The sequence below is a fragment of the Phasianus colchicus genome, chromosome 12, assembly GCF_987193195.1.
Source record: "Phasianus colchicus chromosome 12, bPhaCol1.hap1.1, whole genome shotgun sequence".
NCBI classification, from domain to species: domain Eukaryota; kingdom Metazoa; phylum Chordata; class Aves; order Galliformes; family Phasianidae; genus Phasianus; species Phasianus colchicus.
Genome location: NC_143447.1, coordinates 11,562,282 through 11,669,921, shown reverse-complemented (window position 1 = coordinate 11,669,921; position 107,640 = coordinate 11,562,282). Strand labels below are relative to the sequence as shown.

The window sequence follows — 107,640 nt, the reverse complement described above, 5'->3', positions numbered from 1 at the left end:
TCTGCTTTCACATGTGTTCCATAAACTGGTATAAGAAAAGGAAGTGTCACAAAGTGGCAATCCCCCTCTGGTAAGCCAGGTCTCATTCTGCTCCAGTTAAGAGCTTTGCAGAAGCACTTGTGGACATTTGTTTTGTGTTTCTGTAGCTGCTGTCTTAAACTGGTAAAGCTGACTGTGAATCCTAGCTGCCAATTCAGACATGTCTTCTCAAGCATGAGCTGATTCTTTGCTTCAGTCTTTTAAGTCTTGGATCACTATAATATTCTTGTTCTATATTTCTGTTCATTTAATGTAGGGATTTCTGTAATGTACTCTCTTATTACCATTATTGTTAGTTCCTATCCTTACCAGCCTTTTGAATTTTACGAATTTAAGTGAAACACACTTCCTATTCATTCACTGTCTGCACATGTCTTACCACACAGTAGCATTTCCCTCAAGTCCAGAAGCCCAGTATGCCCTTCTTGTTCAGACCTAAGGCCATAAACTCAGCTACCAGAAAGGCGATTGTCAGGGATCAACTGAACCATTCTAGATGGTTTTTACCTCCTCTTTCTATCCATTAAAGATTCAGGAGCAGCTGGTCCTAACATCCATTCAGTCACAGTGATAAAATGCAGTGGGTCAGTATTGGCTTCCTAACTTAAAAATAAACTATTAATAAAAATATTAATATATATAATTTTAATATTAAACTATGAGTTGCAAGTAATATCATTTTTGAGGCCTGTAATGAGAAACCTATGCTGTAATAAAGCTGAGCAGACAACAAGATTTAAGAGCTCTCAATTCCAAAATTATTATTTTTAATTATAGCAATTATGCAAGCCCTTTCATGGAAAAGTATTTGTCTTATCTGAATCTGGTAATTTATAAGAATGACAGTATTTGTCAGTACTCTATGCACAGGTAAAGTATTCACATATATCAATAAATTGTATAATTGTATATGTATTAAGACTGCATATTCATGTTAAACCCAATTCCAGTCTCATTGATGGTAATAGAAGCTGGGAATAATTTCAAAGAAGTCAGTAGACCGGGGCATATAATACCAGAGTCACATCGCAATGAGGGCTGTAAGTTATATTTGTATGTAGGCTCCTCTTGGCTGCTTTTACTGGTTTGTGATTATTAGCTTATTGAAGTAGCTCAAAATATAACACTTCAATAGACCAAGGAAGTTTTACTAATTTCTACACCCCCATCTCCACTATAATGTACTGGAGCTGCATTTCTAGGTGACCAATGTAACAGCAATCCTATGAAAAGTATTACCTTTGTTGGTAGGATAGCATGAAACGGATCTTGTGTAGATGCAAAACACTTCGAGTGAGCTCTGCCAGTTTTGACAAGTTCAAAATCTGGACAGATATATCTTATCACATTCAAATATGTCCAGCCAAAAATTCTGAAAGAGAACAAGCTGTGTGAGTGTAGAGCGTGTAGAGATGTGGAAGCACTGGGAGCCGCTAGAGTGACTTCAGAGGAATCACTGGCAAAACAACATAACTTACCAGAGAGGAGACATGTTATTGCTGCCCTGGGAAGCCAACATCTGCACCTCTGTGTGGGATGATATAAACCTTACGTTGGATTCCTGAGCACAGAGGCCATGTGCAAGTGAGAGGTATATGCAGGCTTCTCAGGCTGTGAACAGCTTGAATAAAGCATTCTCCAAAGTAACAACTTACTTACTACTGCCATATGCAGAGTAATAACATTCTTGTTAGTAAAATCTACAGAACGAGGAATTCTTTCTTCAGAAAGTAACTGTGCAGAGATTCTGTCCTTCACCAGAGTCCTGTTGACTGAGACTCTCTGCCTTGATGGGAATATAATGGAAAAACTCATTTGAGTGAAATTTAGTTAGCTTGCTTTCCCAGCGTACAGTGTTCACTGCTTTAGCAAAGGAGCATATCCTTACCCTTTGTCTACAGAGAATACAGTAGTTCAAGCTGTGCCCATCCTTACCCCTCAGCTATTTCTCCATCTCCATTCTTTCCAGGCATAGGAGAGGCACCCAGGTTTCTCTCCTTCCTGCAGTTTGACGAAAATCTCAGGCTCCTTTTGCTTTTTCTCAGCCTTATCTTGCACAAAAAAGAACAAAGAGCAGCAGCTGGGAATGAGAGTAAGGCCTATAATTTGGAAAATAGTCGCAGTGGTTGTTCCACAGGCTAAAGGAGTGCAAGAGAAAGTAATGATGATGTTCCCATTTGTGTACCTCTGTGTGTTATCACCACTCACAAAGAATACTTCATGAGGCTTTCCATCTTGAGTACTATTTGTGTTCTGTCGTGGTTGAAGAAAATTCTTGTCAGAGCACAGCTGGAAAATGGTGTCTGTTTCTCATCTATATCTTTGCTCTTTGCACTATTTAAGGAGATGTGGGTTTTCTCCTTGCTCTGACCATGCAATTCTGACTATGCAACGTATGGTGGAAAGGAAGAAAGCCCACTCTTCTCCCATGGCAGTGCCTTTGAGCAAATGTCATATGAGCATGGTGTGTGCTCTGGAGATGCTGTGAAGAACACAAGGCAGGGTGAAGGGCTATCTGCAGGTAAATGAGCTGATCTGGAGCTCAGGAGATCTGAAAACTCCAGCCACTACTCAAAATAAGTTTGACCTTCGACATTTTGATACAGATCTGCAAAGGCTTTTTGTGTCTGGGTCAGGAAAATTGTGAAGATAACCGACCTATTAAAGTCTTGGGTGCATGTTGTGATGTTGCAGAACTCCATAAAATCTCTATTAAAAAAAATCTCTATACTCTATAAAATCTGTTTTGCATCCCTATGGAAAGTTATTGCAAATGTAGATTTTTTTATTTTTTTTTTTTGGATGACATCATACTCCCCCCTGCTTTAATTTCTTATTTAAAAAAAAAAAAATTCAGTCTCATAAGCAATCATTTCCTACATCACTAGTATTTTTTTTTTCTTTTTTAAGCAAAATGGCAATAGAAAGTAAATTATTCTCTTAGAGCTAAAATGCAACAGCCAACATTTGATATCAGCTCCCATCCCCTTTCTATTACCTTCTATGTGACTGAAAGAAATCAATTTGTCATTAAACGAGCATTTATTCTGTTTTACATGTCAGCCTATTGCTGAAGAGAGTAGGTGATTGGTTTTGGTCATTTTCTAAGACTGTTCTGTGAGGAGATGCTCAGCGTGGGTATATAGTGCTGCTCTCTTCTGGATGGAATCAGAATAGGCTGGTTCAGCCTTGCCCTAACAACTGGGGGTGATTCAGATCCCCCACATGATGGATGCCTGTGTAAAATCTACATATACATGCTTTAGAAAACTAAAATCTGAATTTTTCTCTCCTTACTGCAAGAGGTCCATAGCAATGCCCAAGATAACGTAGATTCCTTACAATACTTTGTATTTTGTCTCAGGAAGTCTGTTGGTCATTGTAACAGATCTCAATCATGAAACAAGCAGCTAAAACCAATTGTTACTACTTCAAACTGTACAACTTTGAGATAATAAATATACATGATAATTTTAAGTAATGGAAATGTATCAAGTGTGCACATCTGGTTTCAGAGATGCATATAACCCAGACAAAAATGGCAGTCAAACAGGGAAAAGAGAATAATTTCCAGGTCAGTAATAATAACAGATCACACAATGCTCAGGGGAAATCAAGCATGCGTATTTGCATTCAGATATGCACTGCAAACTGGAGAAGTCTGTGTACCCCTCTATAAAAGCATGCCAAAGCTTCCTTGAAAAGCAGTCTTTTTCATCACATTAATTACATGTTGTGTCACGGTTGAAGACCACCGTCATGAAATTACATCAACAACTTTTGCACTGCCTCATATAAATACTGTAAAGAATCCCACAAACGAAAGTGAGTGCAGTCTGTCCCAGAAATCTCTGCAGAATGTGGCTTAGCAGAGCAGACCAGAAGTATCACCCTACTGAACGTACTGCTCTTGAAATTTACCTCATGAACAGTGATGCTTTTGAAGATATTCAGATTTCCCATTTCTCCTTTTGTGCTTGCAGATTCTAGCTTTATATTAAATCATAGTTCTCTCTCAAATGTATTACTGCTTTCCAAAAAGAAACTTAAACATGGATGCAAGTAAGAAACTAGTAGTCTTTTAAAACATCCAAAATCGCACAAAGTCTGTGAACAGCAAGGAGTGTACCTCTTCCCTGACTTAACATCAAAGGAAAGTCTCGGGGCATTTCAAATGAAGATAAAAATGTTTAATTCTGTGTACAGAAAATACTTTAAAGTAAAGCATACAGTGGAAAGAGAAAGCTCTCTCCCCAGTGCAGCCTCTTTAAAGTCATGGGGCTGAGGCTGGGGCACTGAAGTAGAACTTCAGTGCTTTATTAATTCTTTTTCTACATGTCTAAAATAATTATTCACTGCCACATTAGCAGAAGAGGGGTTACTGTATGGAAGGGATAACAAGGGTAAGTCGGATATTTGAGACAGGTATAAGCCTTATAGAAGCAGCAGGATATTCCAAGATCCTGCATTTAGGTGCATGACCCTTGTATCCATTCTGGTGTGAGGCTTGATGTGTAGCCTTCTTGTGTCTTAAAGACCAGTGCCCTGAGGCATCCAACAGCATGCAACCAGCATTATTTTCATTGCAAACTGCATGGCTTGAAATGATTCAAAATGTTGGTTGGTTGATTTAAGTGTGTTTTTTGGTGTTTATTTTTTTTTTTTCATCCTGCTTTTCCAACCCATGGCTTCTGTGGCTTCTTTCTGCCATAGCAAAATTGCAGAAATGTGGTTTGGTTTAAATGTAAGAAAAAAATGTGGGTTTTTTTTTTCCTCAGTCCTGTCAGCTTTTACAGAACCTATTGCTAAGATGGAATTAGAAATGTGAGGAAAAAGGACCCAAGCATAGAGAAATTAGAGCCACTAGTGAACGATAGTAAATATAGTCTGGAAGTGCTTAGCTATTCAACATCGTATTCTTCTGTGCATTCACCCCATAACATAATGCTTATACTTCCAAATGTTGTGAATGTTTGCTGTTCTCAATGTGAGAATCAAGCATAATGTTGTAAAAGCTTCTTTATAACAGAGGTCCTTGATATGCGAACTGTAATATAAGGAAAGATGATTAAATCATAGCTTTCTTGTGTAACTTATTAGGCCTTTTGCCCTGCAAAGGTGACTCTCATTTCAAAGTGCTATCTTTGAACAGCAGAAGTATATTTTGACGAATTAACACTTGGTGTAGAATTTTCTAATGCATGGAAGTGACAGTAGCTGTTGGAATGATACTGTCTAATCTGTTGAAAGCCTTGAATTCACACCTGCAGGTGACTGAATTAATAGCACTTGCTTTTGTAAAACAGCTGAGTTATGGCATGATTATGATGAACTCTTCATGTGATTATGATGAACGTATGAGTTCTCTTGCAAGTTTTGAAACACTGCTAAGATCTTTATGTTCATGGCTCTGTGACTGAAGAATTGTAATTTCATGATTTGGTCCTTTCTCTAGGTTGTTCAGCAGTGTTTTTCTGTCATTGGACACTTTTTTTCTGTTGTTTCTCTATTCTGTGTTAAAATCTGGATCACATGCCAAGTTTGAAAGTGAAAATCCTATGCAATCCATACGCTTTTGCTTCTGTCTGCTCTTATTCCTAGATTCTCTCCCAATAGCACACCTTTGAATGTTTTTATATAGTATATATTAAATAGAAGGAAAGATGTTGGGGGATATGTGTGGTAAGATGGTTCTGAGTAGTTCTACTAGAATTTTTCTACAAGGAACACATGCCAAGAGAGAAGATCCACAAACCTTCTCTATTGGTTGTATTATTCATCAACTTCTACTGAACTGATGGTCCATTCCTGGAACCCTAAGTTCATTTACCTTGCCATACACTTGATTTCTTCCTGGTATAAAATTTCTAAACAGTTGTCATATCATGGAAACATTTTGGAACAATGTAGAATACATAAGGAAAACTAAGGGGAAAATAAAGCAGTAGGAAGAAGGGATGTGATTGACCATTATAGTTACTTTTCCACATCACAGTGGTACTTGTATGGTAGCTGCAAAGAGTCAGAGGTGTTAGTGAAACAGTCTTTGTCACTGTTAGCATAAAGGAGAACGCTGTTGTAGTTGCCTTTAGAGAAGGGGAAAAATAGTCTCTTCAGAAGTAATCTTTGTCACTGTTATGATTCCAAATTGTATTTTTGTCCTGTTCCCAGGCAGTCCTGCCTCCATTGCATCCTTTTCCAGAGTCTTTCAGCTATAAGATCTCTTAAGCTATTCAGTGTTTCAGCAATTACCTGGAAGGGTATAAAGAGGAGGGAATTTTGTATACAATGCCATCCAGTTTTGCAGCTTTGTAGGATGAAAGTATCTAACCGCATAGCACTAACTGAACCCTGATATCTAGAGAGAGGATCAGGTCTACCTCTCATCAGAATCACAATACATTTTTTCAGCTAAATGCAGGATAGTGGGAAAGATTCTCCAGTGTTGCTTTTTAGGGCTGAATTTGTTTTAGTGTTGTTCTCAGTGCTATATGTAAAGCTTCCAGTACTGTCTGGAATGTCCCAGTTTGTGCTGGGCACATATGTTTTGTGGGAACAAAGTGAATCTTTGAGAGTATGTACATACATATCTAGAGCTGTCATGCAACAATGGTAGATTTTGCAATATGAGTGATAGTTACTAAGAAATTGGCTTGTAGTTCTTCATGCATTCCCTACAAAACCTAATGAGATTGGTAGGATCAGACCTTGGGAGTGCTCCAGTACCATTTGCCCAGCGGTCTTGTCTTTACAAAAGCTGCTGGTGATACCATAGATGTGCTGGACTGGCCACTGGCCTTATTTCAGTCTGAAATATGGAACCATGATTTTTGGAAAGCTGGAAATGAAGGAAAGAAGCATCTTTAACATAGTTCAAAGACAACACCGGAATAGAAGATTTCAAGGTGAACAACCATTAGCAGTGTCTTGTTGCTGTAACACAATTATTGTCATGTTAACATGCAGGAAAGGATTGCAATTGCACTGCTAGCTTAGGGAGGAGTGATGATTCTGCCTCGAGAAACTCACATCACACTCTTCTCTGCCATAGCAAAATGTACATACCAGCAAATGGTTTGGCACAGATCAGGGTAAAGTTCTTTCCTGAGGTGAGGGATGGGAACTTGCCCCACCCCAGTGTTACTGTTTGAGCTTCAAAAGAGCCTCTGTTTGGGACTTCTTAAAGTTTCTTGGTAAATTAGGATCCTGCACAGAGCAATTAGAGAACAGACCTAGAGGTGGAAAAGTTTAATCCTTATTTTTTGTCCCTTGTGTTATATGAGTGCATCCCACTCAGTGAAGTAGATTAGTAAATAAAATTAAAGATAGGGAAATGTAGGCATAAAAATAAATCACTTTCTCATAACCAGAAAGTAAGCTTGTGTTAGAGACAGATGAGATGCAAAGAGATTATAGCCTAAAAGCTAAATGTCTCTTGGAGCAATTGCTCTTGATTGTAGTCAGATCTCAAGGTAGGGATCATGGTACACTCTGAGAAAAAAGTTGTTTCTTTTCTTCCCTTGAAATGAATTCGTCTGTTTTGCATCCAGAAGAAGTGTGATATTTATAGTTTAATAATTCTCTGATGTACTCTGACTCTTAATTCTTAAATTCTTTGAAACATGTTGGTTATGATAGATAGGCTACATCTGCTGCACAAGCCTCAGCAGACTTACTTCAAATATCTTACATAAGAAAACCTTTCTTGAGAATCTCCATGTATGTAACAGATAGGCATTACCACTCTGTGAAACAGATGATGATTTAAAGATAAGCTCTCACATTCATTAGGCCTCAGTTTTGTTTCTTAATCCTGTAAAGGGACAAAGCCTAACAGTGAATTAGAGCAGTTTTTGACCTTTGCTGTGTGTAAGCAGTCCAGCCAAACTTTAATTATTAGTAGGCAGAGACCTCTGCTGGAAACTGTTCAGTACTTCAGGGAAATACAGATTTCTATTAATAATAAGAGCAAAACGTGGAAAACCCTCCTAGTGAGGAAGGTCAGAGGTCTGGGAAGGGCTCCATTAATGGTAGCATAAATGTTCTCCATCTGGCTTTTCCCTCATGTCTTTTCTGTGTTAGCTGAATGGCTTGTTTAAAATAAAATAGATCTAACTTGTATCTGTGCATGAATACAACAATGGCAGCACTTTCAGACTGCCTCCAGGCAAAAGCAATCCGTCTGACCCAGCAGTGTCTTGGCAAGCAGCAGCATGTCCATGGCATGGGTCAGTGTGCAGGGAATGTGTGTTTGGCTAAGGCAGGGCACCCAGGGAGAAGTGCCTAGCTGAACAAGCTGTTCTGGCCAGTATGCCATGCTTAGCATCACCCACCATGTGCTAAGTAGCTTCAGAGTCAACTACATCAACAAATGACCAGTGAAATGTTGTAGCCACCATCCTTATGCCAGTATGTCTTGCAGAAGCTTCCTCACTAATATTCTACTTTATTAATAGTGGCTGTGCTTTTGAGTCCCAAGTTTGTTTCTTGAAAATTAAATGAAGAAGAAAAAAAAAAAAAACCAGAAGTTAGTCCTCCTCCTGCTTAAAGTACTCTTCAAGTACTGGAATTCTGCAATGAGGTCTCCCCAGAGCCTTCTGTCCTCCAGGCTGAACAAGCCCAACTCCCTCAGCCTTTCGTCGTAGTAGAGGTGCTCCAGTCCTCTGAGCATCTCCGTGGCTCTCCTCTGGACCTGCTCCAACAGCTCTGCCTCCCTCCTGTGCTGGGGATGCCAGGCTTGGACACAGTACTCCAGATGGGACAGTTCTCTCCCTTGCTTCTCTGCCATCCCTCTGTTGATGCAGCCTGGGACAATGTTGGCCTGTTGAGCTGCAAGCACACACTTCTGGCTCACATCCAGCTTTCCATCCACCAGGACCCCCCAGTCCTTCTCTGCAGGGCTGCTCTCTGGAGTTCTTCTCCCAGTCTGCACACATACCCAGCATTGCCCCAACAATACCTTAAACTAGGCTTTGATGAACCTCATTCAGTTTGTGTGGGTTCACTTTTCAAGTGTGCCCAGGTCCCTCTGGATGGCATCCATTTAATGCAATTTCCCTAACCATTCATAACCACAGACTTCTTTGCTTACAATTAAGCAGAACGTAGCTGGTGGCCATGTGTACAAGGAATGGTAGTAAAGGTTTCTGTGAGTGACAGGCTGACAGACTTCTTGAAGGAAACAAGATATTAACTTTTAATATAAGCTTCCCAGTGGAATTCCCATTTTCCTTAGAAGAATTTGCCAAAACTTTCTTGGTTTACCCTCAGATTAAAGAGCAATTCAGAACTCCTAGTTTTGCAGCATTTTATGGCTCTGTCTGCTGGTATTTCTTTCAGTTAATTTTCATACAAACACATGGTTGCTTCTGTTGACCCCATTAGCCAGTGCTGCATGCTTGGATGTGAAGACATGTTTAGTTCACACATCTCTTTATTTGACAGAATATACAGTCACAGACTTCCTGATTAAAGAAGAAATCAGATGATCTTGGCCTGAAGTTTTTTCATCCCACACCCAGCCCCAAAGCCCAGCTTTTATATGCAACTGCTTGTTCAAAATTCTTTCTCAGTGAGTTTTTGTGTTGTACATAATCTTATTTGAGTCTGTCTCTCTTCCTCTAACTAAACACTTTTCACATTGTATCCTAGATATGTCTTAAGAATTTCTGGGCTGCTCGACTCTAGAATTTTTTGAAGAAGCCATCAGCCTTGCAGTCATTGTCTTATAGAAAGCACTCACTGACCTCCCCATTTTAGTGATGTTTAAGAGGCAGAAAATCCTCTGGTAACTTCTCCCTGACAAATTGTTTGACTCTTTTTTGATCTACAACAAAAGCATTGTTCTCGTGGTAAGTAGAACCTATGGTTGGAATAGTTAAAATATACAGAATGTCTGACTTTAAATATATAGCCACATCTATTCAGATTAGCCTTCCTGATATGCCATAACAAATGTATTACTCAAGTAAATGTTATGTCATTTACTGCTAATCATAAATGAAACTAATGTTGTGATAGCCTTTGCTGTGATATTGGGCATTCACTGTTCACTTCTCCAGGTGTGGACTGTAATGTATGTACATAACCTGTATGTGCCTAGCTTTTGACAGGCACTGGTCACAAATATAGGCTTTGCTGGTTTGGGTGATAGGCCTGCAGACTAAATAGAAATACATTCCCCCAAAGTACACCCAAACACTGTGCGTGAACTTAACTTTGTATTGTTTTTCCCCGTGAGCAATCTGCATTGACTTTCATGTCATCTAAGCACTCTGATGGCCATTTTAGTGTAGAAGGAGAAACGTGAATTCAAGTAAGGTATTTTGAGTGCTTGGCTTCCGGGTCATCGTACATTCTAAAACATCAAACATTCTAAAATGTCTAGTGATGCAAACTTAAAATAATTTTAACAATTTTAGATAAAAACAAGCAGCACAAGCAATGCTCATAAAGAAATACATGGCCAGCCCAGGGCAGCATGTGCAAAGCTGCATTTTGACTCAATTATTTTCTAGAGGATCAAGCACTGGGCAAAAGGTTACTGCACTCAAATTTGATTAAATAATTGAGATTACAGCTAAAAGGGAAATGTAACCTGTAGAATGCTTTAAAATGTGGGTTGTTTTGATTAGTGTTTGTACCTGTCGTGCACAGTATCTGCATTGTAAGGAAAGTAGGAAAGGTACTGTATTTCTGAAAACAAGCTTATTTTAGAGAAATACTGCTTTAGAGGCCAATTTAAAAGCATTTTTATGTTATAAATAATGACAAAAAAATAAATATGAAAACGTGCGTAGATGAATTTTGAAATTGTAGCAGCTTTGGCAAGCAAGTGGCTCTTTTTCTGTGGTGTCATCTGGTTTTACTTTTACACTAAAGCAGCCTTACGGAATCCTTTCATATGGTGCAGGAGCCCCCAACTGGGCCTCCCTAAGTCTAGTGCAAAACCAAAATGTAGATAAAAAAGCATTCTATCTAAACAGCAAGAGCCACGTGTCAGGAGCACCTATATATGTATATGGAATTATACAGAACTAGTTTCTGTAGGTTTAACAGATTAGAAGTGAAACTAGCTTTGTCACCGTATTGACACTTCCTCCTAGTTGAAGAATTCCAACTAACCAAAAAACAAAATCCCAGCCTTGGGATGAATCAGCCTTAAAGATGGAATAAATTAGCATTTTGAAAGCAAATCCATCCCCAGCAGAGTTGTTAGCCCAGAAAGGGAAAACGCCACTGAATTCAGTAGAGATTCAGCTCTGAGGTTGCATAGGCATATTCAGATGTATGGCGACAACATCAACAGGCATCATCTTTAGTACTTTTAGGTAAGAGTTTGTCTCTGTAGAATTTTGTCATTACAGAGGTGTCTCTACCACATTAACTTTGTTCAGCCATTTATGGTTTGGAGTTTTTTGTAGGACATCAGAGTGATTCAGTCAGTATACAGACAGACAGCTGCAGTGAAGCTCCAGGCCCCAGGAGCGTCATAGCATAACCCACATTCCCATCGATTACAGTAATAACAACTGTACATGTCCTGACCTGGCTTCTGCTCCTTACTGGAGCAGCAGCTCCCTACTCCTGCCCATTCAGTGGCAGACTGGAGCTGAGCATGCTGTGTAGTGGGGCAGCTGCCTTTGATGTGACTGGCAATGGACTACATCCTATGAATCTGGAGACAAGCATTTAGGTTTTCTAAGCCTTATTTTTAGGTGCTGGAAGTACAACCTTCAAATAAAGGAGCTTGTGGGACACTTCACTAAGAAAAAAATAAAAGGAAGAAAGAATCTAGAGTGGCTGCTGTCAGAAGAAAGGCTCTGTGCATCAGAGTGTCATAGCTTTGGACAAAAAAGCAAGGGAGTTAAAAAAGAGGGTGCAGCACTACCTATATTCCCTCTAATTCTTCCTTCTCTGCAAAACACTGACAGAGACTGCACATAAACATTTTTATTACCATGTTGCATGATGGTGCTGCATTGACAATGATGGATTTCCTGGCAAATGTTAGTGTCAAAAAGACAAATATGTGGCAGAATGACCTGCTATCATACAGCTCTTTGGACCTCTGCCCAGCCCCTCAGGGATTCTCAGGATCAGTAGGAACCAGTAGCTTCATTATCATGTGTGTGTGTCAGAGAGAGAATGAGTTCATATGCAGTGGCATCAAGGAATGTGTATGTAACACTCTTGATGTCTGAAGGTTTATACCAGCATTATCTGTTTACATTTCACTGAATGCCATTGTACATATATCTATCTCTCTGTATTGATTGAGCAACGTTTAGTAGAAACGTAATTGTCTAGTTTTTCATTAATAGCCTGTAAATGAGCAGAGCAGTTTTACACTCGGCAAGCTTGTGTGAGTGTGCCTCTTTTTGTTGCCTTTTGCCACAGAGGACTGGGTACATCCTGGCTGAATTGTACCTTGTATCACTGCCAGCAAAGTCACACCAAGAGCATTTGGCCCAGTGGCCTTTGTTACAAAGCCAATTATTATTAAATGATTATTACTGTAAAAAACATATTTACTGAGGAGTGAAGTCCTCACATTAATTCATGTACCGTCAGTTTATTAACTTTGTGAACTGAACACAAAATGGAAATATCTTTTGCCTGTTCATTGAGAATCCCATTGTTGAAGCAAGCAAACAGTTTGCACCAAGTCTATAGCCAATACTAGACATAAAACAGCTCATGGTTTTCAATTATAGAGTAATTTGCTGTTACTGGTTTGTATTATTGCCCTAAATCTTGATTCTTCCCATTTCTTGTTATTGTTATATGGACATTACTGTTATCCAGGTAATCCCTTTATATTTGAATTCTTCTATGTTGGATGCTGTAGTTGATGTACTGTGAGCTCCTTAATCTACCAGTGTGAAGTAAAAGCTATTCTGTAAGTCTGGCAGTGGGCAGAGGAGAACACTGCATGGGGAAACACATTGCAGCCCACTGCCATTTCATACTATTGCTGCCTGAGACCCAGCAATGTATAGCAGAGTGGATTTTCTCCCGTTATCAGGATCCAAAATGTCACTTAAGTCCAGAGCTAGACCTCCAGAGAGCTAAGCTCTCTGTTTAGACTGGGGCTATCAGGACATCACAGTTTAAACTAAAGGTCTGTGATGCCTAACCACACGTACCAGTTCTTGCCTTTCCACTGCTAGCCATGCTCCAGAAATTCACTATTGATCACTGGATAACAAAAAGTCAACTTTTTATTTGAACTTTTTCTTCTCTGTGGGCACAGACATGGCAACAGAGACTGACTTTAACATTTGTAGAGCCAGCTCTGCCCGTATGGCAAGCACACAGAGCCCAGAAGTTGGAGAACTGTAGTTGCACCACCGTGCAATACAATCATTTAATATAGGCATGACATGAATGGACAAGTTTTTTGTATCGTTTTCAGTCCCCACGTCCCTGCTCATCTCTAGGCAGGCAATATGCCCTTTGAAATTTTCAGTGGGGGATTTGCCTGAGTAAGACAGCAGCATCCTGTCCAATGGGAGCAACACTCTATAAATACCTTTCCATTATAAGACTATCATTGCCAATTCTGTTTGGCTGCTTCATCTCATAATATTCTCTTTGACTTTCTTAATACTAACCAGTCTAAATATTTTATGCTTGTCTTCCAGCAATATACTAAGCCCCTTGCTGCTACTCAGTGAAGATGGGTATCATTTTTCTGTTTATTCTGAAACACTGTAGTTCTCTGAACTACAGTGGTGAGGTTTGAACTGGTATTTCTGTTCAATAAGATAGCATCCACATAAACAAAAGTGAAAGCTAAAGAAGAAAACAAACAAGTTTACAGCAGCAGGCCGTTTCCTTACCAAGTCATTATGTTGCAATTAGAGATAAATAGTGTCACTTCTCAAGAAACAGATGAATTTCTTATCTGATAATATTTCCTCTATAATTCTGTTAGGATTTGTATTTATCTTTTAGTAGTATTTCTACTGTGTTTGTAGCTTACTGAGATTCTACATTTTATCAGGTCATTTCTCAGTATATGAAACAGGAGCAACTTCACTGTATCCAAAGTAGAGAAAGTGGCATAAAGAGCAGCAGATACAGCCCCTTTGACTTCAAAGAGACCTAGTGCATATTGGCTGTTTGCTAGCAAGTGCAGTAGCCCTGATTTATTATTATTCTATTTATTATTTATAAACACATAACTTTCCAAACTCAGAAGAAGAAAACTGTGCCTTCTTTGAAGAGGGCAGCGTTGAGGAAAACAAAGTCAGACCATGGGGAAAGGGATACATTATACAACAAAGGGATTGCTGATATGCTGGGCAAAGTCATCTCAATTACAAGCTAGAATCTTAATTGTCATTAAGCATTCTTACCCATGACCTTTTCTTCTCATCCTATATGCCATTCCAGTTCCAGGCTCTTTACATTCCTACACCAACCATCCCTCATTAGAAATGCAGTAAACTTAATCAGTTGTCCTGAGTGTCTGAGAGAGATGGAGTTTGGGGAAAGGAATTCAAAAGACTGAGATTGTGGTTCTTGAGAAGCAGCATAAGAAGGACATGTCGCAAGCAGGGAGCACAGGCTGGAGATCTCTGAGAAACAAATAGGTGAGCAGGATATTAGATTTGGCATGGCTAGCGGGGAAACAATCAACATGTGGCTGCCACATGACAAGATGTAAGTAGGAAGGGGCAGCCTTGCAGGCCACTGCAAGAAACATGATCTGGAGGCAGTGGAGATGTGGAATGTGTGAAGAAATGTGCTTTTCAGGAGTTCTCATGAGAGCCAGCTGGAAGCAGTTCTTGTGTTGCTCAAGGTGGTGTGCTGATCTTTTGGAGTACACCAGAAGGCTTAAGTGATAATGTTTCAGACCAAGTGTGCTGGTAGGATCAGCAGCTTCAATCTCTCCCTTCCAGCTTCCTTTCATTCCCCATACAGGAAAGGAGTGGCTGCCCAAGGAGCCAAGTCCTTCTTCACTGGGAATCGGGAAGTGAGAAAAAATAACTAGCCACATTTTCTGCCTGGCCAGTGATGGCTTCCTTCCCCTGCAATCCACCAGGTGCAGTGTCATCCACACAAACTGGCCCAAAACTTTCCCTATGTCCATTCCCACCCTGGCATCCATCACTGAAGATGGCTCTCATGGTCTTTGCTTTCAGCATCACCAGTCACACAGCCTCTGAGGACTACCTTCAGCCCCAGTAATTTTGTAGTCCTTAATCCTAAGCCCCCTGGAGCACTAATACCATCCTGGAGGGATGAGACAGCAGGTCTTGGGGGAACAAGGGTGGGAAGGTGAGAAAGAAACAGTAGGATACTTGATCCAGTAAAGCCGGGGTGTAGAACACAGAGCAGAACACTGCTTTGTGTGGGTTGGAGAGAGAGGGAACGAGGGCAGGAGAAGGCAAAAAGGAACACAGAATCACCAAGGCTGGAAAAGGCCTTCAAGATCATCCAGCCCAACCATCCACCCATCACCAATAGTACTCACCAAACCATGTCCCTCAGCACAAAATCTGAACATTCCTTGAACTCCTCCAGGGTTGGTGACTCCACCACCTCTCTGGGCAGCCCATTCCAGTGCTTGACCACTCTTTCAGAAAAGTAGTATAGCAGAGCAGTGATACTTGGAGAAAAGTGCACTCATGGAGAAGAAAAAATATCATAGATAAATAGAAGGTAAGATTTGGAAGCAACTGAGACAAAAGAGGTGGAGAGATCTGAGGAGAAGTCCCATTTTATACATCTGAGTCAACAAGAGGCTGGTGATGTTGGCCATAAGAATAGAGAACAATTATGTAAAACAAGTTTGAGATCTAACATCATGGGAAAGTCACTAAGAGTTTTTATCCTAATTTCAACAGAGCTAGGAGGACATTCCAGTAGCTCAGTATGGATTCTGTTAAACTCCTGTCAATGCCAAGCTATCCAGGAAGAAACATCTGACAGAATTATTAATTCACTTTTTTTCTCGTGATGATATCTATGCATCATACTGCATTACAACATAAGATTCAGAGCTTAGGTTCTTTAACCCAAGTGAATTCCAGAGTAAATCCCAACATCAAACCTGCTCCTGAGAGGGAGTGTTTGATACAGAACAGTGACAGTCTCAGGAGGTGGCATGCAAGTCATATTATTTCCTTCTGTTTCCCCCTTTCTAGAACTGTCATTTAGGTGACATAAAAGTAAAGGTACAAAGCTCCTTAAGTAAATATGCTCTGCTGTCCATATTGGAATGTAATTATTCATTAAGGCACATTCCTAAAGGCACTTTGATGAATATACCGAGGGGCATGTGAGAGAAATCCTTTACTCCAGTATTTATGAGAGAAAACTATGGTGGGATAAGTGTCATGAATCTGGCGCTAAATTTATTGTTCCTGCCAATTCTCAACATATTTCTCAGCCAATAAATTTCTAGGGCTTTAGATGACACATTTAAAATATGTCTCCAGAGGAGAAATGTTGGTTGCAGGTTTTCTTTCCTAGGTATTATGGCTTCATGGCTTTAGAGATGGTGCTTATCACCCAGCCTTTCGAGAAGGCATTTTGTAGATTAGTATATCAAATGAAGATGAAAATATATTAATTTCATTGTAATGAATGACATATGTCTACCAAATTCTTTAAAGAATGGGAACAGCAAAGTGAAAGGAGACTGGGCAACTTCTGTCCAATGCAATAAACTTGATACTATGTTTTTTGAGTGTTAGTTCATTGAATAAACTACATTTGTAGAATATTAGTGGAAGTACTGAATTTTGGTGAGTGTTTCTCAACAAACAGCTGCCAAATTATGTAACAGGACCCAAAAGAAAATTCAAAGAAAAATGAAGTTGCATAGTCAGGTAGTCAAATGTTGGGAAATACACAGGCCCAGGTTGCTGGTGCAACTTTAATTCTTCTCTCTTCTTGGGTGGCTTGTGACACAGTCTTTAATAATTTATTTCTGGGCTTGTCTGTTTTTATCCCCATAAAAAACCTTGGGCTGATTCTCACTTAGAGACTTTAGAAGGTCATAGAGTCTGACACCTTTTAACGCAGTGTCAAGACTTCCTTTAGAGCAGATGGGTTACTGGCAGCACAGTCATAGATCATTATCTCTGATAGATAAGTTAGAGGCAGAGAATGAAACACACTGGGCCATAGCATTTTGTTAGAATATATGTGGAATTTTTAATATATTCTGTGACATTCTGAAATCTTTGCATTCTTCCACTTGTGGCTGCTTTTGCCTATCACCTGATCCCTCTCTGCTTTTCCCATGACCTTCTCAGGCTTTAACCGTTCCCTGCTCCCCTTTCAGCTTTTCCCAGTTCTCTCTCTGCATAGATGTCTGGTCACTCCACCCTGATGTACTGTTTGGGTACTAGTAGGGAAACAGCCATCTTTTCCTTCCACGAGCATTGTATCCACAGTCATCTCCACTCCTGAGCTGAATCAATTCACTTTAGCTTAGAGCATGTTTAGTCCCAGCAAAACATCCGAGACTTGTTTATCAGCCCATATTGGGTGCATATGAATGTTTTCACAGTCTTGCAACTTGGCTACATTTCTATGGACACTCTTGGGACAGCAAAAGATACTTGGCAATTTGGTAATTTTACAGTTATTTCTTCTCCCATCATTGTCAAGAACTTGTGGGAATTTTATTATTAGCCACACAATCATTGTGGAAAATTTCAATGATGGTTACATTATGAAAAACATACAAGCAACTGGAAGCAAAGGTTTGAACTAGAAATCACTAACCTGTGCTGACTGTAGGCATCTATTATCTGCTCTAGCTTTAGCCACAGTATAGTAAAGAGGACAAGGAATGGAGGCAATGCGTACTTGCTAATAACATTTTCGTCCCATACAAATCTTTCCAGTTAACAACAGAAGGCTCCCAACCACACAGGGGGTAATTTTTACTGAAGCACTCCAATCTTTTCACTCTCTGGGATATATGTTCACACCTCTGCAACATGTAAAGCAATCGCCTTGAAGATGGTCTAATTTAATATGATTAGGAGATTGCTCCAGAGTATAACCTAAGCAGATTCATGAAACTGGGCATATATAACCGGCTCCAGCTATGATACATATCCTTCTCCCTTCTAAGCTTATTACGAAGAAGGTTTGAGATCCCCTGGTGAGCTTCTTATCTCCAGTAATTAAGAATATCCTAATGGGCATGGTAAGTGCCTTTCTGTGCATGTTGGGATGGACATACAACATTAGGGTATCTTTCTGCTGACCTGAAGGAGTGCAGTGGTTGCAGACAGTGCTCTCAGACATGTGTTGCACAGGGGAATGGCTCAGTTGTGACTTAGAACAATTTCCTATTAAAATATTTAACAGATAAGCACTAGCTTACTGTGGACATAAGCAAATTACTGATCACCGTGATCATCACTAAGACATTTTTACATACAGGAGAAAGAAATGCAGAAGGAAAGGGAACTGTATCAGCTACCGATACACAAGTAAAAAGGAGGTTTTTTTCAATATCTTGTAATAAGGTCATTATACACACGGCCATGTTGCAGAACATCTATAGTCTGATCTTAGAAGAGATTTGAGTGGGGAAAGCAAAAGCTGTAAGATGATCAGAGACAGAATTTCAGAGGCAATATAATATAATAATCTTTGTGCATTTATATAAGGCAGCATGTCACAAAGCAGCAAGTGTAAGACTGCAATATGAATAAGGTCTGTAGAGAAGGCGGCATACAAATGTCCAATAACGGTGTGTAAAACCATTCGTGGAGTACTTCATGCAAAACTTAGGTGTGTTTAAAAATTTAATCATGACTTTGGAGGATGCTTTTGAAATTAGGCCTTTTATGTCCATGTGCACTTTTCTTAAGGATTGATCCACACTCCGCTCAATCAATGGAATTTGTTCCCTATGTAAATGTTCAACCAGTTACGTAGCTATTTTTCTCCTCATGTGAACAGCAGGGAATAATCAGGACTGGCTTAAAGCTTCTCCATAGCTTACGAATACTGTTCCCTAGGAATCATTGGGAAAGCAAATCTACCAGTGTGGCCACTTCAGGACAGGTCCCTCTGCCACCACTCGTCTCAGTGACTGACAGCTGCACAGCTGGCCATGCCACTTCTCTGCATGGCCCTGTGAGGTCTTTGCCTTTATTCCCTGTCCCCTACTTGTACATATCGCCCTGCCCAGGAGATATAACACCTGGCAGCAGGATGGGAAGCAGATTTCTCTTTCCCACTTCCGTGTAGAAGGGGTAGATAATGTTCCATTCAGAGGGAGACAGAATGCAAGAGACATAGCGGAAATGGCTCTGTGCAGGTCTCATGTTTTCTCTGCTGTAATCAGTGGCTGATGGAGTTATGCACACTAAGAAACTCATTTCTTGTTTCTGCTGAGGTCATTTTCCATGCTGTTAACGTGTGGAGCGTTTGATTTCTCATTTACCAGCAGTGAAATGTGCAGCTTCTTCCATCCTTTCTCAGCATATTAACTACAGCTTGACGGTGGGACTGTTTGCAAAGCACATGTAAGACTTTTCAGCTGGTCAAAGCTGAGCAGAGTTCTTACTTTGAAATCTTACCTTGGCAACTCATACCCATTGCAGCTGATATGCAAGAGATAAAGAGAGCTCTGTCCCTGTATGTCTATGGGATGAGTTTCCTTCAGAGTTCTAATACTGCAGAATAGAAATATTGTTATTCACAGCATCCTCTACAGACACCGGAGTTGGGATGAACGAAAATTTTAAATAAAAAGTGAATATTTTGATGAGAAATTTCAGATCAGTATTGAGTCATTTTGAATTAGCTGTTCTAACTAGCAGTACATTTATCATATGTATATGCATACACATATGTGTATGTATATAGCCCATACAGTCTCCTTTTTGAAGGGATAGGCACATATCCTACTCATCTGTGATTTAAGATCATTAAATAAGTTACTAAAAAGAGCTGTTAGTACCTGTAAATGAAAAGCAAATCATATAAATAGGAAAAAATAAATAAATCAGCTCCACCTTTCTCCTAAGTATTATGGAAACAAGGCTGCCTTGGATGACAGCAGAAGTATGGAGGTAAGGCACAGCAGTCCGAATTATTTCCAACAGACTCAGATCAGAGCCCTCAACTGCTGTGGTCAGAGATTTTGTATGACGTCTGTTCAGAAGGGAATTTAAACTGAAATAAGATATAAATGTAAAAGGATGCAAAGTCCTATCTGATGTGAAAGTGAAAGTGAGCTCTTAGGCCACATGTCTACACTGGAGGTGGCTGTGTTGGCAGCTGTCACCGATCTGGTTTGCTCAGGCAAATAATGGCATTGACAGAGGGCAGGCCAATCACCTAAGTGCTTATTAAGCTTCTTGTGTGTTTTTCCCCATTGTTAGTCTGGTACTGATACTGAGTTAATTATTTTACAGTAATGCTTCCCCCCGCAGAGAAGTCCATACCCTATTTTACAACCCCAAAGCACTAAATGTTATTTACTCATGCACTGTTGACAGCAGTGTTTGGGTACCACAACCATCCCTGGAGACACCATAAGCAGTGAGAGCCTTCTTGGTCCTGTACCAACCCCAAACCAGGTGCTACAAGAGGTGTTTACTTCCCTTCTTTCTCTGCCCTTACAGACTGGCAATTCTGTGGCCCACTTGCTTCATTCCCTAGATGGGACCATACAGCTTCCTACCCCATCTTTCCTCCTCCATCTGCCTGCCACCAGGTGCTGTTCTTGGGACACGGAACGCAACAGGGATAGCTGCCATCCTGCATGCTTTAGTTCCATCCAAACCTAGGGAAAAACCTTCCTGCTTATGAGCCAGGTTGCAAGTGCTTCTCTTGACAACATTTCAGTACAATGAACATCAATAACAATTGATTTCTGAACGCTACAACTGAACTGGTAACATCATGGTAAAAATGGTGATGTCTGGGTTTGAAATTTGTAAGATTTCAGTGCTTCCCTTCCACTGAGGTGTATGCTTCTGAAAATTGGCATCATCTAGCAAGAGCCAAGTCCCAAATGTTCTCTGAGGCCAAGCCCTTGTTGTGGATGTAAGTGAATTCAAGTGGATTCTAGCATCAGTCTTTCTGCTGCTGTGGCTGTGCTGTTTTTGTTTGTTTGTTTGTTTGTTTTTTGAGCTGTAGGGTGCTGGGGAACGTGGAAGGGTTGTTGGTGGAGAGATGATGGGTGCAGAGATGGGAAAGCCCAGCAGCGTGCCACGGGTGCGCTGGGACGTGCTGCGTTCTGCAGCGTGGAAGGGGCCGGGGCAGCCCCAGGGGTCTGCGGGCAACGGGGTGCGGCGAGACCATATGCAGGGTGTGCTGGGGGGCACCCCACGGAGCCGCCCCACGAGGCCGGGCCTTGGTGCCAGGGGACGGGGCTGCACGGCCGGGCGAGCCGGGGACCCGGCTGCAGCGATCTGCAGGGCGCAGCGGCGGCTGCTCCTCGCCCAGCCTCCATGTCAGGCGCGCATAAAGAACCATGTCATGCTTCAGCAGGGGAAGGAAGGGCCGGGAGGGACCGGAGCCGCTCTCTGCTCTCCTATTTTCATAGAAACCGATCTGTGTACCTAGAAAATAACAGGAAGGCGAAGCGCGGGGGGGAAGGCGGAGAGGAGGGGTGTGGGGGGGAAAGAAGATCCTGTTTTCGGTCGCTGCCCGAGGAGTAATTCGGAGGAGACGGCTCCATATTCCCGGGGCCGCGGCGGCTGCGGCGGGGATGGAGCGGGCGGCGTAGCAGCTCGCACGGGGGGGCCGCGGGCAGCGCCGCGCCCGCCCGCCGCCGCGGGGTGAGGGCTCCCCGGCCGCCCCCGCCCGGCCAGGCGCCCCGCCGCCAGCCGGCTCCCTGTACCGGGGGCTGCTGGGGTTGTGTCCAAGGCCTCCCCCTCCCCCGCGTACACACTCACACACACACTCACACACACACACACACTCACACTCACACACACCCCATCTCCTCCCGCCGCCGCCGCCGCCGGAGAGCTCGGGGATTGCCCGCGGCCCGGCCCCGCTCCCGGCTGCGCCCCGCCGCATCGCACCCCGCGGGGGCTCGGCCGGCTGCCCCCGGGCGGCGTGTGCGGGGCGCGGGGGGTGTGGGAGGGAGGGAGGGAGGGAGGGGGGGACGGCGGCTCCCGCGGCGGCTCCCGATGGCTCGTCCGCGGCCCCGAGAATACAAGGCTGGAGACCTGGTGTTCGCCAAAATGAAGGGGTACCCGCACTGGCCGGCCCGGGTGAGTACCGCGGCGGGGGCTCCCGGCCCCCCGGGCCGCCGCCGCTCCCCTCGCCCTCCCGCGGGGCGGCCACGGCCGGGCCGCCGCGAACCTCCGCCGGAGGCCCCGGCCCCGGCCCCGCCGGACGGGGGGCGGCGGTGCGCGCCCACCCCGCTATTGTTGTGCATCTTTTCTTTGATCTGCGGATTTCTCCCCGGCCCCCCGGGAGGAGGAGGAGGAGGTGGAGGAAGAGGAAGAGGGAGGGAGGGAGGGGGGCGAGCGCGGGCTGTACCTGGATTGTTATCGCGGGGAGGCGGCTTTGGGAGCCGGCAGCCCTGCCTGCGTGACAGCGATGCTGTTTATTATACGCCCTCCCTCGCCCCGGCCCCCCCGGCTCCCCCCGGGGCACGGGGCCCCAGGCCCGGCGCGGCCCAGGGCGGGCGGGGGAGGGCCGGGGACGCCCGCGGGGACGGGGCCTGCGCTCAGGTGCTCGGGGCGGTGGGCGCAGCCCTGGGGCGCCGCGGCCCTGCGAGGGGCGGTGCGGTGCGGTGCGGTGCGGCAGGGCCTGGCCGCCCCGCGGGGTGTCACACGCGCGGCCCCTCGGGCCCCCTGCACGCGGGTCTGCGGGTGCCGGGCCTCCAGCCCATCGGCCGGCTTCACCTTGTCTTGCGCTGCCTTGACTTTCTTCTGTAGCCCTTTGTCACCTTTTACTTGGTGCTGCCGTGATGGAACGGAGGTGGGAGAGCATGGCGGGCGTTTGGCAGCCAGATAAGCGCCCCATTGTATTGAGACATCCGTATGTGGTGCAGCCTCAGTAATGCGGAGCAGAGCTTTCTCCAGGGGGGTCTGGTAGCATGGCTACCGGCACACAAGGCTGTCCCTTCCCTCAGTTTTGGTCACTATTGTGTTTACCCATTGCGTAATGTGTTGTTTGAACTTGTTAGCAGGCACTGAGCAGTGGGAGTCTATTTATTCGTTGTCCTCTCCAACCTTTCTGGGGCAATCCCGTGGTAGTTGGCACCTTCATTTTCTAGTCAAGGAAAGTCGCTGGTGGTTCTAGCCTCTGAGAGCATGAAAGCGATGAAGTGTTGTGTACAACATGTAGGAAAACAGAGAAGGGCAGGATAAAGATGGGTGACATCTAGCATTACCTTTGAGAAGAAAGCTCTGGGATAGGATGAGTGTAAGTGGTGGAGAGTGAATGGAAAGGCTGTGAGCACAGCTGAGGGAGCGGCCAAGTGGTGTTGGACATCCAACACTACAGGGAGTGAAGGCCAGCACCACGGTCTTAAGCAAAGGTCAGGAATAGAGAGAGGGTGCTGATTATCTAGAGGTGTTTAAATAAGGTGGTACGTTCAATTATTTTGGCAGAGCAGACCAAAATTAGCATGCAAAAGGCCAAACTTAATCAACACTGGTTTGTGGTCTTGTTACTCTATCGTTATACAGATTGCTGAATATACTACCTAATAATGGCAATTTATGTCAGTGGAATAGCACGATCCACAGAAAATTGACTTCATTCTTACCTCTGTCATGGTTTAATTTACTGTGAAAGTTTTAATTGGAACAGTTGAGACCATAGCCACATGGAAGCATGTTAATCCCTTTCCTTTTTGAGCCTCTGATGAACTCCCATTTGTTTACCTAGTAGCAGAATGGGCCCTTTTGTTTCAATGAGAGTTTTTTCCTTTAAGTAGAACAACTATACGCTACACAACTGGTCATAGCCTATGACTAGGTGTCTAAATAGGTGTCTGAATGACAATAATATCCAAGAAAGTGTATCTTCATTAGGAAAAAATAGGTGTGCTGTTAACATAACTCACTTCCTTTGTGCAAACTAACAGGATGTGAAGTTCAAGTGAAAATAAAGCAGTCTCTCATTTGAACATGACTTAGCAAGCTGAGGTGGAAACTGCAGAGAGCCCAGAGTCAATCATCAGGCAGGCTGGGGGCATTGGTGCCGGGATGTAGTTGGCCTGGATGTCAAGCATCTCTGAATGTGCTGCTCCTGTTGCATGCAGTGCGGTGACATACAACTTCATGTGAGACCAGGCTGATATCTGCCTGATGCTAATGTGTTACCCATTAAAAATCCTCTTTCTGCTGTCCTTACTAGAACTTTACCTCATTTTTGTAGTCAGGTTTTGCTTGATATGCCCTTCCTTAAGTGAAGGGAAATCCTGGTGATGACATTGGTCTTTGTTTTGTTTCCCAGAAAACATTATGATATGTGCATAAGAAGAGAAGAATTGTCTAAGTTGAGACAGGTATTCTGATTAATTGAATGCCCTTTATCTAGGGGATTACTTGCTCCCAAATCTTTGAGTTTTTGCTACCTGCTTCTTTATTCATTACACAACTGGCATGTATGGTCTTTGTATTTTAATGTGAAAATCAACCAATTTTACTGTTAATATACTAGCTTAAGTCACAATACATTAAAATGGCAATGTTATTGTCCCTACCAACATGGTACTTTGCATCTCTGGACCCTTTGGCAGGAATTTCCTGTGCAGGAACATACTTCTCAAACTGTGTTTAATAGAGCTGAGAAGTGCTAAAGCAGGACACAAAGGCCTTCCCTATAATGAAGTGCACAGGCACAACTGTTCTGGATCTGAATGGACCATGTGTTTCCATGTGCATGAGTACTGTCATGCAGAAAAGCTAGCTCAGCTTCCAGGAGCTGCACTGGACCTGGGCCGAGCTCAGTTCTCATCTCCTAAGGTATAATGCTGGTGGGCACAGCCAGCCCCACGTGGCACAATGCCACAGACACATCCAGCATAGGCAGCAGACTGGTCCTAGGCCATTAGCTCTCCACCCTCTCTTTGGGGGTGTGTTGGAACAGAACAAGGCTGTCTTTCACTGCTGTAGAAAAAGAGAGAGAAATCTTAAAGAAAGTGGCCAGATAGTGATGATACACAGAGGGACCATTGAAAAATTTTGTCTGATGATTGATGGTGCGTTATTATAGCAGTCAAACTGCATTTAATGTTTCTTTGTGAATCAATCTAGGATTAATTTGAAAAGGACCAAATTTGCTACACTTAGCAGAAATGGTAATGGCCAGTAAATCTATCTTTGCATATCTTGTTAAAGTAGGATTGGTGAATAAGTGCACTGTCTTCAAAGATGCTTTTAGATAGCTGGTATGTGGAAGATGTCACTTGGGTCCTACCACCTGGAAGGGCTGCTTTGCATTTTGGTATCATGTTCTTTGGGGCAAAGCCAGAATGTCCTTTAGCTTAACTGTGGGACAGTGAGTAGGTTCAGGGCTTATGCTCCAAGAATTATATTGAATTTTAATAGTCAGAGCAGATAAAGTACTGCAGCAGTTTGGTCTAACGGGTTTTTTCATGTTCACCTGTGATGTCATTTCTCTTCAGATACTGATTAAAAATGTGTGATAAATACCAGCTGGCCAGGTCTTCAGTCCTGTAATCCAACAAATAAGCAACCATGTGTCTAGGGTGCATCTAGGGGAGATGCTGATGTGGTTAAGATATAGGAAAAAAAGGATTCATTTCATTCTACATTTTGTGAACCGTCTTTGCCTCTGAGGGATGACAGCCCTCTGTGTCTTGGTTTCCTGATTTTAAAGGACAAGTTATAGCACTTTTCCCTCTGAAAAGGTGTTGTGGAGACAAAAACCAATAACACTTATGAGTTGCTTGGCTACTGCTGCAGTAGGAGTTGTATTAGCCCACATGGACAGAAAGATCTCTTTCTTTGGATACCCTGATTTATCTAGGATGGATGTCCTGTATTACTGAGAAATTGCCCATTGAATAGAGACTCAGATGAGATAAAAGGGAAAAATTGGTGGTGGCTTCAGAAAGATCAATAATGGTGTTTGTTTTATGAGTGACCCTGAAAAAAAACAATAAGCACTTAGTTGCTGAAATTAGCTACTGATTTAAAAATAGGAAGGAAGCTGTTAATGCAGCTGTAGAGAGAGGAAGAAAAAATCTGGAATGACCTCAATAAAATAAAAGCGTGCCCTGGTAAATGGCTGGTGCCATTACTGAATGGAAATCTGGCCTCATACAGCTGGGGAGGCAAGAAGTAGATTTGGGTAGATGGTTTGTGTGGGGTTGTGTGGATTTTGTTACATTGATCTGGACAATAAGAGGAGATCCAAGCAGGTAAACCAGGATATGGAGAGCAGTGTGTGTAGCAGTGCGTCTGTGTACAGCAGGTAGGGAGAGCGTTCCATGCTGGGAGGAGGACACAAGCTTTAAAGTGACAGTGCCACAGCAGCTGTTTCAAAGGTGTATTTACTGTCTTCTGAATACAAATGTGCTGTTTTCTGGCCTCTTGTTCCTGTCTTCCTCCTGCCCAGTGCCTTTATTTTCCTTTGAATTAGCACCTACTTGAGCTGCAGCTTTGCGAGTTATCTGATAATCCTCATATGTGAATAACACTATTAAAAAGCATCTGCCTGCAGTGATTGCAAAATGGCATTTGGGGCATTTTAACATGTTAGAGCTGCAAATAGGTATAAAATTTTCAGTGTACTCCTTACAGTAATGCATAGTAAATAGAAATTGATATCTGTGGCAGGCCCCGAATCATAAACGTGGGGATGGTTGCATGATAATTTTGAGCTGAATGAGCCTTCAGTCTTGCTGAGCAGTCCCACACACAGCAAGACATGGCACCTTAAAGTAAGAACTAAGTAATACAAGGGAGAGGCTGAAAGGTAAGATTACGCTTGCAGATTTTGGCAGACTAGATCCTAAAAAGAAGGCTAATGATACTACAGTGTTATTGTTTAATACAGTATTAGAGAATATTAAAAGCAATTGCTATTACTGAGTGACAGAATTCCAGAAGATTTTCATTATCAGTACAAAATTTAGGGGGGGAGAAGGGGGAAAGGAGTGAAGCATTTTGGACACTGATACACAGATGTTTCAGAAAATAAACCTTTATCTCCCGTGTCAGTGGAGTACAGATGGAGCTGGTGGGGTGATAGCTGTGGACCAAGGCCCGTGTTCTGATTGAATTTGGTCAAACACAAGAGACTTAGCCAGGAACAAGCTGGGTCAGTTGCAGTTGCAAGTATGGCAGCTTGGAAATATCAAAGTCTCAAACACATTGCAGAAGAAAAACTCCACGTTTTAAGTGTTTGATATTTAAAACAGACCATTTGTATTCTTATAAGCGTGAGGATAAGGGAAGGTGGGTTTTCCCTGGCAAGGTTTATCTTTTTTGGCAAAGAATGACAGGCAAAAATCAGATTAGATCCAGAAAACTTCAAAGGGTCCATAAGAAATAGACAACAGATCTTTCTCTGTGTTTTTCTGCCAAAACACAGTCTGCAATCTTTTCTCCTTGGCCATTTGGGACCTGTCCAGTCCTTCACCATGTGCTTTTCTCCTTTTTTCTCTTTTGGTTGCTCTGTTCTATGACATCACTTTTGCCGTGTTACTAAATATGAGTCTCCTGTGATTTCTCCTGTACCAATTCTGGGCTCCTTCCTGCTCTGTCCCTCTTTAATTATGTACCTCTCTCATACATCACTCCTCGGAGAACTGCAAGCAGTTTTTCCCAGCGGGTCTTTGTTTGCTCCTCTCTGGGATGAGACAGGATTTGCTGATCACTGCTAAGGTCTGACCAAGGAACTGACTCTGAAGGTGTTGGCTTCTTCACACAGCACTCCCGTGAATCCAGTTGTGGTGCATCTGAAAAGAGATATTTAGTGCAGCGGGATCTTTGTGGAACTGTTCTTTACCATTTAAACATGCACTTGGTGGACACTTGTTGCTTAGATAACTTGCACTTAAACTCTTATTTGCAAATATCAGGTCATATTTAGAGTGGGTGCGAGTGCCTTTTCAGTGACTTCATCAGCTCAGAGTACTGTTTCCTTCATTTCCTAAAACAAAAATAACAAGGAGTGAAGTGTGAACTCTCCTGGTGTTTGTAAGGTGGGGAACCTCAGCAGCTGCTGTTGTTTATCCATACTCTTGCATTCTGCTTTAAGTGTGACTTAAAAACAGATTTCATCCAAGGATTGTAGCTTAAAAAGGAGTCATTTTTATGCATATAATTGGATCATAAGCTGTAGTAAAACCCTTCCAATAGCTCTTGTTTGGCAAACAAATCATTTTGGGGCTGAGATGTTCTATGTTAGATGTTACCACAGGCAGGAATATTGGGGAAACTTCTTTAAAATTCACTTTCTTACATCTCTCTCTTTCTCTCTTTAATTAGTTTAAATAACAATCCTCAAATGTTCAAGTCTGATCTTTTTGTGTAAATGACAATAGATGAATAATTTTCTCTTGCAGTGCCATGTTTTGTAAATCCAAATGAAGCTAGCCCAGAATGAAGACAGTTGACTCACAAGTTTAGAGGCAGTAAGCACTTAAAGATTTTCATACTCGTTCCATGCAAGCTTTTTGGTAGATGTTTTTCCTTCCCATGCTGAAGCTGCTGAATAATGGAATTAACTGGATAGATACATTCTTTGTCCTTTCAGGGAAGTCTGTAGACTGTCAAGTCAACGCATGTGTTCTTTCTGTTAGTTCCCATTACATGCATTAATTGACAGATCTCCTCTTTTTATTGTTGTGTTAGAGAACCTGTTAGGAGGAATGGAGCACAGGCAGCAGAACAAAGCTGTTTGCAGTCTTAACTCTTCATTTCCTGCTTTCCCCATCATAATACTAATTGACAATAGTCTTCCTGCATTTAGGGTGATAAAAATATTACAAGCCAGTGACTGCTGTCAGTAAGTATATACAGTTGTCATCTGAGGGCAGATGGAAGGATTTCCCGATAGTGCTGGAAAAGTGATGACAGTGTAGAGATGTTGGCCAGGCTAACTGTTCGAAATGGTGCTGTCTGAGCAGTACAGACCTTCCCACTGTTCGGAAGGCGTCAGGGAGAACGAGTCTGCCTGAGTCCTCTCAGTAATACTGTAATTCAAGCGATAAATATAGCAACAAACACTGGAAAATAGCTTGTGTGGAGCAGGCAGGAAGAGGACGTGGAGCCAGCTTTTTGAAGGTGCTGGGAATTAGCTGGTGTCATGCTGTTTGTGTAGGTACCTTAGCACTTCTGAAGTCTGCCCTCTGTGTCACCTGTATCTCTGACCTCTAGATGGGTATGTATGTGTGTCTGTATGCATACCTACTCTGTACGTATGTGTATTCAAACTCATATAAGTGATAGGTGCTTAATGGGTGTCACACCTCTCTGTGTTGGCACTGCTCTTGACTCTGGACTCCGAAAGAGGCAGCATCAACAGAGGAGAGCCTGGTAGTTTGGTTGAAGCATGGTAGGAACAACTAGAATAAACAGTTATTTTAAGGATTCCAAAATATATTTGGCAGACAAGTGAGTATCATGAATTAAAGCTTCTAAAACTTAAAGAAGGAAACGAATCCTTACTTCCTCCTCTGGGAAGGTCCCTGCATTATTGCCTTTGCACTTCTGAGATTGTTTCATTCCTTTGTTTAACAGCCAGTTCTAAACCTGATACCCAAATTGGAAATAAACTGCAGTTTCATATCCAGATCTTCTTTCTTCTACTCAGACTGTTTGACAGGACAGTCTTGATAGTATGTATTTTTGTCTGAACAGTATATGAGACCTGGTGATTTTTATTTTATATTAATTTGTTGAGTCAGAAAACAAAAGGAAGATGGGACTTTTATTAAATTCTGCAGCATTTTAATGGATGAATGAATGTCCCATGTTACGGTATAGTTCCTGTTGCCCCATTCTGAAGTGCCCTATCCTTCAGATGCTCTCAGGTCAGCCCATGCTGTATCTTTGCTGCACTAAAAAAAAACACATGAAGTTCTTGGATTTCAGCAAGATTTAATCCCCATCTCATGGCCTTTTGTAAAGCCCTGCTGAAATCTTAAAATGCCTTCAAAGTCAACATGAAAGGAGGAGACCTCGTACCTCGCTCTGGGTAGCGTGAAGCCCACAGCTGGAGGGGACCAGGTGTCCACAGACTTTGGGGTCCGCCTGAGAAAAACACATTTAAATCCCTTTCAGCTTTTCATTAGTAGGCTGAGAGGATAATTAACATACATCTGTAGCCCTGAAAATGTGAACTGGAAACAACTGTTTATTTTGCCTCGCAGCAACATGTAAAAAACCTAGAGAGACCGTTTGCCAGCTTTGGTTTGGCTGTTTGAATAGAAGGCATCATGTAACAAAAGAGGGAAAGCAGGGCAAGGAATATCATACGCCAAAGAATTTCTGTAAGACTGTCAATTAATGAAGCATCCTGCATGCAGCAGGGTTAGGGTTGGGGAGGAGGGGAAGGGTTCCAGGTTGTGTAGGGACCCTCCAGGATCACTGCCATGTCACCCAGGTCAGCTAGCAAACAGAGTATCCTTAGAAGTCAGTAACTTTGTACTCTTTGGGCTTGGGAAGCTCTGCCTGTGGAGCTGCTTTTGAGAGAACTAAAACTGTCAGTCCAGGTTGGAGAAGCAGGAATATGCAAATGGAGGAACAAATGTGATCACAGCAACGAACAGTTCTGATCTTCCAGTCCTTCTCCTGATTGATTTATGCCTTCTGCTTAGAAAGTCATTAGATTCAAGCAGCTCTTTTTTCTTTTTTTATTTTTGCCAATTTCTCTTCGTCTCCACAAATCTTACACTGTGCAGTGCTCGAGCCTCTGTGAATGGCTTCTGTGAATCAGCCCTTCTATGAATGCAGGAGGACAGGCTGGTACCTCTGAAAGAACAAACCAACCAAGTGTGGCGGTTCCCCATGTCTGTAACCTGTTGTTCGGTTGCTCGTCTTCCATGGGAGAGCGTTAGGTGTCGGGCACATAACGGTTTACCTTTCCCACAGCACGTATCAGTATCTTCCGTGGGACGGGGGGGAAGGAAGCCCTGATCAAGTGGCATGTAAATTAGGCTGTGTGACAGGCCTGCCGTCAGGTGACAGCAGGAAGCAGAGCCCTGTGCCTCAGGTTGGGCTTTGCATCCTTCCTCTTGTCAAGCAGCTGTAGTGGAGGCTGCCCTATGCAGTGTCTGAGTGCAGAGGGGTAGAGGCAAGGTGCCCGTGCACGGCCTTATTCCTGGGGTGTCAGTTATTGCTAAGCACTGCGTCAGTCCCCTCAGCCTGGCTGATTGCTGTTGTGGCGTGTGCTGGCACCTAGATGTGTGTGCATCATGCACTCCCTTCAGCTTTCAGCAGCCTTCGAGGCCGTCCTGCCGAAACCGCTCTCCTGGGTGCGGTCGCACAGCGGGTGTCTGCCCGCTCTGGCAGGATGCGTGTTTGCATATGGGGATTTCTGCACCCTGCCCTGACCTCTGCAGCACATTGGCTGTTTGAGTGTAACTTGTGGTCCACTCTTGACTTCCTGTAGTATCTCTGCTTCCAGCTTTCTCTCTCTTAGGCTGCCAGTCCTTTTTCCCAGATGTGTTTGCTTTTTCCTTTTGCAAACTAAGCTTTGGTTTGCTTGCAGCTCACGTTTCTCACAGACCCAGCGCTCCGAGCCACTTGTCACATCTGTTTTACTGTCACTGTTTTTGGGGCAGTAGCAGCATGTTTGTACCCGCACACACAGGCACACACATGAGCATGAGATTACCTTTGAGGTACTGCGAAGCTCCCACCCTGCTGCCCTGCAGTGCCTCCTCCAGAGCATGGGGACGGATCTGGGCAACCCTAGCAAGGCAGCTCATGTCAGGCACTGTGCCCTGCTATCGTGGCATCTTGTTGTTTGCTTAAGCTGATCAGTTGCTCTCTGGTTTTCAGCCCAGGTGTCCCTCTTTCCACCTGACTCCATGTACATTTGTATTTCTGCAAGGATTTCATGAGACAGTATTGTCTGGGATCCAATGAGGCAGCATTCACTCGGGATTAGCTGCATGTGGAAGTGTTTGTACCGCAGAGGTTACTGTAGCTTAGCACCATGCCAGAACCTCCTGTTCTCAGCCCAGCTCACACTAGTGATGACTGTTTCAGGAGCAGCCTCATGCAGAACCAGCTGCATGGCTGGAGGGTTGCTGCTCTGGTTGCTACAGAATAGCAGAAGGGAAATGCTTTTCCCAATAGTTGTGCCCTCGAAAGACGGTGTCCCAAAGCAAGCTGAAAAGTTCAACTGCATAAAGATCCCTTGATTTCAATAAAACCACTTACATGTGTGGTGCCCTGCCTGCAGAAACACCATCGCCCGGGGGGGGGAAGGCAGGCATTCATCTCAATGAGGGAAAAAAAAATAAAAGATGACATTCCTTACTGCAGTGCCTCTCCAAATACCAGGGCTTTTGTAAGATATTAGCAGTGCACCAAACTCCACAGATAATGCCTTTCATATGGAGCTTGGATCAGGTGACTCACATATGTTCATGTTCTCAGGTATTCCCTTTTGCTGCTTTTTATCAGGAGTTATTTTTCAAAATCTTCTTCTTGTGCGAGCTTTATTTTTCTTTGTCACACTCAGTATTTCTGTCGCAGCCTTTAGAGGAAGGTAGCATAAAGTTATTAAGCCTCGTGGCTAGAATTTTAATGTGTGCAGCAATATGTCACCTGTAATAAGCCTGTCCTGTCTGTTAATATTTTGTTTTCTCCGTGTTTGTTTGAGAGGCTCTGCTTTGCAGCTTTCTGAAGTCATTAAGGGAGCAGGTCAGTTTTCTGCACAGCTTTTTCAGTTGTGCTTCTGGTGAAATGATGAGAGTTCCAGGTTAAGAGATGAACACCGATAAGAGAAGACACAGTTGTCAGACAGGGCTCTGAGCATTAAAATGCTGTGAATGTTTTTCCTTATCTAATGCAAGATGTTTTATGCCATCTCCTGCCTTACAAATGAATGGATTCACCTGTGTGTATAATTGCCATGTTATTGTGCTGGATGGGACCTGATCACACAAAGGCAAAGGCTTTGTTTGTGCTGCCAAACTGCGTGCCCAGCTGTGCTGCAAGATCAAGCTCCTCACTGTTACATTTCTAGAAGCTCATAATAATAAAGATTTTAGTGGCAATATGTTAAGAATACCAGCTTCCTCAGCAGATGTGGGAGCAAGGGGAGCGATTTTTTAATGAGGAGCTTTTCCTTCTCCTGAAACACTTGCTGCTAGATGGAGTGTTGGTTTACTTGTTTGTCAGAGGTGGCAATGCACTTGACCTGGTGTCATAACAGGAATGTCAGAGCTGGCTCCACACCCAGAGTCCTCTGCATGCAGGACAGGTCGGCTGGAAGGGACTGCCATCATGTGAGGTGGAGCTGGGGTCTGTAGGATGAAAAGTACGAGCAGTAAGAGCTACAGCTGTGGTTGAGAAAGATGGCTTGGACGTGTCACGTGCCATCACCAATGCATTAAGAAGTTGAAGTCGAAATGCTAAGTCATGGCCTGAAGTAGTGATTGAGCACCTGGTGGGAAGGCAGGGCCAACCCAGGGGAGCTCAGGTGCATGCAATGCAATGCAATGCAGCTGAGTGACTGGAAGGAGTGCAGCCACCCTTCCCAGACCTCATTTAAGGCTTGGCGGGGGAGGTGAAGGTATCTCTTGCTAGAGATCCCTGCCTACATCAGGCCTTCTAAGGGTAAGCAGCTCTTTTCCTTCATTCCTGCAGCTGCTGCACTGGGGCTTGTTCTTATTTGCTGCAGCCACCCTGCTATCACTGCAGTACTTTCTATCCCATTATAGCATTACAGGAGTAAAAGCAAGCAACAGTTCAAATCGAAATTTTGAATATTGACTGAAAGTTGTACAGTTGGAGAGCGTTAATTTGTAGGGCTGTATGTAAACACTATCTGAATCCTAGGATAAATCTGTACGTTTGGTGCTCCTGGATGTCCTTCCTGGGTCCAGATATACATCTCATTCATTAAGTTCTCTCTGCTGTGTAATTGCCTTTTCCTAGTTGCTCACCCAAGGTGAGTCCAAAATACGTTGTTTCTTTATAGCTGCTTGGTAAAACAAAATGGTAACCTGATTTAAAATATGGTGGTTTGGGAAGAAAGCTGTGTCTGGAGTGCACTCTGTAACACAACTGAGCTGAGCTGCTGGGTTTTGTAGATAGCTTGAGTTCATGGGTGCACCACATTCCAGTAGTTACTGAAAGGTAACACAAAATAGTTACATAAACAAGTACAGCTTAACTCATTGGATAGAAAGAAAGCATGGTACTAATCAGTCTTCATCCTACATGCACCTAGACATGTAGGCAACTCCAAGCCTGTGTTGAAAACTGATAAATTAAAGCCTAAATCTGAGTACTCACTTAATTAAAACCTTTACGTTGTGTTTCTGATCTGAACTTATTTAATAAGTGTATTTTTAGAATAGTGGGTGAGCCACCCTAGCTCTGGCTGCTGTCGTGCTGATCTATTCCACTTGTCTCTGATGCTAATGTCATTTACAACTCTAAAACATACATCATCTTCATTTTATTATTACATTTGAGTGATTTTTTTTTTTTTCTAACATGGTTTAGTAATTAGGATTTAAATGCCTAAGTTCATGTGTACAGTTTGGAGTGCTTTAAATATTTTATATAAGGGGTTTCATTCCTGTAAGTCATTGCTTGAGGTTGTTTTGTTTTGAGGTAAGTATTTGTTTTGATAAATACAGTTGTTACTTTTTTCAGCTATATCTAAGTAAATTTAAGCAATGTAACGTTTTGATCAAGGCTGAATGAGGGCTATCATCTGGAGGTTGTGGGCACGGAAAACAGGCAGGTGAAAGGAGTATGACTTGGCCTGGAAAAACTCATTCCTAACTCTCTTCAGGCAGACAGATTAACATTCCTGAGAGTTTAAGTGAGTCGGAGGGTCTTTGCAGAGAACGTATCTGATGCTGCAGTGACAGCAGGGGGATCAAGGGAAGCCCAGGTAATACACCCAGGTGGGGTCTGACTGCTCCATGGAGACCACTCTGAATGTGTGGATCTTGTCAAACAAAGCAGGGCTTTCAGTGACCGTGTGGCAGGAGTTGCACCTTAGCAAAACAATGTGCCAGCTGCATCGGTCAGGTTGTGCCACAGTGGAAGCTGGGGCAGCAATGAAAACAGCTATTTGTGGACAGTTGCTCAGTTTACAGTGATCTAAGGCTGTGTACTCTTGCTTTTCTGTAGGTACAGATCTGCAGTTTGTCAACAGTTAACAAGAAAGCCTGACTTTGAATGAAAAGTGATTGCAGATTTCTGTTTCATTGGCTTGCAGTTAGTTTTCATGGTTTCTCATTCCCCATAGACTGACTGCATGTTGTTGTATATGTGATTTGCACAACAAAATAATTGGACCTGGATGCCAATGGTATTTGGTGATTGCTGTTCATCCCATAGCCCCAAAATCCAGACTCAGACCTTCATACTGCTGGAGGATCACAGCAACAAAGATTGCTGCAGTCCCCTGATGTTATCTACACTCATTAGCTGTGCCTACAGCTAACAAAACCTCCTCCTCCTAGAGGAGAAAGGTTTGCTGTTCCCAGAGGCCCAGGTGGCTGCAACCTTGTAGGTACCCAAACCGGCACCTCACTGCAGCAGGTGAGTCAGGCTGTTCTCTTCTTTGTCTCTCAGATCTTTGTGTCCACCCCCTGTAAACTATGGGTTTGTACCTTCAGTTTCCATCAGTCACATTTCCTTACTCAAAAGAATTTTAAACACGAGCTGTAGTGTCAACAAGGCTTTGTGTACTTTGTGGGAAGCTGGGTCAGGTCTTGCACCTGAGCTAGCAGTATTCTTCAGCCTGAAATTTGTGCCATTCCATCCTTTTTAACTGAGTCTTTGGGGAAGTGCTTTGCACTGGAAAAAAAATAGTAAGCACAGCCAGCTGAGTTGGGGAGATTGCAGCCCTTCAGAAAGGTGCTTACCTTTTGTCTTTAAGCTGCCAAAGTGATTGTAAGGACCAGCAACACTTCTTTCAGTAGCAACTTGGACAGGGAAGTACAGAGCATTGGGCAGGTTTAGCCAATGGGCTTTGAGTACAAAACTTGGTTGAGTTATCTAAGCAGAAGTCAGTGCTCTGGGTGTGCTGTCTGGTTGGAAAGGTTCTGATCAAACTGACTGGGCAAAATGTCCTATCTCACTAACAGCATGTTTTTCCTTAAAACAACGAACATGAATGAAATAGTAAAACTCCAGCGTACATTTTGAAGGCCTAAAAATATTCCTCAGCCTCAAGTGTTCTGAAAGCATTGTTCATTTGCTCCTTCCTGCAGATCTGATGTGATGAGGCAGGGTGTATTGGACACTTAGGGGATGGAAATGATGTGATGTTCATGGCCCTTTGGCTTACTAGGAGAGAGAGGCAAGAGAAAAATTTGGTGTTTGTTTGCATTCAGCCCTGACAGTTCTCATTTGTTGTGTCTTGACTGCTAAATTAGTTTTTATTTGCTGTTTGTCTTCCAAACACGTTATTGTATGTTCATTTCTTGCAATCTTTTAATATTTCAAGACAAAAATATTTGTAGTAAGATGATAAAGTAGAATAACTAAGTGTTGTCATCAGAAAGCACTACAGTGAGGAGTTGGTGGACTCCAGAGATTTGCTCAGGTGGATGCATGTTGCAGACTAGTTTGATAACAGGGATAATTCAAAGGAGAATCAGACTTCACTGTGTTTATACTTAAAGGTAATCAGAAGTAAATGCAACGTGCCCCAGGACTGGCAGTGTTAGAAACGAACAGCCTCTCACCACCTCTTCACAAGTAAAAAGTAATTTTGTGAGCCATGAAACTTAAGAAGATCACTTTTCTCTGGCACACCTTTGTGTGGGTTCCCTGCTGGCTTGTGCTGCGGCTCAGTTTGCTCTGCAAGCTGCCTCTCAGCACATCCACTGCTTGTCTGTCTGTTCTCTGATGGACAGCCTGTTTGTCACAAAACATGGGGACTCCTAGTAACCCTTTGGCCACATTAGACAGAAGAGAAAAGGCCAACTTGGCTGGAGTTATTAAGGGTAAGAACCTGGCTGATAATTGTGTGATCACATCCTTTCACTTCCTTAGGAAACAGACTGGAGGAAAAAAAAAAAACTCCCAGTGTTAGCACTGTTGCTTCACTACAAGTGGCAGGGAAACATTTCCTTTGGAGAAAATGGAGCAGTTTTGCAATAGCCTAACTTTGGTGTGTGGGCACTGAGAGGATTACAGCTTGGTGACCTGAAATCCTCATCTGACCCTGCTGAAAGTGTCTTCTCCTGGCAACACCTGGCTTCTCATTGGTGGGCCTCGGGTGCTTGTTAGTAAATGCCATTGTCCCCATGTGTAATGAGTAAAGGAGAGCAGCAGCGTGGCCAAGGTCATCCCAGAGGCTGTTGGTGGAGGCTTTGTATCTGCTGAGCCTCCAGCATCCCTGTGCTCCAGCTCTGGAAGCTCGTGGAGGCCTTGAATCACACCAACGCAGCTGTTACCTACAAAGCTGTGAGTCCAGGTACTAGTCATGCAGAACTAAGCTTTGGCCCCATTTTCATACTGAAGATGAAAGCTGCTCTGCTGAAAGTGTTTCAACTTTCTGTCTTAAAAATATGCTGATAATTAGGAATGTAAAGGGGCAGAACTCAGCTGCAGGATTGCTCATTTTTTGCTAGCGAGACACTGCCTGCCAGCATTGTTTGGGCTCCAACTAACCCTTCATTGTCTTCTATCTCGTTGAGGTCCTGAGCATGCACAGAAAAAAAGGATTGATGTCTTTATATCGTCATTTCTGGCTGTCTCAGGATCCCCTTCAGCCATTTTCAGCAGTGCTCAAAAGTATGCTCTGCTGTTTTTAATCTTGTTTTGCTTTTTGTTTTTGCTGGTGGCACTCTTCCATGCCCAGAGACTTTCTTAATTCTTTGCTTTTGTAGCTGTGCAATTCCACCTTATTAAGCTAGATTCTGCTTCTAGTCTCACCCTTCACAGGGTTATCTCTTTTAATGGGTGAAAAAGTGCATATGCCAGCACTCTGCACTGGGAGTTCTAGTATGTGATGTGCGTCAGGGAGAGAGCTGTGCTCTGCTTCAAATACCATGTAGTCCTGAGAAAGGAGAGCAAAATTCTGCAGTCTCCAACCAGATCTAGTTGGATCTTTGTTCGGTTCAATACTACAAAATTTGAGTCCCAATTTTAAGGTTGGAGAAGGTTGGGTTATATATATTTTTAATTATCATTGTGATTATTTAAATTTTAGGATCCTTTGGGGGGAAAAAAGTATTTTTTACATTTTTACTGAGCAGTATTTTAAACAATGGTTTAGAAAAGATATTGCTGTGCTGCTGACTCCCAGTAGCATCAGCTGCTAAGAAGTGTATTAAATCCACGTGAATAAAAACGACACATTGTTGAAACACAAAATATTCTATTATAATAATGTATTCTGAAGAGTATTGCTCTTATCCATTTAGAGCTATGCTAATAAGCTAACTGCAGAAGATCAAGCTGCTTGCATGTGTTGGGCAATAGTGAGCAGCTCGAACCACTTTCCAGCAAAAATACTATAGGCCCTTGCTTGACTGCTGTGCGGGGACTCCAGAGATTTCAGTGGGAGATACAGATCTCTGCAATGCTTCTGTGTACTTTTGCCAATCAAAGGCATTTACAGCCTTGTCAAAACAATCAGTGATTACTGCTCTGCAGTTTTAAGTTCTCTCCTTTTGCAAAAGAAAAGGACTTGTTCTTGTGCTTGCAGTACCCACATAAGCATCTCTGCATGCCACAGTAAAGCTTTCTTGTTTGTGCATGTGGACCTGGTAGATATTTTTGCATACTGTATGGCTTTTGTGTTGGAACATAATGGATCACGATCTGGGAACTGTTCTGGTCCAGGAGTCACCCTGACAGACTGGAGTTCATATCTGCAGCACAGGGGTTTTGGGCAGCCCTGCTGTCCCTTGGAGCGATGGGACGGACCTGGGATGCCCTTTGCTGTGCTGGGCAGGACTGCCTCTGCCTTGACTGCCGCAGTAACGTAAGCCTCTGCAGGAAGCTGCTTTATGTAGGCACACAGACAGGGCTTGCAGCTCTGACAGAGAGACATGTTTCCCATTTTGCAGGGAATGCAAATGCAGAGCAGAACACCCAGGAGGGGCTGCAGCCACCTCTGCTCCCACACCAGCCCTCCCAGGGAGCAGATCTGCCTGCCTCGTCCTGCAGGGGATGGTTTGTGGACAGGGAGCCATGCTGTTCCCGGGGGGCAGCTCAGAGCTGGGGCTGTGGGGCTGCAGCTGTGGTCTGTGCCCCCGGGCTGAGCCCTTCTGCTCCTGAACCGGTGTGAGCAATGGGAGGACTGCTGAATCCAGGCTGGGAGCACTACCTGAGAGGTCAGCAATTAGTCAGCACCGCCGAGAGCAGCGTATTCAATCTGCTTATACATCCTAACCTGCACACCACAATGTAGGCAGGCAGATTTCTTGCTTCCATGCTGGTAGCCCCTAGCAACACCATTTCATAAAGCCCTGCCCTGGGCTGAGAGGTTCAGGCTGCATTTTCTGTTCAGCATTCCTGACCCTAGAAGCCTGGCATTTGTTTACCGAATGAAAAAGCACAGTTACATCTTTAAAGCTCTGCTGCTTGGTTGGCAAGCAAACGTTGGGAAGTGCAGCTCTGCTGAGGCTGTGCAAAAAGAAAGCGATTGTGATTCATTAAGCAGATGACAGCAATGGGAGGAAAGAGGATAAAACTTGAAATCTGAAACCACCTGCATTAATTTTAGCCATAATGAAAGTGGCTGCCCCTGATGCTGCTGCACGTATCAGATTTGCACGCCATGCGCTGCTCTCCCCACACCCGTGGCAGTGAGCTGCAGCCCACTGCTCTGCTCTTTGGATGCGGGTTATAGAATGTTTGCTTCCTTCCAGCAGCAAAATGCAGCAGCAGCCTGGTAGACCGATGGTGGAGTCGTTAGGGAGGTTTCTGTGACTACAGCACTGTGCCCCAGCACGGGTGCACTCATCTCTTTTGTTCCCGGTTCCAAGCAGCGATGCCTCCCTCACCCGTGCGCTCACACACCCGCGCTCTTTCTCTCCCTCCCTCCCTCCCTCCCTGCCTTTGATCTTGCTGATATGGGGAAAAATATCAGCTCCAAATCTTCAGCATATTTAACCAAAGCATCTGGTAGGATGGGAATAATTTGTGACCGAGTGCAGCAGCAGGGGGCTGCAGTATGGTTGCTTGTACTGCTTGCTTTCCATTACGACAAAACGGCAGCAATCACCAAGGAGTGCTGGGGCTGTTCTGCAGCTAAATAAGCACTTAGAGCCTTGTCATTCACAGGGGGCTGAGGAGGGGTGCTGGGAACAGAGAAAGTGCACAAAGCTTGCACCTCCTGCTCCCTCATTTACAGTTGGTGGAAGAGGTCTTCCTGAATGGCAGAGAGGGTCTCGTCCTTCTCTAGATTCCCTGGTGTTTTTGTCACAGATGTAAATGGCTGTAAGACATTGCCACTGCTTCGTATTTGGCCCCATTATAGTGCAAGAGAGAGAAGCCTGAGAGGTGGAGGTCTCAAGGCAAAACCAGCAAAAGCATGAGAAGTCCTGACCTCAGCTGCACAGTCAAACATTTAAGTGAGAGCATTAGCAGCCTGTCCTTGAGCTGTTTCCTGCAGATTGATACCGTGTATGTATGTGTATGCCAACTTCCACGAGCTATGAAAAGTTTCTTACGGCTCCCTGCAGTGATACACAGTCAGAAGGGCACTCAGATGAACACAGGACTATGCTGTGACATGGGGAGCAGGTGAGAGGTGTGTGACAGATGTGTGTGCCTCCCTTACCCTGTCAGGTGCTGCTCCTTAGCCAGCAGTGTGAGTTGCTGGGGATGTGACAAGGGGCTTAACTGCCCTGGGATGCTGCTTAGGAGAAGATCCTTACTGCCTTGTAGTGCAGCACGATGTGTGATGTAAGATCTCTGTTCCCTTCTGGTCAGCATTCGCTGCTAAGCATGTCTTCATTCCTCCGCATTACTGATCATTTACAGCTGCTAGCTTTATTTCCTGAGAAAGCCTTAAAGGGCTGAGGCAGTAACTGGACTGTGCTCTTCTGCAATGCAGCCCGGAGCTGGCTCCACATTTCAGGCAACCAAAGAGATCCCCTGTCTTGTCCCAGCAGACGTTGTATGTCTCAGTCACAGGAGCCCACATTTTTCTGGGCTCTTGTCTGTCTCTGGATATCATCCTTGTCACCACACAGAGGAGGATGGCTGTGGTGCTCGGGCATTCAAGGTATATTACCCCAGAGCTTGGTAGACTGCCAGCACAGCCTTTGTTGCTCCAAAGCGTAGCACTGAGCAGCATATGATGTGTTGTGGAGTGAGATGTATTATCTCCCTGCCTTGCTATCAGTTTGTAAAGTGAGTTGCAGTGTTTTCCCCTTCATACTTTCTCTCGCTGTTACAGTCTAATAACTGTATTTAAGTCATGAATTATTGAACTAATAATCACATTATGGGCACTTACTTAAAAACAAATAGTGAATGTCAGAAAATAATGAGTTCTGGAAAAATATCTTCGGCAATCTTTTTCCTGTATATTGCTGGTGATGAAGAGGCCCTCCAACAGCCTGTTGTGTTGTTTGTGTGCCTTCTTGCATGCAGCTTAATAAGAACTGAATGCGAGCCTCCACCTTCCAACAGTGTGTATCTTCCCTCTGTGTGCATATGAGTGCCATGTTCTCCTTTTATTTATCAATTCATTAGCTGTGTTAAATAAGAGAAGGGTGCCAGCACAGTGCTGCAGCCTGCACTGCTATGCCCCTGGCTGCAGGGCATGGTGTGTGGAGGTCTCATCCATCCTCCAGTTTATGCATAATTTCAGAGAATGCTCCACTTAGGCCTAGAAGATGAGCACCCATTCCTGTTGCAGAGAGGAGCTCTGTGATGTTCCAAACGAGGCTCTGGTTTCTCTGTCCCCCGCTGGTGTTCTTTTAGCAAGACCAAAAGGACCTGAATTAGTGTCAGTGCTCAGAGAGTTGCATAGCCACCACATGCTTTACAGTGAAGGAGAACATCCTTTGAAAACAATCTGGTGTTTATTAATCAACAAGAATTCAGTGTTTGGGGTCCTTCAGCTGGAATAGAGAAGAAAAGCACATGTGGGCCTGGCCTCCTGAGTGAAAACAGGCAGGTTGCTTCTCTTGGCTGCACTGAAGAGCAGATTTCTTATGGCAGTGGTATGTCAGCACCTTGCTTTCAGTCCCAGTGACATTTGGCAGGATTCTGTATGCTTAAGTTCAGATTGAATTGTTTAAGATGCAGGCAGCAAGCCACTCACCTGCTCTATAGTGTTGCCCTATAGATTTTTAGATTCATTGGGCTCTCACTTCTTAACCAGAGTTCTCTGGGTACTTCATTTTAGATGCTCACAAATGCCCAGAAGCATCATTTCTGGTAAGACAGGGTTCTGGTAAGACTGTCTTAGAGTCATCAAGGTTGGAAAAAATCTCCCAGATTATCGAATCACAGAATCATTAAGGTTGGAAAGTCTACTAAGATCATCCATACCAACAATCAACCCATCACCACTATGCCCACTGTTGGGCCCTGTGTTATTTGAAGCTGCACTGTGTTTCTGGTTTGTGTGGATAGGCACCTGGGCTCTGCTGCTCTGTTGCAGGATACTGTAAACTTTGAGCTGGATAAGATGGAGGGGCAGGGGAATGGCCAAAAGCAGGCATTAGGGCTCCAGGCAAAGGAGAGTGCCGGGGCCTCTTCCCTGATGTGCACTGTGTTCCACACCAGGTGCCGCCATCACCACCAGCGTGAGGTGGGCTGGTGTTGTTGCTCCAGAGTCTCAGAGATGCCATTTGTTCCCCACTTGCTGTAGGAGTTGTTTAGGTAACCCTGTGAGACAGACAAATTATCCTCCAGGCTTCTGTGCCTTTTAGAAGGCAGTATCCAAGTTTAACAGTTAAATTAAGCAGACTTGGTTTTATCACCTTCATGTATTGCGATGCTTACGAAATCATCAAAACTTTGTCTGCCCGTTGGTCTTCTGGTGTCTCTCCAAAGTGCTTCTGTCACAGCTGGCCAGGGGCTCTGCCACGAGATCCTACAGTTGGTAGTAACGCTGTGTCCATTTCTGTCTCACAGATTGATGAACTCCCTGAAGGAGCTGTGAAGCCTCCAGCAAATAAATACCCCATCTTTTTTTTTGGGACTCATGAAACGTAAGTGAACAAACAAGGTATTTTCCATTGAGAATGTCACCTACTTCAGCTGAAGTTGATTGGAACAAATCCTAACTGAAGCCATTGGAAGACTAGAGATAGGTGGTACGAGCCTAGCTGGTTTGTGTTAACTTACCAGAGTGAAACCTGAAGGTAGGTGTACATGATAGCAGAGATCAGGCTGTTGTATTCAGACACGTTCGGGTTCCTGCCCTGGATGAGAACTCAGTAAAATGAAAGGAAGCAGACCCCAGAGTCTCACGCAATCCTCACATAGCTTTGAAATATATGCATTCCTTTGAGTTTTGTGCTGGGGATATTGTGGGATGGAGCTCTCACAAGTGCTGGAAGAACAGAGCTGGCTGACCTCGTAGGGAGAGAAAGGGATCAGAACAGAGAGGGGAAGTTAGGTCTCATAGTAATTGCTACAAAGTACAGAGTTTCGCCTTGTCAGCCTCTAGTCTATTTTACACAGTGTCTGAGCTAGTTTTTAAAAAATTGCCATTTCCATTTGGCATGTAATATTTACATTTTAAAGCTTTTCTACTTGCTTTTTGGAAATTTTTAGGAAAAGATACATGAAAAAATGAAATTCTGATCACATTTTAAATTCAGTTATAGAGGTTTGAAGTTATATTCAATGCTTTTGTTTTCTTCTGAGTTTTACAGATATTCCATAACATAACAAGGTCCCCAGCTCATGCATCATGTTTCATTTTTAAGACCCTTAAGGATAGTTTCTGCATAATCAAAATCAAAATAGCTTCTAGTTAAAATATTTCCTGCTGCTGCTGTAATGAAACAATCTGATGTTTTTATATGTTGTAATGTACTACTGCTATCATGAGGTTATCTAAGAAGATAAACAATAAATAAACTGTTGATGCCTTGAAATCAGAAACCAAAATGAAATCTTAAACTTTTTTCCTCAAAATGGTTCTCAAGAAAAAAAATCAGACTGCTGTTATTCTGAATGAATGAGCCCCAAACTGCTAATCTCTTTTGTTTTGTAGTTCAGTAGTCTGTGATCTTACTGCAGCATCTGAAACTGGAAAGCATTTTGTAGTTATTACTGTAGTAATCGAGGAAGCCTTACTGTTAATAATGAACTGTAGGCCGCAGCTCATGAGTTTTATAACTGAGCAGTAGGAACTTGTTACACACTCCCATGGCAATGAATGCATTTCAAAGACGTGGACAAATTTTCAGTGTTCACTATACATGGAATCACACATAAGACTGCATAAATATTTCCAAACGTTACTGTTGAGAGAAATTAAGGTAAGTTATGGAAAGTTTCCTAAGGTTTCTCTTTGTTATTTGTGTTAGAAGTGTTTGTTCTTGTTGATGTTGGGCAGATAGCTGCAACTCAGAAGCCCACCTGTACAAAAGGGCAGCTTCTGCACTCAGGTTGTTAGGAGGATAACTGAGTTGTGAGGGGTGGGCTCCCAGACCCTGCTCTAACAGAGAGCACAGAGTTAGCTGCAATTATTGAGATCATCAGGAAAGTAGGACAGTGATTATAGTGTAGGACAGTGTCACTTCTTCAGCTCTGATCATTGGTGACATGAAATCTTCCATGTGGGAATGAAGTATTGTGTTATGTTTTTAACTTCACTGTTTTTAATGTAACTTATGGTTAGGGGCCTGCTTTGCAGGGGGGCTGGACTCAATGATCTCTAGAGGTCCCTTCCAGCCCCTACAGATCTGTGATTAGCTCTCCTTGTACTGCAATACAGAGTGCAGGAAGGACCAGATACAGAGAGTCAATGGAAAGAAAATGGTACTTTCTTCAGATTTATACAAGAACTTAGAATTGTGCTGTAAATTAAGCAAAGTAGGATAAATGACCATTCTCTTTGTTTTTTACCTGCATTGTGGCATCTGTACCAAAGATTAGTTGGTACAGCATGTAGCTGACATGGAGCAGCAGGGCACAAACTCTTCCTTTGCTGTGCTGTCTGAAAAACAATTTGGCCACAAGCACCCTGTGTGTCTCATTGTTTCCTTGTATTACTCATCTGCCTATACTCACCCATTGTTTCTTCTTATACAAAATTATAAGATTTTTGGGAAAGAGAACATTTTTATTGTGTTTGTGCAGAACCTAGCACGTGGGGGGCTTATTCCATGGAAGAAGCTGCCAGGCTTACTGGCAGTGCTGCTGATGATAAACTCCTCTGCTTTTTCTGTCCAGTAGTACGAGGGGTATGGTTTTGCCCCTGAGTTCTAGGCATTCCTTAAATGCTTTCTCTTTTCATACGATATTATTTTTAGGCCTTTCTGGAATTGTAACACATAGGATTGGAGGTTTGGTCCCTTGCTATTGCAGGCAATTACGTCATATAATCCCCTTCATAAACTGTTCGAGTGCCAGTTCCCAGCAGCAGTTAATATAATAAATGAGACTCAGTTTAGTTGTTTCTAGAGAGACACAGCATGATTTTGCAACATCAGACGTGGGGATGGTGAGCCAGTCCATGAAATCAGACTCACAGCAGTAACCTAAAGCCAGTGGGTAGACAAATGGATGAATAAATAAAATGAAAAACAAAAAACGAGAATGAGTAGAAGAGTAAGAAAAACGTTTATCTGTTAATGTTTTTAATTTGAACAGAAGTAGTCTAAGTCCTTTTTTGTGTGTTACCTTTGTTAAAATGCAGTGCGTTCCTGGGGCCCAAAGACCTTTTCCCATATAAAGAATACAAAGATAAGTTTGGGAAGTCGAACAAACGAAAAGGATTTAATGAAGGCCTGTGGGAAATAGAAAACAACCCTGGAGTAAAGTTTACTGGATATCAGGTAAATGAGTTTCACTTCTATTTCTCCTTATCTTTCTTGTTTTCTTCTTTGAAGACTTCTTATCTGTGTAAACGTTGTATGAGTGATGATGGAATGGCCTGGTTTTGCTGCAGCTAAAAAGTTTCACAGCTGGTGATTGGAGTAATAGAAAGACAACTGCAGTCCTGCACTCTGTGACAAACTGAGTTTTAATCGTGCTGCAGAGCCCTTTGCTTTCTCTGCTATTCTGGGGTAGGGAAGGGGAGGATTCTGCAGCATGTTTAGCTGCATTAAAAATGGAAGGTTTTATTTACTCCCCAAAACCACAACTTCTTTCTGTTGTTTATTTTTATATCAAGTTTAGTGCATTTTACCCAGACCTCGAGGTCATGGCACTTTTGAATTTTACATTGGTCACATATAGCACATAGGATACCACTGTCTGTGTTGTGAGGGGTGAGAAGGCAGTTTGGGGCTGCTGTTCCCAGACTGTAGCTGCTGTGCAACAGCTCTCCCTGTTGGATGTCAGGAGGAAAAAGTCAGCACAGCAGGGGGGGAGAGGGAGGAGAGCAGTCAGTGGGCTGTATAAAGCCAGAGAACTTTTCTTATTAAAAAATGGGGTCCTTTGAAGGTAGAAATCACCTCCAGAAGATAGCAAACGCCTATTACATTATTAGCAGAAACCCTTACAAACCAGAGATATGGACCACCTGCAGACAAGCTGCTGCCCCTCTGTGTTCCTGTTTTATGTTTTCAGCTCTGCAGATGTTTTGCATACACTTGGGGATTTAAAAAAAATATAGTGAATAGGCTGTGGGAGATGGACTGTCAAAGAGCTCTCAGCCTTCTGGTCAGTGTTTGCTTTTTCCTAATACTTTTTCTTGCCCTTTGGGGAGCCTGTAACAGCCATCTTTTCTCCAGAATAAGTCTCCCCTATTCAGCCAAAAGCTAGAGGTTTCCATAGCTTTGTCCAAAGTAGAACTCACCAGGTCTGTCCACAGCCCTGAATTCTCCAGGCCATGCACTTCTGTTATCAGATCAGTTTCTGTGTAAATCCTTCAGAATGTGCTATCCCAGGATCTGTATCTAATAACCATTTTCAAGTGGTGGTTGAGAAAACTGCCTTTACAGTCCTTTCTCTTGGTAATTGCAAGAATATCCTGAGCTCTTCCTGTCTAGAACGATTAAAGTGTGAGTTCTCTATTACTAAGGCTTTCTGTTAATTCAGAACAGTTACAGTACAGAATGTGGTGATATTTTTGTTATTTATATTAGTATTGTTATTCTGTCACTATTGTTACTTTAAAGGCAATTCAGCAACAGAGCTCATCAGAAACTGAGGGAGAAGGAGGAAATACAGCAGATGCCAGCAGTGAGGAAGAAGGTGATCGGGTAGAAGAGGATGGAAAAGGCAAAAGAAAGAATGAAAAAGCAGGCTCAAAACGAAAAAAATCCTACACTTCAAAGGTAATCTGAGTTTTTCCATAGTTAACCACTTGCATTTATAATCAAGACATCATGCACCTTGTGGCAATCCGTCCTTTCTTCTTTAGCATTTTAATTCCATTACCATGGTGTTCAACCAAGACAAGGGAAAGTGCTCTTCCTGTTTGAGACAGCCTTGGAGGGATAGCAGTTGAAATACTCTTGTGCTTATGCTCTGAGAAGGTATATGGAAAGAGTTCAGAAAGGCTGGAAAGAAAATTCATTCAAAGTTAGCCAGAAATTCTCAGATGTTTCAAGGAGTTGAGGAGTTAGATACATTTAGAGAGGTATTTCCCCATAAGAAACAATTTAAATGCTTTAAGAGTTGTGCATCTTGCAAAATGTGAGCTGAGGTTTGATCCTTGTCTAGGAGAATTCAAGCTTACTTCTCCCATCTTGGAGATGTGTGACTGCCCCAAATAATTGTGGTAAAAGGTAACGTAGGGTCAGGTGTGCTCAGCTTCTCCCATTGTAGCTGTCTGTAAAATACTTCAGTACAGTAAACAACAGAATGGGAGTGAGGAATTGCTGTTCAGGTTGCCCAGAGAGGTGGTGGGTGCTCTGTCCCTGATGACACTCCAGGTCAGGCAGGATGGGGCTCTGAGCACCTGATCAGTGCAGAGGATTTGGACCAGATGGCCTTTAAGGGTCCCTTCCAACTCAAACCATTCTTTGACTCTGCGATTCTAAGAACTAATTCTGTAAGCAAGAAGTAGGGTAATTAATTACTTTCATTTTAGTGCTTGCCCTACCCTGTGAATATCTAAGTAACAGCAGAGATGAGAAAGCTGAGGGTAGTGTGTCACAGAGGGCTTGTAATGGCTGGCCAATGTAATCACCTGTGTAATGTGAACTTTAGGTTGAAATGCATTCTTCTCTTGACATCTGTGTGAAAGGGAGCAATGTTGTAGTCTCTTTTCCAGTTCTGTGCCCACCTCCACATCTGTCCTTTGCTTAAAAAACTGTTGAAAGCCTGGCAGTCACATTCATTCACATTCATGTTATTCTTCTGGAAGTGAAAAATAATTGAAATGAAAAGAAGCAAGCAAACAATATGATACAGGTTTAATTTGGGGAGGAGCAGGGGCTTTTGTGGTTCATCTGCTGAACAAAGTCTTTTAAGTAATTTCACCCCTTTTGTGTGTTTTACATTAGGAATTCAGGTCTGGTCCAACATCTTCTCTGCAGAAGACTCTGGGCAAACAGAGGATTAGGAAAATGGTGGCTTAATGCCACAGTTTATCCTTTTGTACTGTAGAATTGCATAACATAAAGGGAGCAGGAAAGATATATTGGTTCCACATGGCCTTAATGTTAATTTATTAAAGCTGACAGCACTAAAAAATATGGAAAGCAGTTCTGCTAATGTTATTCTCATTTTACATCTCTGTGTTTAATCAAAACTTTTGTCAAGCTGGCACCATCTGTTTCATTAACTAACAAAACCTACAGGTGACCCAACACTAATACCCATCTCCTATTACTGTGTCTGTCTTACAGTCAGCTGTGCTGCCAACCTGTGTTGAACACAGTATCTTTTTGCTTCACTGATGTCAGTAACTCCAACTGCTTTTCACCCCACATATCCTTCCCAATATACACCTTGAACAGTGAACCACATGATCAGGCAGATCTGCATTGCAGATACATTATAAAAGTGTCTTTCTAAGGCTGAAGCTCAGTTTTTGCTTTATAACTTTGTTGTTGATCATTTTAGAAATCCTCCAAGCAGTCACGGAAATCTCCTGGAGATGAAGATGATAAGGACTGCAAAGAGGAAGAAAATAAGAGCAGCTCTGATGCTGGGGACGCAGGCAATGACACAAGAAACACTTCTTCAGATTTGCAGAAAACCAGTGAAGGGGTAATCTTTCATTAGTATCATTCTCTTTACATGCGATTTGCTCCCAGAAGGCTCTGAAGTTAGGGGTGAAAGGCATTGTGTCACAATGACCTGTGCATACCACGTGCAGATCCTTTGCATTGTGTTTCAGCAGCCAGAATGTGTCTAGAACAGAAACATGGGGCTGGTCCCCCCAGCCAATCCAAATTTTGCCCTAGTGAAATGATTGAATGAGAAAAGATGCTATAAGCACTATTTTTGTTCCAGCACTTGCATGGATGTCAGCTGAGAGTAATTCCTGAAAACCATGAGCTGCAATGATGCAAAACTGATGTGAGAGCAGAATCAGACTGTTAGCACAATGCATTTTGCCTCACTGAACACTGGGAGTCTGCTTATCCTTTCATACTTGTTTAAAAGCTGTTCCATCCCACAGACTTTAGAGTTCATGAGAATTCCTGTGCACCTTACAGTCTCTGCATATTGCGGATTTTAGGGCAGACCCTGCCCTATGCCCTGGGCTATGGCCTTCCATGGAGGTGTACAATCTATTGTATGCAATAGCATGTATATTTAATTTTTAATGTGTGTATATATAAAACGTGTGTATATACATATATTTAATTATATCTAGTGTACACATCATTGTATGCAGCTTCAGACACTCTCTTTGTGTGTTTATGTCAGTTGTGTGTTTGTGTCAGTATTTTGTCACGACCACAGCAAAAGAGAGAAAAGCTGCAGTGTGGGGTATTGGCACGGGGATTGGTTAATCATCCCTTTAACAACTATTTCTGTGCCTTTGGAGCAACACAAGCCTCTGTGCTCCAGCACTTACTGCTCCTCTCAGAACCAGTTCTTGCATGGCTGGTTCCCCTGCCAAGGCTCTGCCACGTGGCCAGCAGCCGAGCTGTGCTGTCACCAGAGCTGCTGAGTGATGTGGATTCCCAGGTGTGAGAGGGAGCCTGACAGCACAGGCTCCCTTCTGACATTGCTGAGGTGCTTAGCACCCAGCTGCATGCTCAGCTTCAGCCCTTTCTCAGGAAATACAGCCTCTGGGGAGCCGCTGTCATCTTGTGCTTAAGACTCCTCCCGGAGCTTCTTGTCTCTGTGTCTCTCCGAGGTACAAAGCATCAGGCTTGTGGCTCTTTGCCTCATGAAGACTTTGGTGTGTGGCTCCTGTGGTCAGGACTCTGCCATTCTCCCTGTACAAGGAGACCCAGCTGTGCCAGCCCAGCACCTCCCTCGAACCATCTGGGGGTGCAGTGCATGGCTGTGTTCTGGCCAGCGAACACCGTGCGCCTTCCTGTCCTCAAAGAGGTGTTTGTGTGGAAAAAAATGACTGTAGTGGCTGTGTGAGCTGGCAAGAGGTTTAAGAAGGTTTGCTTTGTTTCCCAGGTTTGTAGCAGTGTCAGGGATGGCTGTGAACTTCAGGCATGCTGTCCGTGTAAGAACCAAATGCTTGCTGAGTTAGGTCAGTCACGGACTCAGTGGCTGAAAAGTCCCAAATCCAAGCCCTGCTGTTCTGTGTCAGTAGCAGCACGAGCCGCCCGGCTCATCCACCGTCAGATGGCGCCAAGAGCAAGCGAAAATGGACGGAGGTGCAGGCAGAAGTCTGGGAGAAAGAATCCGTAAGGCAGAGAAGAAAGAAAAGGTTGCCCAAGGAGGTTGTGGATCCCTGGAGGCATTCAAGGCCAGGCTGGACGTGGCTCTGGGCAGCCCGGTCTGGTGGTTGGCGACCCTGCACGTAGCAGGGGGGTTGAAACTGGATGATCATTGTGGTCCTTTTCAACCCAGGCCATTCTGTGATTCTAGGAAAAGGATGAGTTTGGGGCGTCTTGAGCCGAGATCTGCGTCCCTCTGCTGGTCACCCCACCGGGGCTGGTGGCTGGGAGGTGCTGCACAGCTGTGGGGACGTGGAGCCCCGGCCGTCCCCGGGCTGCCCACGCAGGGGCTGAGCAGTGTGAGCAGATCTGGTCATCCTCACGGCGAGGGAGCAGTTGTTTGGCAAGGCCTGGCCCTCCAGCTGCGGGCTGTGCCCCTCTCCGGGTCAGAGGAACTCTGTGTCTCAGCACACCTGTACCCACAGCATCCTGGGGATCTGCCTGAAGATTTAACTGGAGCCAAACAGTGGCCGCAGCGCCTTCCCCTGCACTTTGTTAATGAAATGCCTGGCCTCCAGGGGGCAGAGGAAAGCTCAGAAATGGCAGTGATGGCTCCTAAAGACTCAAAGCTCAGAGCAAATAAAAGTATTTCCAACACTATGATGATTTTTTTTAGCCAATTTCATACTTTCCAAGGGATCAATTCATGATGTTGTTTTATCCCTGGGATTGACAAAACTGCCTTTCCTTATCTCTTCTTTTCTTTTAGTTTCTCTCCCATCCTTGAGATCTATGGACACTCCTCTGAGACGTGGGCAGCCCCAGGCCCAGCTGTAACTGCACCCACCACCACCACCTGTAGCTCAGGCTCTTGCCCTGGCTGTGCTGTTTGTCCTATTCCCTCAGTAGAAAGATACCAAGTTTCACTATCTACTATTAGTGAACAAACCATACCTGAAGTTAAGGCAGCCCACCCCACAGCTTGCTCAGTCAAGACACAGACCCCTGTGACAGCTCTCTGCTGTTAGACAGTGAATGGTGCTGGCTTTTCCAAAACACCCCATAAACAGTTTATTCCCATGGAAAGGGATCCATGGCTCTGTATGGCTTTCTTTATAGGGTGCAGCATTAGCTCACAAATCAGTGAGTTCATGGCAACATATTTACATTCTGCAGGTAAATCTCTTGTGACCTGTGTGTTTGGTTCTTGGCTGGCTGATGTTAGAGCTGACCTCCTCAATCACTGTTACTTTCACTGCTCTGGATGCCCATATGATGACCCTGACTCCTGACTGTGGTCTCTAACCTATAAGGAAGTATTGACTGTTAAGCTCAGCACATAGAGGTTGCTTTTCTTGAGGCATTTACTGTTTTATTTGCTAGTCCAGGTACTGTCTTGATAAGTGAGGCATTGTGTTGGTGCCTGCTTGTGTAAGGATGCCCATGGATGCTTTTCTGGAGGTGAATTATTTTACTGTCTTAGAAAAAGACTAGATTTGTTAGAAATTAAATAAGCGTGCTGTTAGGTTTGGGTTTTTGCTCCTGCTGCAGCCAGAACACTGAAGTGGGATAAAGGACTCTGATCTTTTTACTCACACTGACAATCAGTTGCTAACATGGGAGGTGGTGGATCTATTTGTGGAGGCAACTGCTTGCCAACATAAATAAGGGGATCAAAATCTACTCCAAAATTACTGCCATCTGATACTATTGCAATTGGGAGAACATATTTAAAACAGCCTGTGTCCAAGGCATATTTTTTTGTTGTGATGTTCTTGTGGGGTAGCAACAATTCTGTTTACTATTTTAAAAGAAAAGTGTTACGGCCGTGCTGGGCTGACAAACACAGGTTCACCACGGCTTTCTGACAAACAGAGCAGTTTGCTTTGGCTCTTCCTTTTGTTACTTCCCAAGAAAAACGTGGACCAGACTGCACAGCAGCTTTGGGGTTTTATCAGCATTTAGGGCTCTATTCAGTGTAAAAGCATTATGTGGGCATTCTGCCAGAGAACTAAAGCAGAATGTGCACTCCTTACAAGTAAGTTAAAATCTACCCCTCCAAAAAAGATAACCGGTAAAAATGCACAGTAAGAATTTCTGTGCAAAATGAAACAGTGGCAGGCTGTGAGCTGCTGTGTGAAGGTGTGCAATGTCTGCTGCCTTCATACAGCTCTGGAGAGCAGCACTGCTCAGTGAGGCAATGGGAGGCAACTCAGGAGGAGCATGAATGGCTGAATGCAAGCTGAGGTTCAAGCAGCCGGCAATATACTTACATGTCTCCATCTGCACTGAATCTTGTAATAGTTTTGACCTCAAACCAGCATGGAATAACAACGATCGTGAAGAGCAAGAAAATAATTTTCCTTCTGCCCATCCAATGAGAGAACAGAATAGCTGAGTTGCCATGTAATGCTAAAGAAGGAATTTTCAGGGCCAGAACAAAAAGTAAATTTGGGGGCTTATTTCTGTTCTCTGCTGTCTTTATGCTCAGTCCTTCTGTTAGAGCACCAGGTTCAATTTTATTGATGGCTGAAGCCTCTCGCTTGCATCATCCACATTCTGTGCTGTTTCTACTGCATGCAGCAGCCCAGACCAGTGCAGCACACTTTGCACTGTGCCTTACAGGGAAGCTGAGCGATGTGTTCAAAGATGATGTGAGGGGATTTGTTTCTGAAGAGAACTGAAACCATGGAGACCATGGAAACTGCTCAGCTCTGCCACATCCTCCTTCAGCCACATCCTTGTTCAGCAGCTGACATGGGAGCCCAGCAGTCACGCTGCCCTGCTGGATGAAGGAGCCAGGAGAGATCCAGATGCTCCTGTGCAGCCGCACATCCCATGGGCTGCATGCATGTGGGGAGGAGCACTGCTGGCTCCTGGGAAAGCTGGGAGTGTGCATGGGACACACTGTGTGTGTCATGATGAAGAAGATGCTATGAACTGCTGAAGTCCTAGAGCATGGTTTGTGTACCTGGCTCTTTGTTCTCCCTCCTGTGCTGCACCGTGGCCCAACAGACACATCTGTGGGTAATGGAACTGTTAATATTCGCAGCACACCATGTGAGCAAGGTGCTACCCAGCCTGCTGGCATTAGCCCAGTGCTGCATAGTTGTTAATAAGTGCAAAGCTTTAATACTGCAAAAGGACAGCTTTCTTGATGGATCTGGCAGCAGTGCTGTAGGGACCAACTGTTTCAGCACCCATTCAGCCTACCAGGGCTGGCTAGCAGCTGTCATCAGGAACTTTGGTTGAGGGTGCTGATTGACTAATCATTTGGCATTGCCCTAATGGCTATCCGCACCACCTTCTGAAGGGAAGAGAAATGGCAGCAAAACCCTCTAAGCCATGTCTCCAGAGCATCTGTAAGCACAATCTCATTGAATCTTAGAGAGCAGAGAAGTCCTGGACCCTTGGTGGTTGGGATGAGCTACGTCACTACGCTTCTCCAGGGCAGGCAGGGCTCAGGCTGCTGCTTGTGAGCCATCATTATGTGTGTGAGCATTTTGGAGTAACCCCTTCTCATGTGTCACTAGTCAGGATAGACCAGGACCTCACAGATGGAAAGTGCATTACTTACTGCCTGTGCTGCAGTAGTTTGCAAACCCTTTGTTGTTGGACAAAAGAAACACAGTGAACTAACAGATCCCACAGTTCAGAGGAGCAGCCACCAGACTGGGATCCCAGTGGGCACTGGAATGCTCTTATCCTCTGGAGTAGAAAAGTGTATTCTTTTCTAGCCATGGCATCACACACAGCAAGTATGATGGGCCAGAACGGGAGAGAGCTTGGACAGCAAACTGTTCATGCAGAATTGTTAAAATATCTTATATTCTCTTACAGATCCTCTGTAGAATGAAATTTTTGTCATCCCCAGTGGATTTAACCTGTCACCAAAACTCCATTATTTCTTGATGATGATTTTTTTCTTGGCCAAATACATTGCCAGTGCCTTCATACTGCTTGTGTGTTGTGGTTTTTTCCGTCTGTCAGGGTGTGGGTGGACAAGCATTAATGTCCTGAATTCTTTCCAAGGAGGAGGAAGGTCTTGCTCGGGGCAAGATAGCCAAATAGCACTGCATGTCTTCATGTTGTTGGACAAAAGTAGTGTGTCCCTGTGTCTGCAAGTGAGTTTAGCTCTGTCTTTAATGTGACAAGACTTGGAGATGCTTGCCAAGAGGGCATGGGGGTGGTCTGATCCCGTTCCTGCTGGTGTCAGTGGAAGCAAGAGCTGACCTTGACTCAGTCTTGAAGTGGGAGTTTCTTCCTTTTCTGTCATCTCTTTACAGTGAACTCCAAGCCAAACTATTTCCCTTTCAGAAGTAACATTCAGACGCGTTAGCTATGAGATGTTTATCTTTCTTTGTGCCTGTGAAGTGTTCGTTTGTTTGAGCCAGAGAGCATCTTCATCACACAGCATTCAGGAATACAGCAGCCCCTCAGCTCCTGCATGAGGCCATCAGTGACCCGGGCTACTGGAAAAAGGCAACATCTGGTTGTGTGTACTGCAGGACAGTATTAAGTGACTGGGGAAAAACAACTCGTTACATATGCGGCTTGAGTTGCTCATTTGAATAAAGCCCTGAATGTTTAAACCATGCTCTTCAGTGTTTTGTAGTGGTCTGTTTAGTTGATGAAACATACACAGTTTTCTCCAGAAAAAAAAAAATAGCCAACAATTCCATTTGAAGAGACCAAGCAGCTGTTTGAGCCAGCAGCTTTGAAGTGTATGAATAAGGCATTAAGTATATCAAGTTTGTTAGAGCAAGCTTTTTTGTACATGAAATGTGATATTTTTTTTCTTTCTCTCTTTCTCTCTTTCAGACTTAACCAACATAATGACTGCTGAATATTAAGGGAAAACACAAGAAGGTTACATGTTTGGTTGTCTAATATTCTTGGATTTGATATGAGTCATCACATCTGTTCATTAGTATCATCAACAGCATCCCAGTTTGTATGCACATTATTCACATTCCTATCTGTTGTGTTTGCAGAAATGACATTTTACCCTTTTTTCTAAGGGTTGCGTTTTGATTTTCATATTATTTGGTTGCATGAAGTTGCCCTTTCCCAGTGGCTGAGGTTATGAAGATGCCGCATACTTGAACATGTTTTAGATCCCTTTTCTAAATAGAAAAGGTGTAACTCCAAATTATATCATTCTATATCAGCATTTTTTTTAAACACAAGTGAATCTTGGCAAAGAGTCCCTTCCATACAATGCTACAGTATTTTCCACCCACAGACATTAATTTAAATTTCCCTATGGCCATACTTTCTTGGGTTTTGATCAGTTTACAACATGAAAGAAAAAAATCTTTTTTCCGTTGAGATCACCACCAAGTTCAATAATGTAATACAGTACCTTTCCTTCCTAGAAGTACCTAGCTAGTTATACTCTTAATACTTCTCAAAATCATGATGTAATGTACACTATCTGACTTAGTTCCTATATGTGAAGTTAGTGGAAGTCTTTTTGTGTTTCTTTAGATTAATACAAGGATTTTTTCCAATGCCAACACAATTTGAGATCATTCATTTGGATGCTTTCCACTTTTAAGCTTACTGTGATATAGAACCCTATGGGAAACCAAAAGAAAACATCGATTTTAATTAATGAAAGGCTTAAAAAGGATGCTGTCATTCTGGCTTTTTTTTCCTTTTGGAAATAGAACTAGACTAGTAAGTAAGCATTCCAAATCCATTATTCTGTGTACATTATTGTTGCTATTGTGATAATAGAGATTTTTATTTATTTTTATGCCAGCTTTTATTGTGAAAACATATTTAGTCTGGTTTTATCAATCCTTGTTATGCTTGTCCTTGGAACATCTTTTGCGTATTCAAGGTTTGTAGTTGACGAGTTTACTGTAAAAAACTTAAAAAAAAAAAAAAACACAACAAAAAAACAAAAAACGAAACAAAAAGAAAACAAAAAAATGTATTGTTTTTACAGAATAAATTTATTGGAATGTGTATTGGGAGTAAGGTTTGAGGTTGTAAGCAACTAAGTTAGCGTCATATTTGGCTTCATACGTGTAATAATGTGAGGTATTAATGTAAGTCAAGTATTAAAGCAAAACATTCTGTTAACATGAGTTGACCATAATAGATACAAGTGCAGGTGAGATCTTTATTTTTTTCTGTACTTTGCCTTTTCTGGATAACAGGAGGTTATTAAATTCACCTTGAATGTATTCTAAGTTTCTTTAAAAACGTTAGAAGTGACATCAGAGGTGCAAATGTCTGTGAGACACCGTGTTGTTGCAGCCCAACAGCTCAGGGCTTGTTTTCTTGGGAGGACGGGGTTGGAACTGTCCCAAATTCGAGCGCACGTGGAAGGATTCTGCACCAGGGAGGTTGGGTGCTTGAAGGAAACCATTGCTTAAGTTCCCTTTTACCAAGAAGCATCAACAAAGATGTGCTGTGGTTTTTGGGCCTGCCCTGTGGTCGGAGGTATGAAACCGTGGGTTCTGTCTTCTGAGCGCTGCAGAGCGTGAACGCATGACTTTCTTGCTGCTCTGAAAGTCCCCTTGTGTAGAGTGCAACATGCATGCGCATGAGCTGATGCTTTCCTGTTACTGATTAGGTTTAAAAAGAAAACCGAAATTCTCCAACTCAAAACACCCAAAATTCAACATCCCAAAAATAAAGTGTTTGCAGTTAAAATGTATCAGCTAATTTCATCTGCAAGAAAGGCACTAAATATCCTGCTTTAAGTATAAATATCAATAGCAATCATATAAATAGTTGTAATTGCAAGTGGAAACCTAAACAGGCCAAGCAAGGTCTCTGTATGTGCTGCTACCTGTTTATGACCTAACACCGTTAGCAAAAGGAGCTGCACAGGGTAACGCTTCAGCAGAACCCTCCTCTTGGAAAATGCATGTTAATGTGGAAGGGCTGACTGCTCAAGGCACTGAGCACTCCATGCCCAGCTCAGAAACACAAGTAAGCACATGCTTAACTTCAAGCAGATGAGTAGTCCTTGCAGAAGTGAATCCTTGAAAGTATTAAGAAAACTATACGACTTGCATAGCATAAATGGAGTCATACCATCACAGTGGATTGCTTCTTGAAAGATTTCCTGGGGTTTTTAACAAGGCTGACCCACAAGACATTCCTTCTTGACAAATAAAACATGTGCATGTTACAGAGTTATGTATGTTAATTTCTGACACTTGAAAATCTTGACCTTCACATTCTGTAATAACCTTGTATAGAGATTGCTAACTGATATTCTTCAGTGTGTGGAGGCAAAACACTGGCATTGTTACTATTTAATTCCATGCAATATTTTAAAAATGAACCATATATGAAGTACGAACTGTGCTTGAAGTCAAAATGTTGAGAAGTGATATTGAAAGCAGTTATCTTTATTTTCCCTTTTTGAGTCAGGTGAACAAAACAGGCCATGCATCTCCACACAGCTGTGCAATCTGGCACACATCATTTGGGTTCCGTCTGAGCAAGTTCCATTACATCCAAACCCAATTACATGCACAGCCAAAAAGAGGAGCTGAAAACAGTTGTGCTATTCTGTTTTTTCTTCTTTCGCCTTCATAAAAAACTCGGGCTTGTTGACACACCTGTAAGCCAGCAGCTGGGGAAGAATCCCATACATTATGTTCAATATCAGAAAAAACTGTTTTGCTTCTTCAGGGACTCTGTAGATGTAAGGAGTTCGGGCATGAAGAGAAGCACCAATATGGGAAAACTGAGCCTGTGGTGTGTATATAATGTGCATATTGGGAGGGGGGGGGAAAAAAAAAGGTAAAGTTGATGAATATTTTGGAAAGACAGCATATTCCGCATACAAGGATGCATCTCCTGTGACATTTTCCCTTTTATTCCTGAATTATCCGTCATATGTTTGCATGGCAGTGAAAGGAAATTCACTCTGAACTAAGGTCATTCATAACTCGGTACAGACAGAAAGGGAGCTATCAATGTCATGGTAGGAGGTGTATTTTGTGCACACAGCACTCATCTTTACATCAGGTATAGGATTTCACCCTCAGTTATGGATGATTATTCATGCACCAGGCTCTGTAATCCTTCCCCAGGCAAACGGCCACCGAGGCCTGTGTGCATCGCTGGTGCTGCACTGGGTCTCAGCCCAGAGGCAGGGGTGGGACTTGCAGCCACCTACCATCGTGTTTGGCATCAGCAATCAGCAGTCAGACATTCTAAATAGAGTCAGAAAGTAAAATCTGGAAGCTCTATTAGTTTCTGTTTTGTTGGGTTTTGTTTCAGTTTTTGTTGCTTTTTGTTTGTTCTTAATTTAATTTTATGGATTCAAATCGCAGACTCCTGATGATTTCAGAAAATATTGGTAAAGTTGGCCTTGGGTCTGGGGGCAGTTCTGAAGCATAGGCTGAATTCACACGGAAGGTTATATGCAAAGGCAAGCTTGTTGAGCTGGAGCATATTTTTAGCATAAACAAACACTTAAAGATAGAAGTGTCAGAGTAGTTACTGTCTTTTGTCTCCATCTGTTACCTGCTATTTCAAGCAACAGCTTGAAGTTCATGTTAACTATCATGTGTCCAATCTCATTTATTTAATTACTTTGTAGTGAGTGAGATCTGAGGAGATGAACATCAATTTAATCTTAAGCAGAGCGGGAGAAAGGGACAGCAGGATTTTAGTACTGCAGAGGAGTCCACGATGGCCAAATGGCACCCTCTCTTTGGGTTTCAGCAAGAGTTGTTTTGGACTCACAAAGAACTGATTCTGTCCATGGTTGTTAGCAAAGCAGGAGGTGAAATGGTGCAGGTGCTTTAACACACACCTCTGGCAAAGGGTTGGACTGAGAACATACATCAAAATAGAAAAGAAACTTGGATTTCAGGAGATTATAACCACCTCCACGTAAGAGGGAGCACTGATCTAGCAAACCAGAGGCAAGAAATAGGGCAATCAAAGAAATCAAGTGCACACTTCAGCAGAGTGCTGCCTAGTATGTTTCTGTAAATAACTATTACACAGTAAACAGATGTTCAGGGGCACACTATCAGCAGCTTGTTTCTGTCAGCTGGATAATTCAGTCACCTCTTGCTGCCCGTTTGCTCTCAGCTGTCTCAGATGGGAGCTGCCTTTGGCACCTGTGTGCACGTGCCGAGACACCTGCTGCCTCTCCTCACATTGGGAACCTTTCTGCAGGCAGTGAAGACTCAGGAGCAAACATCATTCATTATACAAGGTAATGCTTTGCAAAGAAAATATGCAATCACGACCATTGGGCTTTGTGTAGGAGGTTTGGTGCTGTCTGATGTTCACCTAAAGCCTTCCCAGGGCATCTTAGAACTGCTTTGGGGGGAACAAGACATTAAGCTATCTGCCTCTTGCAAGGGTCTCCTGTCTCCAGAAGTGGCCCAACTGTGTGTACCAGTGAGTTCACAAACTTGGCAGAAGGAGCTGTAAGAGCTGGCCTCTAAGAGGCCCAGAACTCCCCAAACCCCTCGGATGCCTTTGAAGATCTTAGCCTTATTGTGTGATTTGTGACTCTTCCAAGAGCTGGAGCACACTGGTGAGCTTTCAGTGCTATAGAAAATTGAAACATTTGTTGGCTGCTTTTTTTTTTCCCTTTGTAATCCATGAAGATTTTCACTAGCTAGTGAATGCGCTATATAATTATTATTTATTAACTTGTTTTGTCTGTGTAATGCCTTTTTCTTTACCAAGGAAGCCACTGAGGTCTGTTAAAGTCATTTTTTTTTTCAAGTTTGATTTACCTTGATGTAAACTGTGTTGTGCTTTTAATCTTGTATCTTTCCATGACTGTACTCAGCTTCTGTTTTTTCTGGTTGGTTTGGGTTTTTAGTCTTGGTGGGAGCAGGAAAGAGAGTGTTTTAAAGCAGGTCTCTCATTTGCCAGTAGCCTAATCCTGCTCTGACTTCAAGTGCCAGGCAGACAAACCAAGTCCACTTTTTTTAGAAATGTGAGAGCTGTTAGTTATTCCACATCACTATGCCTATTGCACTAGGCTGGTATTTCAGGAAGTGAGGGCAACCTGGAGTCTGCTGTGCTCAGATCCTCCCAGTGAATAAACCAATCCTTGGTGCTTTCTGCCATTGAATCTTCTTCAAGTGGAGAAGTTTGAGAATCAAAACTTGGCTGAGAAGTCAACCAGATAATAATGTGCTACAGGTTAACTTCTCAGGTAGCCTCTTCTGTTTAATAAATATGCGGCCTCTGTTAAACTCGAAGCCTTGATAGTCTGCTGCTGGGGCCATTCCACAGTCACTGGAAGATGACTGGTGCTGGGTTTGGCACTGTTCAGTGTGACAGCTGTAATTTGCATTTTCTGCTACACATTAGTCTCCTTGTCAGTATGAAGTAGTTTGGGTTTTTTGCAATATTTTTTGTCTGTAGCATTATTGTAGTTGTTGGTTTTTGTTACCCTGCAAACAAGAAAGCCATCCAGCCAGGGGAAAAGAGCCTGCAAAAAAAGTTCCCTCTAATACAGATTAAAATCAAATTTAAAAATTATAACTGATTTTGGAAGGGATTGGATCAGATCTTATGTACCTAAGAAAAGTCATGGAATGGAATGGGGAGAGAGTAACCTAGAAAAATATGTTCCTTTGGTTTAGTTCTCTTGTAAATCAGAGGCACTGCAGAAAGAAGCCACCAAAACTGCAGGATTGAGGAGAACAGTTCTACAGAGGAGTAAAGAAAAACTTTCTATATTTTGGACAGTACAGAGAAGTAGGCTGCAAAAAACTGGTGAGACAGTTGGTACCCACTGGCAGTGGGTAGCAGGGGTATGGCTCTTACACTGCTTCACATGTAGCTCACTTGTGTAGGTGAACACCAATTTTTTCAAGTTCACAGAATGTACTCAAACTGTAATAACCAAAGCTCTGGTACTTTGGTGCTTTGACATTTAAAGAGCTCTTCCTTCAACTTCAGAATGTTTAAGAAGAGTTACAGCCAGTTCTTGAAGTTTGAATGTCAGTAACAACCATTTAAGCTGAGAGCAATGTGTAATTCTGAAGCAATAAATACACAGAGGAATGGTTATTTTTGTGTGTGAAAGGGGAGACACTTTGAGAGGGTCTTCATTTGGATGCATCATATGGCATTTTGAGGCTTATTTTTTGCAAAAAGTATATATTTCCTAATGATAGTTACAAAAACAACTGAAATGCCAACATCCGACATCTGTAGGGGCAGTGTTTGTTCCTGGGGTCAATGCCCCATTTCTATCACTAGTTGTTTACCTTTTTTGGACCTTTGCTCATAACCGAAGGCAAAATTCAGTGCTACAGTTATTTTGATCATCAACTGCAAGTTTTTTAACCTAAGACAAACCCCAAAATGTTGTATCCCTCCAAGTAACAAAAAAACCCTCTAGAAAGGTGCCTTTGGTCCATTATGTCACATTTTTCTTCCTGAGTTGCTCAAAGTTCACAAAGTCAAATCAAGTAAATCTTTTTCTACTGTAGGATGACTGAAGTTCATTCTGCTGTGCATAACAGTTAAAAGTACAAAAAAACCCAAACAACTCAAAGGAAATATGGGGAGTGTACAACAACGTAAGTTCCCTTTATCAATTAGATTTTGTCAACCTACAAAGTTTTGTATGTAGCACAAGCTTCAAAGATTAAAATGGGAAATTCTGAATAAAAAATACCACTTCAGAAAGATTTCTTTTAAAAAACAAAACCAAATCCCCTCCAGTCTGAGGGTCTGAGTTTGTAGGTAGGTTTGTAAGGTTGTGACTGTCAGCATACTTTGACTTCTGGTTTCTTTCACAAAGGGCTCAATAATCATTGAAGAAGCAGTTCTTAACCTGCCAGGTTGGGGAATTAGTGAAACCCGAGTAATCTGTCAGTAGAGAAAGGTTCCCAATGCTGCCTTGTTTACCTTAGCTAGCTTGTGGTTTTTTTAGGTTAGATTTGTGCCAAACACAGTTGTATAATATTTTTTTATATCTTTTGGATAACATGTTTGTCAGATTCTGTTTTGATACAATTTGGTGATTTAAGATTACCTATAAATTGTTGGAAAAAAAGTCATTCTCTGTGATATCAGCTGACAAATGGAAAGTAAGCTGTCACTCCCCCCATCCTTAGAGGGCAGTTAAGCTGGATTGCAGTTTGTACCCATGAATGTTATCTCTGCAACAGGGAACAAAGTATTGGTCTGTATTTGTCTAATAACAGCACTTGATTTACCCTTACTGCTGTGTCTCAATGTTTTCATTATTGTTAGAGCACTGAGTGAATATTTTCCTGTGTTGTTTGGATACTCAGAATACATTTCCTGCATACAGTACAAATCAATTATTTGTCATTGTCTCAGCTGTGAATGTTTATCTGTATGGCATGAGAGGTAGTTTATTACTGCTTGTCAGTTTCTTTTTCTTTTGGTCAGTCTTACAGCCACCAGCACTAACAGCTGTTTAAGAGAACGCAGACAGAATGAGCTGAGTATGATCACTAGTATGCCTTTGGCAACAGGAGTGTGTCTTAATGTCACTGTGGTTTGTGCCTCAGGAGGTTCCCAGAGTTACATCAACATCCTCAACCAATAATATCCGTTCACTGTGACTGGTAGCTACTTGTTCCACTTGTGCTTTTCAAACCACTGACCTGGCAATACATATTATGGGAATGTTGTTACTGTTTTGATAGAGCTGTATGTTTTTTCACATGACCCACTGCTGGCACTTTGGGACAGGTTTCCTTCATAGTCTCAGCTAAAGAATGCATGGCACTCAGTAAGGTTTGCATTTTCAATCAGTCATTCGAATGATTCAGTAGAAAAAAGTCTACCAAGGCAAGAAAGCAGTCAAATATAAAATAAGCTTGAGTCTCCATTCCCTCAAATTAGGTTTTCACAGATATAAAAGATGATCTGTGTTAATATGGCATAAAACGACCATGGCAAGGTCAAGCCCCTGCTCTCCTTACATATTCCATAGTTCTCTACTTATTAACTGGTAATTCAAGAGTGAATATTTTATGGAGAAATACCTGAGCTAGTCCTCCAGCATGTATAAGGGTTAAATCAGGCATCCAAGAACAACCAGGCACCAGAAGGCCATACAAAGCAATCACGTAGTATGGCACGGAGTAGAACATGTATGCCAGCATCTGCATTTTAAACACAAATATTAGTTCCTTTGCAATATGAGGGAGGTGCATTAAAAATTAGTCAGCTGTTGACTGTAGAATTGAGATTATTCAGAACTTTGTATCTAAAACCTCTTTGAGAAAAGAGGATGCTGTTGACTGGATCCATATGCCCCAGGGCCCCAGCCAATATCAATGGCTATTGTCTCTTTGCCTGATCCAAATCCTCTTTATCCCAGGACATGTTTCCCCTTGTCATACTGCTTGCCATCCTGAGATCACGCCAATAAGCATAGCTTGACCCAACTCACCATCCAGTACATCCACTGGATGCTATCCAAGGTCCATTTCTCAAGCTCCATAGTGCTTTCTGTTTTGAAGTGTGAAATATATCGAAGCCACCCCTTTTTCCAGAAAGAACAGGTCACTGTCTGAATAGTGAGTCTTATCACTTCAGGACCTGTCCTTATGCAGCAGACAGGGTTGCAAAAGAATGGCAACTTTGCAAATATTACAAAACTGAAGCAAATGTTCATTTAAATAGGGTTGACAGGAGGCGTCATGGTTCAAGGAGCATGTCATTGGTGACAGAAGCACAACATGAGCTTAAGGAACCTAGCTCTCCTGCACCTCTCTTTGCTCCATTATTCCAGACTGCTTTGTCCATCTAAGGGAGGGTAATGATTATAAAAAGCATGCAGATCTATCTCATGAAATATATTAAAAGAAGCCTTAGCAACTAGGATGTGTAACTCTAGGTAACTAATCTGAATCAAGGTTAAGTTTATCACAATGAAGAACTGGTATCCTGTAAGGCTGTTTAGTAGGAAATACAAAATACTGTTTAACTTGCCATAAACAAATACTTTCCTTCTTGATCTTGTCATCTGTGAAACCTGTGCTGTCATCTTTGTGCCGGGTAACAAATCACTTCATAACACTCTATGCTTTCACAGTCAATGCTTTACCTGAAGCTTAGGATAGGCAGCAGGATCTTTTATATAAGGCTCGTGAAGTTGAATATATAGCCGGCAGAGTTCAGCAGGGCAATCCAGAGCAATCTAAGAAGAATTTTTAAAACTTCCCGTGAACAAAGAACTTTCTCTAAAACGAGCTAGCCTGACACCTGTTACCAGCCCTAAAGATCTAGGAGTGGGCTGAAGTACTGCTTCCTATGGGACTTGCTTAGCATCTGTTCCAAAGGTGATTTCTTTGATCACCAATTTAAAAGGCGGAACAAAATAAAAAGCCTGAGATGCAGTCTCCTCTCAGGTGCTGCTCAGGGAGGTGGTGAGGAAATGCTCATGGTGTACTTGAAAATTTTGGCTGGAAGAGAATTCAATCACTTGGCTATGCTGTAGTAAAAAAAATATAGTAATTATTGATTTGGTCTGATAACCAGACTTTAATCCCAGTGAATGAGCTTTTGCATGGAAAATTGCTCAAAGAGTACGAAGAAACTTCAGGTTAAGAACCCAAGGACAGCAAGCTACAGATGTAGTCCAAGAAAAGAGCTGCACTCTGGCAAAGTAGCAGTGGAGAGCAATGGAGATTCCAAAGACAAGTGTAAATTAAAAACAATGATAATGATTTTTAAAGGGAGTAGCAGAGAGAACTGGATTTTACATTCCTGTAGAGTGAACACAGTTCCCAATAAACAAGATGCAGTTCCAAAAATAGTTACTTCTCACAGGGTTCCTTAAAACACCTTCTACAAAAAAATAACTATTCTAAAAGGAGTAAGCAATCTTTATCAAGAGCTGTCTTACTAAGACTTGCAGCAAGGCATAATTAACACGTAGTTACCAGCAGGGCTGAACGTGACTTTTGCACAGCTGAATGTTATGTATATTTGTTGTGTGACTTTGGCAAGAAATAGAAAGATTTACAAGAAATAGATATTCCTCCCTCTTCTTTTCCAACATGGGTCCAAGAAGAAGGTCTCGGTGTGTTCTAATATATTATATTTTCTGAGCACTATCATAAAATCATGGTTACTGCAGCTTGGAGATGTTTGGTGGATCTCTGTATGTAGAAGTAAGGCCAGAAAGCTGTTCCTGTTTTGGTTATGTAAAAATATATAGAAATGACCACTATAAAGAAAAAATAAAAAATCAGCAAGTTATTCCTCATAGGAAATGAAGTGGGACTACAGACTAAACTTAGATGCTAGGGCATGAGATCGTACTTCCCACAGCAAAACTGTAGGTGAAATAGCAGATTAGCCAGCATGAGTAGTGCTCTGAAGTAGTGTTGTACATAAGAAATGAAGTGATCTGCAACAAGTTAAAAGGGGGAAAAAAAAGGAAAAAAAGTGGGTTTTATTGAGAGGCCAGTTTTTGGAGAAACAGCAGAAGATGAGTGTAATTGAGGAGCAGAACTACAGCAGGGCAATCTGCACTAGGTCTAAGATGCTTAAGCATCTGAACTTTGATCACTGGATGATACACAAATTCCTTCCTGCTTAAGACAGAAGGTGTTTGCTTTACTAAGAACTGAGCTGACCTACTACTGAATTTATCTACTTCAACAAGCATTTTCAACATTGACTGATTCCCTCTGAAATTTTAATTCAATCAAGTGTGCTTAAAACAAACACAAAAACCAAATCATGCTTGGTAAGTAGAAACAGTGTAAGTTTTTTTTTGTTTGGGGGTTGGGTGTTTTGGGAGGTTTTTTTTGTGTGTTTTTTTTTCTCTCCGACATAGTATAAATTAATTTTGTTTCCTATATAATTTAAATGAAGTATTTGTTTATAAAAACACAGACTTAATTTAGTTGGCTTACCTCAATGTTCTTGAACATAAATGCAACTCTAAATCAATCAAAACAATTTTGTTCCACTGATCTGCACCTGGGGTGCTATTTACTCCTATAATTGTGTGCATAGTTTCTTCTGAAAAACATACTTTACATATGGTAAAATGGAGAAACAAAGAACCAATAATTATCCTAAATTTCAGTTTATGTATCTAAGGCCTATTCCAATCTTGAAAATCAAGGAATTTTCCTTGACTGAAACGTACACATTTTTTCCACATAGTTGCAAAAAATATCTCATTTAGAAAAACAAGTTTAAAATTTTGACTGAAAATTAAAGGCCATAATATTAAAATATCTTCAACTTACCATGCCCCTGAATATGCAAAACCCCGCCGCTAGAATGAGATACGCAGCTAACATTAAATCTATTGGTCGTCTTAAGAGTCCTTTCTTCTGAACTTCCTGAACCACCTGCAATACAGAATGCATTTAGTACATCCCAACTCTGCCTGACATGTATTTAACTCCAGATCATTCACTACAAGAAGGTTCAAGCAGTGAAACATTGTGATAGAAGCAGTTCACAGTTATGTTCCCTTATTTTTCCACTGATTTCAGGGACTGAAAGATTTCTGCATCTGAGAAGGAGACCTTGGACTTGATAGTATGCAGTCAGGAAAACGAGTCTGAAAAACTCTAGAAATGGATGGATCCAACTGAAGCCATTTCAATATGGATTAGTTAACTTTCAAAGCAAGTTAAATAACAGTATTTTAACCCTGAACTCACATCAGTCTTTAAAGCAGTATTACAAACTTCCTTTAAAGGTGCTTTATTTATTGTTAATTATTATTAATTTATTGCTAATTTAAATGTAGAAAAGCCTTACAAGTGTTGGTTTATTATCTCAAACATCTGAAATTGAATCTAAGGACTGTTTGGAGGGACAGCAAAATGTGAGCTCATCTCATCAGCAACAGTGAATGCTTATTTTCAGCAGCCTGTGATGCTACTGAAATTAAAGGAACGTGGATAAAAGAAAAACATTTCTGTGGTCTCAGCTGAGATCAGTGAACAAATAATATATCCTAATATGTAATGCAGAAATAGCTTCAGAACAGGAATCCCCTACAGCACCATGTGTGCCTATAAGAGCTGACTGCTCTGTGTTACCAAAAGCTGTTTGGACATCTAAGAAGGAGGATAACATGGAGGAACAAGAGTGACTGTTTGGCCTGCTTGGTAGAACATATTAGACTCACGGAAACCATTCTAGGTACAGTTTCAGCACTGTATATTCACAGACAACATGGTAAGCACATCAGAATATCTCTGTAGTTCAGGGGGAGAACTTCCCCATTTATATGTATTAGTCATTTCCTCTTCCTTTTCATTTGCCATGTGTTGGCATGCACACAGCAAGAAGAAAAATCTGATCTCCTTCCTGTCTTATACTTGTGGAATTGTCTCCAAAAGCACAAAACAATAATTAGGATGTAGAGGCACAGTTAAAAGCACTCGAGATTACAATAAAAGCCCTAAAGAAGGAGAACTAATTTGCAAGCTCAGTTCCTGGGCAAGAACTGTAAGATCTGCACTGTAGTTTAAAAAAATAAGGCCATTTGATACTCAGGCTCTAAGAAAGGGAAGGCCTGTTTATTTTATTTTATTTTTTAATCTTGTTCAGGAAAAATAACTGTTACCTTGCAGTATTTGAAGAACTTTTATAAATGTTGCTACGCTTAAATACAAGCAAATAGTGTATATATGTTGTAATATTTATTCGAGTGAGAGACAGGGCTGCTGAGTGAAATCACTATCAGATATAAACTACAACATGGACATTCCACTTAGTCTAAGTATGAAGCATATACACATTTCTATATGTATTTATATGCATCACTTCCTCCTGTCAAAAGGTACATTACTGAATGTACATATTTACTGTGATCACAAAACTACAAAAAATTCTGGTGCAGTGCTAGTTTGTGAAATGGCCAAGGTGCAGAAATGAATGCACCTTTTTTCTGTATGTCTACACTAAGCAAAATAGAAATGAAAAGCTTAAGAAGAGGAAAAGATGCATTTTACTGTCAGAGCTCAGCTGCACAGTACTTTTGCCCTATGCTTCTTTTTACACAGAAGAGTCACATCAGCACACGCTGAAATGAATGGGGTGCTAAGTGCAGTGGCCTGGCAGAGATAACCTGCTACAGGTCTCCTTACAGCAAACAAAACTGACCTCTGCACGGCTCCTGCCAACACTGCTGTTTCTTTTGTGTGGTAAGGAAATGTGTAGGCACATGGAGCATTTTCTCTTGCTTCCAGGAAAAGGTATTTTCCATTACCTCTGAGGGGCTTCTTGCATGCTCACATTTAAAGAACAGGAATAATCTTAAGAGCTGTCTGTAGAAGTCAGTCCCTTCAGAATCATGTACAAATCTGAATTTGTGTGTTTTAATTTTGTAAGTGAATTTTAAATTACATTAACCTGTTCCCTGAGCTGATACTCTTGTAGATAATCTGCTGGGCTTTTTAAAAAAGCGTGGCACAGTTTGCTTTGCTTCTAAATGAGGGCATAATTCTTTTCCTTTCCTATGTACCACTTCTATTAGAAAACACCCAACATTTATCTCCTTGAGTTTTGTTGCTTTGCTTTTGTTTGGGTTTTATTTATTAATTTACTTGTTTAACTTAATGAATATTTTGGCCCCAGAATTGCATCTGTTGCTTCCATGTAAGTGTTCTTCTCCATATTTGCTCTATCACATTTAAAGGCATTATTAAAGTTTCTTCCTAAACCTATACTGACTGCATGATACCTGAAGCAATTCAATCTTTCAGCTAATTGCAATTGATCTTTTGAAAGAAAACTATTTCCAGGATTGACAACGATTATTTAAACTGATTAGCAGTAGCATTATACACAATTGTTTCCTGGAAACAACGCTTACTTTAGAGCTGAAAAAGTTTTATTAAAATAATAGCAATTAAAAAAAATCACGCATAGTCTTGTTATGGCTTGAAGGTATTTTAAATTATACTGTTATTAGACTGAGATATAAATTTCCAGCTCTAATCCTTGGATACAGAGGATAAAATAGCTGTGAAGAGAAAACGAGTTCTAAAAACGAAGTGGCTGGGCAAGGCTTGGTGGCCCTGGTGAAAGGAATGAAGACTTTTTTTTTCTTTATGGTTTTCTTTCCTTCTAAGGAAAGGAAGTTCAGCTTCACAAGAAAGGATTCACTTAAAAGTGAACTGTTAAACTTTCAGCTCACAGGCTTCTTATTCACTCTCTTTTTGAAAGAAAATGTAGAAAGTGAGTTTCCCTGGCATATGTACCAGTATCAGATCTAAGTAAGTGGTTGAACTCCTTGTGAGCACAGGAGACATGGTGATATTTCAGCAAATAAACAACCCATCACATATTTTCTATTAGAGCAATTTCTGCAGTGTTTTCTTTGCTAGGAAAACAAACTGAAACCTTCACCCATTCTTCATGCAAACAATGTTCTCACTAATACATTCAACAAAAGTCAATGTTACATTTAACTACTTCTAACAGAAAAGCTTCTGGCTGATAATTACTAACAACTTTAAGTAAATCAGCTCAGACTTCCACCATATGGGACGTGGTTTCCTACAAGATCATGCAGGAGAGTAGAAGGGAGTTTGGCACATACAGTCCCCCTGATTTTCACCTTTAAGAAGGATTTCCCCCAAAAGCTAGGCACAGCCCATAGCTTATCTTCAAATTTCAGGAGATATGAAAGTCTGTCTATGCTCCTCTTTCTTACCTAAGAGTCATTGTGTGTGGATGGATGGCTGAATGTTCTCTTACATACATTTCTGGAATATTTTTCAGTGTGTCCTCTGCTGATCTGCTGTTATTCTACTCCATAGAATGTGCTCCTCGCACACTGACCTATTAGCTATGGAATAGCAATTCTCTTCATCTGTGTCTTTATTTTCACTATAGAATAAAGCTGACAGGGACATGAGAGCTCTTGAGATGCAAAAATATTAATTGGTTATATTACAACTGGTATGGTATGCTGTGGCAATAAGCTGGCTTGCTAATGGCAACAAAGAGTTAAGTATCTGTTTGGTGTGTTGTATTACAGGCTTGTTTTATTTTGTTTGTTTTTAGTAAGACAGTGCATAAGCCATTATTGCATTTTTTTATTGCTCAGTTATATTAATACAGACCAGCTATTAAATTCAATGGCAACAGCCTAACCAGCTTGTAAGTAAAGATGATTTTTACAATCTTTTTTGAAAAAGTAAAGTGTAGAAACAATTAATGAGCTAATATCTTACCTCTAAAATCTAATATTGCAGAATACACACACACACATGCACAAAAAGGAAGGAAATGTTTAAATTACATGAAGTCTGTAGGTCTTCTACAGAAGAATATTTTTCTGTAGAAGGTCTCTAAGGATTTTGTGGTACTTTATGACATTGGTGTATTTTAATGTTTCCATCAGTTAAGGAATTGAAACAGTCAAAAGCTGAATAAATAGAGGGAAGTAACAACATTAGTTTTAGATATGAGTCCTTTGCTTTAAATATGAGATAATTTTGCTATTCCTTTATCCCATGATACGTTCTTGTAATACAGGTATATTTACAGGTATATACAGTGTCTACACAGCCTGGCAGCAATTGTCATAACAGTGAACAATTACAAAGCATTCCTGTCACTGAGGGACCTAGAAAACTCCGTAGAGACAATGAGCATATTTGAGTTTTTCTAACAGTAACTAATGCTTAAATACAATAATATTACCTTGACTGGAGTATCATGAGTTGCTGAAGGTTGGTTATAAATTCGGAACCCAGCCCATATGGGAAGGCAAATATATGGTACACTCAAGAAAAAAGCAGGACACACTTTTGTTCCATATTTTCCTGTTAGAAAAAAATGATCATAAGGTATATGAAAAATCTGTAAGCTGTGTTGAATACTACATATCCTATCTAATATCAAACCTGAAGCAGCTATGGTAGCGTAGACATAAAACACTGGAAGCTGCTGTTAAAGCAAAGCAAATCTTGAAAATCTTGTACTCAACAGTGCTAGTCACAGGTGAGACAACCTATCAGCCAGGAAGGCATGTTAGAAATCAGACTTTTTTGGAGATGACAAGAAATCACATCAGTAACTCTGCATTAGGTAATCCTACAGGAATGGAAGGCTGTGAACTCTCATAGTGGAACTTACTTCAAATAGAGACTACGCTTTGGAGGAGGAAAAAAAAAGAAAGGAAAAAAAAAAGAAATTTCTCTATTTTTTAAGATCTGGTATTCCGTGTGTTTTCCAACATCCTGAAAGTGGGGACGCTTCAAGGTACCACATGCCAGAAAGAAATTATGTGAATTCTTAAATTACAGTTCTAATCTCTAGCAGTTAGGCAATGATTTATCTTAAACATCAAGAAATGTTCAATTTATTTTGAAAATTGAATAACTTCCAGATTTCATTTTGTTAAAGGTGATTTGGATGACCCTCATGCTGCTTGAAAGTCAGAATATTAATTAGTAATTTTCTGCAAAATAAGATTGATATTATTTACTTGGAGACAAGTACTGTATTACTGCTTAAATTAAACTTAATTTGGAGGAAACCTTATGGGCATAGCAAAATACAATACTTTTTTTTTTCCTTGAGAACGTGAATCAAAACAATTTCTTTTCATATTTCCTATTTAAATTTTGAAATATTCTGCCTCTGTTATTGATAGTCCTAGAATTTGTCTTTCAGTTTATTATAGACAGGAAGACTTGGAAGACTTGGACTTAAGACTTAGACTGCAGCAAAACAGAAATAACCTATTGCTGAATTTTGAAAACATTTCACAGGAAAATGTTAAATTAGTTAAATAATTACATCCTTACCCACAATGTTTCCAGGCATAAAGACAATGATGCTCATGAAAATGGAACCCAACCAGTAAAGGCCAATGGTTCTATAGCTTTGTCTGTTAAAAATAAAAAATGTATAAATATAAAAACGTAATCTTTGCACTATCCCTAAAAAGCCACTACCCCCACATCATCTTCAAATATTATAAGATTGCCGTGGTTGTGTTCTAGTAAGCAAATATTTTAAGATCTGCACCACAAGACAGCAGTGGATTCTTGTTCTGAGGTGGGAACTTAAAAGAATACTACACTCCTGTCTGAGCAGGCTGTTGCATGAATAGTACAGGATCTGCTCATACTTAGTTGTTTGTCATTATGTTTCATTCATCTGAAGGCTGACTGTGTGATTCTGCATGTCATATGTGCACAAATATGATAAAACAATAATTATTTATTAATTAACTGAATGCTTCTATTGCTAGTGTGTATATTAGCCTCTGGAGTTCAAGAGTTTATCTTCTCAAACCTTCAACAGAAATAAAGAAAAGAACTTGTAGAAAGGGCTATTGCCTCCTAAGCTGTGTGATTCTCTCTAAAATGGAGAGAGTGCATCATAATGCTAAACTATACAGTACTCTAACTGCAAATATGCTAATGGGGGCAAGATATCTCATGGTTTTAATGTGTGTGCCCTTTTGCTTTTAACTAGCACAAAGCACACAGATGGACTGTGCTCAGGGTGAAGAAGAGAAACCGTAGATCAATGGATTTGTCAGTCTTACTAAGCTGAGAGTAAAGGCAACTTGGAGAGGGTACAGTTCCTGAAAGTAATGATGTTTTAGTAGTGATGCTTTAGCCTATGACATGAAACAGACCTGAAAGAAAAATCTAAATGCTATATAGAAAAGAAAGCCCTTTGTTGGTTAAATGAGAATGCAAGCAAAGTAAATATTATGCAAATCAAAATGACTTACTCCCAAGCAATAGCTGCCACCATCAAAAGATACATCAGATAATGAGCAGAGCCATCCCAATAGCAGATCACGTGGCCATACGCAGTGTTCAGATATGGCTCACCCTAGGGAAAAGTTGTTTTTAAAAAATCATACAACGATTCAAGAAAGAATCTTCAATTAATAAAGAATAACAGGAAACGATTTGATAAAAGTAACTGATGATCATTCAGTTCAGGGGTACGCTTTTTGACTGTCAATAAAGATGTTTCCAAGCACAAACCTGATTTAGTAAGAATCGAGTATAATGAAATTGGTTATATGGTTACAGAACAGAGTGCAAGATGGAAGGGAAATCAACTGCGTATGATTATCATCATGGTTCTGCTATGCTATGGAAATACTACTTTGCTGTATTTGAATGATAAAAGGAACAGAACGAAGACACATTTAACAAGTAACGAAGATACATCTGCCAACCTAGAGATCTGCAACAGTACTGAACATGTTAATGATGCCAACAGGTAACTTTGTAGGTCCCAACTCATTCCACGCTAAAGCTCATGGAATCTTTTCAGTGACTTCAGTGACTTTCAGAGCAAGATCTTACTAAGCTATTTTTGGTGGATGCTGCTATTCAGCAGCCAACAGATTCTGCTGACTGGGTGTTTGGCACCATCATTTTGTTAACTCTACTTTAATTCCATGTATTAAAGTAACTGGGCAAAGCAAAGGAACTGTATTATTTCCTTCTTGGTAAAACGTTTAGATATGGCAACACCCATCCACCCCATGTGTTGACTATGGTTTTCAGCAACTGTTTTTCATCCACATAATGGCCATATAAATTAATACAGAACAGCATTACTTCAATTAAATAAGGCTGGGGTTGAAAGGGATGTTAATTTTCCAAATGAGTTGGTGATTTCAAGTCAATGAAAGTTTTGTCCATAACAACAATTAAACAGGTCAGTGACAAATTTGGTTAAGAAGGTCCTGTTGAACATGTAAGAGGCTGTTTTTCTGTGGCAAATACTGGAACAAGTTATTCATAGTGAAGATTTTATTTATATTTGTAAGCCAAACAGTTCTTTACCTCTCTCAAGTAATGAGTCATGAATCCATCAATAATTCCATCTTGTTCCAGCCCAATTATTAGATTCACTACACTGGTAAAGGCAAATACAGCATAAACTGTAAGAAGACAGAAGAAAATAAATTAAAAATAAATAAATAAAAATAAAATTTAGAAGTGTATAAAGACTTGAAATCATGCAGTCACCTCACAAATAAACACAGTCAAGCAGAGATCTGCTGAACTGTACATGTCTATTTGGAGTCACAGATATTTAACATACATATGATGTGACAATTTGACATCATTTTTCACATAGTTTCACATAGTTTTTCAATAGTTAGTAACTCAGGAAGTTCTTAAAAAGCTTTTCAAAGGAATGTGAAATCCCACGGAGCTGTAGGCACAGCCCCCATAAATCTGAGTGGAAAAATCAGCATTTCCAGAAGGCCTTAAGTATGCTTCCAAAGATCTTAGTCATAAAATGACCTTGACTGTCGCTACCTCCTGAAAAGGGATAGGACCAAAAAAAAAAAAAAAAAAAGGAAAAGGAGAAGAAAATTTAACTTGCCGTTTCTGGAGGAGAACAATGCCATTAGCATTAGCCCCTGCAGTCCATGGGGGACCTATCCAGCAAGGCAGAGTGTCACTCAGAGTCACTCATCTGAGACAGGAAACTAATTTATGCTAGGCTTTTTATTTCCTTTGACATCTGTGGGAATTTAGAGTTCCCAACCTCAGAACACTGCAGGACAGATGCCTACAAGTTGTAATAAGGAGGAAGATAGAGGATAAATACTGGAAGTTTATATGCTGCTTCACCTACAGTCCAATGTTGCAAAATTTCCAGCTTAGAGAAAACTGGGCCAGCCAAAGACACAGCTGCAGTGTTTTTGCTCTAAAAAGTAAGGTTTCCTTTCAGAAAGTAATCGATATCTCCATTCTTTGATGGCAAAGCGTAAGAATAGAAATGTATAGAATGAGTTCTGAAGCCGTGGTTAAATTTTAAAGCTGAAACAATCACCATATATTATCCTCTACAAAAATCGATACGTTCTGAATTTAGCTCCCACGTTAACAAGACATACCATAAAACAGCGGATCTTTTGGTGGTTTTCTTTTGACAAGAACACGAGCCAACAAAGCAATAAAAACCAGAACCAGTAATCCAACTGCAACAATTGACCAGGAACTGTAAAAGAGAAGCGGGGGTTAAAAGAAAAACAGGAAAGGGGGCAGAATTGCACTTCTTCAGTTTTTCTTATCAGCTGTTCTCAAATGACAGGCCCACTCTCACATCTACATACTCTTAAAGTAATTGCTTTTAATACAGAAAAGGTTGTTTTAAAAGTCCATTTCATAGACTGTCATAGGATTCATTTTGTAGTTTTGCATGATTTATGGGCCTGTCTTTTTACATGTGATTATCTAAAAAAGGAAAATACAAAAATAGCTAGATAAACAAAACGTCCAGTAGTCAAGATTTGTCTGACTAAAATCAGTTTTCATACTGCAGTCTGCGAAAATAAATAGAAATGATGGAAAATGCAAAGGCCAGTGAGACATGAAAGTCACAAACGCAGAGATTTCAAAGCCAAAAATAGGATCATTAAGGACACTCAGTCTGACCTCAGCAATCATTTACCTAACCTAGAAACTACGTATGAGCAAGTAAAGCACATCAGTTTCACAGGCTAAGAGCAGCACTGTAGAGCACCTGTGATGGATCTCATTTCCAGTTTTGGAAGTGCTACGGAAGGGCCCTCGGTCCCCATAAAGCAGCACTGCTTGAGGTGATGCAGAAATCAGCTCTCTGGCAGTAACACAGGCGGGCTCTGCAGGGCAGAGCTTTCCTCTGAGATGGTGGGGGCTTTAATGCTGGTGTGTGAGCTGTTAGTAGAAGGGAGTACCAAATCTTCAGCAAAAACCCCAAGAAAAGGTGCACTGAGAAAATGTGTTTGTGGTTTAAATCCCTGTGTGTGCAATTGGTTCTTTGAAGACCCTCTTCTCAGTCCTCAGTTTTGTGCTTGTGCACAGAGGAGAAAAAAATAAAAAGAGGGAAAAGTTAGGTAAACTCCAGAAGCACCAGCTAAGAAATATTTGGCATGTGATTATATACAGATACCGCTACGTGTATCCAGAAAACAGTGTATAAGCAAACAATGCTGACTGTGGTGACTTCAGCCTTAGTGAAGCTTCATTTGAAATCAGTGAAAAGAAGTGCAAGACAACCACTTTGGAATATACACCCGGATGCTTCCTGAGCCGTGGCAGGCACTCCCAGCCCGCTGCCTCGCTTTATGGCTTCAGTCTTCTGCTGCTCCGCTCCACCGGTGATGGATTTATTTCTTCGTGCCACTACAGCCACTACTATCGCAACTACTCTGCGCTGTGGTTTATCAATTTGAAACAAACATTGGCACCGTATGACGAAAGTAGCACTTCTCCAGCAGCGAGAAAGCAAGAGAAATAACTAGGTTATGAGCCAGGAGGAGGCACATGAGGAAGGAACGGAGGCAGCAAAGCCTTACAAACACGGGCAGATATCTGAGCTCAGCAGGATGCCGGGCTGCGCCCGCTGCCGTCCCTCGAGGCGGTGCCGGGCTGCGGGGCCGCTCGCATCGCTGCCGGGGCGGCTCTGCCCCCGCTGTCCTCCTCCGCCGGCCCGGCCCGCTCAGCCCCGCGGCCGCAGCCGCCCTCGCTCCCCGTGCCGCCGCTAAAAATACCCTCCGGGCTGCCCCTCGCCTCGGCTCGCCTCACCTCAGCCGCCCGCTTCCCCTCCCGCCCTCCGCCGGCCGCCTCACCTGCCGCCGGCCGCCAGGCAGTTGAAGAGGTACGTGACGGGGATGGCGGTGAGGGAGAGGACGAAGACGCCGGTGGCCGCCGAGGCGCTCATCCCGCGGCGAGAGGCGGCGGCCGCTCAGCGAGAGCCGCGCATCGTCCGCGCCGCCGCCGCCGCCCCTCAGCGCCTCCCGCCCCGCCGAGGGCCGCGCTCGCGCTCCCGCCGCCCGCCCCATCGCCCGGCGCCGCGGGCCGCCCCCTCCCGCCCCGCCGCCTCGGAAACCGGAGCCGCCCGTTGTTCCCCGTTGCTGGCGGCTGGGCGCGGGGAGCCCCGTCGGAAGGGACGGTGGGGGAGGCCGCGCTGCGGCGGTGCGGAGCCCCGGAGCGCGGGAACGGCGAGTGCCGGCACCGAGCGGAGCCGGGCTGTGGGCCGGGCGGTGCGGGTCCGTGTCGGACACACGGCGACATCTCCGCTACCTGCGTTAGGATTGAGTGCGTTACTAACGAGGACATCAAGATTTTAAACGTTTTAGTAGAGGAGAAGCGCGCTCCCAGAAGCCGGTGAGCGCTCAAACAGCGGGCAGTGGCGTAGCTCACGTTGTACGGCCATCCCGCGCCGCCCCGCACCGCTCCGTCCCGTCACCAGCCGTGGTGCAGGGGAGGACAGCGCTGGGGCCGAGGAGATGGGCCACGTCCAGCAGGGAGAGGATTTGCTGCGGCGTACGAGTGCTCCCAGTAAATACCTGAGGAGTTAGCACCAGGGACAGGAAAGAACCGTTTAATTTGTGGGGCAAAGCTGTGAAGGAACTTTCAGTCATTTTCTGGAACGGATTTTTGGCTGTGAGAAGTGAAGGCTCTTTTACACTAAGTTAAGGAAAAACAGAAGTCCAGTCTTAAGATGTCATTCTGTATGTTTACATTTTACGTGACCGTCTCTTAGAGGAAGGAACTTGGTGGCCCACAATGTGTCTGTGCTCAGTGCATTACACACAAGCTGTTGTGTGGTTATTTCAAGTGAGAAAGGTCTAATGTCTGTCCAAAGGAATAGGAATGGGTTAAACTAAACAAACGACCTGGTAAAAACATGATGCAACTCCTAAAAGTAATTTAGTCCACCCTAGTGTCAAAATTGCCATTGGGTGAGTCAGGGCTAAATTTATCACCTCCAAATGCCTACCTTTCAATGCACAGCCGGTTTACTTCTCAAGCTCTCAAATGTATAGGCTGCTCAGTCCTGTGCAGCTGCCACTGTGCAGTCTCAAGATTCAGGTCTCAAACTTCACTTAGTTCCTGTGTCCGTACAGTCAAATGCTATGTGGGAAACTTCTTCCTTAGCACTCTGCCAGCATATTCCAGTAATGATTTGCCTTGTGATTGCTTATCGGGTCCTATTTCAGCTTGAGTAAGAACTATCAGAGCAAATTGTGCATGGTAGACTAACAACAAATTGCCTGTTGAGGGGTTCAGTGCTTGAACCTATTGTGTTGAGATCTATCAACTTTTCAGGAAAAAAAAAAGATGATGAGCGTCTGCAAGAAGAAAAGACTGCTGAAAGGGAATGTTTGAAATGTTTGTTCTGAGGGGCATGTTTTTTCCTTACTTGCTCATCTCTAACCATGTAGAGGAAGAGGTACTGAGCCTTCCTGCTCCCTTGTTCCTTTCCAGTATGGACAGAGGAGCCCCCATGTCCATCTCTAACTGCACTGAACATGTGGATTCCAGTATTCAAAACTTTCCACTATATAAATTGTAATTTCTAGTAGCTACAGATCTTTGTAATTCCAGTTTTACTTCTCCATGCCAAAATATCCTGGCTTCTATTTCAGCCTTTATAAAGAAAATAACAACTTAAGCATTCTTGTTTCGGTAGCTCTAGCAAAGCAAAGCCACCAAACTGATCTTGTCCTCCAACAGCAGCGTCTAAAACCATTCTGTCGAGCAGAAGGTTAAGCATGGGACCTTGCCTTTTATCTTTTCAAAAAAGAAGAGATCTGTCATGTTGAGTAAACTGTAGTGTACTTTTTATTTATTTATTTGTTTGTTTGTTTGTTTATTCCTATTTGTAAATTCTAGACCCAAATTCTAGAAACAAGTGGGCAAAAATTTGTTCTAATCCAGTCTGTAACCACTGGCCAATTTCCCCATCAGCAAATATTTCAAAATTTGGCATTTTTTCAAAGATTAAGCCAAAAAACAAGCTGTCTTACTGAGTGAACACCCTCAGCTTAAAAGCAAGCATCCTCAATATCTACCAGAAAAATTTCTTAAAAGCTGAAAGTTTTGTTGTGGGGAAGAAATAGAAAGACTTTTCAAATCTACGTAACACCACTTGCACCAGAAGAGCAATGTAAAAATGAAGTAGGTATAGGATGCCTTTAACAACATAATCACTGATAAACATTTTACAAGAAAAGGGTGTTGATAAGCTGCTGTCACCAGAATAAGTGTGACTTCTCAGCTTCATGTCACATAATCAATTATACTCATATATTGATGTTGCAAAAGCATCTTTTTTCATAGTTTTTCTTGAATGTTATAAATGGTACCAACTTCATAAGGCATATGGGTGCCATCATGCAACTATTCAACTATCTAGCAATATCAGATGTCAGTCTGAAAAACAAGTATATGCCACTTAAACAGCAGTGAAGGGCAGGAAAACAAAATGGATTAACAAAACCATGAATATTTGGACTCATGCAGAAATTGCCCCAGAATCATGTTTACTGATAACACGATTCCTAAGGTTCTGGTCTTGTGTTTCACCTGAAAGGCAAGCTCTTAAGCTGCATAGTGTCAAAAATGATGATCCTTCACCACACTCTAATGTTCCCATGTCAGAAATCATAAGATTTTTGTCTAGATGATCATTTTTAGATAGGTAGCTCAATTCTTTCTCAAATGACCAGAACAAGCCTCATTCCACGTGAAGAATTCCTCACTGGGAATCTCTGTCCTTAGCAACAAGCCAGATCCAGATGTGTGGCCACCAGACTGGCAGCTCTTAAACCACAAGTGATGTGCTGAGGATAATGCCAGCTTCTTGATTAGACCATTACTGGCTCAAGAATCCTTTATAAAACAAAAGATGTTTCTCTTCATCCTGTCCACTAAATGGCAGCAGATCGGTCTTGTTGTCAGCACTTAGAAGGCATTTGTAAGCATGCCAGCAAAAGAATACTGTGGACTTAAATATGCCTGTTCATTAACGTTCAGCTTCAAAATAGGACACTAACAGACCACTTGGTCTTCGTGTCTACTTTTAGTCTGGGAAAAAAGCTCTTACATTTCTTAACTACCTCCAACATCACAACAAATTGGAGGGCTTAACATTATATTGAGACATAGCTAATTGTATCTTGAATCAAAATAATGACATTAATCTATACAAATAGAAGTAGGGTGAACCTTAAGCAAGCACATGAAGATCAATTCAGGGATTAAGAGGCTCTATTTATAGATCATGGAAGCATTGCTCATGTGTTCACATACAGCTCTGCCAAGCAGCAAACTTTCATTGCATTATGATGCCAGCTACAAAATACCATCCCAGTACAAAACAACTTGTGTCACTCAATTTCACTGAAATAAAATGGCAGACTCTTTAGAGTATATTCCCTTTATTTGCAATTAAGTTTTGAAGGCAGTACAAGTCAGTAACCAACTGACCAGGTAAAGATGAATTAAAAGATGAATTAAAAGCTTCATGGTTGGGGCTTTTGTTCTATTTATTCATTTGCTGGGGGGCGGCTTAAGCCACATATAACTGCAACCCCTTGACAGCTTTAAATTCAACCTATTCTATTTGTGGATTTCTTGCTAGTTGAGGGTATAAGACCTAATAAATAATGTTGTATAGTAACTCACAGACTGCAGAAGGTTCACCAGAGGCAATACAGTGTAGTTCATATGGTATGCACTGGGAGTCAGGAGGGCACGTGCTAATGATCTGCCGAGGATTTGGGGAAATTCTCCAGCAGCAATCACACTACCAAAGAAACAAGCCAAGAGAAGGTAGTCATTAGTGTGCATTTCACTTACAAAACTGAGTACTGGTACCAAAATCACGGAGCTTCTTTTTGTATTACAGCCTGTCTACTCAGCAATTAATAATCTCAGAGAAAGAGACATTTCAGAACAAAATTAATAGGCAGTAAAAGAGAGTACGTATGTCAGTTATACTATTTGACTTAAACTGCAAGTGGCGAGAGTGTGGCTTCTCAGTAAGAATCTTGTTAATCATGTGGAAATCAAAGTGCTAGCTAAACACCTTGTTAGAAGTGGAGGAGATGTGTCCTCTGAAGTAATATCGCACCTTGACAGATTGCAGGCATTTAGCAGTGACTGAAAAGCAAATAGTTTCACAAAATATTCACTGTTCAATTGTAAAGATACCTTGGTAGGAAGTAGTGAATAGAAAAAAAGGTTTTTCTCTCATTTGCATCTCCAACTACACAGTAACAGTGTATATGTAATTGTTTAAAAATATGTCAAAGTATAACATTTTTATAGAGCCAGCTGTGTCAGTGTTGGAAATGCTATTCAAAATAGGTATGTGGTGAGAGAATCTTCTAAGCCCTAATTAATTGGTTTCATAAAGCGTTTTCAGATAAACAATGTGAAGAATGCTTTCTTGTATATCTTTGAAACATATAAATGTGCACAATGAAAACTGAAATGGCTACCTCTGCAGCTGGAGTGACTCACAATTTCCATGATGTTTGTGCCAGTCGTACACACAGTATTCTAACAGGATTCTGGAAATATTCTCAGGAATATATTTATTAGCAGGAATTAGCAAGAATTGCTTGTAGAAATGCTATGGCAAAGAATTATAAATTTGAAAATAATCTGAGAAAGTTGCATATGTATTATTGTCAGCTTTAGATTACAATAAATTTTATAATAGAGGAAAAGATATCAGCTGCTCTTATTTTGGATTTTTTATCAATATTATATAGGCACTATAAAAGATGTGAAAAAATAAAAAATCCTTGCCCTTTAGTAGGGCAGCAATGTAAGACTGAATTTGTTTTCTGTGCTTGCATGGATCCAGTGCTCCAAAACTGCAAGGTCACATTACCTGTACTCTCCAATTGAAACAATACAGGTTGATGCAAACCAGAAAGAAAACAGTAATAACCACAATAAGAAGATCAAGGAGATAACTTTATCATTATTATTTGAAAGCATTTTTGCTATGAATTTACATATTTGAATAATTTTAATGCTAATAGTAATTCAGTTATGGAAATGTATGTCTGGCATTCACAGCAGTAGTATGAATCAGATGTAAGAGATTTTAAGAATGTTGTTGAGCATGGAAATGAAAAGCTGTTAAACTGTCCTAACAAGGAAGTTTAATCAGAAACAAATCCATGATTTACTCTGAATTCTTTTTCCTCCCAAAGCAGAGAAGAAATACTACCTACTTATGAGAACAATTGCTAGTTCCTGTAAAAATACGTGCCAGTGCAAAAACTCAGATCATAACAACAAACTACATACATCATAACAACAAACAAAAAGCTACTCAGAACATACACAAATCTGAGTTCATATGAGGAAAAGAAGGAAAGGGAGGAGAATTTGAATAATCTCAGGAACAAACGATTGAAAACAATATGCTTTGTAACCCAAACCTTGCTGACAGATCTCACAGAACTGGCTGGGTTTAACTGGAAGGGAAGAACAGGGCCTCTGGGCAGGCATGCCTGTCTCTGGGACATCCGTGGCATCACAAGTATTTCAGAAATCCCTACAGTTTGATCACCAAATTCTTCAGTTCTTCTTCAATACAAGTAAATTCAGCTTCTCCTCTATCCTCTTGCTGATGGGGAAAGGAATCTCAAAACATACAAAGTTCTTTTGTGAATTTCCATAGCAAAAAGTCACAGCATGAACGAGCTCAGGCCATTACACAGACCTTGAAATTGTGTTGCACAAAAGCATGAACACTCCCTGACCTTCTGTTTTGCTGGCTAGCGATCAGGACAACCTTCATAGCTATATAATACAATACTGTTGAACTTCTGTCTGCAGCCGTTGATTTGTAACCATTCTGTTACATGAGATCAAACAAAAGCTTCTGCTAGGGCCAATTTGAACTGCTACAGTTAGATGATTTTTTCCCCTCAGTATTAATTCCTACTATATTTCCTAGATAAAAAACTGAGCATATTAAGAAGGCAAAAGAACAGGATAGCATTTTACTGACAATCACATGTAAGACCTTTTGGGAAAATGATTTTTTGGATTTTTTTTATTTGACTGGTGAATATAATCCCATGTCTTCACATTTAAAAATGGCTATGATCCATCAGATAATCATACAGATAATGCCAAAGAAAAGCCAGCTGATTTTTAAAGAAGGAACACAGCATAAATATTACAAGGTGAAGCAAATGTCTGAGGCTTATTGTCTACATGTAGGGAAAAACAAACAAGAAGAAAGCCACCTTTTCTCCCCAAAAATCACAAGAAAATCTGTTACTTAATACTCATTAGCTCTCACTTTCAGAACTTTTTGAATTAGTCCATTTGGCTTTTATCTGATAGAATCTGATAGGTATCAAGCTTGTATTTCTTCGTCTCATTTCCTGATTTTTTTCCCTTTTCTGTTTTTTTTTTAAGACTCTAGATTTCTTTCATACTATTTTCATTTCTGTTCCCTCATTTTTCACTGACAACTTTTTTATTCCTTTCTAGGCTATCTCATAGGTCTTTCCTAGTTTTTCTCTCTTGCATAGCTTTCTCTTCCTCTGACCAAGGCTGCCCCAACCACTGTCCTTTTTGTTCATTAGCCTACCTTTCTCCTCTTTTCTCTCTTTTCTTTCTCTACCTTTCTTCTCCTTTCTCCTCAGCCCTATTCCATATTAACTAGCTTTCTGTAGCATGCAGTGTGTTACTGACAGTATGTTCACATTTTCACAAAGCTCTCTGTAAGCCGGGCAGTCACAAATGTTGGCTCCCATGTGACAAACCAACCTGTGAACGTCATAGAAAGACAGGAGAATGAAGAATGAACAGTGAAGAAAACTCACTAATGCCCAGGTCATCCCTTGACTGAAAAAAAAAAATACTCCCAGACAATAAGGTATCCATCCACACTGTCTCCATTTCCCTCATGCTTTTTTTTTTTTTTTTTTTTCCAGTTCCCATGACAACCGATTCATTTCATTTCACAAAAAGCTGGCACTTTACTCCCCTAAAACAAGCTCTCAAACTGGTCCCTTCAGCTTCCCCTGAACGTAACAGGTATATGGCAACGAAGCAGCAAGCTGTGGTACATCACAGCTTCCAGGTTTTCAGAGCCTCAGCTATTGGAGGAAACTGGGCTTTGCCTCCCCTCCATTCCTTGTCCGCCCTGGGGCAAGGAAAACACAAAGGTGCTAGTTTCGTTCTGCCAAGCCAGCAGTATGACTTCACTTTTAAATATAGCCTCTGCGCTACTTGCTGCTGTATGGTTGGTATACTATGTCTTCTTGTGCCCTTTATCCCATTTAAATCGCTTCCATCTTGCCTAAGGTTCCCTAAAATTCGTTCTGAGAAGCACCCCGCATTTTCTTGGTCTCAGTTTTGTCCTAATAATAAACCTAAACGCAGAGAGGTGACATACGATGCTCCTCTTTTAGCCACACGCTGCCATAAACGCTGACAAGTCAGGAGCTGTGACGAATACCTTTCAGCTCCGTAACTGAAATTGCTGCTGTATTTCCACCAAAGCTCCAGCAGATGGCAAAAAGATCCACCTTATGTTCCTAAGGACGGCGCGGCTCTGGCGGGACTGTGACAGCGCGAGTCTTCTCCTTTCGTACCTGGCCACAAAGCTATTAATTAACGACCTCGTTCTGGTTGTCAGAATTAATCGTCAGAATTCATCTGAGTTCATTCACAACTTTGGGCCGCTCCTGGGCCGAGGATGTTAAATACGATGGTTAAATACGATGGCCTCCGATGGAAATAAACTGCCACATTCACTGAGGCTGCCTGGCTTTGTTTGCCTTTAAAACCGGTGTGCGTCCGCTGCGCACACCGAATCGACTGCTTTTATACGTAAATCGCACAGCACGCACGCCCGACATGCGTCACTTTTTAACGTTATCCCACAAATAGCTGAAACAGGCGTCCATGCTTGTTTTGCCTGTCCACGCACCAGGACAAACCTCCGCACCGCGGCACAGCTCCCCTCCCGCCCTGGCGCGGCGCGGCTCGGCCCCATCGCGGGCAGCACAGCGCCGCCGCACGCAGGGCAGCGCCCGCCCCCAGCAAACCGCCCCCAGCAAACCGCCCCCGCACGCGGCGCCGCTCCTCCCCACCGCCCCCGCGCGGGACACAGGAACGGCTCCGTCGCGCGCTTGCGCAGCGAGGTCGCGGCGCATGCGCGTTGAGCTGTTGACGTCGCGGCGCGCGGCGGCGATGCTGGTGCCGCCGGCTGAGTGAGCGCTCGGCCCGGCGCGGCCCCTCAGGGCGGTGATGGCGGCCGCCGCCGGCGGTGCGCCCGTGGAGGCGCCTCCCGCCGCGAGCGGTGCCGCCGCCGCCGCGAGCGGTGCCGCCGCCGCCGCGGAGAGCGGCGCGGTGCTGCAGCGGGAGCCGCTGTACAACTGGCAGGCCACCAAGGGCTCGCTGCGGGAGCGCTTCGCCTTCCTTTTCTCCAACGAGCTGCTCAGCGACGTGCACTTCGTGGTGGGCAAGGGCGGCCCGCGCGGCGGCGGAGCCGGAGGAGCGCCTCCGGGGCCCGGCCAGCAGCGCATCCCCGCCCACCGCTTCGTGCTGGCGGCCGGCAGCGCCGTCTTCGACGCGATGTTTAACGGCGGCATGGCCACCACCTCGGCCGAGATCGAGCTGCCCGACGTGGAGCCCGCCGCCTTCCTGGCGCTGCTCAGGTCAGGCCCGGGGCCGGGAGGTTTGGGTCGGCTCCTGCCCGCGGTCCGGCCGCAGTCGGGACGAGGGCGCGGCGTCCTGCCGGCGGCCTGCGGGCTGCTGCCGCTCCCGGCGCTGCCTTCCGCAGGAGAAGCGGCCGCGTTCCGGTACGGCCGCTCGGCGAAGGGCTGCGTGGCGCCCCGTCGGGCTTTTTGGTTATGTAATTTCTGCGCGGCGGTGGGATGTATGGCTCGGTAATGTCTGCTCCCACTGCCCGACCCCCCGGCAGCGCCGGGAAGGAACTGAAACTGTCGTGCTGAGCTTTTCATTTCGTTTGACGGTTCGCTTTGAAAATGTACTCGTAGAATCATAGAATATCCCAAGTTGGAAGGAACCCGTGAGAATCCTCACATCGCACTCCTGGCTCCATGCGGGACCGCCACTCCTCTTACAGTGAGCTTTTTATTTTTCAGAGGCAGAGCAAAATGTATCCCTTTACCAAAGTAGTTAACATCCCTTTTGCAGTCAACATGCTTCAGATACCTTTGGCTGGAGAGAGCACGCTGCAGAACGCAGTTATCTGATGTGATGCACAAGTCATGCAAGTGAGAGCAGAAGTGCGGTGATGGGGAAGAAGTATGCAAAGTGGGTACTGATTTCTGATTTGACCACAGTAGGGTCTGTTACTTCTTGTGCCCACAAACCTGTCTGCATTTTACTTTTACCCAACGTAGTGGTAAATAATCATAGAAACAGTTACTGGTAGTTTCTCTGTGCATCAGGCTTATTGCTGAGGTGTGGCCATACAACTCCTCTGCTCAACGTCAAGATTGTTTTTTTTTTGCTAGGAGAAACTAATATAAAATGCATTAAACAAATTTCCTTAATGAACATTTAGAAAACAAGCAGTATTATTGGCTGGAAAGAAATTTGTAGTGTCTCTAAACTGTTTGTAATAGAAAAAAAAATAGCTTTCTTTTTGTTTTGAGGTGAGAACAGTGAGAAGAAGAATCATACAGTGCTTTAGTAATTATGGAAACAAGGTTTGCAGCAACTGATTTTGCTTTAAGGAAACCCACAGAATGGTGACTTTGTTGCTAATTAGCAAACAAACTGTATTTCCTGCTTAGCAAAGAGTGGCAAAATGTAAGGTGAGGGGTTGGTGCTGAGTTGTGGGAAATTGTCTTCCAAGCAAAAATGTTTTCAAAGGTTAGAAGTAAGATTGTGATGTGTGTGTGTGTAGATGTATAAAAGCCACCAGGCAGTGAGTTGTTATAATGAGAGATGCTTGTTTTGATTAAAAACAGACGCACAGAAGCAGGAGAGTTCTGAGAAAGGCTAAGAAGTAGAAGTAAGTGTAGAGTTGCTGTTAGAAGCAAACAAAAGCCACCTTGTGTTTGCAGAGCTGGTAATGGCCAGGGGACTCGTGTAAGTACATCGATTATACTTGTATCGTGTCTAAACATCACCAGATTGATGAACTGCTAGAATGGCTGAGGTTTGATGTTGTCTTTGCTTTGGAATGCTTGGCAGCTTTTTAGTATGAGCTTCAGTATTTTATAGAGTGCTCCTGCTCTGGGCTGGAGCCTTGATACATATACACCAAGCTAACACTGGAGTAAATATAATTTGTAACACATTGTTGGAAAGATACTTCAGGAGATCTTCTTTAACACAAACTAGTACTGGACTTGTTCTATGCCCCTGTACACTGTTTTTAGTATACACCAAATGTAAGCCAGCCTGTTTGTTTTTTTCTCACTGTTGGCCATTGCTGACCTCTTATCTGTCAAAAAGAAATTGGTCAAATAATAATGAGTGCTTTTTGTAGGGTGCTACTTTAATCTTTGCAGACACCAATTTGAAGTGTAGTTGCTAGGGATTGAGTTGAATCTTTGTATGTTCATGGTAAGTGGACATCAAGATAAAAGAAACATTAAAGTAATGAAGTAATGCAAAAACTGTTGGAGATAATTTACTAGTAGTTAGAAACTGAACAATTTTAACACCTGATAGTCACCAAGTGATTTTGACGACCCTTTCAATTTTTCTGTTGCATATATTTATTCACAATTTTATATTGGCTGTAGCTGCTCCCTTTTTTGACAGGAGAAGTGATGTTCAACCCCACTGAGCTGAGTGGAGGAAGAACAGCAGCATTAACACAAAGTTGTGCCAGTTCAGGCATGCCATGAATGGGAGCGTCAACACAGAGATGGAGCTCTTGGCTCATGAGCAGAGAGGTTTTTAAGAGAAGACACACCTAGAGTTCTTTTTTATGAGCAGATGAATGCATCGTGATTATCCATCCATATACTGAAAGGAACCAGGATTATACAACAAGCACAGTGCACTTTATTACCATACATAGCTGTTCTTACAGCTACCTTTTGGCTTGGCAGATTCGTTCTTTTTAGTAATTGCAGAAGACTTCTGGCTGTGAAAATTGCAGAGGAGAATTGGCATCGTCAAATCTTCAAGTATTGAACTTGAAAGAGTAAACACAAAAAAGTCCTGGTTATATGACATTCTTAAAATCTTTGGGCAGTTCATACCATAAGTTTTCTTAGTTCAGAAGTCTGGACTATCACATAATCTGTTCCTATGGGTGCTTATAGCCAGTGTTGATCCATGGCTAGAAAGAGATCGTGAGGTCATTGTGATTGATTTGATGCTGTGTGAGGTTCTGTTATCAGAACTTTAGCTACTGAAGTCCCATTAGTTTTGCTATTGACACACTTCTGGTTAGGGAGTGTCTCCTTATGTATGTCCAGGCACACACAGCAGGAGAGAGATGGGAGCATAGAGCTTCAAGCGTGTCTTCCATGGGATGACAGAACATCCTGTGGCTTAGCAGAACTCACATGAATGAAAAGCTTGTGTGCATATTCACTGTTACCACATTTAAATTCCTCTATTTTGGCTGTGTTGTATTATTGTGTGGGGCAAAAGCCTGTGAAACAGGGAAAAGAAGCACTGGAAAAGAGCAGTTTGGAACTGTACCCTGATTCTTAAGGAAGTGCAGAAAGGGAACCAATCCATGCGTTGGCTGCACGTTGTACACGCTTCAGGAATAAAATCAAAATTGTGTTGTAAAAACAATTTGGTGATTTTAACTTTTTTTTGCCTTTGTTAGATATAATGCAGCTCTTTTGTAAGCCATTAATTCTTGACTCATGCAGTTTTGACTCCAAGTTTCATAAAGCTATAAAAGGAATGTTAGAACTTCTTGAAGCAGGCTTTTTAAAATCTTAAAGCCAAAATCTAGATGTGCTTTTCTGGTGTTTAATAAACTAATTGTTGATCTGATGCACAGAACTGCATGTTGAAAACTGTACATTAAACTTGTTGGTGATTCTGGCTGGCAGGTCAGCCCTTCATTTCCATCAACAAATAGTTCATAGCTGCAGCTGCCATGAATCAGCTTTAAATGTACTGTCTGAAACTGTTAGCAACACAATTCACCTTTAATTAAACTCCTTTCTAAAAGCTTTGGTGTAAATTTGGTTTAAAGAATTAATTTAGAGCAGCATTTGGATTTCCTCAATTAAATAATGTGAATGTTGGCAATTTGAATGGAGTATTGTAATAAGTATGTATCTGGTGGTGGTGACAGCAGATTTAGTATGAAATAATATATAAACTTAGTTGTTTATCAGCACAAATTAATGGTTAGCAATTAGTAAGAATTAGGATTTTCTTTGGAGTAAAAGAAATGCAAGCAGTAAAGAATTTAATCTGAAATGTACATTGTGTGTTTCCATTACCTAGATCTCCCCTTGCTGCAAACAAGTGTGAGCCTGTTGCTTTCACGGGTTACCTCTATTAAACACAAAGTGACTGTTATTGCATCAGAACCTATTTCTTCCATCTCAGCTTGTTGTTTGCCATTTATTTTTAGGAAGTCTGAACAGAAGACACAAAGAAATGTAAAGGAAAGACTTGCCCTTTTGCAATTCATGCATTCAAAAACATGTCCTGGTTTATTATATTTAATCACCCGTGTTTGTTGGGAGCAGAACGTGTTTGTACCATGGATAAATGTCTGTGAATCTGGAAAACTGATGAAATATTGATAAGGTTATCTTCAATGTCATCTGTCATTGTAAGAAAGGTTATTTTTAAGAAATCATCTCTTCCAGACAGAGCCTCAAAACAAAGCTTATCTCATCTGGTCTCAAATAACAGCTGCTCAGTACAGAGGGGTTTGTGCCTGTTCTTTATGGAAACTTTTATCCTTTGGTTTGCTCCTTTATGCTAAAATTTCAACAAATCATGCAACCTCAAATAGTGCAGAGAAGCCAAGGCTTTTCTTGTTGCTGTCTGCAGCAGAAATAGAAGAGTCAAGGTCATCTCTTAGAATTCTACTCCCATTTCCTCTCTGAGCACTAGAGAATGGTGACTGTGACATAAGGCATTATCACATCAGATGTTGTTGACACTCTTCTCAAGAGTTGCAAAGAAGCTAATGTGCATTTTCAGTAGATTGAGATAACCCTCAGCCATGGAGGGTTATGTATTGATATGTGCAAATACAGTTCTTAGTAATTAATAAAAAAAAAAAAAGCATGCTTGTATGCACTAAGTAATTTTGCAGCTCAGCTGTTTACAGTTTAGTGGTGATGTGTAACTAGTACAGCCAGATCAATCTTGAGTAATACATACTCGAAACAAATTTATGCCATTAGGTTAATGTAGTATTCTTCCTTCAAGTCTTTAACTATTTTATTATATGCAAAAACCCCACATGGTGAACTATTGCATGTTAGCAATTGAAATCTTTGACCTGTTTTCTAAATACTGAGAGACTGTCATGCTTGACTGCACCTCATGATGTGTTTTTATTATATATATTTGTACATTGATTTCTAGGTTTCTTTATTCAGATGAAGTTCAAATTGGTCCGGAAACAGTCATGACTACTCTTTACACTGCAAAGAAGTATGCAGTTCCAGCCCTGGAAGCACACTGTGTAGATTTTCTAACGAAGCACCTCCGAGCAGATAATGCCTTCATGCTCCTCACTCAGGTAAGTAAATTTAAGCTTATTTTGGTTTTCTATGAAAATCTGGGGAGGAAATGAGCATATAGTCTTACTTCACAGTGGGTTTACCATCACATAATCTAATTTTTGTATGAAAATAATTTTGTTGTTTTGTTGGCATTTTTACAGACTTTCTTGGCTTCTAGTGATATTAATGTAGAGGAAGAAGAGAAAAAAATCTTTTTTTGTTGTTAACGTATGATGTATTTGGACACTTTAAATGGGGTCAGCTTATTATGTTTATATGAATATCTCAATTGGTTGTTTGTTTTTTTGTTAAGACAGTTTACTGTAACAGATTTGGTGTCTACTTCTTAAAATTACATTTCCAAAATGAAAAATACAAACATGAAGGAAAACCCAGATGCAGTGTATTTTCAATTACGTACTCCTTTTGGAATTTAAGTGCCCTGGAAGATAGAACCACAAGGTGTAGAGAAATCATCCTATTTTATTCTAGATCTGTACTAGATAAAAAATAATAATAATAATACTTGTTAGAATTAGTAGCTTATCAACAGGATGCTTGCAACAGCAAATTAACTAAAAATGTACTTTACTTTCTTAGGCTCGTTTGTTTGATGAGCCTCAGCTTGCTAGTCTTTGTCTTGATACGATAGACAAAAGCACTATGGATGCAATAAGTGCAGAAGGATTTACTGATATTGATATAGGTAAGTTCCTTCTTGTGTCTTAAGTATTAAACTTCTGAAAGGAATCATGCTGTTTTGTTGCTACACACCACTTCTCTTTTCAGGGTTGCACAAATCAGATACAATGTATAGAATTTGTTTAAATAATAATAATAATAATAATCTAAAATGGTTTGAAATTCTGCTTGTAATTCTTCTGATTTCAATGTTTTTTCTTTTACAAAAAGCCAGCAGTGATAAATCAGTTTACTTAAATTTGATTGTTATTATATATGTCTATGTAACATTTCACTTCAATTCATGTAGATGATGTCTCAAATTCAGACTTCCTTCCTCAAAAGGAAGATATTCCAGCTGCTTCAACATCTTGTAAAGTCACTGTTAACTTGTGTTCAGTGGACTGATACCCAGACTGTGAATGTTGATCTCTACTCTTGATAAATCTCAAATCCAGCCTGCATTTCTGATACGTATTTTATGACAGCAAACATGGCTTGCTCAAATTCAGGGCAGATAAAAGCTTCTGAAGACAACAGGTTCAGAATGCAAAAACAGCTTTTTAGATTCGTCTTCTACGATAAACTGAGAGGAAAACTTGGACAGACTAACTGTTAAACGGCCTATAGAATTTTTTTTTTGCTTAAGTTGTTTATAAAATGCAGCAGTGAATAAGAAGTACAGGAGAAGCTGCTCCTCTAAAATGCACGCACCTTTCCTCCCACCCTGTGTTCCTCCTTCAAGCTTTGTGGGAGGCAAATCTGTCAATGTTTAAAATCCTTTTCATGCATGTTTAAACTGGTTTTATGTGCACCGCTGCTTCGTGTGTCTGCAGTTGACGCAGAGTGGCAGACAGGTACTTGGATGAGAATGTGACAGTGCTGTCATAAATGACTTGGTTTTTTTCCTAGTGTACATTGACCATTTTACATGATTGCTGCCAGTTTTGATCGTGCCATAGCTTTGGAAATTCTGTAGAATATTGGTTGTCACTGTGTAGATTATGTATGGTGACACTCATACGAATCAAGAGGGAAGTTTATATGCTGTGTTCAGGAAGAGAAATGATTTTCTTTATTTTTGGCTTGGAGTCCCTAAATCATTGGAAGATTTTTTTTTTTAGACTTAAGATACGGTGTGTAATATTATAAATGTTCTTAGTGTTCATTTGTTTATGTATTAAGATTACTTAAAATATGTGGAACTTGTTCGGATGAATAGTGATCTACATCTGTTAACATTTTTCTTTAGACACATTGTGTGCAGTTCTAGAAAGAGATACCCTTAGTATTCGAGAAAGTAGACTCTTTGGAGCTGTTGTTCGTTGGGCTGAGGCTGAATGTCAAAGACAACAACTGCCTGTGACATTTGGAAACAAACAGAAAGTCCTTGGAAGAGCTCTTTCCTTAATCCGTTTTCCATTAATGACTATTGAAGAGTTTGCAGCAGGTAAGTTTTGGGATTCTTTGTCTTACTGTTAGACCATAGCTCTGCACTGCTTATCTGTGAGTGTGGAGATGCTTAACACTCTATTATGTTATTAACACCTTATTAATAAGCATTGTGATGCAATCTTAAGGAAAGCAAAACATCCTGTATATAATATACCCTGGTTACTGGAAAATATTAGCATCATCCTTGGTTTGCAAATAAATGTGATATAAATGAAACAGATGGAGTAGTTCTTACAATTACCTTAGAAGTTTTTTCTTTTTGCAGGCCCTGCTCAGTCAGGAATCTTGTCAGATCGGGAAGTAGTAAATCTTTTTCTACATTTTACTGTCAATCCTAAGCCAAAAGTAGATTATATAGACCGACCAAGATGTTGCCTCAGAGGAAAAGAATGCAGCATTAACAGGTTCCAACAAGTGGAGAGTCGCTGGGGCTACAGTGGAACAAGTGATCGCATTAGGTATGGCTTTGGAAACTATTTGAAGGAGAGACAAAAGTGTGGAGAAGAAAGGCAGGGTATTACTCAACTTCTGCTTTTTGGCAGAAGATATAGTAACAAACATGTATCAGAGAACCAAGTTCAAAAGTCTGGAGTCCTGGGGTGTTTGCTGCATATCCATATTAGTTTTGAAATACTAAGTCTTGATCTGTTTTTATTTCAGTAATACTAAAAAAAAAAAAAAATCAAGTTGTTTTTTTTTTAAAAAAAAGCCCAGTGAAATAGCAAAATGTCACATTATAAAGCTGATAGATGCCTTAATAAGGTAGGTTTTTTCCTTATTATTGACATCTAAATGCAAAACACTATTGAAAATATGAATGCAATGCTGTTTCTGGTTTAGCTTTCTACACTACCATGTGAGTCTTTCTTGCTTGTCTGGGAAGAAGTTAACACATCCATCACAGTTGCTTAGATTCCTTTATTGGCTTCTGTTTTATTAGGTTCACAGTTAACAGAAGAATTTCCATAGTGGGATTTGGATTATATGGATCTATTCATGGACCCACAGACTACCAAGTTAATATACAGGTACAGTATATTCTATATGTGCTTATTTAAGCAGAAACTATGCTTAATACAAAAGGTTTGGAATATATTTGGATAGAGTAGGAGCAGTCTGATAGGTCAGGAATCTAACCTGTTTTATCCCCAGCAGTCATAACTGGATGACCAGGGAAATGTAAGAACAGTATAAAACTTACCTTCCTTTTCAGTCTATTCTTCAGTCATTTTCAGAATAGGTATTTCTTGAGACTGGTTTGGTCTTTCAGTTTGGTAACTCCCAGTGAATCATGCTGCAGAATACTTCTGTGGTCTAACCTCAAATTCCTGTAAGTTTTCTATAAAAGAATTTCACAGCTTTATAATCGGTTCAGTACTGCGTTAAGTCTGTCCTCTTAATAAGGTTTATAGTAATTCAGGAAAGAATTTTGCATTTGTCATTAGCAGCTGTCAGAAATTATTGACATATGTAACGACTGCCAAAAAAGTCTGCTAAAAAAGTCCACTGTCATCATGAAGGTACTAGAAAAAAGATAAGATGGCACTGTGTTACTTCATGAAAGCAGGATATGCTCACATCTTGAGTCCTGTGGGAAGTATTGGTCTCTCACTGTAAAGTGTAGAAGGTAGTAAAAAGAATAATGAAAACTATTCAGAAGCTACTGCTTTATGAAAGTGTGACCAGAAATGTTAGGACCTTTGCATTCATAGGGGAAGAAGTAATGAGGAGATGGGAGCAATACTTGTGAGAGCAGTGGGTAAGGTCTCCTTCTTTTGGATCTGATCATATTTGAACATGTTCATTCATCAACAGCAGACTCCTCAGAAGATTGTAGAAGAGAGATGTGCACTAAATCTTCCCTAGTGGAATAGCTCTGGATGTTGGAAGAATGGAGCTCAGACTCTTATTTTAGCTTCTTTTGAGCCAGCTTCCTTATTTTCCTTTTTGAAGTTCAGCACAGCTGTGGTAGATTTGATTTTGTTGTTCGTGTAGGAATGTTGACTCTGAGTATATTATGGACACTGTTACATAGTGTTTCCATTATGAAATTTTAAATCTGATCCTGCTAATCACTCAGTACCAAATGAAGGGTTGTGTTTCTTCCTACTGAGCAAGTGGTGAGCAAGCTCATGCAACGATCAGTGATAGTATCTAAAAATGTCCCCCCTGCAAGTGTCCTGATGTGACACTTGCCCAGTCTGAGAGGCTAGGTGAAGACACCACTAAAACTATTTCCTGCTCCTGTAGCCTGTCTGATCTCTCTTAGCACATTGTGCTGAGGACTGCCTTCTAGTAATATTGATCCAGCACTGTATCCTCCCCTTTTAAGTATGGAATTTCAATCCATTTGAATTCTCTTATTGAGTTTAGCTTTGGTTTGACTCTCAGCTTTCTAACAAAGTCCTAACTTTCCACAGCTGCACTGTTACTGTGCTGTGCATGTCAAAACCTGGCAGTACAACACTGCATTGATTTACTAAGTGTGTGGAAAAATTTATGAAAGAACCTGTGACTTCAGTTAGGAACAGACACTCCCCATCTTAATTGTCCCCACCTTATTTGATAGACATCTAGTGTTTGTTGGTAATTCTGTTTCAGTTTATTTCTTCACATTGTATTTAAAGGGCAGTTTGTCTTCTGTTTCCTGTTTGATGCTTACTGCTCTATTTTATACTTAAGGACAGGAATTCTGTGTCTGACTCTTACAAAAAGAGTGTATCTAGGGTGAAGTTTTGAAGGAATTTGGTGGCTTTTCCATATTTCTCAGTTTAAAAACTTAGCTGCAACTTCCTTAATTTGAAATGTTATCAATTTGTTTTTTTCTCAAACCACACATCTATGTGAATGAGTAGTATAGTGCAGTAGAGTGGATCTGCAGAACAAAAGAGTTACTGCTAGTTCCTCAGTACCATACTAGGCATGTTTGGGGATTTTTACTTTATATTAAGCTACTGCTGGTAATGCACTGATATTTTAATTGTTGCTGAGAAGTATTGCACAGAGCTGAGCCCTTTTCAGCTTCTCATACTTTGCTGCTAGTGAGGGGAACTGAGGGGGCACAAGGAGTTGGGAGGGGGCAGAACCAGGACAGCTGACCTAAACTGGCCAAAGGGATGTTCTATACCATATGACATCAGGTGGAAAGAAAAAAATGAAAAGTTGTGATGAGTTGGCGTGGGGTCGGGGGCAGCCATTGCTTGGGGACTGGCTGAGCACTGGTCAGTGCATGATGAGCCATTGCCATTATTTCTTCTGCCTTTGTAATACGTTTTTTTTATCTCAACCCACAAGTTCAACTTTGTTGGCTTTTTTTTTTTCCCTCAGTGGAGCAAATGACTGTGTGGTGCTGTGCTGCCTACCAGGTTAAATCACACCAGTCTGTTATGATAAAGGAATATGACTTCAGTATTAGAATTGTTAGTATTTACTTTGTGGATGGAAAAAAAAAAACAAAAAAAAAAAACATGAAACCCTGTTTCAGGGAGCATACCTTGCCTGAAACAGAGCTTCATGGTAGTGATTGTTGTTTTTGATTGTTTTTAGTGGAATAATCATTAGAAATGTGCATGTTACTATAAAGCTCTGATATCCTACTTCTGCAAGGAAAGTTCAACAGTATGGATTAGAAATGGAGTGAGAAGTGTGATATCTGCTGTTTGTGGTGTCCTAGCTAGTGATTCCTGTTTGCCAGTAAAACTGAAGGCAAAAGAAATATGAGATGTGAACATAAAGACATAAACACTATAAAGCATGGAAGAACAAGTCCCTGCTTTATTCTAGGAACACGTCATTGACTGTTCATCTGTAAAATCTTGTTTACTGAATGAACCACAGCCAGTAAAACATTTAGGTCCAGCCTCATGTGCTTCCCTCATGCGGGCTGTGTAGGTGTGCAAAGATCAGCAAATCTAAGTTACAGGATCATGTGTGGTATATTAAGGTCAAAAGCTAAAGGTTTGAGAGCTATTTATCTCCTCTCAGACAAAGCCTTTAACCTGGTTGGTGTGGCATTGTGGGCTAGATTGGGCATACAGAATGGACAGCCTGTGTAAAACTCAGAATCTGTGGTTCAGCACAAGGCCGGGTCAGCCCTCAATACCCCAGGTATTATTGTTAGGAAATTGAAGCTACCTTTTAATCTGAGAGTGCAATATTGTTGTAATTGAACTGGGTGGAATAGGCAAGTGTTTTCTTGTAACGTTCCAGTGTGTATACAATGAGAACCTTTTGCAAGTTTGTAAATCTAAAAGCAGTTTTCATGTTTTTTCTGCAGATAATTGATTATGAGAAGAATCAAACTCTAGGCCAAAACGATACTGGATTTAGCTGTGATGGAACTGCCAGTACATTCAGAGTTATGTTCAAAGAACCTATAGAGATTTTGCCAACAGTTTGCTACACAGCCTGTGCAACATTAAAAGTAAGAATGCTTAACAGTATAAAATAAAACATTATTATGATGCAAAGGTTTATCTTCTATCTGTTTTGTGATGGGAATGTGTCGTTTTGGGGTCTTATTCTAGGTGATGTATGGAGAGGAGGCAGTAGCTAAACTGTATGGCAACTTTTAAAGCTGCTTTCTCTCTATTCTGTACCACAGCACAAAATTTATAACTGGATTCTTTGTGACTTCCCACTTACAGGAGTTGAAACAAATCCTAATGGAAGTCACTGTGGATGTGTGGGCAGAAGCACTATTTGGAATATTTAAATCTGGCAGCTGTGTTTATCAAAACTTGTTTGGTTTCTTTTGTTAAGGACTAGTTGTAGTCAAGAACACTGAGAGCTTTCTTTTCTTGCTTTTATATACCAGTGCTAAAATAGAGGACAATAATGATTTGTTCTAGGAAAATTGACTCATTCAATGTTTTCTGTAAAAATCTTTTATAAATAATATTATTTTAAAGATAATTTCCTGTTCAGAATTCAAAGTCGAGTGGATTGGAAAAAACAGTGCTGCATCTGAAGTGGGAGATTAAGTGAGAATATACACACAACTTGTATGACAAGGAGAAGTATCAGGAAACGTTTATTCGTTATTAGAGGGATAAAACCAAAAGGTTTAGGTCTATGTTGAGAAACCTTTTTTATTTAGACTTACAGGATCTGTTTCTGTTATCTGTAATTTATTATGTAACTTCTGTTATGTGGTTACAGGCATTTTTTTACTGTTAAAATGATGTAAGTCAGTAGTGTTTAAACTTCAACATTTTGTGAGTCATGCTTGCATTTCCATTCTGCTGCTAATCTCCTGCTGTTTTTCAGGGTCCTGATTCCCACTATGGAACAAAAGGATTGAAGAAAGTAATCCACGAATCTCCTACTGCTAGCAAAACATGCTTTGTCTTTTATAGTTCGCCAGGTAACAATAATGGTACATCGATAGAAGATGGACAGATCCCAGAAATAATATTTTATACATAATTTCATATGATCATCCACATGTGGACTTTCACTGTCACCCCTAGTGAGCTAGGCAGTGCTGTGAAATGACATGAATGTGTAAAAGCTGAACTGACTTGCTTGAGGGGTACCAGGAAAGCGATTTTATCTGCGGCGTGGTTGGTGGAACCTAATTTAACTTTTCCTTTTAACAAAGTGTGGAGTAAGTACTCTGTATGCTGAAGATTGTTTTGAATGGTATGTTGTGATTTAATGGCTTTGTATTTTGAACCCTTTGTTTCTCATACAGTTTAATTCATTTCTTGAACTGGAAAATACATACTGGTTATGAATTTCACCTGTACCTGTTCCTCAACTTGTCTTACAAAGACAGAACCTCTGCTGCTGTACTCCCAGCTTGCACTTCTCTGTAAAATAACCTTGGAATGACCCTGTGGACATGAATTACTACTAATTTTTTTTTCCAAGTACATCAACAAAGCTGGATTCGTATTGCTATCGGGGTGAGTTGTTGAATGAGTCCTGGAGCGTTGATGGACTTAGCACTCCAGGCAGCAGCTGCAGTGAAGCAATGCTATAGCAAATCCTGCAATGAATGGATCTTTCCAGAATCTCTTTTAATTAAGAAGGGCTGTTTTGGAATATAGAGCTGGTTACAGAAATAGCCACTGTATATACATATGTGCCTATAAGAAAATGTACAATGTGAAAATGGGAATACAAGCCTTGTAATGATATTATTTTGACTGGGTAATCTAATACTAAAGAATTATTATCAACTATGGCCTATTTGCGTGCAACTTGCTCTACGGTCACCTGCAGGCCACGGATGCGTGCAGCGATGTGCCTGCCGTGCCGGGTCGAAGTTTCGGACGTCTTCGTGCCACCTCTCGGTTCCGCTCGGGCTCCGTAGCGCCGAGCGGCCGTGCCGCGCATGCGCAGCAGAGGGGCGGGGCGTAGCGCCGTTCCCGGAAGGGCCGCGCCGAGCCATGCTGGCCCTCGCCGGCTTCCGTCAGAGGCTGGCGGCGCCGCTACGGGGCCGCGGCGGGGCCATGCCCCGGAAGGTGCGGGCGGGACGGCCGGGACCGGCGCCCAGCGCTTCGTGCCGACGGTCCCGACGCCCGTTTCTCTCTTTCAGGGAAAGGCGGCCGGGAAGGAGCCCGCCGAGCCCGGCGCCGCCGCGGGGCCGGTGTTGGCAGCGGGCGACGGCGGCGTCAGGGTGTCGGTGCGCGCCAAGCCCGGCTCCCGCTGCAGCGCCGTGACAGGTGGGCGCCGCCGGGCCGGGAGGGCGGAGCGGGGCGGCGGCGCCGCGTGCTGTGCGGAGCTGCGGCCGTCCTGCTGAGCGCGGGGCCGTTCCGTTCCCTGTTGTAGATGTGACAGCCGAGGCGGTAGGTGTGGCTATTGCTGCACCGCCCTCAGAAGGGGAGGCGAACGCGGAGCTGTGCCGCTACCTCTCCAAGGTGCTACAGGTGAAGAAGAGTGACGTTATTTTAGAGAAGGTACTTTTTTTTTTTCTTTTATTCCTTTCAGTCTTATTCTGTTGCTCTGTAAATTCGAGGCTCTGGAATGTTATTCATTGAGTACAGCAAGCTGCTCTCCAAGTTCAGTCCAAAAGGCACTTGAAAAGCTTTTAATTGACTTAATGGGATGATTTGCTAAGGAAAGAAAACCGGGATAAGAGGAACCACCGCTGATCTTGAGATCTTTAATCAAAATAGTTCTAGTTACATGTTTTCAGAAATGTATTTGGGAGGTGCCTTCTGTGGCTCTTACAGAACCTTTTGTTTCCAGTTCAAATTCAGCTCACATAATTTGTGCTTTGCAGGAAACGTGCATTTTAGGGGGGAAAAAAAATTGCATTCATTTTTTGAAGGCACTTCTGTACTTTCTGACAAATACCTGGGGCATATAAAGTAGAGTGTATGGAAACATCACCATTGGCTGGGCCTTAGGAGTTTCTTCGTATGAGCTGTGTTGACACGTATTGACTATGTTAGGTGGACACTGTTTTATTCATCACGCTGAATAAATAATTAATTTTATCCGTTTATTGTACTTAAATGTCAGTTTTTCCAACCGTGTTAATGTACACTTTGTGAAGGTGAGGACTCAACGCAAAATGGTGCCTCTTATTTTTCTATATTTAATGCACTAGTTGGAGAAGTCTTTTAAAAGATGGTCAGTGGCAATATGATCAATGAACGGAGCCCTGCTTTGGGGAAAGGTAGAGGTGCTGAGGTTTGGTCCCTTTTTTCCTGACTCCTGGGTAAATTCTTTAATTGTGTCAACGTTTTACAAATTACAGTTTTCCCGCTTTGAAGAGTTGTTCAGATTTAATTAATAAATATAAATGCTAAGCAGAGCAAAGCATAAAAGGGACCAACATTTTCTGACTTTAACTCAGTCCTCCAGTGTCCAAATAATTACAAGCTAGTGTTTCTTTTCCTCAGACCACTGTTTGTTCTTGGCAGAGCACTGTGTTAAAGCTTGTACTTTTTGTGTTTTTCCATTCTGATCTGGTAGGTGCACACTCTGGGTGGTTTCTGCACTGGTTGCTGTCTGTTGTGTGCTACTTGCTTCATGGTAACACTGACAAAACAATCCAATGTGGCGTGGTTTGCTCCAAAAAGCTTGATTTTCATTATCGACTGTCTAGACTGCTTCAAAGGACTATTTTTCATTTTTAAATTCCTGCCTTATTTCCACATAGCAGGGTTAAGATATTTTTCTCCTTCAGGATGTCCCAACTGGATCTTCCAAACTTTTTATTGTGCATAGATTAAAATGTAGCATGTTTGTTTCTCTTGTTTTTACTGAATCCTGGCAAATGTGTAGCTTCAGGCAAAATGAAGTGAAGTTTCACGTTTGCCAGTTCCTATGTAAAACAGCAGTTTTGTCAGTAATATAAGAACAAGTCAGTAATATCTAAAATAATAGCTATTTGAATCCAAATATCTTATATGCTATATACAGTGCATCTTGTTGTCATTTAGTTGATATTATCAACTGGAGAGTTCAGCTTAAGAGTAACTAATACTCTGTGGGAGGCAGCGTTGAAGAAAGATCTGAAAGTCCACATCTACCAAATGTTTGCAGAAACTTTTTAAAACCTCAAACAAGATGCAGTTGGAATTTTGCTTCTAGCTAATGCAGTTGAATAATGGAAACTTACCATTCCTCACTTTTTGTTCTAGTCTATAAGAAAGGCATTTGTTCAGGGCGTGCTCTGGGAGCTGTAGCTGGTTTTAAAAGGAGAACAGATAAGACATTGCTTTCGACCTTTAAAATAACAAGAAAAGATGTTGAAGAACCATTTCTGACGCCTGTTATTTCTGCACAGCTACTCACTGAGAGTTATTTTAAGTATCTATATATTGGCATCACTGCTCCTTTGAAATGTGTGTTTGGTGGTGATTCTCTTCAAGATGACTTTTGTGTGTTTCTAACACAGGGTGGTAAATCCCGTGATAAAGTGGTGAAGATTTTGGTATCGCTGACACCAGATGAAGTATTAGAAAAACTGAAAAAAGAAGCTTCCACTTGACCTAAAACAGGAGCGGAAAATGGAACAATGTTATGCATCTTGGTGAACAGAATGATGGCTTTTTCTTATGTAAATTGGTCCTTCTGGGAATTTGGATGCTGGCTGGGAAAAGATATGCTCCTCTGCCTCCCTCTTTCTTTGTTAAAGGGACTGGTGTATAGCTGAACTGTTCGTGTAGGTTTGGTAGGAAAAGTGGTGTTTACTGAGACTCTGTGTCTGCTTCTGTCAGTAACACTTGTCCTCTTCCCTGTTCTCTCAGGGTTTCTGAATGCAGCAAAATTTGGTTCATAAAGCAGAAGGCTTGGAGTGATGGACTTCAAAGGCATCAGTACAACGTGAAGCGCAAAACAATCGGTCTGCGTGGTACAGACCCTAGAAGTGTTCTCTTTAATATCTGGTGGCAGGTGTTGGGTGCAGCTCCACACTATGCTAAATATGTATATCTAAAATTAATGTATTTAAAGCTAATATATATACTGTGGTTGGTCATCACACAGGCAAGCTAAAACCAGAATTACTTGTGTAGCTGAATCAAAATCAGAACTTCACAGTACAAAAAAAAATGACCCAGAACCTAATAACTGCATACATTGTGGCACTTTGTAGTAGTCTGAAAAGCAGAGCTATAATTGTGGTAGCTCTACAAAATGTATCTCAAATGTAATGACTTTTTAATAAAAGGGCAAAAAAATGTTACCAAACTTTGTTTTGCATTTATATTTTTAACAAAAACATTATTTCCCAGGTGTTATGTACTAGAACATTACTTTTAAACAGAACTATTATGCAATATTTTTTTTTGGTTTAAAAATGAGCACTGTCCTACCCTGTAGCAAAGCTAGTGGAGTCAAAGGTAGAACAGAACAAGAAATCTGAAACAAAATGGGCAACTGTATCCCAGTCTTAAGGGTAATGAGAAAACTGAACTCTTCTTCTTAACGTGGTTCAGGGATCAGAGTAAGAGTTAAATGTATGAGATAACACATGCATCTGGTAGGAATTTGCTTTTTCATCTGAGTCACCACTGATGTCTGAAATTGTTTTATCTTTACTACAATTGCCATATTTTACACATATGGAAATACACACATCTATATATTTAATACCTAAGGTAAAAAAAAAATAGTAATAATGTTACAAATACAAAAGTTACAGCTAAATTCCTCTAGCTAGCTTCATCTGCTGCAAACTGTAGCTCACAGGTTCCATTTTTCATGGTTGAAAAGCTTTTGTTTTCTTAAATGTTCTGCTTGCTATTATCCTAAATATTGCAACAATCATTTTTGGAGTCGGAGAACTAACATTTGTCACCTCCATGAAGGTGTCTTATTTTAGGAGATTTTATGAAAAATCTTGTTTGGACTGTGTTTGGGGAACTGAGTCTAAATTGTGACTGGTATTTGCTTAATGTTTTGCACCTGGGCTGCTTATTTTCTCAGCCTTATGGCCAGCCATACATTGCCTCACTTGTATTTGCTTTTCAGACCATATGGGCCTGTATCTATGTACTGTTCTGTCACCTTTGGTTTGCAGCTTGTTGCCATTTCATCTCTTCTTGCCCAGCAGAGGGGTGCCATGTCTTGCAGAAAAGTCAAAGCAAGCAAAAAGTAAACATTTGTGGTTGGTTGTTCTCGTTTTGTTTTTATTTATTTCTCAAGCTTCTGTTTACTATGAGTGGGAAACAGCAATGCAAAGATGGAGGAATCCTGCTTTCCTAGCACTGCATCCTGAGATGAATGCTACAACAGCTGTTACAAAAATTTCTCCAGAAGCTGGTACCATGTGTTACATGGCATGTGTTATGTGCTGTATTGAAATACTGTGTTATGCTTTACCAGGACTCCAGACCCTGGTGGAGGTGGGAGCTGGGTAGGCAGCTGTAGTATCGGAGGTACATTGGTCGTTGGTGGTTATCTACAAAAGTAACCACTTTAATCTTTTGATTCCCTCTCTGCTTTTGTTCAGCCCGCTGTCTCTGGGAGCAGCATGGCAAAGAAAGCCTTCATGTAATGAAAGAAGTTATTTAATATCACCAATCTAAATTATTTCTGAAGGATAGTATAAATAACTCTGGAGTTGCTGTGTCGGAGGACCTCTTACATCAAAGTTTTCACATAGTCTCCCTGTTATCAATGACTCAGATATTATAGCTATATGTTTGTCCTGCCTGGGAGGCAGGAAGCTATTGCTGATCCGTGACACAGCAAAGAGGCACAGAGGAGTTAAGTGGCTTGTGTGCCCAAAAAGATGTCAATGCCATAACTGCGATATAGGCCTGGCTCCTTTACATCACATATTGAAGTCCAAGCCCATCAACTCTCCTCAGGAGCACAGTGGAACGCTCCAGTGCTATTTTCAAAATGGTGGTAGCAAATATCCTATCACTTCTCAGCAGAATGTGTTTTTAGTAAAGCAGTGTCTCCTTTTACTGTTGGTCACCCCTTTATCCATGTGCCTAAAAGGATCCTTTGCTCTAAGCAACGTGATCATTCAACTGCTTGAAATCCTGCTATTTACTGAAGCTCTGCCCTCATTTCCTAATGTTTTGTTTGACTGATTTCAGTAAGTTCTGATGTGATTTCATATCTTAGTTCTGGGCAGTCTGTGTATTTTTGTATGTAATTGAGTTATTTGAACATGGAAAGTAGAAGTTATCTGAATACATTCTATGTCTATACAGTCTTATGGTGTAGAACATTCTTGTTCTTTCTTCCTCTCAGGTAACATTTATTTTCTAAAATCGAACTTTGAAAGTAGGTATATGGTTTCATTGCAGCACTAGTCTAATATGCTAATTAAGGCTATTTAATTACATCCTCTGAGGCTGGCCTCCTTGCTCTTTTCGTTTCAATCTACTCCATTTATCATCTGCAGCACATCCCCATCTCTGCTTTTAGTCCCATGTGATTTTAAATCCCCATTTCTTCCTGTATCATCAGTCTAAATAATCCCGTGTAATTGACAACTCTGTCAATAACTGGCAGTGGCAATTTACCAGAAAGTGCAGTTTAATATCTTCCTTCCTTCAGCCTCCAGGAAGACAGATACACCTGCTCCTTCTCCTCATTACCTCACGTCTCTCTGTTTCCCCTCTCCTACTGTTTATTTGCATATGTAAAACCTGAACCAGCTGAATCCACCTTTTATTATTATTCAAGCCCACTACATTCCCCTCCTAATGTTTTTCACCTTTATCCCAGGGGGATGATTCACTACCACATTAGTGTGAAAATATGCTGCCATCTCCCCCTGGGAACGCAGTGCTTTACCTGCACGTAAAGACTCTCTTGCTTATTGCTCTCTGCCCCAAGTGCAGCAGCCTTTCTTGGGTCCCTGTAATGTAGCCAACACAAAATAAGCAGACAGAAAGCTGCTGAAGAAATGAAATGCTTGCCTGAAAGGAAGAGTCTGGTACTGCTCTAAGGTAATGGGAATTCATTTCTTCCTGGTCTTTTATATAAAACTTTTTAAGTAACTGTCGGTAAGCCATGAAGAACTTTTCTTTCCTCTGTAAATGCTTCATTCATTTGTTTTTGTATTGTCTCAAGAGCTGAGAGAGCTGAAGTGACAAAGTAGGCTACCAAACCATCTTACTGCATGCAGCTCAGTTTTTAGAAAGTTGTTTAGATACCGTTTTGAGTTTCTAAGCTCATGTGGAAAAAGAAATGTATCGAGTATTGCTGTAGCAGTCGGTCACTATAGAAACATGCTGTAAAGATAACAACTGACCATGGCTTTAAGGAGAAAAGAATGTTGAAATGAATTTTCAAAGCCTCTTTTGTGCTGCTCAGATGAAGCAGTCTGCCTTATGAGAATAACATGGGTTGCAAATGATCATCCTGGGGTAATTGCCAGGCAGCTGCCTTTTTTCTGTGACAAGGTAGGTGTGCAGTGCACTTGGGAAGGGCAAGCAGCACGTTGTTCCTTCAGCCAGCTTTTGCTGCTGTAGTGTCTTGCAAGGATTCATTAAGGCACAATTAAAAAAAAAAAAAAAAGCAAAGCTCCCAATACACGTTAGGGCATCCTTTGTGTCCACCTATCTGCAAGGGGCACCAACAAGTTGAATTTTTAAAAATAAACTATTTATATGGAACCTTTGTGTTTTTCTAGTACCTCTCGTCAATAGCTTTTCTTAAAACCTGCAGAGTTTTCGTCTTTTCTGATGCTCAGCAGCTCTGTGAGTTGCAGGCATGGCAGCAGAATCCCCGCAGGTGCTCAGCTCCAGCAGCTGCCTCCCCAGCATGAGTCCCAGGGCCCTTTTGCTGCCCTCTCACCTTTGCTGGTGTTTCAGATGAGTGCCCCCTAGCAGGACTCGGCTCTGGGGCTGTTTCTGCTCTGTATTTCTTCCCTCAGCATTCTTCCTGGTACTTATCTTCTTAGATCCTACCACATTATCTTTCTCATTCCTTAGGGCTTGACAGCAGTTTGTGTGAATTTGAATGCATGTTCATTTTGGAAGGGGAAAAAAGACCTTGTGAGATAATCTTTGTAATCAGAGCAAAGCCATCCTCTAGTGGGGCCCTGCAGCAGCTTTGTTGCCTCCTGGCATTTGCCCTTTAATAAAATGTCTCCTTTTGTCTTCAGTAAGTCTGACAGCAATCAGCTAGCACATATTTGAGGTCGAGTTCCTGCTATGAGGAAAGATTGCTGTTTGCTACTAGCATGCATTTCTGAACAGGAATTTTCTTCATTGTTTCAGCTGCTTCATCGCTGCCTTTTGACAGTGAAAATGCAGTCTGTTCCTAATAAACATGATAGGTTCGTGAGGTTTTTTTTTAATTTCTTTTTCTCTTTTTGTTTGGAAACCATGATGAAACTCATCATTGTCTGAATATCAGTCCTAATATGTATAGAGAGGGGACCAGCCAGGCAAATTGTACTTGACTAATTTCACTCAAAAAGGATGTCTGATTCTGCTCAGTCACTTCCTTGCAGAATTCAGGTTCAACTACTAGAGCAGACCCAGAGCTTTTTGGTAAAATATTTTTAAAAGATGATCAGCTTCTAATGACGTTCTTCAGACTTCTTTTTGCTGTGGTTTCTGTCATTTATCAGCTAGAATTTAAGAAAAAAAAAATCTTTTTTTAATGAAGTGCCAGGTGATATTTCTGGCAAGGTGTGAATGTGAATTGA

General features: G+C 41.8%; 4 protein-coding genes and 1 long non-coding RNA gene across 12 annotated transcripts; 4 read left to right on the top strand and 1 right to left on the bottom strand.

The window, feature by feature from the left end:
- The first annotated feature begins 22,122 nt into the window (after nucleotides 1-22,122).
- HDGFL3 (HDGF like 3) lies at nucleotides 22,123-56,998 on the top strand. Its single transcript, XM_031587691.2, has 6 exons — nucleotides 22,123-22,256; nucleotides 43,233-43,309; nucleotides 45,973-46,111; nucleotides 47,399-47,557; nucleotides 49,293-49,439; nucleotides 55,844-56,998. The coding sequence occupies exons 1-6, from the start codon at nucleotides 22,173-22,175 to the stop codon at nucleotides 55,847-55,849; spliced, it is 612 nt and encodes a 203-aa protein (XP_031443551.1). The 5' UTR covers nucleotides 22,123-22,172; the 3' UTR covers nucleotides 55,850-56,998.
- Nucleotides 56,967-77,750, bottom strand: TM6SF1 (transmembrane 6 superfamily member 1). 6 transcript variants are annotated; one of them, XM_031587686.2, is made up of 10 exons: nucleotides 77,571-77,750; nucleotides 75,855-75,958; nucleotides 74,788-74,885; nucleotides 73,713-73,816; nucleotides 72,772-72,854; nucleotides 71,663-71,784; nucleotides 67,237-67,341; nucleotides 65,076-65,168; nucleotides 64,009-64,128; nucleotides 56,967-58,745 (listed from the first exon to the last, which is right to left on the bottom strand). In XM_031587686.2, the coding sequence occupies exons 1-10, from the start codon at nucleotides 77,660-77,662 to the stop codon at nucleotides 58,557-58,559; spliced, it is 1,110 nt and encodes a 369-aa protein (XP_031443546.2). In that variant the 5' UTR covers nucleotides 77,663-77,750; the 3' UTR covers nucleotides 56,967-58,556. The 6 variants fall into 6 exon arrangements, with proteins under 6 accessions (XP_031443546.2, XP_090005077.1, XP_031443548.2 ...); XM_090148951.1 differs by having other exon boundaries at nucleotides 56,967-58,625; XM_090148953.1 differs by lacking the exon at nucleotides 56,967-58,745 and adding an exon at nucleotides 60,226-61,428.
- On the top strand, nucleotides 60,092-74,886 carry LOC149916273 (uncharacterized). Its single transcript, XR_016470395.1, has 2 exons — nucleotides 60,092-60,227; nucleotides 74,023-74,886. It is a non-coding gene; the product is annotated as an uncharacterized LOC149916273 (long non-coding RNA).
- Nucleotides 77,751-85,979: 8,229 nt separating the features above from the next.
- BTBD1 (BTB domain containing 1) lies at nucleotides 85,980-99,747 on the top strand. The gene is made up of 8 exons (XM_031587682.2): nucleotides 85,980-86,432; nucleotides 91,282-91,438; nucleotides 92,022-92,127; nucleotides 93,355-93,552; nucleotides 93,823-94,015; nucleotides 94,498-94,585; nucleotides 97,834-97,980; nucleotides 98,826-99,747. The coding sequence occupies exons 1-8, from the start codon at nucleotides 86,023-86,025 to the stop codon at nucleotides 98,982-98,984; spliced, it is 1,458 nt and encodes a 485-aa protein (XP_031443542.2). The 5' UTR covers nucleotides 85,980-86,022; the 3' UTR covers nucleotides 98,985-99,747.
- Nucleotides 99,748-99,806: 59 nt separating this feature from the next.
- Nucleotides 99,807-103,208, top strand: C12H15orf40 (chromosome 12 C15orf40 homolog). Of its 3 annotated transcripts, XM_090148949.1 has the most exons (5): nucleotides 99,888-100,027; nucleotides 100,102-100,228; nucleotides 100,335-100,462; nucleotides 102,415-102,549; nucleotides 102,767-103,208. In XM_090148949.1, exons 1-4 carry the CDS (start codon nucleotides 99,953-99,955, stop codon nucleotides 102,505-102,507), a joined length of 423 nt encoding a protein of 140 aa, XP_090005075.1. In that variant the 5' UTR covers nucleotides 99,888-99,952; the 3' UTR covers nucleotides 102,508-102,549; nucleotides 102,767-103,208. The 3 variants fall into 3 exon arrangements, with proteins under 3 accessions (XP_090005076.1, XP_090005075.1, XP_031443545.2); XM_090148950.1 differs by lacking the exon at nucleotides 102,415-102,549 and having other exon boundaries at nucleotides 99,807-100,027; XM_031587685.2 differs by having other exon boundaries at nucleotides 102,415-103,208.
- The last annotated feature ends 4,432 nt before the right edge of the window (nucleotides 103,209-107,640 follow it).

Coding starts and splice junctions, on each gene's coding strand:
- C12H15orf40 (XM_090148949.1), top strand. CDS start 99,953: ATGCTGGCCCTCGCCGGCTTCCGTCAGAGGCTGGCGGCGCCGCTACGG. Junction 100,229..100,334: donor CCGCTGCAGCGCCGTGACAG/GTGGGCGCCGCC, acceptor TCCCTGTTGTAG/ATGTGACAGCCGAGGCGGTA. Junction 100,463..102,414: donor GTGACGTTATTTTAGAGAAG/GTACTTTTTTTT, acceptor TTTCTAACACAG/GGTGGTAAATCCCGTGATAA.
- TM6SF1 (XM_031587686.2), bottom strand. CDS start 77,662: ATGAGCGCCTCGGCGGCCACCGGCGTCTTCGTCCTCTCCCTCACCGCC. Junction 74,886..75,854: donor AAAAGATCCGCTGTTTTATG/GTATGTCTTGTT, acceptor GTCTTCTTACAG/TTTATGCTGTATTTGCCTTT. Junction 58,746..64,008: donor ATGCTGGAGGACTAGCTCAG/GTATTTCTCCAT, acceptor TACACACCACAG/GCTCAGTTTTCCCATATTGG.
- HDGFL3 (XM_031587691.2), top strand. CDS start 22,173: ATGGCTCGTCCGCGGCCCCGAGAATACAAGGCTGGAGACCTGGTGTTC. Junction 22,257..43,232: donor ACCCGCACTGGCCGGCCCGG/GTGAGTACCGCG, acceptor TCTGTCTCACAG/ATTGATGAACTCCCTGAAGG. Junction 46,112..47,398: donor TAAAGTTTACTGGATATCAG/GTAAATGAGTTT, acceptor GTTACTTTAAAG/GCAATTCAGCAACAGAGCTC.
- BTBD1 (XM_031587682.2), top strand. CDS start 86,023: ATGGCGGCCGCCGCCGGCGGTGCGCCCGTGGAGGCGCCTCCCGCCGCG. Junction 86,433..91,281: donor GCCTTCCTGGCGCTGCTCAG/GTCAGGCCCGGG, acceptor ATTGATTTCTAG/GTTTCTTTATTCAGATGAAG. Junction 92,128..93,354: donor ATTTACTGATATTGATATAG/GTAAGTTCCTTC, acceptor ATTTTTCTTTAG/ACACATTGTGTGCAGTTCTA.